The 129,385-nt window shown below is 40.5% G+C and overlaps 2 protein-coding genes and 1 long non-coding RNA gene across 5 annotated transcripts; all 3 read right to left on the bottom strand.

Annotated features, from left to right (window-relative positions):
- EFHC2 (EF-hand domain containing 2) lies at positions 22,526–83,711 on the bottom strand. Of its 3 annotated transcripts, none has more exons than XM_021407291.1 (15): positions 83,576–83,711; positions 75,172–75,360; positions 71,373–71,523; positions 63,225–63,448; positions 61,176–61,427; positions 59,350–59,460; positions 58,893–59,031; positions 47,667–47,832; positions 46,528–46,670; positions 41,836–42,032; positions 37,882–38,015; positions 32,899–33,096; positions 32,214–32,306; positions 25,341–25,446; positions 22,526–23,311 (listed from the first exon to the last, which is right to left on the bottom strand). In XM_021407291.1, exons 1-15 carry the CDS (start codon positions 83,615–83,617, stop codon positions 23,216–23,218), a joined length of 2,241 nt encoding a protein of 746 aa, XP_021262966.1. In that variant the 5' UTR covers positions 83,618–83,711; the 3' UTR covers positions 22,526–23,215. The 3 variants fall into 3 exon arrangements, with proteins under 3 accessions (XP_021262966.1, XP_021262975.1, XP_021262985.1); XM_021407300.1 differs by lacking the exon at positions 83,576–83,711 and adding an exon at positions 83,411–83,554; XM_021407310.1 differs by lacking the exons at positions 46,528–46,670; positions 47,667–47,832.
- Positions 84,237–101,985, bottom strand: LOC110403693. Its single transcript, XR_002441796.1, has 3 exons — positions 100,371–101,985; positions 85,089–85,720; positions 84,237–84,365 (listed from the first exon to the last, which is right to left on the bottom strand). It is a non-coding gene; the product is annotated as an uncharacterized LOC110403693 (long non-coding RNA).
- FUNDC1 (FUN14 domain containing 1) lies at positions 105,467–121,525 on the bottom strand. Its single transcript, XM_021407257.1, has 5 exons — positions 121,373–121,525; positions 119,277–119,433; positions 117,380–117,455; positions 109,532–109,660; positions 105,467–107,932 (listed from the first exon to the last, which is right to left on the bottom strand). Exons 1-5 carry the CDS (start codon positions 121,515–121,517, stop codon positions 107,855–107,857), a joined length of 585 nt encoding a protein of 194 aa, XP_021262932.1. The 5' UTR covers positions 121,518–121,525; the 3' UTR covers positions 105,467–107,854.

Here is a 129,385-nt window from a genome sequence, read left to right as displayed (position 1 = left end):
AGGGAGGGAGGGAGGAAAATTCTGTAGAACACTGAAAGAATGACATTTCACTCAGGAAGAAACCCAGGTAGTTCCATGGGCAGTTTTACCGTGAAGATCTGTTAAGAAGATAGATATATCTCAAGAATATTCTAACCTTAAAAATCTGAGAAAGTAGGTGGACAGTGATATCACATGCTTTGAGTGAGTCTTTTGTCCTGGAGACCATCTTATCACTGAGACACCCAGGAAACCTCTACACAATGGAGTGTTCAAACATTCCCAAAGTTACTGTTGATTTTTACCAGCGACATGTTCCTACAGATACACAAAAAAAGACATCTTGGCTAGTCCAGTCACCATTTTCAGTCACTCTCAAGATTTTCTGTTGTTATTTTAACTGCGTCCTGGAAGTGTAGGACTTTTACAGATCTTCAAATAACTGCCCATTTAATTAACTGCATATTTAATATTAAGGAAACTAGAGGTTCAAAATCATTTATCCCTTTTCTTCATGCTCTTCTGTTTCCTTTGTTGCATTGTAGAATTTCCTGCAGACTGATTTTACAAAGAAGCTGAGTGCATCTCTTGTTGTTTATCAGCTGATAAGCTGATCTGATGTACCTCTGTCTGCAGCTTCGGTATGCTCGGTGGGAAAGTTTCTATTTGCAGGACTTGTTCCTTTAGTTCACATGGCCTTGCAGCCCATCAGTTCGACCACTTCCAAAGTTTTAAATCAAAATTTAAGCAAAATCGTTATGGTTTACTCCCTTTTCCCATTAAAAATGTGTGAAACTACCAATTTTTCCATGGCTCTTGCCAAAAAACACAACTTGCTGCAAATTCATTCAAAAGCAATTACAAACTTAACCTAAATTAATAACATTTCCAATTAATATGGCCAAGTTTTTCAGTTCAACAGATTAAAAATTGTCACATTTCATGTCTCTTTGTGAACATTTTGTTCCACTCAAATCACAATCCCACAACATAGTATCACCGCCAAGTTAAAGTAAAAAAAAAATCTACCTTTGCATTTTGAAAACTACATTTTGTTGGAGTTCAGATATGCAGTTTAATTTTGTCCTGATGTCCAAAGATGGGAGGATCCTGCTTCTAGATCCAGAACAGTTTCCAAGTCATAGCCCTACCCAGATCGGGATAGTTGGACCCGTATGCTTTTGTTTGTATCCACTGCTAATTTTACTTAAAATGGAGGGTGTGCTCAGATCATCTGCAAGTGTTTTAAGCCAGCATGTTTTCAGATGCTACCTCTCTTTAGCTGAAAATCATTGCCTCTTGACTGATGTGTAGTACCTAGCCACAGCAACCCACCAATTCACTGTGAAACAGGTTCACTGGCTCACCTTCAAGAGGAGGAAGGAGATGAGAAGGGTGAACACCTAAGAAGATGCTGACTCAATTGTTTGTAACCACAATAACTACCAGCTATGCATTCCAGAGGTTGGTTTCTTCCCTGGCTTCTGCATTCCTTTCCACAAGTAGGGTATCTGGAGACAGAAACATGGGCTGATGATGACTGAAACCACAAGTCCATGAACAGGATGGCCCCTGTACTTTCTAGACCAAAGCACTCTCTGGGACCATGCTGAAAAAAAAAAGATTTATAGTTTTTAATCTCCCCATGAGGTATGACTGTTAAGTACGCTAATATATAGGACAGGAATTAATACTGAATTTATTTAGTATGTTTTTCTTATTTCGTCTGTCAGAAGATTACCATTTCAATTATTTATTAAGAAAATTTTGTTTTTCAAGGTAAATGCATTACTTTTGTTATCTGCTTTCAATTAGCTGGGAATTCACTATGTTCAGCCAAATGTCCATTCATCAACAAATTCCAGATTCCTGGCAGTCTAAACAAATTCCCAATTTTCTTCTTTTATGGTTAAAATAAGTGAAGATATTCATGCCTCATTCTAAATTATGGCTGGGCTTAGCCTAGCCCGGAGGGAGGAGAAAACAAGTATGGAAGGTCTTGAAATATATTACTAGATGTTTTGATAGGAGTAGAGCTAAAATATTTAATGACCATTTTTTTCTCCAAGTGCTTTGTTATACTATCTAGGTGCCCTCCTTCATGGGCCACTTACTAAACTGAGTGGGGCAATCTCCAAAATGCGCACAACAGGTTGATGGGGGTGTGTCTTATCTGCAGGGCTCTGTCTTCCACACTGAAGTTCAGGAATAAAATGGAAGTGGAATACAATTTGCACTGATGCAACTTTTCCTGCCATGTTCAACTGTTCCACTCAGTGAATTCACTTGTTTAGTGCAGTGCTGTGCAAAGGGGCTTCAGTAGTGTCATATGCCACTTGCTGGGAGGTGAAAGTCCTACGCTCCAGTGGGGGAACTGGGCTTCTTGCAGAGAGGCTTTTATCCCAAAAGGGAGTGTAAGTGCTTATTAAAGTGGATCATGTCCAAAGGCTCTTTTGGTACCTGCTTGCAATTCACATTTCAGTTGGTATTGGACCAAAAATCTTTACAAGAAATCTCTCGGGTGAGGCAGAGAGAAAGGCTCAAACCCTGCCAGCTGTAGGGATGGAAGACAACCAGAAATGCCTCTGCAGCCTCTGTGCATGCTCCTACAGCTCTGAACTCGGTTAATCTATAGATACTGCTTTGAATGCTACTTCTTGCATGTGTTGACTGGCTCCAAGCCCCAGGAAGAGCAGAGGAGTCGGGATGAAGTGATCCCACAGTCCTGGATGGCTTTTTCAGCCTCCTTCATCTCTGTAGGGTGGGCATCCCAGGAAGTGAGATTCACGTCCTAGGCACACCACAGCTCCCTGCTGGCCCGGTGGCTACATTTCCATCCTGCAGGGTAAGGAGCTCCCAGCAGGGAGTTAGGACCTTGGTGGGATACTCTATTGGACCCAGGAGCTCTGGCGTGAGACAGACGCAGGATTAAAACATTAGCAGTATTTAAAGCTCAACTTTTTCCTTCTAAAGTAGTGGAGGTTTTCAGTAATTTTAGTCATCTGTGTTATCTCCTCCCTCTTTTGTTATGAAACTACTGTGTCCCCAGGCTGCCTTAAGAAATATTCTCAAAATTCCTTTGTTCTGATTGTCTCCTCTGGGTTGCACTAAGTCATCATCTCTTAGTGCTGCCCTGCTTTTTCCCAACTTACACATCACTGGCTCTGATTATATTTGCTTGGTCATCTCTTCCTTCCTCCTTGCTTTGCACAGCGGCTAGTCTTTTTATTTTCTCTTTCTCATTATTTTTGGTCAGCAATGCTGACCAAATATGCATTTTTCTGTGGAGAAGGATACTCCATCCTTTCTCATCATAATCAGATGTTTATGGGTCTCTCCCTCTCCATGCATGGTCTGAGATGGAGATCTCTCGTGCACCATATTTTTTATTGTGTGAGTAAAGAAACAGAGTCATGGTTCTGTCTCTCACTCCCAGGCTGTTCAGAAAGCTAATCACCCTTACATGGGCTGACACTTTCTCAACCAGACACAGCAGAGGCAGGAAGATAAGAATTTTTCCTTCTATCATTTGCATACATCTCAGCCATATACCACTCTGGTAAGGTGATCAGGCTGAGATTTTTGGGTAAACCCAATGCAGCCTTCATTTCTTGGTAACACAAAGCTCTGAGAGCCAGCCAGTGGCTTGGTACAGCGGGTGCTCCCAACAGATGAAACAATCGCGATCTCCTCAACATCTGTCTAACATCCTATAGCATAGGCAACTGTGAACTCGTGTTTATTTTAGTAGTAGAATACACCTGCAACTTAAATATTGTATGATAAGCAGATGTTCACTTCTATAAATTGAGTAGTGCATGAGGATTTACGGACCCCAGAGACTGGGATTTAGCGAGTGAGAGCCAAGGTCACAACTGGACCTTCAGATTCAATAAATCCTGACATTACTGGAGCACTGGGGGTGGGGAGGAAGGCGTCATCATAGACGTATAGCAATTTTTAAAGAATGCCAGCAATGATCTGCAAAGCAGATGTAAGTCAGGATGGTTTTGATATGTTAAACTTATCCTGCCAGGCAAGAGATGAAATAACTCAGAATTTTGTTTGGAGTCACAGATGGAATATAGGGGTGGAAATGATGATAATAAGCCCCTGCTCACATGACTTTTTCTAAAATCAGACTGTGACAAGGTGAATTGAAGGAACAGGAAAGTATGCGGAAAGAAATTTGAAGTATAAATCTGCTAATATCAAAGTTTATGTGGTATTGATAACGAATATGATGACACTGAGGAAATTGCTTCTTTGGTGCCGTTAAAAGACACAACTAAATCTCTTGATTTGTATGAAGCAGTAAAAATTACATTAAAGCAATTTTCTTTAACCTTTGTCAACGTGTCTGGTATAGCTACGGATGGTGCCCCAGTGATGTCTGGTAAAAAAAAAAAAAAGGATTTATAAAATTAATAGATGATTCAACTGCAGCCAGCAACTCATATTTGATGAAATATCACTGAATTGTACATGAAGAAAATTTATGCACAAAAGCTTTAAAAATTAATTAAGTCATGTAAAATGTAATCAAAGCTGTGAATTTCATTAAGTCCAAGGGATTGAATCATAACCAGTTCCAGGAGTTCCTTAAAAGTATGGATGCTGATTATGAGGTCATCACTTACTGTTCTCGAGTAAGGTGGCTAAGTCGGGGTAAAATGCTAAAAAGACTGTATGATTTCCAAAATGAAATCAAATCATTTATGGAATCAAAAGGAAAATTTGTGCCAGAACTTGAACACAAAAAATGGCTCACAGATTTAGCATTTTTGGTGGCTTTGATCACTAATTTAAATAAGTATGCATTTTCAAGGTGAAAATCAACTGATCTCTGCTGCGTTTCAAACCATAACAGCTTTCAAAATTAAAGATGAATTATGGCAAGCTCGAGTTATGGCAAATAATTTCATGCATTTTGATACATTGGCTAAACTTGGTCCTGTGAATAGTGAAAAATACACAGCTGTGCTTTCCATTTTGATACAGGAATTTGAGAAGAGGTTTCAAGATTGCAAAAAAAAATCATCTTTTTTTTTTTTTGTATATTTATGACTCAATTTTTGGACATAAATATAAGAGCTGCTCTGAAAGTAATGCCTCCTGTTTTATTATGTTGGTTTGGCAGTAGAGGTTGAACCTTCCCACCAATATCCCATTCCATTTTGTTGCCATGTGACAGATGGCAGCAGAAGGGCACTCTGACACAGTAGTGTCTGACATGGAAGTGCATATGAAACAAAGCTATCATTGAATTCCTCCATGCAGAAAAAGTGGTACCCACTGACATTCATCAACATTTGCTGAATGTTGATGGAGACCAAGGAGTGGATGTGAGCGCAGTGAAGTGATGCATGATGTATTTCAGCAGTGATGACAGCAACAGTGGGTCACCTCTGCTGGTGTAGATGTTTATAAGCAGGGCATGCAGGCTGTTGTTCATCGCTACTGAAAATGCATAGTTAATGGTTGTGACTGTGTTGAAAAATAATGTTATGCAGCTGAGAATTTTTTCTGTCAAATACTGTTATTGTCCTTTTTGTGTCCAGAGTCATTTCCATGGACATAAGTGGAAGGCATTACTTTTGGAGTGACCTACATACATTACCTGAGAATTTTCAAATGAAATGTATCAATTTGCAATCAGACGTTCAACTCAAAGAAACCTTTGATCATGTCTCTTCACCAGACTTTCATAAACCCTCTCTCACCAGAGAGTAATAATCCCTTGCTTCACAGTCACACCTCCCTCATGTCACCGCTTTTGGCAGTGACACACACATTTGTGAACAACTGTTTTCAAGGATGAAGCACAGGAAGAGTAAAATTTCACCAAAAATCTCTGACGAACACCTTGAGAGCTCACTGAGGATTGCAGCCACTGCCATCAAACCAGCACTGGTGCAGGGTAACATAGTTTTATGGTTTTGTCACTCTTTTTTTGTTTGTTTGTTTGTTTGTTTCAATAAAAAATATTTTAAAACTGCTTTTTTACTTAACTACATTATATATTTTATATGTATTCCAAGACAATTCCCCGTCACTCATTGTGGTCCAGGCAAGCCAAAGGTTGGACAATCATGCGTTAGACCTTGGTCTCTTTCCTGCTCCAGAGCAGCAGCAGAACCCGTGCTCTCTCAGCTCCATGCCATGCCCACTGGCTCCTACGTCAGCATGCTGCTGGCAGTAGGCAGGCCTACGTGACTGCCCCATCCCCTTAGGCACTGGGCCCACTCCACACCTGCAATTTTGCAACTGTCTGTGCTGTTTTAAAACAAACAGCTGAAATGGCCCATTGAGCAATTATCAGTTGCAACAAAAACCCACATGAAGGCTGTGAAGGTTTCCAGCAAGCAATTACACGTTACACTGGCGTTTCTGCCTTTCTGTTTAGACTAACTTGTAGCAGTTTATGGGAATCATCTTCCCAGCAATTTGTAGGGACTTCCAAAACATGTAGTTCAGCCAAAAGCAAAACAGAAATAACCACAACCAGTGAGGAATTCCCCCGTTCCTGAATTATAACAAATAAATACAAATACCCGTTACGCGAGAAGATGGAGGCAGATGCAAGCAAGAGAAAACAAATGTGAAAATATCATGCTGATTTTTTTCTCACTGAGGAAAATACCCATATGAACATCTCCCTCAAACTCGTGTCTGAAAGCACAGCTGCCCGAAACAGGAGCAGTTAGGAAGATGCAGCTTTTGATGGCTTCTGCAGCAACTGAAATGAGAATCTGGAGCCAAAGTGACGTTATTGCTCATTGTCAGATAAAATCTATGCAAATGGCTGTGCTCCCAAGTAAGACTGTGGGATAGGCACTGGCTGCCAGCTGTGATACAGACAAATAGTTATATCATTCAAAAAGCACAGTAGGCTGCAGCACTAGTTGAAGATTTTCAAGGCATTTGCACAAGGATGTTCTAGATGTCCATTCGTAGGTATCTGCATTGGCAGCCCAGCCCTCCTCCATGGAAGTCCCACAGGCGTGGAGCAGGCAGGGCCTGAACACTGTCCTCACTTGCTCTCAATTCGGCTCCAAGTTTTCACCTCATTGTAACTCTCCCACTCATGAATGGAGAATGAAGGCATATTTTACTTCAGAGGATGTAGTGAAGTTCACCGTAAGTACAGGCCTGGAAAAGGCTGCTGTAACGATCCAATCTGCAGCAGAAGTTTTCCTGCCAGCTGCTCTTTCATGGCAGACTGCCATGTTCTGCTCCTGGGCTGCTCAGGGAGGCACAGGAGCAGCCCCTGCCACGACTCCACTCACCACATCCCCATGCTTGGAGATTTTTACCCACGGCAACAAACTCTGGGATCACTACAGAAAGGTATTTCTCAGTGGTTTCTCCATGTACAGCAAAAGTCCTACAGAATCAAGGCAACTGAGAAGTGTATACACTATATGGCCTTTATTCCAGTACCCACCCTTAAGCACTGTCTCCAACATATTTCCTATTTCCATACCAGACAAGCACATTGTAGCTTCTTTGCAGGTGAGGCACAGACTGAGAATTTTCCCCGCCTTGGAAATCAGAAAAGACAGTCCTGGTATCAGCGACATCTTTTAAGGGAGCCACTGGTGTCCTTAAAAGAAATATCATTTATGGGAAATCGATTTTCTGCCTTGCTGTCATCCTGTGTTAGACCGGGCTACAGGTGAACGTGAGTTTAGTGGTATTTATTATTTATTGCCAGCTGACCACTAATCCCATTTCCCACTGCTGAAATAAGGCGTTAAGAATCAACACACTTTCCCATTGAAAGGAAGACATTCCAAACAGCTGTATCCTTCAAAGGCTTCGGCCTTTTCTTTCCCCTCACCGTCTCCCTAGGTAGCCCTCCGAGACACGCTGCTATGTGGGATGCCAACTGCTCGCTATTCATCATGGCCCCATTCTCCGGGGGGCCATTGATTTTGAATAATTTATCACCCAATGTTTTGCGTGTTGCTGCAGAAATAAATCAGAACTGGGAGCGCCAGATGCTCCCGCATCCCATCGCAGTGTGTTAATTTATTAAAGAGGGGTTTTCTCGGCACAGCCTCGGGGTGCAGGAATCTCCTCCGCAAGGAGCACTGGGGATGGGGGGTTTGCTCTGAGCCAAGTGTGAAGAGCGTTGAAAGAGAGAAAGAGAGTTGGAGAGCAACTCCAGTGTGGAAGTACACGAGCCTGGAAACCCTCACAGGGTGAGCAGGCGGTCAGCTTTCCAAGCAGAGCTAATGGTCACAGAGCTCCAAGAAAAATATATTTAGTCCTTAAGCGTGTAGCTTTTGTTCTGGGCTCACAGTCTCTTTGTTTCTTGGATTAGGTCTTGCACCCGGATATGGCAAGTAAATATCAAGCCATAAATCACAGATGTGATGCTTGCTTTTCTTTCTTCAAGGCTGCATAATATAATGAAAATGACCAAGCAAATGCAAAGCTATTTTACACTGCACATGCACAGAGTGCAAAAGCCTTGTGTCTCTTACAATGACCCCACAAGAATGATGAGCTTACTGCTAACATGAAGATCTATTTTTTCTGTGGCATCATACAAATCCTCTCATGGATTGAAGAGTTTCTCCTGTTGTTTTCTTTAATGCTCTTGCAATAGAGTTAATAGAACGTATAATGACCCTTCATTCAAACCTTCTGCACATGTATATTATAGCAGTTTCATCAAATGAGCCTCTGGCAGGACAGGAAACTCAAATTTCCTATGTTCCTTCCCAGAGGCCTGAATGTGTGTCAACAGCTTTTTGGTACTTACCACTCTCAGTCATTTCTCACTCCCCTGGGACCTTGTACCACTGCTGCTCAGATGCAATCTTGTCTCTGAGGCTACTGCTGGAGCACCAGACTGACCTGCCTGGAGGACAGGAGGCTTCTGGGATGTCTTGTCCTTGAAGTCCAGATCTGCCAAGGCTATGTCCTCTGTTCCAGTATTTCCTAAGTTGGCAGTGCCAGGAGTCTCGCAGCTGGTGTTATTCTCATAACAGTTCCTCACAGAATACTGGAATGATAGAATCATTAAGGGTAGAAAAGACCAGCAAGATCACTCAGTCCAACTTCCAGCCCATCACACCATGCCCACTGACCGTGTCCCTCAGTGCCACATGCACACGGCTCTTGAACACCTCCAGGGATGGGGACTCCACCACCTCCCTGGGCAGCCTGTGCCACTGCCTCACCACTCTTTCTGAGAAGAAATGGTTCCTAATATCCAATCTAAACCTCCCCTGGCACAACTTGAGGCTATTACCTCTCATCCTACCTGCAAGGGGAAGAAAACCTTAAACTGCGTGATTCCTCTACCCTCCCCAAATCAAAGTAACACCTTGTCTAGGGCTGTACCCCCACTACAGAACAGGAGGATATCCAGTACTGCTGGCACTTTAGCAGCCTCTGCTAATCTCTGAGCATGTAAAAATTACCAGATGTAATGCATTCTTGCAAATTGCTCAGCCGCAGTATCAAGGGCCTTATTTTAGACTTTTTCCTAAAATCTTCAGGAGACATTGGGAAATCCTGATTACTCAGTAAGACTGTTGTTTATTCTCCTGGTGGAACACAGCTTCCACTAAACCAGAACCATTCTCTCCTTAAAGATAAGCAAATGCTAGCAAAATTACTGTAAATCATGAGATTACTGGTTAAGGTTGCAGCAAAACATAATTTGCATCTTAACTCTGCTTTCTCGCATTTACTGCCTTTTTCAAATGTCTTCTTTGGCACTAATAACATTTGCCTCAACCTAAAAGTGAACTCTGAAGCTGGGGGGAGTCTGAGCAAAACCCCTACAGCTGTTTAGGAATTATCCAGGAGGAAAAAAATGCACATTTCCCAATATAAACACTATCTTGGTTTTATTTTATTTTTTTAACTGTTGTTTTCTTTATTTTTCAGTTCAAGGAGAACATTCAGTTTATTTAAAGTTAGATTATTTTATTTTATTTAGATGTCAGCACAGCACATCTGTAGCTCTCAGTGAGACAGAGGAACACAAGAACAGCTCTCCTAGGTCAGCCCAGAGGTCCGTCCAACCCTATATCCTGCCTCTGACAGCGGCCGGTAGCAGATGCTCAGAGGAGGACCAGTGCCAGGAGGCCTCTCCCACTGTGCCAAAAACCCCAGGCTCTGTGGTTCAAGGACTTCCTGAGCTGGAGCTGCAGCTGGACCACAGTGTTTAACAGCCACCAATGGCCCTATTTTCTCTGAATTCATCTAATCTCCTTTTGCACTTCTCTATCCTTTTGGCCTTCACAGATCCCTGTGGCAAGGACCTCCACAAGGCAGCTATGCTGTGTGTGAAATCAATACTTCCTTGCCTTTGGTTTAAAATTGGTAATGTCCCTGGAAGGCTCATAGTTTTGTATTATGAGGAACACTGAACAGGTTTTCCTCAGTCCCAGACCACTGATGGTGCCCATACCTTTTTACTTACTCTATTTCATCACTCCTCTTGCACAAGCTTGGTCATAGCTTTTATCATTCTTTTCTTCTCTCTGTACCTCTGGTTCTCCTGAATCTATTTTAGGAGGGAGGAAGCATGGCGTATCTTGGATTTATGACTACTTCCATTCCCAGTAGTATCTAGTACTTGATCTGCTGAGAGGTGAATGCCCCATCCCTGAAGGGGCTCAAGGTCAGGCTGGACGGGGCTCTGAGCAACGTGACCTAGCTGTAGGTGTCCCTGTTCACTATGGGGGAGTTGGACCAGATGGCCTTGAAGGGTCCCTTCCAACTCAAACCATTCTATGATTCTATGCTCTGCCTTTTTTTCTTTTTTTCTCCATTGCAGAGTACCAGGGGCAATACTTTAAGAGAATTTTCAACCGTTATTCCAAACCTCTTCCTAAAACACAGTAGCTTGCCAAGAGCCAACTGTTGGATAAGCACTGATAGATTTGCTACTTTCTCTTTGTTTCATCACTTTGGTCTTACTGGTGCTGAATTTCTCCTCTCCTGATGTTTTTTTCTCCCAGCCACTCAGTTGCATGAGATGCTCCTGTGAGTGTTTGATATCGGCTCTTCTGAATAATTCTGTATCATCTGCAAATTCAGTTAACACACCCTTTATCCCCTCTTCCAGATCTTCAATGAATGCACTGGATTATACAAATTACATTTATACAGTTCTCTAGACTGGAGGAGCTCCACAAAAGGACTTGGGCCTTTTTCTCTGCACAGCCTGTCTTTCCAGTGAGTGAAGTACAACTTTTGGAAAGCTGGATCCGCTTAATTGGTGATGCCTTGGTTAGTCATGCACTTAATGACTTCTGCAAAGGCTGCCAACAGATTTGCAAAGCAAGACTTCCTCCTACAGAAGCAACATTTCTCCCCTACTATCTCATGCCTATGGGATCTATCCATACTTATCAATTCCAGTTTATGAGATAACATTCAGTACTTTGCCTGGTACGGAAGACTAGCATGCGAGTTTGTAGTTCTCAGGTTCATTCTTGAATTATTTCTACCTATAGTTCATATATCTGGAATAAAAGGTTCACATATGAGGTTTAATTAATAATTAGAGGTACAAAAAATATCCCCTATTGACAAGTTCAGCTATCCATGCTGGTTATCATGTTAAAAGCATTAACTTGTTCAAACTGGTCCAAAGAATGCCCACAATTAAAACATTTTGAATATGATTTTCCAAGTTCCTCTTGTTCCCTTAATAAAGTGTTGATTCAGTTTTTACACTGCAAAATGTACTGGCAGAATCTTCCCCCATAAACTCTTTTTTTGTTTGTTTTCAAAATTTTGTTCCTATAGTCTCCTGTGAGTCAAACAGAACGCAGTGCATCAGCTAAAGATCCAGGAGTTGTCATATAGTTTGTCATGTGAAATTAATGCTGCAAGCTGAGTTCACAATTAATCAAAGCTTTCCTACAATGGGAAACGCATTGGTATTATTTTGCCTCTTTAATTTCAGTTCTAATGCTACAGCTTTATCTCTGCAGACTATTTCTTGGAATTACTGTACTTATTTTAGCTTTTATTCCTTCAGAATGATTGTCTCCAGTTTTGTAAAGTAGAAATGTGCATACCAATCCCTTCTAAAATATCATCAAACATATAGTACAAAGCTATGTCATTTAATATTTGGCTTACCTGTCTTCTACATCTGCGTAGCACTACATGCATATTCATGTTGACATTAGAGAAGGTAAATGCATGAACCAAGGTATGTGTATGGGAACTGTATTTTAGTTCCAATAAATGCTAAGTAAGAACCGATGAGATAGAAGTTACCTATAGCAATGAAGGTAATCCATTATATATTTAATCATGAACATAATTACAAGCATGAATGGACTGTCTGTGAAATCAATGCAACCTATCAATCAGGTGCTTCATAAATAGGCTCGCACTTAAATATTTTGCCCACCCATGGTTTCCCTGGGTATCATCATGGTACCACTTAGGCAAACCAATGCAGATTGATGGAGAGAGGGGGGGTGCTTTCACCTCTCTCCCTCAAAATCAGCAGCACCACTGCCATGTGCATTCCCACATGGCAATACATCAGGGCTGTGCAGCCATGCCTCCACCCTTGAGTCAGATCAGGGCTGCGTTTGCCTCTGGGTAATGTTAAATTTAGGGCTTTCATTTCAGAGCTACTCATCCTCACCTTGCAGACCTCTCAGCTGCAGTATATCATTCGCAGGGCAACACCTTTAGCACACAGGGGGGTATCCCTCGTGGCACACACTACTTTATAAATGAGACCGGTATCTGAATGCGTCACATTTCAGTGAAGGAAAACAAACCTTATGGACTCTTTAAAGGCTCTGATAAATTAGAATGTGCACGGTACAAATATTTATCTTGCACCCTTATTACAAGTATTTCCTTTCCACTAGTTAATTTAATTAAGAGGTGTCCCATTGGAGTAAAACTTTGTAAGATGGATATATTTCTCTCCAAAACATAATTCATTTTGAGTGAAAAGGGGAAAACTCATAGCTCCTGAACTTATTAATAATGATCTGAATTAAAATACATTCCTGGCTTCCTTGAGCACTTACGTATGTTAAGGGATAGCTGGGAGGGGAGACAACAGGGATTATTTTTGTTTTCGTGAGAAGGACCTGATCCCAGAAACACTGTCAAACACATATGATGAGGAGTTAGTCACAGTGATTTCTTTGGCAAGGCAAAAAGAAGCAGGAACAAAAACAACATAACCCAACTTTCTGTCAGGGGTGGGGGGCCATCAAGGGAGCCAGTATGGGATCATTCTTCTCTCTCGAGGCCCAGCATCCCACCTCACTTCAAGAAAAGCCTCCCCACACTTGGCAAGCTCTGCCTCTGAAAGAGATCAAGGACGCAAGCAGGAGAAGTGGTGAAGCATGCCTGGGACATCCTACAGCCCAGAGGTGGTCACTCTCCTGCACAGCCCCAGGCTCTGCAGGGCCTCCCTCACCTCCATATGATCCAAGGCAGGGCACTGGGCAGCACACTGGGCCCCCACAAAGGCAAACCCCTCAGTGGACACCACCCCTGAACAAGCTCACAAGTTCTGGGCAAAGGCAACCCACTCTCCAAAGAAGTTATATGTGCTGCAGACCCAAAAATTAAAATGAAAAAAAGAAAAGATGAAGCCCACTGGAGAAGGTGCTATTTGGAGTTTCAGAAGGGCAGGATTTTGCCTTGACTCTGAAGTACTAGTTTCAGATGTGTCACTTCACTTCACTTCTTGGAACCCCTTCCCAATTTTTATCTGATTTACTTCAAGGGCGGTATCTGTGGGTCATGAACTGTCTCCTGCTGTGTTTCTGCAATAAGACAACAAAGCTTCTCTCAAAACCTTGCTGAAATACAGGCATTACTCAGGGATGATGACAAAATGGCAACTGTCTTTCCAAAATATCTGCTTTGCTTCTGCTCATGGACCAATTCCTTGAATTGTCCATTAGAAAGTCAGTCCTCAGCTCAGTCGCCAAAGAGAGGTGAGTGAATTTGTGCCTGATTACTTCTTCAGGGGAGTATTTAGCCATACAAATACTTGAGAGATGCACCTATTCCAAGATGCCTCTTCTTTCACAGAGGTTAGTATTTACAACATCCCTCCTTGCCTCTTTGGCATGCTAGCAAGGGATGATTTCAATGACTCTCAAGGCTGACGGATACCCCAACACTTGTCATTTCATTTCCTTTTTAGAGGAGATATATATATATATTTATCAGTTTTGAGTATTGTGTCAATACTTCTATCATTTTGTTTGATTACGGAGCCTATCAATGTACTACTAGCAGATACATTAAAAATCAAACAAATAAGGGGTACCGCTGCCAGCAGAAAAGGGCATTGAATCATTGCTGGAAGTTTAAGCAAAGTTGTTTGTCTGAACATTATTCAAATCCATATCGATGCTGTTTCAATTTTGCAGCACCAGCACCTGCAGAAACTTCTCTGCTGACCTTAAAACCATTGGTAAGATTCAAGCCAGAATGTTTGGTCACTGCCAGCTCTTACATCAGTGACTGGCATCCCTTCATGGCTCACACATCCCACTTTTAAGAGAACAATTACAGCCATGCTGTGACTTGAATGGCAAAACTCAATGGAAAATGAACTTCAAGATGTTTCTGTAGCAACTGCAGGCAAGTGTTACCATCAGTCCAACTTACAGTAACAGGCTTTGAATCAAAAAGAAAAAAAACACTGCAGTCTTCACAGCTGAATGGTGAGTGCTGCCTGGCAGAGACACCACCAGTGCCTTGCTAACAACATGAGCATTCACCTTGTGTGGAGGACCACTGCCATCACTCTGGGTAAGGAACAGCAACGGCCAGGAGTAGAGGCTCAGGGACAGTATCAAACTCAAGAGACAGCCCTAAAAATAAAATCTAAATAAGTTTCATTTCAGGATTGTTAAAAGAAAATCAGTGCTGACTGTCCTTTTGTCCCAGCCTTCCTGATCCTTCTCACTACAGCACTGGTACAATTTTAGCATTTGCTGTTCAGTGAGTTGCCTTCAGCCATCTGACACACATTGGCAGTCTTGAAACAAAAGCCATGAGCTCTCAGTAGGCAAACAGGCGTTTACTCGCCTAAGTAAGTGTAACGATCTCAGTGTAGTGAGTCTTTCCTAGTCATTCTTACTCATCCTTCCTAAAACAGCCCCACTCTCAGAAGCACCGTGCCCTGGTGCAGCCCATGTTCCCTCTTGGCAGGACTCCAAGGCCGACTTTGTCTCTTACATACTACCAACACAGTTACAGTGAGTGATGCTAATGGGAAGGAGAAGAGGTGACAGTTCCATTACTAACCTAATAAAAACATTTACATTTGTATTGCCACCATTGTTTTAACTGATGTAGTCCAGTCTACTGCACAAGGCCAACAGTTTTTCCTGAACCCTGCACTGTTATCTGCCAGAAGGGCAGTAACAATTTCCCTCAAGGATGCATCTCACACTGTGATTTACAATTTACCTCCTGCAATACGAGAGGCCTTTGGCACAGTGAAGCAGAGATACCTCAAATGCCAAAAGGGATATTTTTATGAAAAGAATGCGGAGGAGGGAAGCATCCCTCAGCAGTCACACACTGGTAGTGCAGCTCTTGCTCCACTGGCTGAGTGCTAATACTTGTTCCTTCAACAGCTCTCCAGGTGCCATCAGTAAGGAAAGTTCGAGCAGGGCTTCGCAGAGCAGGGCTGAGGGGATGCCCAAAGGCTTCTGCTGCTCAGGCAGAAGGAAGGCTGTGGCTGCCCTGACCAGGAGAAAGGGAGCATTGCTTCTTATGAAGCTGAGCAATCCAGGAAGGAAAACAACCATCAAAAAGCTGAAATCTCTCCTGAGTGAAAAGGCAACCCTGCAGCTGCTGAGCCTGCTTTGGGTAACCACCACCCCACTGATCCCCAGGAATCTCTCAGGAGGCTTTAGGGCATTTTGTTTCTGTTTACAATGGAGGTCAAAGCCTGAGAAGTCCAATTGGCTTCTCTATAATTCATGTAACAGCCCAGCCACATCTTAGTACACCTTAGATTAAGGTGTACTTTGGGATCATGAACAGTCATGGATTCTCTTCTTATGGGAGTCTTCTATTAAGGTTTCTCTGTTCACACTTTCAGTATGGTATAAAAGTAATAGGTCAGGCAGACAACATTACAGACAGTTTTCCTTGATGCAGGATCTCAGACACTGTCCCGCTCATCACTGAACCTACATGGCCATTAGGAACATCATCTCACCCCTAGAAATTATTCCTTTTTCACCTCCCTCTGCAGTCTAGCTACCATTACATGCAAAATCTCCTCTATTCCAGGCTAGAAATGGCACCACAATCAGGATCTGTCCTCCTCATCTGTATGGGGCTTTGCTCCAGCCTCTTCCCTTGCTGGGAGCCAGGGCACGGCTCTTCCTGGCTCTGCACCCACCAAGGACTGAAGCCAGAGCTAACTCTGCAGCCACATATGGGCATACCTGCAATGCTGCATTTTCAACATGGATCTGGCAAGAGCTGATCCAGCTGAAGGGCTTGGCTGCTGCAGCTGAGGCAGATGGAGAGGATTTTGTGTGCAAAGGTAGAAAAGCAGCAAAACCATTTCATAGAATCATAGAATTAGCTAGGTTGGAAAAGACCTACAAGATCATCCAGTCCAACCATCCACCTACCACCAATAACCCCATTAAACCATGTCTCTCAACACAACATCGAAACATTTCTTGAACACCTCCAGGGACGGTGACTCAACCACCTCCTCACACTTCTGCAGAACAACAAAGAAAAAGAGATTTCCTGGGATCCCGAAGGCCAAGCCCTTCATAGGCATGATGGTGATGGAGCCAACCACTGAGAGAGGAAAGGCATGAATCTCAACAGTCACTTGAGCTGTTTCCTCTGGAAACAGGCTCCCATACAAGTGGCAAAACAGAAGAAATAATGCAACAGTGAAACAAATGCAAAAGTGTTTCATCCTCATGATGCGTTACTGAATGCAAGAGTGGTTGATCTAATGCATAATTCCAGCATTTCATGAGCACTGGAACACGCTAGCGAGGGCAAAAGCTTATTTTGGTACATTCAGACAATATGATTTCAACAACACAAGAAGAAACACCCTTCAGTAGGAAAATTAGTGAACAGGTAGAAGTGGTTCATTGTGCAACTGCTTGCCAAGCAGAACGGCACCCTACCACGCTGCCAAATAAAGCTCTTTTAGATAAAGAAAATCTTGATTTTTGTTGCAAATAGCTTGACTAATCATTTCCCTCAGCTCAAGAAGGAAAGAGCTTGGAGCTACAAGAGTTCTGCTTGTACTAACCTTTAGGCATGAAGGCCTCCTCACCCAGAAATCATTTAGCTGTCAAAATGGGGAAAAACAATGCCAGCAGAAGTTCAAAAATGGGGGAGTCCAGGCACTTTGATGGTGCTTTTCTTTTAAAAACAAAATAGTAATGCTAATAGGAAAGTACAGTGAAAGCTAACTCTACAGAAGATTTCTCCAAAAGGGAGAGGCGGGGTGAGGCTACCATCAGCACTCTTATGTGCAATCCTTTCATGTAAATTATTTCCAATGGGAGCTCTTTCTCTTGCCTGCAGACAAAAGCAGAATGCATCGCTCTTGCCAGACCACCTGGGACATGGGGAGGATAGGAAATTTCCAGATGGGTTTTAAGACAATTCAGTTATATTTATACAGCCAGAATAAATGTTTTTTTTCTGAGATAGCATTTCCCTTTGCTCTATCTAGACCACCAAGAGAAGAGGGAGGCACAGAAATTCTATTGCATTAATAGTCTTGGTGTTTACAGGTTTCATTTTTATTAACTTGTGGGAGCTGTTTATTGAGTCATAAACTCTACTAATGGGGATATTATCTCTAAATTATATAAGTACTATAGTATTTAGGTTAGTTAAAAGAAAGGTTTAAAACAGTTACGTGCTTACAGTTTATCTCAATCACCAACATGATCCCGTAATGGGAATTTAATTGCTAATTGCTAGCTTATATTGCAAAAGAACTACAATAACAACAGACAATATATAGCCTGCATAAACATGTCCGGACAATTCTACATTGCCTCCTTTCACTACTACCTTCTCATCTAGTGGGTTTTTTTATTACAGTAATTTAATTCCTAACTGCCTCAAATTAGGAAACTCTCTTTGTCAGGAAGCATTCCCACCAGTGCTTCATTTGACTGATTTTAGAAAGTCTTCTGCACACACTTCAATAGCTTTACACAAAAGGTACAGACTTACACATACACTTAAATGATTTGCTAAAGTAGATTCTCAGAGAGCTCTGACAAGAGAAATCCATGTTCCATTTACATTCGCCCAAATTTTCATGCTTACCTAGCTGGAATTTGACCAAGACCCACTGTCCAGAGCCTGAGCCAAGCTGCAGGCCGCCAGGTCAGCTGGTGAGGCATGGCCATCAGTCTAAAATCCAGAACACTCCAAGGGATGGATCACATGCATAGTAAGCACGTATCATGGGCTCACTGCCTGCCCAGCTCAACCTGGAACATCCTCAGTCCTCCCACGTGTACCACTGTACCATTGTCACTGTAGTGCAGCCATGGTCCACAGCCCAGCAGTCACCACGCCTGGTGGCAGCAGTCCTCTAACAATGCTGATGTACCCAAAGATGGGATTTATCTCACCCAAAAGCAATGCAGACATCTGCACCTAGCAGTCAGTGTTGAAGAAAGGGATTGTTTAGATAAAAGGCTTCTAGTGGACACACCTGTCAGCAAGTCACTTCCAAAACTGCCTCCTGCCCTTCCTTTGACAGGTAAGGAATCAAGACAGCTAGAGGGCACACTGGCACTGAAGACGTTGAAAAAGAAAGAAGGTAAGCTCCACGCTAATTTAGAGGAGGCTGCATCCCACCTGCTGTAGCCACTCTGCAAAAGGTCTTCCTTTTGGCTTCTAGGACAATGACCTTCTGACAGATTCAACTCTGAAAGTGCGACCTCTCTCAAGCACTGTTAAGCTATGCAATTAATTTATGCTTTTACAGATCATCCTCCCATGCTGCTTGACTGGGATCTGCATCAGATAAGTTCATGAATCAGCTCCTTCACTTCTCTTTGATTGTAGGTCTTAATATGAAACTAGTCTGTTGGAGGAAGAGAGCAAAGAGGATAGATGGCCAGGCTGAAGGGCAGACCAGGACAGCTAGCTTATTTATGCACAATACATGCCAGGAAAAACTTCCAGATGATTCAGAAATACCCAAACGTACAGAGAAAGAGTTTATATAACAAATCTATATCCTGAATATACCGTGTCTCTATTAACTTCCTCTTCTTGATTATACTCCCTCACTGGTTTTAAACCTCACACTGGAAACTGGTAGGGACACAGATGTGCCCCCACAGCCCTTTCTGGGTTGTTTGGTCATTGTCTAGAAAAAGAGTGCTGCTTCCAGCTGTGCCTTAGTCACCAACTGAAACAAACAACATCAATAAATTAATTCAGAGAAAATAGTAACTTGGGAAAGTTTTTTGTTTGTTTTTTTTTCCCCAAGATAGTTAGCTCTAAAATGTTATCTGTTCTGACCTCCAAATCCTAAAAATGATTTTTAAAATCAGATTGAGCTGAGACTGTAGTATTTGCTTCCTCTTGATAACTGTAACTTCTTCCTAAACATGTTACTGCTTTGTCTTTCTCATTACACTGGGCTTTCTTGTGGCTGAGCCAGAAGAGAAGAGCTAAGCCACCTCAAGAGGAATAAATGCAATATGCAGTGGATACATTACTGAGGAGGAAACAGGACACTATTGCTTAAAGAACTAATGCGTCTCTCCATGTCACTGAATAACCTATATCTGAGTATAAGATGTTGAAACAAGTCATTTTTTCTAATGATTAATTGCTGGTCTCAAACCATGGGAACATGCAGAAGGGTCCAGCAAGCAAGAGGCAGCAAATTATTACTAGCAGTATAAGGACTGCTGTTCTCTGAATGCTGCCAAGTGACTGAAAACTTTTGTTATGTTTCTTTTGTGTTGTTTTTGTGGAATTAGGATCCCTGCAGTTTGCCCATGGAAAATGAGCAACAGAAGTGTATCGTGTGCTAAGGCACAGAGAGTGGAGTTGAGATTCAAAGCCTAATATTTTTTCTGTGAAGAGCTTTCCTGCTGTGAAGTAGGATTAATTCCCATCAACATGAGGAACAAATGCAGAAGGAAGCTTTCAACATCTTCTCGTTCACGTAAATGAAAAGCAAGGGCAAGGATGCAGAAATACAGTGCCTGGAGGAACTTTATTTTTCTCTGCAGTAAGTTCAATTGTCTGTGACTGCTTGGGCCTACGATGTCAGAGGGAGCCCACCTGCAGGCAAGTAGAGAGGGCGCTTGACACAAGCAGAAATGGACGCAAAGCTGCAAGCTAAGCAGTGCCCCATCTGCACACAAGGACAGGCCCCCTCTGCTGTTTTTTCTTGCTGCAGCAGCTATTGCAGACAACTTTAAGCCTTTTATTCTCAAATGCCAAGTTCAGGAAATGACAATTAACACTGAACACACAGCAAACCCCAGGAGGGAGGATGGGCAGGCAGTACCATAATGTGAATCTCTTCACTCCTGCCATGGAAGGCACCGATACTTGTGGAAAGAAGATACCTCTGGCTCCCCTACAGAGATAGAGAACTGAGATTAATGGCAACTGTGAGGGCTGCCTTCTCTTTATGCAATGCATGCTTTAAAGCTGTGGCCTCCTGCCATCTTGAAACATTATCTTGTGGTATTGCCTTCATTCAGGCCCCTCATCAGCAATGTGAAAAGAAAGAAGAAGCTGGTGGCAGGATTAGAGGAGAGGTTGAAATATCCTGGGCAGCATATGCTGCAAGTCACATTATACAAAGAGTATTCTTGGACTGCTCATTGGCTGGAGCTTTTCCTTCTGGAAGCGCTGCCGCTTGTAAAAAAGAAAACCTGTTGAAATGTGTTTACAACACATCAGACCACAGCATATGATACATTGTGAGCACAGTGACAAGCTCTGAAAATATTTTTCAGGCCCTGTCTGCTCTGCTCCTAGGAGATCTTTCTGCGTTCACTGGGGTTATGAGAGATAAATGGGAGAAGAGGAGAAAGAAGTGGGAAGAAAAACTCAGAATGGTGTGAACAAATTACGCAGAGTATCAATAGGAAATACTGAAAAATCAGAAATCAGATAATTCACTATTATTTGAAAAAGAAGAAAAAAATCCTCATTCAATGGGCTCCGCTTAGGAGGAATCATCATTCAGTACCAGATACAGTCCTCAATATCACAGGCAACACATCCTATAATTACTCTTATCAGATGATATGTTTCAATGTTAAAACTAACTGCATTCTTTGCTCTTGGAAGCCTGTTAGTGACCCTCTTTGTTTTAGAAGGTTAGGAACTTTTTGTTGTCCAGTTTAAATTTTTTCTTGGCTAACCATACCTATTTTTTCTTAGGCTCCTTATGTCCTGAACTGAAAGATTATTTTCCTTGCTTGCAATACATACCCACAACAAATTCACAAACAGCAGCCGTATTCTCTTTGAGCCTTCATTTTGTTTCCCTAAATAAGCCACATTTCTTTAGTCTTCTTTATTTCCGTTCTCTTGGCCACCATTCTAGTTCTTCTCTGCACTGGTTCCAGTGTGCAATCACCATTCTCGACCATGACCAGACCAGACCCTCGATTGATAAGACATGTACCAAGAGGGTTCTACACAAAATGATATGACATTCTATTTCTTATGCTTTGTCCCTTTGTCCTATGCACATAAAGGAAGTTTCCTGTCTCTAAAAGCTACTTGGGAAATTTTGATTCTGAGCATTTAATCTTCAGAAAACCTCTTCCTTCAAAACTGTCAGCTGAACAAGATTTCTACAACTGCAAGATATCCTGCTGAAGTCTGGGCACATTTAAACGAATACAGTTGCCCTAATAACTTTTTAAGTGTCAAATCCAGTTTTGGTGGCATGTTTGAAAGATCTTCAGCTTTCATCACACTGGCTTCAAATGGAAGTTATTCTTTTGGCTCCTGACACTATCTCCACAATCAGGTAATTTTCTTGTCATGTAAGAAACTATTTTCCTCTTTTGGATCAAAAAGCAGTACATAGTCTTGTCTACAATTTGGAGTATTTTAACAAGTTTCAAAAAATAATCTAATTATCCTTTGAACTACTGTCTCTTAGTTTGCGGATTTAAAAATGCTGAATTCTCATCCTCTTACATCAAACTTTCTCATCAAATTGCAATTTTGGATTACAGAAAGCACAGGGTTCTCAGTCTGAGTGTGTGAGCTTCCCAGCAGCAGGCTCACACCACATCCCCTTCACCATGGAGTCACTGTGGATGAACCAGCTCCTCCCTTCACCGCAGCTATTCCATCCTTTAAATAGAAGTAATTACGTCTCTCACAAGCTCATGTGGTAAACTGAGATATAACCAGGGCTCTGAGCTTACACAAGCTTAAAAAAGTATAAAAATGTTAACAGGAGCTCCACTTATTCATCACCATTTTAAGCAAAGAGAAAGGTATCAATTTTCAAAGGGCAATTTCAGTGACACCATAAGAAAGCAGCTCACTAAGATGGCACCAGAATGCCTTTTCTTCGTTCATGTCTCACCTGAGTAAAACTGAGTGGTTACCAATCTGAGTTACATCTAAAACAAAAATCAAGAGCTGATAGCTTTCATACATTGCCTGCAAGACATTTACTTCCACATTAGTAGGTTATAATTATCTCTGATACCAGAGCAACTTTACACTGTTCTAAAATCTTGGAACTACTTTCTCTGTAAGATAACAAACTTAGACACAAACAACACTTAAGTACTACTATATGGGTATAGCAAAAAGACAGATATAAGCCAAAAAGCAAGAGAGGAAGTGCGAAGAGAATTATCCTACTGTGCTAATTCTATCTGACCTAATATTACACAAGGCTATCCAACAATCTCTTTTGTTAGAGAACAAAGTAGTGTCATTCAGATTTTGCTGTATTTAACTCAAGTAGTTCCGGCTGCTTGTACACTCTCCATGTGTCTAGTCACAAGGATCATAGTTTTAATTATGCTAGCATAAGCATGAAAGAGTACTGTTGATTTAGGAGTTAAAAATACACAAAGTATGTATATATATTTAGGTAAGAAACTAAATGTAATAAAACCTGCATCTGTTTTATTTTTGTTTTACATAAAATGTCTTCAATATCTAAGTAAGTGTTGGAGCACAAACACTAATCCAAAAGCAGTGAATTTCACAGTTTGGATCATTCTTCTTTGCCAAACAGGTCATCCAGAAGAGGCAAGTATGTGATTCTTTTCACAGGAAGGAATGGTGGCTGTCCATTCCAGTCATCTTCGTTCTGAAAATAGTAACCCAGAGAGAATCTTAGAATACAACAGGGGAAACAGCAATAACTAAAAGCAGGTCAACTAAGATTGAATATGCTGCTTCACTTCCACATACAAATATTCTGTGAACATGTGGACCTTTACATAGCACATCCTCTTAAAACATTGAACATTTTTAACAATCGTGCAGAATATTTTATTGAACGTATGTTTTCTATCATTAGGCCTTTTGCAGATATTTTCAAATTAAATAATGCTGTATGTTTTGTATGTTCTTCATTAAGACACTTATACTTGAAAACTTTACAAGTCATCTACAATTCAATACTAAAAAACACAGCAAAAAAATGAAATAAAGAAAAAAGTCATCTAAACAACCACAACATTACTGCTGAAATCCAGCTGTGAAATACAGATATCGTAACCTGAAAATATCAACGTTAATCCAAACTAATGAAAAGAGTGACTAATGGATTCTGAAGTTGAAAAATTTAACAAGACTTAAATCCTTTCTTTCACTGAGCTTTTCCTGATCTGTTTTATTACCTCTTCATTAGAATATTCATAGTACCACCACTGCTTGCGCACCACCTTCACCCCATAGGAGCTATCCCTTTCCCTCACCTGCCAGAAAGCAAGTCTTGCTCAATGGCTAGAGAAGCCATGCAGCTGTGAGGAAAAAACAGTCAAACACATTAAACAAAGTGTATCTGTGTGTCTGCTTCTTTCAGGCTTGGTTTTTTTGGGGGGGTTTTTTTTTTTTTTGAAGCTTAGCACCACCTTGAAGGCAAAATCCTCCTGGCACAGGCTCTGACCTTCTTTCATGAGCACAGTACCAAGGCCCATGAGTCCCCTTATCCTGGCAGACTCTCCTGAAAGTGAGCACTGTTTAAATACCGAATTATAGCCCCAAAACAGAATTATTCTGTAAAAACAAAATAGACCCACTGAACACAACCGACTCCATAGGAGGCACAGGACTGCTGTATAAAACATGTGGAAGGACTTTGATTTTATCTCAACAAGAAAAATACTTCCCAATTACCAAGTGAAAAAGAAACCACCACAGAAAGCAGAGTAAAGCAGCATCACAGAGCCCAGGTTAGACAACACAGAGTTTGAGATGTTACAGAAGAAAAAGCTTGTAAGTCAAGGAAGAGAGAGAAGCCAGGTTATTAGCAAAGTACTTGAGGAATACTGAGTTAAAAATATGTCACTGTTGAACTTAAATTTAAGGGAATGCTGTGTTACTAAGTGATCTGAATAAAATCAAACACATTCTGTACAAGTCTAGCAACACATGGGCTAGGCCAGAATAGCAAAACTATGATTTGGCAGAAGGGCTTCATGTTTATCTGTTACATGATTTAAAAAAAAAATCAGTATAATTGCCTTATGTACCATCTATTTTAAAATGTTCCATTCAGCACAAGATGGCAAGATCAGATTAATTTCTGCAGTTTGTTGATGCCACATTTTTATTTACCCTAAGTAGCAGGCTGGTGGAGATATGCAAAGTTGGTCCTTCAATACTGATTCTGCTACATGCCTACCAGTGATGTGCTGTATTATACACAAGTTCCCATGGAGTTATAAAAAAAATATATAGCTATTTTCTGTGGTGACAGTGGAGTTTAAAGAATTTCCTGGCTATCCCAGCAGCCAAACAGATCATTTGACATGCAGCAACAATATTTGTGAGTGGAGTGCTATTCACACCCATTGTTCAAGGACAAATACGCTTGTTTCCCCCTCTTTTCTTTTTCTTCCAGAAAAGCATCACTGAGATGTGACACCCCCTAGGCATGAGTGTGTTACAGGCCTTCTCTTCCCTGTCTTACTTCTTTGGTTAATCCTAATCCTCCTAGAAAAAAATTAATTACATGAAGGCACAAAAATGAAAACAGGCACAAATATGAAAAGATGAAAACTGTTATAGCCTTTGTTGGATGAGGTACTCATGTTACACTTGCCCAAATTACACAAGTGTCTCACGTGCTGACTTTTAACTTTTCCTTTGCTCAAATACAGTGGTCTTACCTTAGGAGGAAGCTTTATTGTCTGGAAAGCAGGGATTTGTTTCTCTCTCCAGTTCACTGCATCCACAAACTTTTTATATTCCACTTTCTTATGGCCATCTTCAAACCTAAGCAGGATATCCATAAGATGCTTCATTATTAAATGAAAATTTTAACAGGTATATAATGTTATCCACATCATACTAATGCCCTATTTTCTGGATAATTGCTTTTCAGTCCTTTAGAGCCAAACACTGGTAAGAATACAGAAAAATGCTGCGTTAATTTCTATATCACACCTTACATTCCATATACTTCATGCACATTAATGTCCCTCATACAATTTCTTTAAGGTTCATTACATTCCAAGTAATTTCATTTTACTTTTTAACCATTGCCCAACTTTTTCCAACACTGGGATCTCACAATTGGTGATAAATAGAGTTGGGGATGGTCAGTGTGTAATTTCTTTGTAAAGAAAAGAAACAGGTAGAAAGATGCACTGGAAAATATGTCCAGTAGGAGTGGATACTGGAAAATACAGGCTGGGTGGAGAATGTTTTGAAAGCAGCCCTGAGGAGAAGGATTTGGGTGTGCTTTGCTAGTGTCCGTGGAGAGATACATGTGACTAGCCAGACTCAATAAGCAATTTCTGGTGAGAAACCCCAGGTTAAGCAACTCTACCATGTAACATGGTGAGAAAAATAATATTGCACATGTAGGAACAAGATGACACACTGATCTCCAGGAAACAATTTCTTTAGACAGTCATTTTATTTTGTTCTTAAAGAAATAGCACTGCACAAAACACGGGCCTCAAAACCCTTCAGTTCTCCAAATCACTGGAGAGGGCCCTGGTAAAAATTAAGTACAAAGGTACTTGAAGGATGACTTTACAACATAAGATGGGAAAACAATACTGGAGGAGAAATAAATCTAGTGACAAAAATAAACTGCAATAAACAGCAGTTCTTCCTCTCCTCCTCCCATGCCTTTCATTTAACAGTCAGCACATGAGACAATATAAAATATACTGAAAGCCACAAACAGAGATGCTAGTGATAAACTGAAATGTTAAGTACAGTGAGTTACACTGAAGATGAAAGTAAAGTCAGAGAAGAATGCTACTGCTGCTAGCATTAAAGAGGAGCCTGAAACACTGCCAGGAGAAACCCTCCTATTTGGTTTGGTCTGGGTTTTTTGCAGGTGGCAATTGTGGAAACAAAAGAGTTTTGCATTGGGAGTAAGAAGACAAAAAAAAAAAAAAGCTCTTGGAAATAAAACTGGCAGATTTTGAATCTCAGAACAATCATGACTTTTTTTTTTAAACTATCATATGTACTAGCATACATGTATTAAGCTTTTCCTATTTCTGAAAATTCGAAATATAAGGTTACTATCAAGATGCAGAGCTGCATAAGTAGGAATTTTCAATGAAGATTAAGAGAGGATGTGTAATCTCTTTAACATCAATTTTATGTTGAGGCAATGAAGTCAAGGAAAAACATTGCTTCTGCTTTCGAAGAGCATTAAAAAGGAGAAAATCCTTTAAACTGACAGCTCGAGCAAGCTGAGGCAAAACACACGCATGAAGTTAACTATAGTTTTAAGGTGGGCATGGGAAATGGGACTACTAAATCTCATATTTAAAAAGCTGCAGAAAGCGGCTTAAAATATCACTCTAGAGTAGTCCAGAGGAAATAATCTACTTTTAGGTCTTTTTACTACTGTGACTTATTGCACCAATCTACTAAATGCACATACTTGTAATTCAGTACAGAGCATCCAGATGGAATGAAGAGATGTTATCAAGTTCTGCATTATTAGGACAGAGATGTTATACATTTCAGAGCCTGGAATTAATATGACTGAAACTGACAGTGCTCTTCAGTAAGGAAATTAGATTTGTCTTATCAAGAAGATGCAACAAAGATCTCTTGAATCTGTTTCTCTCTAGTTTTGCCCTATGACTTCAACAATACATGTGATTTTTGATTATGTAAGTCACTTCCCCATCCCCAACATTGTCAGGGACGTTTTTTCCCTAGAACAGAATCATAGAATCATTAAGGTTGGAAAAGACCTCTAAGATCATCTAGTCCAACCACCCACCTACAACCAATATTGCCTACTAAACTATGTCTGTCAGTGCTACATCAGCATGGTACTTGAACACCTTCTCCACCTCCCTGGGCAGCCTGTTCCAATGCCTCACCACTCCTTTGGAGCTGTTTTTCCAAATATCCAACCTGAACCTCCCTGAGTACAACTTGAGGCCATCCCCTCTTGTCCTATTGCTAGCTACTCTCACATCAGAAATAATGACGTTTCTGCTTATAAAGGTATATTTATTATGAAAAACTCCAGCTATGTCAAAAATCTAGTTAAATTACTTGATGGTTATTTCTGAGGGTGCTTTGGTGACTCTAAAGGCTACTAATTAACAGTTTTTCCTTCCCACCAACAACTCTGCAACCCAAAATCTGCAAATTCATAACAAATGTTAATGTACACGTAGAGATTTTGTATTCTCTAGTTTTTAATAGCATGTATTAAGTAGTTAATCTGATATTAGAAGAGGAGGGGCATTATGCTGCTTTAACCTTTAAAAAAAAGTTGGGATTCTTCAGCTGTTTCTTGATCCCTCTGTAATAAAATGTATACCTGAATTTTCAAAAATTGCTATTATGAAAAGATTTAAGGTAGTAAGCACAGATGCAACAGATCAGTATCAGCTAAGTAATGGCTACTATCCTCGGTATACATTTATTCTCGTTTTGAACTACTTACTATAAATTGAACCATCAGTTCCTCATGATAATAAATAACAGAAATAATTTCTCTTAAGAGATTCAAATATTCATGCTGGAGTCTTTTCATAATAAATAGCCAAGTGAGTCTTAGGCAGTAAAGCACAATATAGAGGGCAGGAGAATGATCTCATGACCATTTCCAATCATGGTGCTGCCACCAGGACACTTCTCACAGCAAGAAAAGAGAGTTGGTTAGCTTCCTGAGAGAAACAGGTCAACTGTAAACAAACCATTAGAGGTAGGTAATTATGTTTTTTAAAAAAGATATTATACAGCCACAAGCCAGGGAAAAGCTGCGCAGACAGAAGGGGCGTGGCCTGGCCTATTAGTGACATGAGAACTGGGATGATCATGTAGGAGGCCCATTGTAAGTAGCATCAAGTAGCACTGCTACCTGAGGAACTAGAGATTAATTAATTTACCTCTTTTTTAAAAAAAGTTCTTTCCCACTTCTTGTGCTTCCACAGCTTAAGATCCACAAATACTCCTCCAGAGTCCAATAGACTCATTCTAGTACTGTGAAGAGGAGAACTATGGAGCCCGTTATAAGCAGAATTAAAAGATATTTTAAAAATAGGGATATATGCTTAGCTAAACTAATACAAGATCATTGACAAGTGTCATCCATTTCTTTTACCCACCATTTTTTTCTGTCATTATTTGACAGCTGCTTGTATACCCTCTGGGGAGGGACTGCATCGTTCTAAGTCCTTGTTAGCTTACATTTAACATTGCAGCAAATTAAAATGTTACGGAAAAAAATCTGAATTCATTTCTTCAGCACTATAGCAACATTTATTCATTAAATCAACTATAATTGTTCATTATGCTTGCATAAATTTATAGAAATGCTTATAATAAACGACCACATTTTACTGGCAGAAACAAGAGTATAGCATCTGCGTTGCTTAATGAATTGTGATTAAAAAGAGTCTATGTTGTCCTGTAATTAAACACCTAAGTGAAACAAGTCTGACAGAGAAAGGAAGTATCTTTTAATAAGCCATCTGTAACAGGTTGCCCAGCGAGCTTATGGAGTCTCCTTCTATGGAGATATTCAAGACTCATATGGATGCCTGCCTGTGTGACCTATTGCAGGATACCTGCTTTAGCAGGGGGTTGGACTTAATGATCTCGAGGTCCCTTCCAACCCCTGCAATTCTGTGGATTAGAGAAATGAATAGCGGGGTACCCAAATCCTACTATTTCACCATCCCCCAACAACTGAAAATATAAATTTACTTCAGACAGACAATTTAAAAGGATCTTTTGAAACCTCACAGTCTTTGTGCTAATTCTCCCTGCACTTTGTGGAAATTGAATGTTCTTTGTGCACAGTAAACAAAGTCTTGGGTCATCTGGAGGTGATCATAAAATCAGACAGTAATTTCTGGTTCCAATCCTTGATTTTAATAAGTGATAGATCATTGAGATGTAATTTACAAATGTAAATATTAAATATTTTAAGGATACTACCTTTTAAAATGGAAAAATAAAACCATAAAGTCCTACAGAAATTCTTTGCCACCTAATCTCAGAGAGAAAAGCTGAATAAACATACAGCTTCAGTCTTTAACTATTATCTGATCACATTGTCTAGGATCATTTTATAGCTGAATAGGGTCCAGCTAGTGCATTAGTTAAATATACTGATTTTGTGGGAAACAGTCCAACAAGTTTTATTGTACCATTTTCCTCTTTCATAAATTTGGATACACACATTAGGAACACTACCGCTACTTGCTTCAGAAACATCAATGAAAAAATTGCATGCCTCCTCCTCAAAAATGAACATCAACAAAAACAGCCCCAAAACAACAAACAGAAAGAATGTTGATGACAAACTTTGCCCCCATTGAATTGCATACTTCCCAGGAGCCAGACTATTCTGCATTAACAATAAACCTGTCTGTTTCATGATTCTTCAGTCTCAAAGAGAACTAGAAAAAGCAAGACAAAAAGTAAATTCTAAATCTTATTCATCTGACTCTACTTTTCAGTTTTCAGATTACTGGAAATTAAGTTTTATAAAATACAGTTCACAAAATCTTTCCCCAACTCTGCACCCTCATGAAACAATACACTTATCAGGCAGTGCCAACTGCACACAACATTAAGAATGGAACATTCTTCCTTTTCGGCAGTGCAGTGACTCACCACAAAAATTGACATCTTTCAGAACTGCTACTATTGTAACTTAGAATCAGCATTATGCATCACACTGTCATATGGAATACTTCTTCTACAGTTTCCTAAGGCCCAGCTTCACACCATGTAACTTTCTCATACAGAAATCTGGCATATTAACTGGCCATGGCCCCTTTCACAGGAAAATGGATGGTAGTTTAGAAATCCAGCTGTAACACAGGCTGAAATGACTCCCTCTCCTATATCCCCTACAGAAAGAACCTACAGTGGCTGAGTCCCAGTTCAGCTGTTACAGATACCTGCCTAGAGTTGGGTGAAATCCAGGCTTCCTCCTTGTCTTCTAAGCTTATCTCTTATTTTTATTGTAGTGTACTGGGCTTTTTCTTTTTATCTGCCTACACTAAGACTGTTTAAGAGAAGAGATTCATCTCGCAAAAGCTTTTCCTAGTATAAATTCACAAACAATAAACATGCCTCTGGAGCCTATGACGTAGGGGGCCTGTCTGTTTTTCATCAGCACTGAATTAGTACATGAAGAATCTTCAGTCCCATGTCTGTGCATCTATTCATTTGCAGCCTTTATGAAGTGAAACTATGAGAACTCCTTGTTTAGCAGAGGATGCCAACTGTCCTCTGACACTTTTTGTGTTGGGCAGCTTAGTGAGAATTCTAAAATTGAGTTTTAGATTAGTGCTAAAACTTAGGCATGCGTCTGATGTCTAAGGCTTGTAACTCAATTGTCAGAAGTGATGAATGGCCAACCAGTTGCCAAAGGTGTTTATCTGGCTATTGAAGGGAACTATTCTGAAAGTTTTTGGTCTAGAGGGAAAAGGGCTTTGTAGAAAATAGCCCCTTAGGCTTCTTAAAGCAATCTTGCTGATGCTGATTGAAGTGGGAAGCCTTGGTTGCACAGTAAGTAAATATTTTAATAAAGTGGATTCCAGCTTTCTGCTTGACAAGAGTATATTCGTAATTTGATAAACCTAGATGTTAAGTTTGAAATTAGTCTTGAAATCAAGAAGCATGTATACCTGAAAACATCTAAATGTGACAAGACCTGCCTCTGCATTTTACACAGTGTGAAGGCACAGACAAAATATTTAGTGATTTCCCATGAGGGAAAGAAAAGACCAATGAGCATGTATTTTACCTGTTTCCAGTAAAGCTGCAAAAATCAATGAAAACCAAATTCACCATGACATAAGTATTCACAATACCATGGGTTACTCTGAACTCTAGCCTTTAAACAATTGCACTGAATATTAGCTCTTTTCATTTCTATTCCCATGAATACAGCTAGTCAAGCAACTTGTCTCAAAATAGTTAGATGTGCTATGGAAAAACACCAGAATCCAGCAATACTCCTTTTTCTTTTTAAAAATTACAATAAAATAAATGTTTCAGATAAGATTAATAAGAGAAACAAAGCACTTTTATTTACTACTGATGAAGTCTACACAATTCATTGACATAGCATCAATGAAAATCAATGTCGTTGATTCAGTGTCCTTGATTCAAGGACATTGTATTCATCTTGGTATGTTTCTTAAATCTCACATAATGTGCTTCCATGAAATTGTTTTTACCTTACATATATGAAGGAAACACTAATGCAAAATAAATAAATAAAATCTTATTGATAATGCTAAGTACCAGTAGTTGACTACCATAATACTATTTTCACAGAATTCTGGCAAAATCCAGGTGATCTGCCATGCCAGATAAAAACAAAGAGATGTTGTTAAGCTGGTTACATTGCAGTTGATTATAAATATTCTGTAATTACAAAAGTCTACATGCATATAGGGAAAAAAATTAGCACAATGTAATGATTAAAACTGCCTAAATGACAATCTCATAAGAAAGGTGTCTGCAGTAGATATTTGAGATTGATTTGTACTCAGTGGAGACTGCACTGCCTGCCTTTAACTTACATGGTCAGTATAGTTTGTAGAAGATCATCAGACAATGGCAACTTGAAGGACTTGCAAATAGTCCGGCAGGTCTCATAGGGCAGCAGTTCACATCTACACAAAGACAAACAGAAGGGGAGACTTGTGCATTAGGTATTTGCTAGGTTTATTTCAAGTTAATGTCAACATGGACAGGGAATTGTGTAGGAATACTGGGGAAGAGGTGACGAAAATGTGTTTTATGAAGTTTCACTATTATACAGCTGATAAACTTGAAGTGCACATGGTAGCCTGTCTCCTCCCCTTGAGGTTCTCAGTGATTCTCTGTTATTCTTCATCTGTGACATCACAGAACAAAAAGGGCAAATGATTCACATAAGGGATTGACTACAAATTTTTGTTACTGTTGTTGTTAAATCCCTATTTTCCTCTTTGATTAAGTATACCGTTTTGCCTGTGAACAGGCATCTGATTAGCTCACCTAATACTTAGTGTAGCAACTATAACAAAAAGTCCCTGAACAAAATGAAAAGCAAACATAAAGGCTACCCTTTCCTTGTCCACTGTCAAGCGTTGAGAGAGGCTTAACATTAGAAAAAGTATTCTCTGACTGCAATCCATTATTTGCTTAGCAACAAACAGAAAGTAGGTAGGTTTCCAGTAAGAGTTTTCAAAATAGCAGCTGAGGATAATAGAAGAAACTTACTTTTCACGGTCATTGTATACAAGTACTGCAGACAGTTGTTCAAAATTTTCAAAGCTATTTTTCTTCAGTTGTTCTTGAGCCTTTGCAAGGAGGAAGTGGTGGTCCATTTCATATTCTTCTTTCTCTCTGTAATGGCGCCCAAGAGTCATAATTTCATGTTCGGAAAACGCTCCATCCGTGATACTGATTATTAAATTTCTGTTTACAAAAACAACAGCCTACATTAGTTTAAGCACAGTTGTTAAAGAGCTAATAATCACTAAAATCCTGTGAAAGCAACTATTAAAGGGCACTCATAAAATGCTGTATTTATTTAAAATCTTTACATTTGAAATTCAGGTCTGTTCAAAAACGTTTAATGGGAAGTACTTGAAACTTTTAACTTTTGGAAGATGTCTATGTTTCCTCTGTTGTTGGCCACACATACAAAAACACATAATAAGCTCGACTGAAGCTTTTTGCCTAAAAATGCTGTACTAGCACAGAACATTAGCAGAGAATAACTTTGTCACTGCATTTCTTCAAAAATGTAGTAAATTATACAGGGTACTATATTGATTCTAATTGTATTCTGCATATTGCAGTATATGATTAATTATCTGTAAACATAAACTATGTAAAAGAAGAGTTGCGTAAAACAGAAAGAATTAATAACAGCAGAAGAGAAGTGAGGAAGACACCAACAAAGAACAGAACATTCATAAAGTGTTAAGCCGCTTTCCATAAAGCACTATGAAAGCTGGTCCCGTTGGGGTAGTGTTCATGGGAAAGCCAGGGGAACGGGAACAGAAACTGGCCACAGAGAAAGAGCAGGAAATTACATCCAACTTGTAATCACAAGCTCTCCTGGTAAGAAAGAAATAAAGGAGGTAGTAGCAAGACCAGCTGATGCTTGGACACTGCCAGAGCCCACAGGGACAGCCCAAAATGCCTTTTCACAAGGTTGCTTGTGCTGCTCAGAAAAATCAGCCCAACCCAAGGAAGAAGAAATGTTCCTGAGATCCATGAGATAGGTCAGTGCTGGTACTGAATGACTAGTCATTCCTGTTAATATCAAGGATTTGTTGCTGCTAATAGCACTGGAGTGATAAGCTCCTGAAGGCACTTCACAGCAAACGGACACAAACTTCAGGACTAATTTAGTTTTGTTATACGTAAAAGTTCTATATACATTTGGTATGCACTTTTATACATATAAATTTATCTGTAAAACCTTCTGGTTTATATTGTTGGAAGAGGGGCGGAGGACTGCTTTTGGAGATGTTGAAAGCTTTGCAGCTGGGACTGCATTGCCTTCAGTGATTACGGAGTTCTTCATATGTCCTGGGTGAATACACAATGTGAAGGAGGAAAAACACATAGCAAGGAAATCTAGGGGACTTCTAATTTTCCTGAGAAAACTGGACTGTACTTTACCTCTGTAGTTACAAGGCTCCTTGTCTGACAAACCTGGATTAGCGTACCTATGTGTTGGCATTACGATTCCAAATGCCTGTCTCTAATGAACTCACATTCAGTAGGATTTTCTTAACAGCAAGCACCAACATAGACTTATGTATTCCAGACAAAATTAGATTATCTATTTATGGTGTTACTGCAAAAACTGCACTGGGACTAAACTCTACCATAATGGCTGATGCAATTAAAACTGTTTCTTGTGGCACTCTTGTGGGTATTGAATCACTGCAATTATATACCAATCCTTGAAAATAAATGGAAGAAATTACTAGTGATGGACAAAGATATGACACAAGATTCAAACTGCTGGTTGAGGAACAATTAAATTCCTTGGTGATTCTGGTAATGAATCTCTTAACATCCACATCTGAACTGAAAGCACAGAAATTTAGCACCCATCAAAACTACAAAATTTTGTTAACAAATGTAATTTTTCAGTCACTTCCTCTCAGGCTTTTGCAGTTCTGTTCAAGTGATGATACCTCTTCATAGAATATGCACAGTTATTCAAAAAAAGGATGCTAAACACCATATAGAGTCTACGTCAACTGCTGTTTTTTCATATTGTAATCAGTAACTTCTTTTATTTGCGGGGGGGGGAGATAAATATAAGGAAAAGACAAGACAAGACAAACCTTATTTTGAGTTTATGCAAACCTCAGTGACCAAAACTTGTTCCATCTACCTATATTATCTTTTCACTATTATTATTACTACACGCACTAAATATAATTATCTACATTGTAACAAGATCCAGGCAAAACTGGAGCCTCTGTCTTCACTAATATTCTAGAAAAAGTAGAGGACAAAACTGCCTAGTAAGACTGGCATTCTAAATGTCTGGGCTATCAAAGCTGAATGCAGCTTTACCCATGTGAATATGAATCCACAGACTGGATTTCCGCATATGACCCAGATTTTTCCAGTGTTGTGCTTTTAGAAGCCTTATATTTTCTCAAGCCAGTCAGTGACAATCAAGTCATCAGAACCTCAGGTTCAGTTATTGTTTCATGTGGGAATTAAGGAGTTTTCTTGTGATTGGTAACGTGTGAGACCTAAGACTGACATACAGAATTACATCTAAACTCTTCCTGACAAAAAGAAAGAAGCTGCAACAATAGTTCCCACAGCTTCATTATGTTTTGTTTCACTTTTTGCTCTAGAAGAATAGGACAGATTGCAATCTGAATTTGGTAGAGAAAGAAGAAATAATAATTAACTGCTTAAGAGAGCTGTTTCTCAAGCTGAATTAAAGATAGGCATCTTTGCTAAACCCACGTGGTTCTTCGTTGCTAACAGTGAACTCCCTTGCCAATAGTTTCTGAGATAAAACAGTCTGTTTAGGACAGTGCGGTACACAGCCTTCTAAGTTTTAATTATTTTCTTTTCCTCTCTCTTTAACAAAGTTGTGATATTTCAAACATCAGTTTAGGCAATAGCCTCAGTATGTGATGTGTATTTATTTCCTGGATGATGTGCCATAAGTTTGGATACTGAGAATAAAGTAAATTGTATAATTACAATTCTGCTTCACTGCATCATAGTTACAGGTGTAGTTTTAAATGCAGCTTGTATAAACTTGTACAGGTAGAAGTCTGAACAACAAAATTCCATGCACAGTAATGCTTTAGCTGTATTTAAGATAAGAGGATTATTATGCTGGTTGAAGCTGTCATCCAAATAATTGCTAGTATTAAAAATGATCATTTGTAGTTAGTATGAGTCATGGAACGCCATGACAGACTTAAAATAAGCAGTGAGGCAAACAAGAAAACAGAAAACTGAAAGAGTATTTTCATAGAAAAATATCTATCACTTCTCATAGATGCAAAAAAGCTCTCTCTTGCCTTTGTCATTAAAAATGTTCCTTTCCTAAAATAAGATGCACAGATTTAAAATAAAAACTACTATATAGTAGTATATGTATCTATGTATATACACACACTATACATTACTATAAAGCACAAAAGTCAAATGCTCTTTAAAGGCAAACCCTTTCTCTGGCAGCGTGAATGCTGTCTGTCTGGGACCCTTAGGACCTTAGCAGAAGGGATGCAGACCATTAGCAGGTGCTCAGATTGGCCTGTGTGAGCAGTGAGGCTAAAGGAACATTATGTGGATTTCCCTATTTTTTCTCTTGCTCATGGGCATTTCAGCACTTATACTGCTGAAACCAAGTGCCTCAGTAAAACGTAATTTGACTTGCTCCATGGCACAGAACAGCACCAACCTAAATCAAACAGCTGGGCTGTAATTAAATTTACTTATCTGCTTGATAAAATAAAAACAATTCCCTGCTGTTTAAAAGCAAAATCACCCTTCTAAAAGTGTGCTCCACCAATCTTGTCATGCAAATGTTCTGAAAGATTGACTTGCTCATAGTACATGTAAGAAGACAGTTTTTCAAATCATTATTTCATAACTTGAACTATAATCTTTCTTAATTTAAAAGTTATTGAATATATAATTAAAACCCTTTTCCAAGTGCCATAAAGTTTATCCAGATGCACATTAACTTTCAATTTTTTGACAAAAACTGCCAATAGCTCTGGATTCCCTTAGTTTGAATCCTACTTTTAATCACTCATTTTTGATTTCTGAATACCAGCTTGTTATCATTTGTCACTACTTTCACTTTGAATTATTGGAAGAAACTTCTTCATTTCTAAATATCTTCTGACTCATTTCACAAGAAATTTTCAGCCTCTGTTACCATTTCTATAGCGATGACGTTCCATGCAATATACATCTACTCATATGCTGTAATTATTATGATCATTCCTAAATATGTATTGCCATGGTGAAAACCAAAAAGCTTCTAGGTAAAATCTCCTTGTCAGTTCCACATCACTAACTTTACCAGTATGCAACACAGTTCAGGAGCTCAAGTGTTATGTGGGATAAAATGAAATCAGCTTGCATTTGAACATTATTTTCTCTTCAAAGTAACTATATATGCTTGCCCATTGTTACATCCTGATCATTACCAGAGTCCAAATTTCCACTCACTCTGACACTGCTGAAATTACTATGCAAGTGCTAAGCATTGCTCTCACTGCTGCTTTACAGTGTTTCAAAGATGCTTATCACTGATCCACTCATTTTAGTACACTCTGGTTCTGTGTAGACTTATTTATCAATAATTCAAAACCCTAATAACACCATTTTCAGGACGCATAAATTATTGAATTCATGAACTAGTAATTAATTTGACTATCTCAGGCTGGGTTTGTCTTTCAGTAAATATATTACTGCTTTCTCACTCTTCTTCACAATAGCCAGCTCCATAAAAAGCAGACATATTTTAGTAGTGCTTTTCAGCTTACTCAAAGCTATCTCATTTCTCTTTTTCCAAGGCATGGATTCACTGTCTTTTTCCCTCAAACACTCCAAGTAAATGCAAAGAAACATACGCCATTTGTCAGCAAATGTGCAGAAAGTGTCAAGAAATAGTAATGCCCTATATGTTTGGGGGGGGGAAATGTGCCTTCATTAAATATTAAAAATCAAAATCTATCATCGTACCTGAAAGGGTCATACTCTATCACCTTGGTATGCTCAGGGTCAGCGGCTGCAAACACCTGTCTGATTTCTCGAGAACGAGGTTCAGCTATGTCTTTCAGTTTCTTGAAGATGAAACCAGTATCAGCCACAGCAAACTTAAAGGAAAACAAGACAAAATTAGATTAGATTAGAGAGAAAGGCACTATGCAACTCATGTACCAGCAAGAGTTGTGAAGATGCAGAACAATTCTGAACTGCTAGTTTCTTCATTGTTTCATTTCAAATGTATAAGTCTGCAAGGTTTGGAAAATATAAAACAAAAACACTTAAAATCATCTGCTCATGAACTGTCAGAAAGCTTATTGCAGATACATGAAAGGACATCCAACTTTTGCTTCGAGCAATGGGTTGTTAAAACAGAAGCAGAAACATTTGAAGTACAGCTCTAATATCTTTGTCCTCATTTTCTGCTGGTACATTTCACTTAACTTTCAATTAACAAACTTCAATTGAGAGCTATGCTCTTCACCATCGGCTCTGATGTGCTGTTCCAACAGATGTGCCCAGTCATATTAGACTGACTATGTTTTACATACTCAGAATTACCCAGACCGGAAATTGGTTAGGAAACAATTTTTCCTATCAAGTAACAAGAACGCATATTTCTTTTTAAATAAGTGATTAAAATAAAATTGAATTCAGATAAGCAGCACTGGAGAACTTAGGCTTCTACCCTATATTCAGACTTTTGTGTTAGAGCTCTACCAAAGATTTATTTGCTATGCTCATCTTTACCATTGATGTCTATGTATTTAGTCATTAATCTGAGGCTGAGTCGATTGAATCGATCAGTAGAGTATTTAAAGATGGGTAAAGTTTCCTGTCTGCTGAAAAAGCGCCATCTCCACACAGACAAAGCAGTTGTTTTTACACCTTCTTTCTAAACTATATATTGCAAACACCTATGTAAACATCAAGTATGTGAGCAGACTGGCACTAACTCTTTACCCATTTTCTCAACTTCTCGTGCAATTGCTGACATTTTAGCAGTCACATCATCATTTTGTTTCATTGTCTTGCTTATGCCCAAGTCAGAGTTTGTTACGTTGAATTCAATGGAAGCAAAATCAACCTTCATGACTGTACTGCAGAAGACTACGAAGTTGAAACAATTGAGATTGTTCAGAGTTGATGAATCAATTTCTAAGAAGAAACAGCAATGCCTTGATTGAAAGAATTCTCTTCAGATCTGGATAATACTAGTCAATGATTAAGCATGACACAAATGTTTCATTTGGAGGTAAATTTACAATTTCTAAATACATCTTTTTTTTCCTCAAATTGGAAAAGAAACTAAACATATTAAAATGTTTTGAAGATTAGATCCTTCAAGTTACTTTCATTACTGGCTATGATCACAATGAAAAGATTCATTGATTTTTTTTCACCTCTCCCTTTAAATACAACACAATAAATACAATTTTGAAACAGAAAATCAATGGCATTTTCCAAAAGAAAAACATTCCATCCAGATTTCTTTCACTAAGTTTTCAGAAAAGGTACCAAAGTGTTGCACTGAAAAGAAACCTCTCCATAAAGAAGGAAAAAGATTTTTAATTTTAGAAACAACTGACAAATATTAATCTGAAAAATGTTTCCCCTACTTCTAATCATCTTCTCTCTTTTCTCTAATGACTGCTGAAAGTCTTGTGGTTTGAATATACAGTCCTTTCATGAACTGAGGTAAATAAAGTGTATCCTTACTTCTGGATCTCTCGCAAAAGGATCTGAATAAAGCATCTATCCTTGGAGAATAAACCTTTCTTTTTTTCCTACCAGCTCTTTTGAAATCTTCACTGCACAAAGAACATTTTAAAATTCACTTCAAAGGAGTACTTTTAGTGCTTTTCTTCCCATTTAGTAGATTTTATTTTGATAACGTAAAATCATTCAGTCTGGAAAACTAAGATTGCATTTATTTGTTTCAAGATAATCAATGCAAACAGCAGTTCCAAAGAACATTTACAACCTAATGATGCATGCTGCATTTTGGAGAATAGCTTTGATTTTTATTCTACTAAGAGAACAAACAGTCCAGCAGTAAGAAAACACAATGTATATAGCTTTGTATTTTATTGCTTAAAGCATTTAGCAGTCATAACATTTTACATTAACAAGCACTTTCAGACATTCCTCATTTCTCTAGGGAAGACAGGTGGTGCTAATTCCACACTGCAAAGAAACCACACTGTTCTGCTATTTTCACCTGAGTAAGAACAGCACACGTGGCCCAAATGCAGCACAGGGTCAGACTGCATCTATCTCTACCTCAACAACACAATGACATCAAGATTGAAACTCTCAGTCCCCAAGACTATGCTAGGCCTATTGGCATCTTGATAGCCCTGCAGGTTCACTCAACTGTGGTGAGCCTGCAGACAGGGAACAACTGAACTTTGCACTAAGAACCCTGTCCCATCTCCACTCAGAAAAGGTCTGGACCAAAAGGCAGAGAACAGTGTCTCATAGCTTGATGAGCCTTCCTGGATATTCTCCCCAGGCATGCTCTCAACAAGATTAAGCAAAAGGCAGTTCCAGAAGTTTGCTGAAGGCACTGTTCATGCTGTGACCCCACCATCAGCTATGAAGCATAGACACAACCCCAAGACCTCACAGCACTGTCTCGTCCAAAGGGCAATGCTCAAAATTACATAGTGATGAAACAACAATCCTGAAAAGGGGTTGGGATACAGAAATGCTCCGCCTCCTGAGCTCATGCATTGTTAAGACTGACTGGTTTAGAACTGCACACAAGAGAAATTCCCAAGTAAACCACAGATGTGTTTTCTTCCCTTCCCCCCAAGTATTTTAGCACAAAGTCTATCTTTTTTTGTTTTCCAACCAGATGAAAATAAAACTCCACAAAACTCACGGTGACTCTTTTTTTGTGGTTCTCCATCCCTGTATCTTTTTTTTTTTTTTTTTTTTACCTTGGTGATAATTGCTAGAGAAAAGATCCATTTTTTTTTTCCTATTGGGTATGTTTTTGGCTTTGCTGAATGAGGGCTTCTTTACCAATCATTTACGTAAAATGACTGGTAGCATAAAGTATAACTAAACAGAAGCACCCCAGTTCTCTACCTATTACTGCTCTCCCCTCTGAAGGCAACATCAAAAGGTAGTGACACTCAGCATAAACTGTAAGCCCCAGTTCCTTACTGTGATATGAATTTATAATACGAGAAGGGACTTATTTAGTCAAATAAATATGTATGAACACAAATAAGTCCAATCAGGCAATAACATAGTCTCACCAGTCAGATTCTAAATTGGACATGGCCACATCTTGAGAGCTGTGTACAGTTCCAGTCTCTACATGCCACAGTTGCCCAGCAAGGGCACACTAAAAGCAATGAGACCCTTATTTGGATAGGATTACATTTAGTAGGAGGAGTCTTAAATTTACATCATGAAGGTAGTGCATAAGAGGAAGGGAATCTTCACCAAACTCCAAAACACTAGGACTTGCATTCAGTGTAGTAGCAGGTTGGTTTATAACAAGTAAAAGATGCTTACTTCTTTCAATAGGTATTTATTTACATACAAGGCAATGAATCTTTTAAATTTACTGCCAGAAAAAAGCTGTGGGAGCAAATAGTACCTGCAGGTTCAAAAGGAGTTAGACCAACTCAAGGATAAGTGGTCCATAAACAGTATCTGGAAGAAATACACAGGGATACACTTCAAAACCACCCTTAATACAGTTAAGTGCGGTTGGTGAAAATGTAGAAGGAGAATGGACAGTAAATAGTATCCAGGCTTGCATGCTGTCCCTAGCTAGCATCTCCTAAATTCAATGCTAGAAACAGATCACCGAGCTCTGAACTTTGGTTGAAGAAATTAGGTATAACTTGTTCTGAAAAATATAATACAGATAAGATACAGCCAACAGAAAATAACAAGAGCCTGCTTCACCTCATTTGCATGCTTCTCCATATAGTTGACAGTGTACTCATCAGCATCCACCAAAAGAAAGTTGTGGCCATGGAAACAAACTCTGGCTCCAATAAACAGATCCTGAGCCTTGAAGTATTCAGATGGTTCACTCTTGAAGAGCTCCTGCCCAGGCTTCTTAATGCGACTTCTTTCCAAGAACTTCCCACCAAGTATCCCTGTGAGAATAAAATTGTAAGTAATTATGACTTTGCTTTGGAGGAAAAAAAATAAACATAAAAAACAAAAAGGAACGAAAAAACCTTTCCAGAACAAACAGTTTTTATTTAAATATTAGTTTTCATCCCTGAGTTTCTTAAGTTATACTCTTCCCCCTCCCTGTCATTTCTAAAGGAAAGATCTCTGCTAGTGTCCACAGCAACAGTTACATTGTGCATATTCTGTGACATGTCCCATCTGAATGCCTGCCAAACACCTTCGCTTTTTCCTTTTTTCTAAAATGTAAGAGAAGTTTGCCTCTTCAAATGGTTCCCATAACCCTGTTGCCAGCCTTGGGACTGACCGTGAGAAACATAAGATGCGAAATACAAGATGCAGGCAATTATCCTTGAACAGTTAAAGCGAAAAAGAAAAAAGAAAAGAAAGGAAAATCCACAACTTGGGATAACACAGTCCTACTGAGATCCCAAATTCTGTTGTACTGCAATTCTAACTTGTTTTTAAGAGCTTTTGAATATTAAAAGAACCAGGAGTGAAGTGACACTATCTTCCACATACTGTTCTGCCAACACAACTTAACTGTTATCTGCTCTCTCTTTTCTGAGCTGGGTATGTCACATTATATATAATGATTTTACTCATGCCACTGGGCACTGCCTATGTTGCTCAAGGATGTGTGAGATACTAAAAGGAACATTTTTCTGTTAATATCTTCTGGTGCACCACAAGATCACATCACATTTACCAGTCTTTCTAGAAAACTGTCTGTGACATGTTTAGTTTCATCAGGGTTTGTGCCCTACAACAATCCTGGAGTGGCTCAGGTTTGTTTCCTGTTTATATCTCAGCTTCTAAGCCAAAAGCCACAAAGCATACTTCAGTAACATTTAATGATGCTTTATATATTAGGTAGTGATGCAAGTTCAATAAAAGGCTGATGAACAGTGTAATAAAATGCCATTTATAGTCAAAATTATAAATGAATGTGAAATCCAAACTACTTATTAAACCAGAGTTCGTATCAGATATCTTACTTAATTGCTTTACTCATACCACTAAAGCAAAAGACAAAAAAAGCACTAAAGTAATGGTCAAGTCTAGCTTAAATTAAAAAAATGATTCAAATTACTAACGTAACTCTAATCTTAACACATTCCTTTTCATCTAGCTATTAAAACAAATATGAAATGTTGTGTTATATAATCCTGGTAACCACGGGTAATATTAAAACAAAACTGATCACTGTAAGACTGAAATTTTACTCTTGCCCTTTTATTTCCATGCAATTGTGCATTTAGATTGGACACCTACCTTGATACCTCTGTTTGATAACAGTTTTTTAAGTGTTATGGGTTAGTACATTTCAAATGGTGTAAAGAAAAACAACTGAAAATACCTCATTAGGCTAGAGATTTTATACTGAAACTTGATGAGAAACGTTGATGGAAATCTACAAGAGTCAGGCTCGGAGCACAAAATAAACACCACAACCAAAGATCCTCTTCCATTAAGATCAGATCAGGCTTTGTAGGTGTTTGTACAGCTGCTAGCTTGGTCTAGAGTAAAAAAAGGGGTTGTGATCTCCTGCATGGGAAGCCAAAGTTTTCATGTTTTGACCCCCATCTCAAAAAGAGCTTCAAGATGTCCAACCCTGTGTATTTCAAGTATAGTTTCACAGCGTTACTAAATAGTATAAAATACTTCTCTGCAACCTTCAGATCGCTGAACTTAGAAAAGTAACTTTAATACTTCGGTCTTAGGACTGAGGTTTGAAACATTTTTGTTTGTCAATTTATACTAATTCATGCAAATAAAACAGGAAAATATGCCCTTTGAACCTATGCACAAGGGACATGGTCAAGTTGTTATTCTGGGAGTCATTTACTGTTTTAACTGCTCCTCTCTCTAAGATGTGCTCAGCCTTACTCTTCTCACACCCCATTCACTTCAACAACACACTTCCTCCTCACATAAGAATGTTCATCTCGCTCCCATTTTGCATGCCTTACCCTTTTTTCCTTGCATCTCATAACTGACCTCTGCAAAGCCTTCTCATTCTTAACCTCAAGGAAACCTGGTCTCTTTTCCTTCAGACATGACTAAAATGAGGGAGGGACAGAGGAAGAGAACAGAAAGGTAGAAAGAATAAAGGAAGGAAGTGGGAACAAAGAAACTTCTGTAGTTCCAGCCTTCTATCCAACTTCTGCCCTGCCCCCTTAGTCTCTACTTCTTATCCTGCTCTCACCAAACTCTCCAATGGTCAGATCTTGGCCACATCCTCCCACTTCATCATTCTACCATCTTTTTAAAAAGCTATTTGCTTTTATAAGTGCCTTAAAGCATTTGTTATTGTTGTTACACAAAATTCTTCATTTGTTGTTTCACATTCTGTTTTATTAGCAATATTTAATGTCTGCAAACCTACTCTATCTGAAGGAATCTAGGGGCTGTGTTGCAGTCCCAACAAAACAGTGTCTTACAACATAAAATCAAGTGTGGGGCAGAAAGCCTGGGAAGGCTTTTGGAGTCTGCAAAACCTTCTGGGAAAGCGTTAGATGACTGATGAGGAAAGATAAATCCATACCTGATGCAGCCTTGTTCTTAATGCCTTCAAGGAGGATTTTCAGGAGTTAAGCATCCTCCAGCAGGGGCCCTCAGCTCTCTGAGGCCACGTCTAGTTGGAATAGTGCAAAGGAGAACCAGGCAATACAGATGATAGGGATCAAAGATTCAATCCTTCCCTGCATTTCTTCAGTTTAACAATGCAGCTATATACTTATCATCCTTTGTGCCTCCAGACATAAGCAAGTCAATCGAACATGTCATTCTCTAGTGCAGAAACAAGCTGCTCTTGAACCTCACAGCAGCATTACATAACAAATGCATGTGTGTGTACACCCATAGCTGTATAACAGAAGCTGCATATATTACAAGTCACTGGATGGCAGAAAGCTAGTAAAACAATAATGACAGGACACTGATGCCGTAAAGATCTTCATGCAGGGCTACCTGAGAAGGATTACTGAAGCATAGGCAGGTGTTATCCATATTTTCAAAATATTCCTCATAAAAATGCTTGCATTCAAGTGGAGGGTGAGGTCTCTATTTATGCTTTGATCATATAGTTTGATACAGGCACAGATGCCGTTACAAGTTCTTTGCACTGAAAAGGCTCGTGTCTTCCCTAAGTCATCTGGCATGCCCTGCTCAGATGAAAGACACTCTAAATGACTCAGTAGCACCACTGAAAGAGCTCTTTAGGACTCTATTTAGATATTCATATCATCATTTTTCATGGATGTGATGTTCATCACAGTTCTGATATAGATTAATATAAAAAATAATTTTCACTGAAGGCTTACAAGTAAGGTGACAAGAATGAACAGTCCTCCCTGGAACAGCCTTTGCTCTAGACAGGTTGCTTTACCACTCAGGGTACCAACTAGGTCAGTATTGATTGAGACGGTCATCACTGCAGAGTGTACCTGAGATACGGTATTAAAGGCTCACCATGTCAAGAAGCTGGTATAGGACAATTCAAACAGTATCAAAAGAGCTAGTCATGAAGTTCCACAGGAGCCTTACAAGGTAACTAAGAAAAACCATCTGTAACTATTTTTGTCTCTTCTTTGAGACAATGTGATCTTCTGACATTTTTTCTCCCACGGGCTTTTATCAGAGGCTGACAGCAGTTTTTTTTAAAATAAGTTCTTCAACTGCACATCTTGAGAGGTGCCAGAGCACTTCAGGATGTTAACGGACATGAAACCACTGCTACAGATGTTCTGTGGTCTTCCCAAAAAATCACTAATTTCTCCCAACAGGAATCCACTTAGCCAAGGCTACTCTACCCTCTGAGTTACAGAATGACTTCCTGCAATCCTTCCCAGTACTGTGCCACATACATCCATGCATACACACGCACACACATACTAGTAGCACAGGGAAACCTTCACTCTTTAGATGTTCAACATGACATGATTAATAACGTACATTAGAAGTTGTCACAAATTGTTTTGCCTTCATTAGCTGTTTTGATACAAAGGATGTTATGTATGTATAATAATACCATAACTCCTTGCAAAATGAAGGATTTACTTTCATTCTCAGTGTCTTAAATTTCCTGCCCCCTTTTGCCAGCAATTACAGTTCAATTCCTGTATGCTATCTACAACAAAAGCATATGCTTAAGGCCAAATTTGCAAATTAAAATGTAATAAAAGTTCAAATGCATTAAACTTCCAGTTCCCTAAGGATATGGTGAAGTGCTGCCATACAATGAACAGCGTTATTCTGAATGATGAAAATTAGAAATTACTATGACACACAGCTATATCACATAATGCAGTAGATCTGCTGATGTAATTCCCATTGCATTTAAAAAGCCCCATCCCTGCTTCTGCTGGTGCTGAGTCTGGCCACACTGTTTACTGTAAATTGTAATCAAATGAGTAGAGTGACTGGGACTGATTGCAAAACAGTACTACATCTCACCTGTGTTCCGCTGCGTATGTTCAAAAACAGCAATGGTATCATCACTCAGGAAGTAACAAATAATGAATCTCCGATCCCTGTCAATAGGACTATCAGTAACAAGTTTTGCAAGAAAACGCAGCGTGTTACTTTCAAGGCCACATCTAAAAAAGTAAAATATGTAAAAAATTAAAAATAGAGTGTGAGAAAAGTCTTAATCACTTAGAAATGCATTCTCCTACATTTTGTAAAATACATTAATTGTGTTATTCCTGGATCAAGAAGGGAAAGGGCATAAGGTTCCCTACTTCTCTAAAAAAAATCATTTTCAGCTTAAATTAACTCAACCAAACAGACCCAGTCAGATAGAAAGGAATTATTTTCAGGGAAAAATTACTTCTCTGCCAAAGCTCTGAAATGAATTTGTATTCAAATTTAGTTGCAAATGAAGCTCCAAGTTTCTTTCCAGAGCATTTATAGGCAGAAAATGTATTTAATGTGTATATTTTCAGATCAAATTCTGAACAGTAATACACACTAACATCATCTGCGTGAAATCAGGCCTACCAAATGATCTTACTAGTTAGATATTTGTTAAGTCATTAGGTTTTTACATGATTTACAGTACCATTACATGCACTACCAAGTATTTTCTAATAGTTTTCTTTTTTTATGGAGGTTTTACAGGTGTTTACTGTTTCTCTAGCATGTCACCTTGCTTTTCACTAAGGTCTCAACAACCACCATCTGACAAGGTATTTCATAATGGAAAGTAAAGGATTAATGCTTTAATATTGCAGTAGTAAGCTGCATGAAAATTAGCAGGCAAAAAAAGAAAATGTCAGAAAGTCAAACAGAAAAATAAATCATTGTTGGACTGCTGAAGCATTCACAATTCCTGACTAGTTCCTGGTCTACGACTTCCATCAAACTGACACTGAACACAGCAGAAGGGTGTGAGGGAGAAGGATGGGAAGGACAGAAATTTTGCTGAGATGAGAGAAAATTGGAGTTCCATGTCAGCAAACCATTCCCCTAAAAGTTAGATGAACTGTGTATTTTGCCAAAAAAAATTACATTCCCATTTAGCGTCCACTGCCTTCACAGAAGAAATAACAACAACAAAAAAAAAAGTTGTAATTATTTTTCACCAAAAATACCTGTCTTTTTCCATGAATTTCTTGAAATCTTTTTGGGGAGGCTTGGGCAGCAAACTCATACAGGAGCTTAGAGAATCCTCTTCAGAACCAAATCCAGTATATGGTGGAATTGTTTTTTCTGCTTTTGGAGGTGGCGGAGCTTTATATGGAACTGGGGTGAAATCCTCTATAATAAAGACATGAAGATTTATTTGTTCTTGTTCTGATGAAGCCACTCTACTAAGGATTTAAAGTTTCAGTATGAATACTAATTAGCCTATTTCTGTAACAGAGCAGTAATCAAAGTGAAATAGGATCCCTCCTACAGTTAAAGAGTAGAAAAAGACACTATTGAAGCCAACAGTGAAAATATTGCTTCATCAAGGACTGCAGAATTTTGTCTGTGATCCTGAAATATTTTATGAAAACCATTAAGATACACAGGCAAAAGAAATGACAAATGTAGTTTTGAACTGGAATAGAACAATAAATCTAAAGTTCTAAATTAAAATTTCATTTTTATCCCATGAGAACACATCAGTAATAAACACTTGCCCACCCGCTATTAATTTCAAGGGGAAAATAAGTAAATAATGAATAAACTGTTATGCACTTATATATGTCATACATGAGAAGAATTTTAAAAGTTTACGCGCATCTTAGTACATTGAAACCAATAACTTCAGTCCATATCTCAACTTCATCCAGAGTTCTGGAAGATTTTTCTCCTTTTCCCCACTCCTGAATTTTTCTTCACAATGGAGGATTGTCCTGATCTATCTCAGATACACAGAGACGTGACTAGTCGGGGATCTGCATCACATCCCGTACGTGTTACTCCCAAAAGCCCTGCTACACTAAGGTCCCTCCTAAGTCCTGTATTTCTGAAAATCTCACTGTTCCATTTGGCCCTTTATTCCTTCTCTGAGCTGCAGCTTTGCTGCAACATAACTTCCATCTGCCAGTGGGTTCCGCGTAAAAATTCAACAACAATACAATCCAATGGTTAAATACGATTCATGGAAAACAGAAAAAGTGAGGGGAGAAAAGTAATTTACATACAGGAGAAAATGAATGCAAATTGAAGCAAATTAAGCAATAAATTATCAGACCTCAGCACACTTCAGGCTGGATGGGATCTCAGGAGGGTTCCAGCACAGTCTCCTGCTTAGGACAGGGTCAGCAACAGGCTGCTTAGGGCTGTGTCCAGCTGGGGCATGAAATGTCTCAGGATGGAGCCTGTGCAGCCTACCCTGGGCCCCACTGGCCTCAGGAGGGAAAGTTTTTCCCAGCATTCACTCTGACCACTCTGGTTTCCATTTATGCCCCTTGTCTTATGCCCTCCTGCCACATACCTGCAGGAAGTACCAAGCAGCCTGGTCTCAGCAGTGGGTAGGTGCAAGTGTCTGTCTGTACCCAGCAGCCACCTGTTCCCCAGGCTGAGCAATCCTGATCCCCCAGCTGCTTCTCCATGCTGACACCCTTGCCTTGGCTGGTCTGTGTCTTTCCTGTACTGGTCAGCCCAAAGGAGGACACAGCACCTCAATGTGGCCCAACGTGTGCTGAGCAGAGGGGACAGTCATTCCCCTTGATGTTCAGATAGCTGCTGTTCAGGCCGCAGCTGTGGCCTCATGCCCAGCTTGCTGCCAACCACAACTCACCCTTCCTCCCTCAGCATAAGCAAAATGAGGAAGTTAAAGAGCTTGTTGCAGCCCAGCCAGCTCAACATAGCACAGGAGTTGTGTCACCTCCACACCTGAGCTGGCCAGAGACATGCCCCAGGGAACCCAGAGCTGGCCAGACTACCAAGTGGAGGACAAACATATGAGGCAGACTGGACAAGAAGATGGATCACAATCCACAGGCAATCTACAGGAAGTAAAGAGTTATGTAAGTGACCAGTGTATAAAACTTTACCAAACAAAATAAAGTTTGTCTCTCCAAAACTTAACTTTTCTACCCAGAACTGAAGAGAGATTAATCACCTACACTTGTAGCTTGGTTTTCAGCACAAATAGAGGGCAACGATAAAACTGGTGTCACCTGGAACATTTTCTGAAGTGGTTTGTTATTAAAATGTTTTAAACAGCAATATATCAGAAGATCAAAGCAACTTACCCTCTTAAAGTCTGACTTGCCTAACAACAGTATAGAGCTGAAAAATACAGAAAGAATTCAGATGCCAGAGTTTTTCTTTATCTTGAAAATATAACACCATTTCCTCTGGTTTTTACCTCTTACAAGAGTATGGCCTAACTGAAAGCACCAGTACCTTTCCCTGAACCACTCAAGGAGAAGAGAGCTGCAAAACCATGCCAACTTTTTTTTTTTTTCCCATAAATGCTATGTGTGCCCTGAACTACAGAAGTTCAGAAACACAAAGGCCAAGACTTCAAGCAAAAGAAAGTCCACTCAGAAGTTTTCAAAGCTACCTTCACAGGCAAAGAAAAAGAGTATGTGTAAACATGCCTCCAAAACATTATTTTCTAAATATTATATGTGACAGAATTGCTTCTCAAGACATTTTCAGTGTGCCATGTTATATTATATAATAAATGCAGCTGCTGTTACAATAAACACTACGTAGGTAAAACAACATATATTGACACAAAAAGAAAACCCCCATTCCCAGAGGTACTACTGATTCTGTACTCTGAGCTGGTGTATGTTGAGTTACTACATGACTATCCCTTTAGTTGCCACCAGAGAAAGAACTGTTGTTTTCCTAATTCGGGTTTCAGATCTGCTTTGCGGAGGGGGTACAAAAACCCGAATCCTCAATTAAGATCTTTCCCGCACTCCAACAGTGCCACCTAGTGCGTGTGCGGCAGATGGGACAGAGAGAGCCACGCAACGTCACTCCCTTCTCTGATCGTGTGGCATTAAGGCAGCAGTAGCTGCTGTAATCCACAGGCACTACGGCAATTTTAATAAGTTACGATGCAAACAAAATGCAATGGCTTTCAGCCGTGTCGGAGTGGAGCTGGTCCTTTATTACATCCTATGTCTCATCGCACAGTTGCTGCAGGTTGTACAGCTGGCTCCCCTGCACAGCTAGGTTCTTCCACCCAGGGTCTTAATATTATTTAGGAATCTTAACAATTTTTTGTTATGTACTTTGTTCAGCTTCGATACTATTTTCCTCCTCAAAGGGCAGATGTTTTTAACAATGTATTTTAGCAGGAAAAAAAAACAACCTTTCTCACTGCACAGTTTTATATAACGTGCTTCCTGCCAAAACAGTTTGGAAAGCCAGGACATTCAGTTTAAACTGTAAGCTCAAAATACAAACTAATGCATTTACATGCAGGTCACAGTATATGCACATTAACACTCATACATAAGGTGTTCATCAAGAAATGCTAACACATTTCCACTTACAAGTATTTTAGCATATATTGGTGAAAATTAGATTTATAAACTGAAAGGAAAATACACTCAAGAGGAATTAGAGTTAGTCCCAGGGAGTATATTAAATATCTAGCAACTCAAGCGTGGAGTTAACTAAGTCCAAAGAGAAATTCCGTGCTTTGTTTCTCATCCTTTCCCCAATGCAAAATGACTTTCCTTCATTCAGATTCACTAAAGAGAACGCAAACAACTAATCTTGTGCCACCTACAGTCTGCACGATTTTAAAGGATTATGTATTCAGATTCTTGCCTGTGAATGAGGAAATTCAGAAAGAATTTTACATAGAGAAACGCCACTTTGCAAACTAGTTAAAAACTTGTTTCTTCAACTTTTGAGCAGCCAGGTAAGTGCACTGAACTAACAGCTGTGCCTGAGTTCCAAATTGTTTTCATCTTTGCTCTGCCATGCACCATTAGGGTAGCAACAGACAGACAATTTGCACTTACACATAAAACGCACTCCTCACAAAAAGAAGTAATTTTCTTAAGAAAATTACTTATGTCCATTCCAGAAAGGGAATAAATGTTTTTATCTTATACTCTAACATTATCAGTGTGAATTTACAGTAGGTAGTGAGTAAGCTGAAAGCCCTGGGTTACAAATTTCTAGTTCCAGAAGGAATAGTAGAAATATTTTCCTCGTGGACAGTTTCACCCCTTATTAGTACATCAGTTGATACGCAGCAGGAGATGGGCTGCCACTGTGGTGCTTATTTCACCTAGCATATCAAACATTTGTCATGTACTGGGAAAGTTCTCTCATTACCTCAAAACTGGAGTGAGATTGGAACAAGCACCAGGAACAGCAAGAAACAAATCCAGCCACTTCTTTAGTATACAAACAATTTGAAGATGACATAGCCTTCTGAGTCAGAGAAAATAAATTCTTCAAAAATGATGTGTTGCCAGAGGCAGCATTAAGCTTGCTTGAATGAGTATTTGCCCTCTTTCAGTTTCAAAAGACACCGTGAGATCATAATATATATTATAAGACTACCTTCTGCCCACAGCTGATGAACTGTAGGAAAACCCTCACACATTACATATTTCAAGGAAAAGTCAAGTGATATACACTCTGGATTTGAGTGATAAGCATATTGAATAACAGTATATAGCAGGCAGGCAAGAAATTCTACCTTCAGAGGAACAGGACATACTCCTCTGAGCATTACAGCAAAGAACAAGAGAGAGAAATCTCACTAGCCTTGGGCAATAGAGGATTTAGAGTTAACCTGAAGGGATAACATTGCTAACATAACATTCCTCATATATATATGAGTTACATATGAGTTCTGCCTTACATATAGCTGAGACTTGGCTCCTGCGAGTGTTTACAATGTAAGAGGTACAATAGGAAAGCAATACCACCATCTTCCTAACTTTTATATGCAGCAATTATATCAAATCCAGTCTTCCCAAAATCAGCTGTGCAGCTAAAACTCAACAGTGATTGTTTTGATTCAAATAAAATCTCCTTTTAGAGAGTCCTCCTTCATGATTATTCCAGCTACCTGAGGAAAAAAGGTATCTGCAAATGCATGTAGTCCTCTCTGTGCATATTTAGATCCCGCTGCTCAGCTTCAACTACATTTAATGGGGAGGTTAGACGCCAGAGAGATTTTGATCTCCAATGAATTCAGTGAAAATTGGCAGCAGGCTTTAATGCCCCCACTGAGGGAAAAGCAAGAAGTCAGCTGTTATCCAACAGCAGCTGCCTGGCCAAAAGCACACATGTACTGGCCAGCCAACCACGCTGCACACTGCTCTGCCCAGGCAGCAGGTCAGAGAGGGAGCCTGAGAAATGAGGGGGTGGGAGGGCGAGGAGAGCCGGGACGTGAGAGGGATCACGAGGTGCTGCAAAAGGCGTAACAGACAGGCTTGGGAGGTGCTGGGACATTGAATAAAAATCAGGAGGAAACCAGATTTTACTGGTTTTGTTCCTTCAGGGACAATCTGTTATTTAAGAAAGGACAATTTATACTGAAATCCACGCTTTGTACTCAACTCTGTGCTGAGATACTGTATTTAATTAGAAGAACAAGTATCATCTTCCCACCATTGCATATCAGCATCTTACACATTTCAGCCACCTAAATGTTGCTGTAACACATGGCTATAGAATGTTTTTCTCCTTCTCCACAGCTTCACTCGCAAACAGAGACAGATAATATCACACGTTAAGTCTTTTTTCTTGAATACACAGCACAGTTACATGACAATGATGTCATTAGCTATTGTTTGCCCATGGAAAAGCTCTCCTTCACTTTTCACAAACAGCATAAAGAGCAAAACAGACAGAAGCAACGTTGGAAATACATCAGATATCATAATCGTGCACTACCAAGGAAATCTAAACTACCCTTAATTCTCCTAGAGGACAAATTCCATTGGAAAACAACTGATCTTGAAACTGCAGATTCAAAAATAAATGTCGGCCTCTTTCATGGCTTTGGCAGAAGAGTATAAATACAAGGGGAGTAATGTAAAAACACTGTAACAAACAGCTGGATTGATGCCGCAAGGTGCTGAGAACCGTGCCTCGATCTAAGAACTCATTTTTCCACTCGTTAACTCTTATTCAAGTAAATGGTCTCCCTGGATTCAAACTATAATTAAACACATTTCAGTGTTTAAATGGATTGGGGCAGAATGGTGGACACTTTGTGAGACAAAGCCCATTGAGATTACCTTGTATGTTCACAAAAACAATATTGGTAATACACAAAGAATAAAAGGTGAGACCTTTCTCCCTCAAAACATAACTGTTTCTAAGCAAAAAAAAAAAAAACTACCCTGAGTCTAATCTTAGCCCCCTCTAGCTAAAAAAAACAAAACAACAACAAAACAAAACAAAACAAAAAACCCATACAAACACTTTTTCTAACCTTAGGATCATAGAATCAGCAAGGTTGGAAAAGACCTCTAAGATCACCCAGTCCAACCATCCACCTATCACTAATATTTCCCCACTAAACCGTGTCCCTCAGTAAAACATCTAAACATTTCTTGAAAATCTTCAGGGTTGGCAACTCCACCACCTCCCCAGGCAGCCCATTCCAGTGCCTGACCACTCTCTCAGAGAAGTATTTCCTAACATCCAACCTGAATCTCCCCTGGCACAACTTGTGGCCATTCCCTCTCATCCTATCTCTAGTTACATGGGAGAAGAGGTCAACTTCTACCTCACCACAGCCACCTTTCATGTAGTTGTAGAGAGCAACAGGGTCATTTCTGACCAGGACAGGTCCCAGTACCAATCCCTGGGGAACACCACTTGTATACAGTTGCCAGCTGGGTTTAACTCCATTCACCACCACTCTCTGGGCCCAGCCATCCAGCCAGTTCTTTACCCAGCAAAGAGTGTACCTGTCCAAGCCATGGGCTGCCAGCTTCTCCATGAGAATACTGTGGGAGACAGTGTCGATGGCTTTGCTGAAGTCTAGGTAGACCACATCAGCAGCCTTTCCCTCATCCATGAGGCAGGTCACTCAATCATAGAAGGAGATCAGGTTGTTTAAGCAGGACCTGCCTTTCATGAACACTTGCTAGCTAGACCTGATCCCCTGGTTGTTCCACACATGCCATATGATCTCCCTCAAGTTGATCTGCTCTGTAACCTTCCCTGGCACTGAGGTCAGGCTGACAGGCCTGTAGTTCCCCAGATACTCCTTACAATCTTTCTTGTAGATGGGAGTCACACTGGCAAGCCTCCAATCCTCTGGACTTCTCTGGTTGACCAGGAATGCTGATAGATAATGGTAAGCAGCTTGGCTACCACCTCTGCCAGTTCCCTCAGTACCCTCAGGTGGATCTCATTCTGCCTCATGGATTTGTGGCAATCCAGGCAAAGTAGTAGGTCTCTAACTGTTTCCAACTGAATAGTGGGGGGTTTATTCTGCTCCCCATCCAAGACTTCCAGGTCAGGGGGTAGAGTACCTCGAGGATAACTGGTCTGACTTCTGAAGACAGACATAAAGAAGGCACTGGAAACCTCAGCCTTTTTCTTTTCCTCAATGGTCACATTCCCAGCTGCATCCAGTAAAGGACAGAGATTCTGCTTAGCCCTCCTGTTACTGTTAATATATTTGTAAAAAAATTTTTTGTTCTCTTTTACCCCAGTGGTCAAGTTGAGTTCAAACTGGGCTTTTACCTTTTCATTTTCTCCCTACGCATCCTAACAACTTCTTTGTACTCTCCCTGAGTTGCCTGTCACTTCTTCCACAGGAGGAAGATCTTCTTGATCTCCTGGAGCCTCAGGAAAAGCTCCATGTTCATCCGCATTGGTCTTCTTCCCCACTGGCTTACCTTGAGGCACAGGGGATAGCCTGTTCCTGCACCTTTAAGATTTTGTTCTTGAGAAACATCCAGCCTTTCTGGACCCCTTTACCCTTCAGGACTGAATCCCAAAGGACCCTCCCTACCAGCATCCTGAACAGTTCAAAGTCCACCCTCCAGAAGTCCAAGGTAGCAGTTTTGCTAGCCCCCCCTCCTGACTTCACCAAGGATCAAGAACTCTTACCATTTCACGGTCACTCTGTCCAAGACTGCTCCCAACCTCCACATCTCCCACCAGTCCTTCTCTGTTTGTGAACAGTAGGTCTAGCAGGGCTCCTCCCCTGGTAGGCTCTCTTACCAGCTGTGTCAGGAAGTTATCTTCCATACACTCTAGAAACCTAGACTGCATCTTCTGTACTGTATTGTATTTCCAACATGTACCAGGGAAATTGAAAACCCCCATGAGAACAAGGGCTGGTGATTGCACAACTTCTGCCAGCTGTTCGTAGAATGCCTCATCTGTCTCTTCATCCTGGTTAGGCAGTCTGTAACAGACCCCCACCAGTACATCTGCCTTGTTAGCCCTCCCCCAAACCTTACCCATAGATGTTCAACCTTATCATCCCCACCTCCAAGCTCAGCAACATAAAAGCACTCTCTAACATAGAGAAGCATGCCACTGCCCCTCCTACCTTGCCTATCCCTTCTGAAGAGCTTACAGCCATCCACTGCAGCACTCCAGTCATGGGAGAGATCCTGCCATGTTTTTGTAATGGCAACTGAGTCATAGTTTGTCTGCCACATGATGGCTTCCAGCTCCTCCTGTTTGTTGCCCATGCTGCGTGCATTGGTATAGATACACTTCAGCCGAGCCCCCTGCGTTACCCCCACACCCTGTCATCATTCTCCTAGGCTCATCTCTAGCAGGCCTGGTTTTATCCCCCTCCCCCTTCATATCTAGTTTAAAGCCCTCTCGGCAAATCCTGTCAGCTCCTGGGCTAGGATCCATTTCTCACTTTGAGACAGGTGAGATCCATCAGCAGACATCAAGTCAGGTGCTGAGTAAACCACCCCATGGTTCACACCAGCCTCTCAGCCACATATTTATGAGATGGGTTTTCCTGCTCCTTTCAGTATCCTTTCCTGCCACAGAAGGGATAGAGGAAAATATGACCCAAATGCCCGCTCCATCCACTAACTGCCCCATTCCCCTGAAGTACTTTTTGATAAGACTCTCTAAGCAACTTCATTGCTGCCAGCCTGAACTATCAATAAAGGATAATATTCAGAGGGGAGAATCAGTCTAGGAAGTTTCCTAGAAATATCCCTCACCCAGGCCTGTTTCCACTGCTCCTCTTCCCTGGAGAAGGGAAGAGGCAGGGGAGGGCATCCACCACCATTTGGGGGAGGGGGTATCTCCCCAGTGTCTTTCTCACATGTTCAGCAGAGAGTTATTCCACCAATCTCCTGTTCACTGATACTCCTTAATCTCTGCACCTCCTCCTTGATCTTCATGGGGCAAACAAGAAATAATTCCGCACCAAATCACGAGAATCTCTTAGCTCTAAGAAAGTATGCAGTTTCTGTGAACAAGACAAGCTTCATCAAGGTGGATGTTCGGGGTTTTATTTTTTGTGCAAGCCAGACTCTATGCCACCAGATATCTGTAAAGATATGTGCTAAACACTACCCAGTTTTGTGAAAGTCTCAGATAGAGAATGTCTTTGTATGTCAGTGAGGAGGAAAACTGCACAGATCACTGAGAAAAAAAAAACAACCAAAAAAAAAACAGAAAAGCGATCACAGATATAAAAGAATGGACTATGGAGAAAGACAGAATCAGGTTTCCCCAAGCAGCATATGACCCAGGATGGAAGACTGCAATAGATCAAATATGTGCAAGGTTTTTATAGGAAGAGGATATTGACTAGTTGTTCTCCATGTTCAACAAAGGTAAGGCAAAAGACTTACTCTCAGTTTACACAAACCAGCTTCAGAGCTGGTTAATTAAACAACATTTCTAACTACGCATTTAAGACAAGATACCTTAAGAGACAGATAAATTTCTACTGGAGGATGTTGGTGAAAGGCTATACAAGCATCAGGCAGTGACATTGTATGTATATATGCTCAGAACAAAGGGAACGGACTAGATCACCTACAGTCTTAATCTTCTGCAACTCTTCACCTCATCAACTTCTGACTTCTTCTAACTTCTAGTGTAAACAACATCCAGAAACATAACCACTAACTACTGAGCCAGCATTATAGGAGAAGAAGAGTCTTTGCCCTTACATAACACTTGGTAGCACTGCTTGGTTGCATCAGAATGGACAGCTGCATTTCATTTCTCTCTCAGCTGTGAATAAGAAATCCCCATTCACTGTTCCAGGATATCTTGCTCAGACAGAGAGAGGATACTGCTGCCAAACAGAGGCAGCAGTCTTGGCTGAAAAAAAATGAGCGAAATACCCCCTGTTTTGCATCTCTGGAGCTAGACTCACTGTTATTATAAATAATAGTATGGTTATTGAATATGGCTTTCTTACACACTGGCCAGTATAAGAAAAGATTTATTTTGGCACAGGTATTCCAAGCTATTATTAAAAAAGTTCTAATGAGGCATGCTTTGCCAACTAAGAAATTTAGCACTGTAATGGCAGCACAACATGATTTAATTCCCTCAATGCAGCAAAACAGGTTTTGATCTAAACACTGCATTCTGATTACAAATCAAGGTTAAAAAAAAAGAAAAAAATAGTCTGCCCAGCTGTTTTGTTTCTCCATGTCAGAGAAAGGCCATAGTAGGATTCTTTCAATCATATCTGAATTGTCAAGACACTCAGCTGTATTTCTTGAATGAATAAACTGCCAGAAATCAACTTGTTTTTGCAGGGCGATGGCTATAATAGAACCACTAGCAAGTCAGTCTGAGGGAATTCAGACAGATAAATGATAGCCCTATTGTTATACATGTCCAAAATGCTTTTCCATTATGAGCATTGTTGCTAAATGTTTCCAGAATTCAGCAATGAAATCTCACAGGATAAATGCTCTCATGGTTCAGAAGACACAAAACTACACTGTAAAAAACAGTAATGTGATAGACTACTGTTGTGTCAGAAAATCTTATTATGCGAGGATTCTGACATCCACACAAAGTGAAGCATAGTATAATGAGGAATAATTGAGCCTACTCTACATACTGCATGCTCTTTATTATCTTCTGACTGCAAACATGGCTATTGGAACGGGAGGGAAAAGTAGAGAAGAAGAAATAGCAGTCTATCCATATGACTATTTTGTCATTCTAGTTTAAAAATAGAGGCAGTTCGGAACTGATCGTGGACACTATGTGCTGTTTTTCAGTGGAGTAACATACACGAAAGCCCTTCTGGATCACTTGCAAAATTACCGCTTTGCTGTTAACAGCCTACAATAGATTGTTATTGCAAAAGGCTTTAATGAACAAGTTTTGTCAGTAATAAAATTCGAAGTCAGCTCTGTCAAACTCAGAGGTATAAAAACGCTCATAAGGAAATGATAATTGTCACTACTTACCAATTCCGTACTTTGTCCTGTAATAATCTTTAGTGAATTCATCACAATCACAGAGCATTATCTTCCTTCCCCAAACATTAATTACTGCCCCTATTTTCAGGTCACTGTCTCTGTAAAATTCCTGATGTACTGCTCCTGTCTAATGAAATAGGGAACATTTATACAGTAGCTCTATAAATCTCAGAGTCATACAACCTTTCTTACAATGTAGGTCATTTAGTATGCATGATTTAAAATATAATCTTCATATTCCATTTGCAAGTAGTTTTCAGTCCATACTATGCTACCTCACTTTCACAAACATGGCACAATAAATTTCAGTACTTTTGATATGGGCTATTCTCCAGCTGCAACACAATTTTACAAATTACTTCCCTCGTTGTAGAAGATAACCACAGAAATCACAAAAACTACTATAAGGACATTCAACAGCTGGAGGCATTCAATAGTATCTGACCTTACGATTGTCCACAATGTAACGGCTTTTATTTCCTACCAAATTTCCAAATACATTGAGAACAGTGCGACTGGTGATTGTGCCTGGCTGATACAGACCAGTCGGAGCATACTGCAAGAAAAGAGACAGGCTGTTAAGAAATACAGTTAACAATGAAGAAAGACAACTCTGTTACCTTAGAAGTAACAGATTTTTTTTTTTTTTAAACAGACTGACAGTTTTAACAGTGTTTTCCCAGGAGAATTTTTAGTAAATTCTAAGGTAATTTTTTGATTTTATGTCACTGAACTTAAAACCCAACATCTGTATCAAAAGAAGCATTCAGAATCTTATTGTGCATCCGAGAGTGAAGTCTCTTTTTTCTTAGAAACAAAGAGAAAGCAAAGATTAGCAAAGATTGTCAACATCTGCTCTAAAGGCTATTATCTTGAGCAGTAATAATAAAAAAAAGCATGCAAAAGAACCACTCAGGGTTGGTCCCAAGAAGCTGAGCACTGCACAAAAGCAGGGGATTCAAGTCAGTATGATTATACTGGGAGAAACATTATTTTTGTTTATACCATAGAATCATTTGAGTTGGAAGGGACCTTTAAAGGTAATCTTGTCCAACTCCTCTGCAATGAACAGAGGAGTATTATTGTTAGTTTCAAAGTCATAATAGTAATTAATCCACTTAATAACCCAATAATATTAAACTTAATATGCAAATAAGCAAAATGCTGATGCAGGGTATCTAAAGTGCATTATTTTGTCATAGCACCTTCCCTGATATCACAACTTTTGGCTGCTGTTCTTCTCCAAATTGTCACTTAGATTAAAGGAAGAAGCCAGCCTTTAATATTGACATGCACTTCACTAGGAGAAGGGGTCTGTCAGCATAGAGCCATTGCTAAATCAGCAGCTTAGAATGCAGGATGCACCAGGTGAGAGCAGCAAGTATTCTGCTGTTAGGATTTTACTGTAAAATCTCTTGTAAATCTATGGTGCAACAGATAAATTACAAGTATTAGTACAGGAGGGAAGAGATTCCCCAGTGTCTTACTTCATCTGTAGGTTGACTTTATTCTGACATCTGGATCTGTCTGGAGTGACACAGAGGTGCACCCAGATTGTTAATTTTATCATCATAATAGACTACACAGGACTCAAACCCGTTAAGATTTATCTGAGATGAATTTTCTCTAATAAACACCTGATTAATGCCTGACAAAGCTTCCTCATGGATTCTGATTGATTTTAACTAGCTTTGCATAAGGCCCTAAATCTACAAATTCAAACCTAAGAAATCACTCTAGACATGCTACAGAGATGTAATAGTCTCGAGTACCAGAACTAGACTTTTTCAAAGGTTCCAAATATAATCCATATGGAGCAATTCTGAATTCGCCTCAGTATTATTTTAGTTTACCTACCAATAACAATCAATTTTCTGAATTTCCTTTACTGCAAGGATTTATTTATGAATTTAAGTTAATACAATAATTTGAGAGAAAGCAAACTGTGGAATATCTTTCTACCTAAATTCTCTCTCCTTTTAACTTCAGCATGACAAGCTGAAACTTAATTTTCTTAAAGTTGAATGGATCAGTATTCAAAAAACTAAATTATGCAACTCTGATTTAGGCACTGGTAATATCTTCTAAATTTCATTACAATACAAGATTTTCACAGCATCATAGAGTTGTAGTGGTTAGAATGGACCCCTGAGATTATCCAGCCCACACCCCTCCTAAAGCAGACTCCTTAGAGTAGGTTGCAAAACAATACACATAATATTTCTTTATTAACAAAAGAAATTTAAATAGGATGAATTTTCCATTTCTCACCTTTGGAAGCTTATCTCTTCTGAGAAAAAGAGGAACTACATCCCGGCCTGAGTTTACTGGTACTATTTCTTTTATATCAATAGTATCATCAGACAAATAATAGTGCAGAACGAGCTCCCGTGGGTCATGAAACATGGATTCTGGATCATCCCACACACAGAAAAAGCGTAAAACATGCCCATCGTGCTCTAGAAACTGTTTCAAAGTGTCAATGCGCTCATAAGGGCGCAATGGATTCATGCTATCGAGGATCTGCAAATGAAGGAAAAATTAAGAAAAACACCTTTTTAGTGACTTGCTCTTAAAACAGAATACCAAACTTCATGGTACTATCTAATGTTAGAACATGCCTCCCATATTTTCAAATAACACTATGCAATTACAATAAATGAAACACTATTTACACCGTTACCAAAAAAGTATTAAGAGAGTTGTGCCTTCAGAAAATAAACAAGAGCAATTTCAGATTGCTTTTGACCTTTGTTTTTCTTTCAGTAAGGTCCTTCAGATGAAGAAAGTGATAAATTATTTATAGTACAGAGTATTTGTTGCTTTCAGAGCACTAGGGTGGATTTACCACAGCATGCTACCTATCACGGCCAACAGTTCTAACAAGTCAAGAGAAAAAACATAGTGCCATCTGAGAAAGGCACTGTCATTATCTCCTAATGGAAACAACACTCCCACTACTGTGCCTGGAAAAAAGACCCCAAGCCCCAGAAAGAGGAATCCATATAGCATTTAGGAGCTGAAAAACTGAGGTTTTCAGAGGGTGCTACATACACTCAGAAAAAGAAAAAAAAAACAGCATTCAAATAGAAGTTCACAGGTGGTAAAGCTACAGAGTGCTGGGTTCTACGTGGCAGAAGAATTTGCTTTACACATTCAAAAAAAGATGACATGAGGAGACCAATGAAGTGAGTCTGCAGGAAGCCAAGATGTGCTTGAAGCGCAATTCCAACTACACCTTCCTTTAAACACTTCTAAAGTGCTGTTATTCAGTCAACTCAAGCAAAATTTAAGCAGAACATGTAATAGCTTGATTTTTTTTTTCCTTCTGAGTTTAATACTGCTTATACATCCAGCAGCTGGCACAAACAAATGCAGTCAAAAAGGAGCAAAGAAATGCTCATTTAAGTTAGCGTAGCATCCTAACCAAACTTTATTTCAGGAATAATTGTGCTAATACCTCCCTGTTTTCAAGTGGCTAGAGAGCACCATTCCCACCCTAATTCTTTTAGTTGTGTAATGAGCACTCCTGAGGAGTTGGTCCAAAAGAGATCACAGAGTCTGATGTGCTTACAGAAATGAAATATTACATGCACAGAAAGTGTACTACTGCAATTTTTATTTTCAACAGACATTCTGTGAGAATGAATATTGTCACTCCAGCTCAAAGAACAATTTTGTGATGCTTTTTCTTTAATATGTAGCATTTATTTTCAGCTATCCACCAACAAATGTTTACAGAGAAAAGTCATTTATCTACAGCAGACATCAAGTACAACATGAAAACCCATGACAGTGCTATTCCTAATCAATACCACTGGTTAAAGTTTGAGGCCATATGAAAAACCAGACAGCAACATTGACTGTAATAAACCTGAGTCATATATGTAAGGCTGAAAATGTTACGTAGAGGGTAAATTTAACATTGTTTAGCTACTCGCACAAAACTTGAAGAGAATTTTAGTTCTACATATTTGGGTTTTTTTCCCCCCATGAAAGAGAAGAAACACTACAACAGTTTTACCAAAATAACATGCACACAGAAGGCAAAGATTATTTTTATCACATTTCTTTTGTTTCAAAAGGTATGTGAACACATGAGGAGAAAAATCAGTTAAATATGGGCCTTTTCTATGTTAGTACAATGAGCCATATAGTAGAATTCTAAAAAGCAAGTTTTCTCTTACGATTCATTATGTCAAAATAACTACCTCTACATTTTTGTTTTTCTCTCTCAGAGAAATATTCTATAGTATACATATTACTAACAGAAACTGCACTTTTATTAAAACCACATTCACTTTTACCGTCCCATCTGACCTTTTGCCTCTCTTTCATATATGGGTCATCTGGACAATTTCCTGGAGGATTTAATTTAAATCCCATCTTCCTCAGGAAGTTTTTTGTGAACTCGTCACAGTCTATAATCTTGTACCTTCGAGAGTAAAAGATTACTTCTGTGTTGATATTGAAGTGATCTATAGTATAGAACTGATCTTCATTAGGAGATGGAAGTGGAATCCGATGACGTCGAACAATAGTTCCTGTAAAAGAATTAGAATAAATTCAAAGAGTGAACAGCCTTTGCTCTGAGGATCATTACACAGACATGCTAATTTCCTACGCTGATACAACCAAAGCAGATGAAACTATATGGGACAAAAAAAGGTTATCCTCCACTAAGCAAAGGAACTACGAGGTAAGAGGATCCCATTTTAATAACACTGCTTCACACTGATCACCTTCTAGCACTTGAAGTTCTAGCACACAACTTAGGTTAGTACACAAAGTTACTACCTTCAGAAATAGAAAGGAATTCCCGTTTGCTGGCACAAAGGTAATGGGGTCAGTACTTTTTCCAGTAAGAACAGCACAACCATTGCTTTCATTAAAAGAAGAGATGTCTTTCATTTTTAGTGAAAAGTAGTCTTCTATACTCAATATAGTTTTTTTAAAAAACAGAACTTTGTTTAAAAAACCACAGGGTAGGAATGTATGGGAGGGATAAGATTTTTTTCTGTGCACCTCAGAGAGTGATAAGAATTATATATTATTAAGGTTATAGAAGAAATGCCCTACTACAGGAAAATGTCTGACCTATCACATTTGGAAGCAAAGGCATTCAACTGAGCTTCCTTAAAAAGCAAAGAATTGAAAAATAAAAAAAAAGGGGGGAAAAAAGGAAAAAGATTTGAGCTTTACTAAAGCTAGTAGACAAATTTTCTTCTTTAGAATATGTACATGAAAGTAGGCACTGTTATTTTGGGAGCATTGCATTTGTTTATATTCACTACATTAAAGGAGAAGAAATCTGCTACATGTTTATCAGCTGAAAACTCATACTGATGATTTGGGTAATGATTCAAAGGTACTCACTGATGACAATGAAGAGGCTTTTCATACGAGGAAAGCCTGAGAGAGCTGAGACTCTTTATCCTGGAGCAGTAAAGGCTTAAGGGGGATCTCTGCAATGCCTATAAATACATGACGGGAAGGAGTAAAGAAGACAAAGCCAGGTGGGGCCCAGTGACAAGAGAAGAGACAATGGGTATAAACCGGGAAAGAAAAATTCCATCCAAACACAAGGAAATACTTCTTTACGGTGATGGTAGACAAATACTGCATGAGGCTTTGCAGAGAGGTTGTAGAATCTCCATCCTTAGAGATACTGAAAACCCAGCTGGACGCGGCCCTGGACAACCCTCTCTAGGTGACCTTGCTTTGGGCAGAGGAGTTGGACCAGATTATCTTAAGAGGTCCCTTCTAACCTCACCCGTTCTGGGATTCTGAGATACCACAGGTATTTCAGAAATACCCTATGAGCAACAGCCTCAGCAGGTTAAACAAATAAGTAGGATGTACATTAAAGGAAAGCATGCAGCTGCACATATGACAAGCTATGATTTATCCTGAGTGAAGTTAGAGTTCACAAAGAACTTCAGACTAGCAAAGCTGGGACTAAACGTTTGTTTGCAGCATTACAAGGGAACAGAAAGAATAGCAGTGAAAGTTTTGCCACATCAGTACAAAGATATCATTGTGTGAAAATAATCTGCAGAGAATACAAAGATAATCCAGTCTTCAATCTCAGCATCTTTGTTGTGCTTACCAACTCAGATGTCCCTGTAACAACAGCTTTATAATGCAGATACCCGCTGCCTAACACCACATAGAAACCACCAGCCCATACGATTACAACAATTCCTTGCCACCATAGCTTCCTAACAACTTCATAACTACAATAATTAAAAAGGCACAGCTTGAAAACAACTACAGTAAACACACAAAAATTCTGAAGCTAAAAATAGTTCAAGTACTAACCTACTACTACAGCAATAGTTTATTAGACACAGTAATCTAAGAAGTCTATCTCATTATCTCTCATTACAGAGCTGGATCTCTTTCCAGTGCCCTTCAGCTGTGCATCTGGTAGTGCTTCCCACTGAATTCCTTTTGATGGTTTTCCACCATTGTTTTTTTTTGGTTTGGAGGTATGAGGGAGTGGAGGGAGGATGAAGACAGGCAAAGGAGACGGGAGAAATATATTGGTGTGTATTTATGTTTAGTGTTTGACTGGCCTCATTTATGAATTACTCCATGGAAATTCTTCACCGTTCAGTTTATTTCACTAGGGACTAATCTGTATGAAATACCTTCCACTACTACATTATCAGAGTTGTTTGTTAAATTCTGACTCCTATAATGAGTAGACTTACAATATAACTCTTTAATTAGTTTAACTCTCATAAATTTTCAGGGGAATAAAGCAACAAAGCAATTCTACTGTATTTTCCCATTAAATAAATTATTTTAGAGCTGTTCAGCATCCTAATGTTTCATGTGTACCAAATCTGACACTTTGTTATTGACCTTTGACTATAAAATAGATCTGAACTTCTATCTGCTTAAACATACACATATTTAAGATGTATCTTCACAGAAATTAGTTAGAAAACATCATAATTAACACATTTTAACATGATGCAAGATTCCATAGCACTACCATTAACAAAAACACATACTTAAAGATGTTACCTAATTTCACTTAATCCTTGGGTTGCTCCAACAAAAATAAGAGAAAATATGCTAACCAGAATAGACCGCACATTAACTAAAATTATAATCATTTTTGTTAAAATATAATTGTTTACAATTTTCTGAAGTGCTTTCTGAAGTTATACTCACCTCAGAACCAGTAAACAGACCTGCAGCTATTTTTTCTTATCATTTTTCAAAGTACAATACATATGGCCATTTTGTTCTGAGGGGATAAGAACTTCTTTCCTAATGGAAAATGTCTTGTACAGATGATATCAAGTCTAGCACACGCCTTTATTTTTATTAGATATCACTATGCCTGATCTACACACATGGAGAAAATTTTATATTGTTGAACTTGAAATTTAATAAAGTGTGATGAGCTCAGGTTAGGTCCCAGTATTTTTTAATTTGTCCTTTCATCTGAAAAAGAATTCCACTGTTACTTCTAGAAATGTGCTACAAATCTTCATAGGAGGATCTGTGCACATGCAACAATCTCATTGCCAAGGATGAACGTCTTCTGTCAGTTTATTGAGCAGGCTCAATTCTAAATTGAGTCAGGCTAAAGCTCTTCCATACTGTGTTCTTGTAAAGGAAGTTGGTGCGCTGCTTCTCAATGACAATAGTAGTGGCATCAAGTTTCCACGTCACAAGTTATAGCATATTTTCTCTTCTTGCGGGGTTTCTGATTATTTGGCAGCTAGAGCAGCAGCTTAAGGAGCTTAAAAGCAGTGAAGAATTTCTGACTATGGGGCAATACATGCAGTTGAGCAGCACATTTGTTCTCTTCTGCTACTCTGCTCCGTTGAAGATATGAAATGGTATCAAGAATTTCCTCAGCACAGCTTACTTACTTCTTCTGCACTACTCAGGAGTGAATTAGAGAGAGGAGAGGAATGGGTAACACTTGGATTTTGCACACTGACTGCTTACGCAGAAAGAAGTAAATACCACTATACCTGCAATACAAAGAGTTCATTCTAAGAAACAAGGGAGCTTCTCACACTCACTTACCTGTCTCAGAAGATAGCCAGGTCATGCTTCAGCTACCATTAAATATGGCAAGATCACAATTATTTCAAGGACTCCAAGGAGGTCTTAAACTTTTAGATAATCAGTTATACTGGAGGAGCTGCCTGCAACTTCACTTTCCTAACTGCACTTTCCTCTTCAGCCAGACGGCCTTGGGAATCCCGCCAGCAGGCAGCTCCTCTCTTCCTCAGCTGGCTGACCTTGGGGAAAACCAGCCAGCTGCTCCACTGTGCTCTGGCTCTCAAGGCCTGGATTGCCCTGGAAGCTACACTTAACCCCATGGGACATAAATGACCTTTTGATAAGACAGTATCAGCCAGCCACAGCCTTTTAAACTGGAAATTAGAACTACAAAATGCTTGTATCACCCCATATAGCCTGGCTCTCTAAGGGAAGAACTTCTTACACAGGGAGAATAATTAGCATCCTGGCTCTGGGGGAACACTGTGGAGTTTGTTATGTGGTAAAATTTACTGTTCTTCCCTTCATTCCTTATCTTTAATTAGTTCTTGAGCATTGTGATTGCCCTGGTATTTTTTACTTTGATTCTGGTTTCCAAGTTCAGATTGGCCTCTGCATTCTTTTGTGTTTTGCACTTCTGTAGATTGTTTCTATAGATTTCCTCTAGTGTTTCCAAGAGTTTCCAAAATATTTTTCAATCTACAGCAAGGCAGTTTCCAAAATTAAATGTACTTTAAATTTCAATCATTTAATAGTAACCTTAACTGTCCAAATTCATGTCCAAGTGTAGCAGCCAATTCCACAAAGCACTTTTCTTTTTGAAGTCACTAGAATAGGTTTCCCAAAGATCATTTACTTTGTCACTCTGGAGATTTTGATCACTGGTAAAAGCACATTTTCTAGCTTTTTTAAAGCCAATTTGTTTTAGTTTCATTAAAAAAAATCACAAATTTAGAAATTCTAACTTATTTGCCAGGTGTTCCTTCACAAGATCTTCCTGCAGTCTATAGGCCTCTCCAAGTTTTTTTCTGCAAAGCAACAAGTACTAACCACAAGTAGGGGAGCACAGAGGGAAACTACTACATTTCTTTAATCCCCCCCATGCCCAGGGAGACCCATTCAGACCATCAAGCTCTTATTTGTGGGATACGGCACAACCACTGGTAATCCAGTGGCCTCAAGGCACTAACCAGCCAAGCAAAGATCTACCTTTGATCTATCCAACCATCAGCCTTTGATCTATACCACCACTGCAATACCTATTCTTCAAGAGGACTCCTAAGAACAGCTGTCTGTTACATCTCTTCCACCTGGGTATGCATGCAAATCGGGGTCTCCGCTACCTTCTGCGTTTTAAGGATTAATTCAAGAATTCAGCTATTCAGCACCTTCTCCACCACCGCTTATTTCTTTTCCACCTTTACACACCCCCTTCCCTGCTATTGCAGCTCTACAACTGTCCACACAGACTAAGCCTATGCTGTTCTTTAAATTCCCACATGTTTTTCCATCATCCACATCCCCACATCTGTGCTCTTTTGTTCAGTACAACTTGCCCTTATTTCAACAAGCCAAACTCTCCTACACTTGAACTCTCCCCTACAGAATCCAGGTGTTTTAATTAACTGAACTACTCAATTTTAGCAGAGGTACAGAGAACAGCATTACAGTTAAGACACTGAACTTCAGCTCAGTTTCTCTTCCTGTTGCAACTTCTCTTATATGATCACGGGCAAGAATTTCATTTCTTTGTGCTTCCATCTAACAGCTTCACAACACAGACAGTTATGCTTCTGTTCCTTTCAGTCTTACAATATTTTCAGTCAGAACAGGCAACATGAACAATGTAAGAGATAAAAGAGGCAATGGATTGATTTTTAATTGAAAATTGAGCTAAAGTAATGGCTTAATCAGATTATATATATACACACGTATAAAGCACTTTATGGTTTATGCATTTTATGTACATATTCTTATATAAATAAGCAGTTTAAGACTGCTTTTAGATGTATTCAAGAACAAATTTGTCTTCAAGACAACAGTTTTGTAGCTTTTATTCATTTATAGAGCATGAAGTCATTGCCCAAGAGCATAGGAGTAAGAATTCTCTGACAAGCAATCTTTTTTTTCCTCCTCTACGTAAGAGGAATCTTTAGCTTAAAGAAGAATCTTTATGTAAATGCTTATGATAAAGTATAGGCTCAAGAACATCTCATTAGCTGTAAAGCCTAAACACACACCAAATGGTTTGGGGATCTTTCAATCTACAGTATCTCTTCCTTTCTCAACACAATCAATAAACTGAGATACCATACCAACCTAGGCACCATCAGCAAATAAATGAAGTGCTCTTTTAAGATCCTGGAACACTTCTTTTTAATCCACCTAATTTAGTGTTTTCTACATACTCATTTATCTCCTATTGAGAAGTACTCTTACAAAGTTGTAGAGGCCCTCAAAACATCCTGAGACTGAGAAAATCCTTGTTCCTCACTAATACCACACAGTTAATTTTAGATCTTGTACCAAAGTTAACTTCAACAACCATTAACACAAGATCCAACCAAGGAAATAGAAGGAAACCATAGACTTCCTGTCACCTCAGGAATATCACTTGACTGCCAGGAACATCAGGCATAAAGAGGCAGTCAGCATATCTCACACTGCAATAACAATGACTCATTCTTAAAGCTAGATACAAAGCAGTCAGCTTTGAATTTGCTTTCTGTAATGCTGTAGTGCTATAATATGATGGAAAGTACAGCAATAATAGCAGGGTGGCAAAATCCTAGGCTACAGCAAACGAGAACAAGCCCCAGGGCAGCAGCCATAGACACAGAAACAAAAGAAGGAAATCTACCTACCTTTAGAAGGCCCCAGCTAGGCAGGGGATTTCCAACAAGATACCCTCACCTCCACTGCCAACCCTTAACTGAGATCTGGGAAGGGGTGGATCCTGGCTCCATCCCTTCCAGTCACTCAGGTGCATTGCATGCACCTGAGCTCCCCTGGGTTGGCCCTGCCTTCCCACCAGCTGCTCATCACTGGTTCAGGCCATGAATTAGTATTTCCACTGCACTTTCCTGCTTTAACAAACCTAGCTTCTACCTTCCCTCTCAAAGACATCACCTCTGCTTCTTAGTTTAACTGTACTTCCTTTGTTGATAGTCATTTGTTCCAAGCCACATAATCTAGACACATCTGCTCCCACTCCTGTGACACACAAGTCAAGGAATACCTTCACCTGAGAATGTTTCCAGCCTCACACAGATAGCTGCGGGAGGGAGAGTGTCTTGTAAATTCCCAGCTGAAAAGATCCTATATGCTTTTCTTCAGGTCACAGAAAAGCAATTGCTCTGGTAGGAGTAGAACAAGGTTCCTCTGAATTCAAAATCAGTTCCTGCTGAGCAGCCAGCAAAATTTCTGGCAAGAACTACTCAACACAGGGAAAGCAGGGTTTGAAGTACTATTCTAAGATAAGATTCCCAGGCAATTTTATCCCAGGTGTAACAGAGATGAAGTGCTTAACACTTTAAATACTATCCTATGCTGTAGACAAATAAATTGATAGCATCTCATCATCTTGGAAAAGAATATCACAGTTAGTTAATTAAAAAAAAAAAATTGCTGTGCAAAGATCCACCAGAATGTACAAAATATCTTTTGGGACTGGGAGGTGCAGTCATCCCAAGAGACTCATCCCAAGACATCCTGCTTATCTGGACTACATCTCTTGCAAATTTATTTTTTAATTTTGGCAGTGACCTATAAACATCAAGAAGCAGCTGCTGCATTCCCCTCCTGCAATAGGATGTTGACTGCCAGATCACATTTTCTTAATGTAAACCAAGTTCATTAATACTCCAGTAAATCAGCTTACTAAACCTCCCTCCACAAGTCCTCAGGCTGGCCCAAGTGTAGTGATATGGCACTGAGGAAAGGCAGCTTAGAAGTGTCAAAAAAAACTACTCAGCCAAGGGCATTTTAATCATAACCAACAGCCACAGGCACGAAAGATGCTCTCCTTCAGTAAACATAAAGATATCTGCAGCTTCTAATAAACAATAAGAGAGCTCCAGCTAGAGAATTCATTATCATAGGAAGGAACCAGGACCAGGAATGGAAATCTAGAACACAAATTGCTTTTCCAGAAGTGACACAAAACCAAAAAAAGACCATCACATTAAAAAAAAAAGTATGCGTGTATATATGAATGGATTCTGCCTTACTAAACATACACCTTCAAAATCTAAGGCAATAAAAAGTCCACATTGTGATCCATAATAAGAAATTACAGCTATTCACTCACTGCCCATTTTAAGTATTAAGAATTCATGTCATGTATCCCTTAAAAGGGACCAAGACTTTGCTGAAAGTATTCACTCTGTCAGCAAAAAAAAAAAAAAAAAAAGAGCACTATTAAAAAATACATACCTTGATTTATGCCACTATTTTTCACTCGGGGTTCAAGCACTTGAATTGTATCATCTTCAAGGTAGAAGTATATTTTACAACGTCTTATTCTATATAGCTCTTGATTTTTATCAGGCACTTCTTCCTCAAAATAGGCATCAAAAGACAATACCTATTAAAAACAATAAATACATATAAAGCAGCAAAGTCTTCAATGCTTTTGCAAAATGCATCAATAAAATAAACTTGTGCACGTTATAAGCTAATTAAATGTATGGATTTCAGGAGGTAGATTTATTTCTCAAAAATGTAAGAATGGAAATCCACATTAAATCACACAAATTTAATATTCTTTGGTTGGCATTTTTATTATCACAACATCCAAGCAGAAATGGAACTCTACAGTAAAGAAGTAAATCAAATATAAAACTATCAGCAGGCTGCTTGAAAATTCTTCCAAACAAAGCATTTTTGACGGCACAATGAGCTACCTAAGCCGTGAAGAAACTTTTAGACTTCTATTCAATGAATTCCTGGAAAATAATGACAGTAATGGCTTTACCATTGAGGTAAGTGGAAAGGGGAGTCCTTTTTAAGCAGGTCTTGCAAGCTCTCTAATGAGTGGTATGGAAGACTATGAGATTATATTTTTTCAGGATCACTTAGAGCTGTGCAGTACTATCATTTCAAAACTTACCTGGTTCTGCAATTCAGCAAGAAGGAAGATCTCAGAGAGCTTATCTACTGGCCTTTGTGGTCTCTTGTGAGAGCAATAATGCAAGAAAAAACCTTCACAGGTGAAGTATTCAGTGGTTTAGTACAGTGGTCTTAGTGTCAGGAGATCCCAGATCAAACTTTGCAAACCAGTTTTGTACTTCTTGGTATCATACAGGTTCTTTAATCACCAAGACCACGTTAAAGGGAATGTGCAAGAAACTTACATTTTGTAGTGTATTATCTACCAGGATACTTGCTGTGGTAAGAATCTGCAAGATTGCTTCACTGAAGCAATCTTGATCTAGTGCAATCTAGATTTCCACCAGCACCTCCAACCAAACATTTGGATCAGATTAGTGCTAATTCATACTTCGTTTTTGTAATGGTAATAAACTTTATTCTTGATTCATTAGATAAAATGACACAGCGGAAAAACAAGAACTTCGTTGTTCCCTGTCTCAATGAGCATCTGGCAGACCTGGGCTTAAAAATGTTTGAAATCTATAGAGCTATCCAAGATCACTATATGTTAGAGAAAAGATTGGTCCGTATTTCTTGAGTATGTGTTTTTGAGAATCTCAAAGAACTTCCCGGAATACCGATGGCAGAGATTTTGAAATACTCTAACAGAAAAGTACAATCTTATTCTACACAGGGAGACGGAGCTAGTGACTTGCTCAAGCACATACAAGCATAGCCACTCTGTGTCCCTGTCAGATCTCTCAGTAGGCCACTCTCTCTTCTCTCAGATAGGGCACCTGCAAACCTCCCACCAAATTTCAATATGCATCAAACAATAGGATATACCTGTGTTTGGCATCAGCTCCTGTGCAGTGTGCACAATGTACAATATTGTTCAACTGTACTATCTGATTATTAACTGTTTTTAATTCTGTCAGTGGTCACTTCTGAGAACAGCTTTCTCATGAGACACCAGCCAGGTGAAAGAGTCTATTTGTATAGATTTTCAAACAGAGTGGAGTCCCAAATAGTCTGTAATTATTCCTTTCACTAAGCATACACTTAATGTCCTGGTTAAGTTCATCAGATGACTTTGTGGAAACTCTTCTGCAACTTTATTCTCTTTACACCTTTCTTTATGAGCATGCTAGTGTACAACTGAAACATATTTAGCAGCCAACTGCAGTTGTGCAGATTGAAACAGATAATTCAGGAAGGGTGAAAAGGGAGTAACATAAACAATGATGACTTATTTTACCTTTTCAAGCAAACTTACTTTTAGAAATAGTCAAAATTCAACATCTCCTAACTTGTGTGTCATCTGTAGTACATTGCTGTGTAGAGTAGCCACTTTTTTAAAAATTAGAATTTGGGTGTGAAAATTGAAAGTAACAAATATTGAATGAACTCTGTGGCATACTGTAAAGTTGGCACAAAGTTTCCCTAGCACCTGTGGTAGTCAAATTATAAATATCTTTTCAAGCCCAGGAAGCCTTGTGTGTGTATTTAATCACAGAAGAAATTAAATTTACAGCTGCTTCCTACTAGGAATATGAAGTTGCAGAAACTATTTCTTAACCTACTTAATATGAAGTATTATGCCTCTCCTTCCTCCAACAAACTGGTACTACTGAAAGCTAGAAAGAAAAATGGTAAGAAAGCAGAGTACATTTAAAAACATAAACACCTGTTGATTTTTCATGGAGCTGCATCACGAACTGCAGCACTGGCAGGCAAAGTGGCATTTCAGGCTCTTACCTGAGGAGGTTAAATTAGTTGGGTAGTACTCTTTAACTGCCTGTAATTAACAAAAAGACATGAGCCCTCCAGAGGCTGGTTCCAAACCCATGAACTCCTGTCCCGCATTGATTGCCCTCTGCAGGAATACACTGATGAGACAAGGAGAGTAGCCAGCTAACTCACTTCACCAGCCAAGTTTGGATTGTCAGTAGCAGGTCCCCTTGCCTTCCACCTAACTCATTTATTTCATAAACTTGGGTCCAAATCCTGCAAACAAGTATGTCCCAAGAAGCCGATGCACACTTTCATATTGAAAAAGGGGTGCAGACAGAGCATGTGCAGGACGGGCCAAGGCCTTAACACTTAGGCACATTATACCAATTCAATTTGAGCACATTGGTGAAAAGCAGGTGAGCAGTACTAGGCACTTTGGAGACAATGTGTATCTATTCAAGCTTTACGTTTTCTTGCAGTATTTCTGGTCTGCCAAGGAGACAAATAGACAATTATACTGAAATTATCTGCATGACTTCTACTTTAAAACAAAAATTATGATTAGCCATTCTTCTCAGTATTTAAATATCCTAATAATTTTGTCATGCAACATTTCTGCAATTTGCTGAATGATTTCTTTTTCTGGATCATTTTCATTCTCTGATTATAGGCTTACTGCTTTAGAAATAAACCATCACCAAGTAGCATTTAATGCAAATTTTGAAAAGGAAAGTAATGGCAGCATGCTACAAAATACGTATCATCCTAGATAACAGCTATTTGATAACTCTCTAGCTTTAAAGATGTTGCTACACTCCTACTATATATATATATATATATATAAATTTTAAATTCCAGCATCTGTAAGAGACGCTATCTATTTCCCCACATGTGAACAAAGTCAACAGGACTTTGAGCAAGCAAATAAGACTAGATAAGGGAATTCTATCCCTGCAGCACTGCACTGTGGTTAGTGGTCATGCAGATTTTCTCCTGGACTGAGGCCTCCCTTACATTCCTTTAACTACACATTTCCTTGTTTGGCCATTTGAAAAACAAAGAAAATAGCAAAGAAGTACATTCATTCTGAATATATTGCCAATCAATTACTTGCTGCCACTATTTAAAATAGACATAAGCTAACTACTCCCTTATTTTTCTTACGTCCTGTAGGAGATGTATCTGAATTCAGAAATATTTGTGTATGTTGCTGTACAACATATGTTTACCTTAATTATACAATATACCAGTATTATGGAAAAATAGAAGTTACCACCCTTTTTGTTTATCCAGGAACATTTTTTCCATGCAAAAACTAATCTTCTCAAGTATTTGAATAACTGAATTTCACCTCTGTCACATTGTATCTATTCATAAAAAAAACATGCAGATACCATTTTCTACATACCTGTTTGTCAAATGCTATCCAGCCAGGAGCACCGCAATCCACCTCTGCGGGAAACACACTGAATTTAGGTTTCAGCTTCTGTCCAGGTAATGGTTCACCTCCAATTCCAGGTTTATCTTCTGCAAGCAGCATAGCAACATTATTGCAGAAACCCCAGTGCTGTGATTTGTGGAACTTTTCTTTCCCTAACTGTCAAAGGTTTGGAAGAAAAGAGAGAAAATGATATTTTACCGTATGGTTTTAAATTCATAAGAGTCATCTAGCTAGGCAAGGGGGATAAATCACATAGAAGTTTTTCTATAAGTACTTTTAATACTGTCTGAAAACCTGTAACAACTTGAGTGCTGCACGTGAAGTGACGTTATTTCAGTAGTCAATTTTCTGTCTTATGGATCAAAATGGAAAGGCATTCCAGTAACATACCCAGCCTGAGAAATAGGATGATACCAGCTGTTGTGCCCCCTTTTCTTCCCTGCAATAAGGACTATGGAAGAAGGAAGCAAGTCAGCCATGAGAACACTGCAAAAGATAAAGGGGGAGAAGCTTCTTCTATAGATCTCCAGAGGTCAAATGGAAACAGTTCAGGAGTACCCAGTAAACAGCCTGCTGTCATAACCTATGTCAAAGACCTTATTTACATTTGCATTGCAGAGTGTAAAACAACTAATCCCGAATACACTTCAATTTTGGGAATCTGGAGCTGAATCAAAAGACGGAAAATTCATTCCACCTGGGCTTATTTCAAAAGACAGCCTTTGTAGCAATTTTTTTTTACATTATTACTGTTTTTCAGGCAGCTACAGATGGAGTGCTTAAAAACAACCAACTGCAAAGAAAGCCATCCTGCCTGCTCACATTTCATGACTAGTACCAGAGCCAGTCTTGAATTGACGCAGAAAAGACTCCAGAGAGCCTGTCCATGGGAACACCCCTTCCACTGGGCGACCTGCTCTACCGGCCTGCTCCCTCACACAGAGGCAGCTACCCCACAAAGATCAGACAAACAGGAAGAGCCAACACTGGAGACAGCACCATGAACCCTTCCTCCCTTGAGCAGCAATACTGACCCATTAGCACCTCTTGCTCTGCTCCCTTGCTCACTCCCTCAAATCCTTGAAACACTTTGGAACGGTTGAGAAGTTGTGCCCCCAACCCTCAGCCTGGGGCTGGGGGACCATGAGGAAAGCTGAGGCAGAAGGTGGAAGAACTGATGCTAGGGAAGAGCACAGAAGTACCTGGGTAATGGAAAGGCTGGACGGCATAATTCTCTGAGCAGCACTGGAGCAGATATGTCAGTAATGTAGCAGAGGGAAGGAACTGCCTCTCCTACTGCATTTGGAAGGTTCGGGTTGGATGTTAGCAACAATTTATTCTCCAAAAAGAGCGGTGAGGCAGTGGCACAGGCTGCCCAGGGAGGTGGGGGGAGTCACCGTCCCTGGAGGTGTTCAAGAGCCGTGTGGATGTGGCACTGAGGGACATGGGCAGTGGGCACGGTGGGGATGGGCTGATGGTTGGACTAGGTGACATTAGTGGTCTTTTCCAACCTAAATGATTCTTTGAAGACTGAACAACGTTAATTAGAGCACACACATTTAAACCAATATTCCCAAAAAAGGTATAGACAACACTGCATTGCCATCATGAATAAAAATTGGCCAAGAGAAATGTTGTTGTTCATCATAGCAACATTCGAGTCCTCCAGAATAATATAATACACATTCAATATTCTGGGAAGAGTGAAAGCAGTGGAGCAGCAAAATCTGAAAAGGGCTGACTAGTTATTTTATTCTGCCAATATGAAATTGAGTGAGGAATCTGAAAGGCAGCTAACCTTTGGCTCATAACTTTCACCGCTCATATATACAAACTACTGCACACCGAAGGTGAAAATCTCGACGGCGCTCTAAGCCCAATGACACAGGAAGGAGAGCTGCCCCTGAACAAACAGCTCAATCCCTACCTTAGTTTAGATTTTGCTTATAATGCAAGGGCAGTGGTATGCAAAAGAATACATTACTTATTATTTTTACAACTGATTGTTTTTAATGCCATAAAAATCAATGGCCGTGCCCTGCTTAGGTGGACAAAGGCTGGGCTAAGCAGCACCCTTCAAAACAGACACTGCAAGGTGAGACGGGGCTCCCATACTGAGGGCAGGAATGAACGTGAGGATGGATATGTTTCCCCGAAGGAAGTATCTAAAGGGCAAGAAATATTTTGAATAAAGGTGAGTAGAAAGGGCACGTGGCATGTAGCATAGGATAAAGAATATACAAAGAGGACAAAAATATCTCCTGGACCATGCAATCATTATAATTCAAGAACAAGGGCTAAGGACTAAAAGATAAAATCGATACAAGGAAATATTTGTTGCGTAACGAAGTTAGCTCATGGGCCTCCCCACCATGCAGCATTGCTCAAGCCAAGAATTTAACAAGATTAAAAGAAGGGCTGCAGGAAAGATGCCCAAAATAAAATATTTAATATCAGCACCTTTTTTTTTTTTTTTTTTTTTTGAGCCGTGATATTAAATTTCACGCTTCTGTGCACAGTGCAAGCACTGACACATAGGCAATAAGAGGAGACCTTCCCATGGTCATCCCACCCTTCCCTGAAGCCCCCAGCACAGTCTCTGCAGGTGAGGACGATGGCCAAGGGGAACTGGCTGGGTCTGGCACTTGCTCCCCAACAGATTTCCAGTTGGGCTGGTTTTCTCCCTCTTCTTTGGACACTAGCAAGCTGCCCTTTCTTGTACTGTTCCCTTTTATATTGTTACTTTTGTTCCCTGGTAAGCTGATAAAGAGCCGGGAAGAAGACAGAATGGGAGGGAGATTTCTGCATTTATTAGGTCTAATGTGGGATAGCTAGAGTCAAGCTGAGTTTTAAAAAGGAAATTTGTGGGCAAAAACATCTGATTTACACCATAGGCTCCCTACACCAGCAGACCCATTTTGGCACAGCAAGTACTTATTCTCTGCCTATTACCAAAGCATGAGTTAGGGAGAAAAGTGCTGTTATTAAAGCACAGTAAGGGTGGCGGCTATCCTGAGCAAAGGAAAGTCACAGAATCATAGAATGGCCTGGGTTGAAAAGGACCTCAATGATCATCGAGTCTCAACCCCCCTGCTGAGTGCAGGGTCGCCAACCACTAGACCAGGCTGCCCAGAGCCACATCCAGCCTGGCCTTGAATGCCTCCAGGGACGGGGCATTCACAACCTCCCTGGGCAACCTGTTCCAGTGCGTCACCACCCTCTCAGCAGAAAACTTCCTCCTAAAGTCCTTCATGTCCTCAGAGCTTCTTCGAGAAGCATTTTCTGTCCCTCCATTACTGGGCTTTGGTGAGTTACAGCATGAGAAATTGTTTGTTAAAGAAATCCACGTTTGCTCCTGCTGGAAATTTTCTTAGGGCTGAAATCACACCAGAGTTCAAAATTTGATTTGAAAAAATAGGTGGTCCAACAGCTGTAATTCTATTAAGAATCTTTTGTGGAATTCCTGTAACTTTTTAGGGCTTGACAGAAAGATCATTTTAGATCAATACTCACAGAACTACTTCTAAGCTCCTTCTCTGTGAAGATCACCTAAGCTTCCTCTAAAAACCTGAACAGGTTATTTCTTTTTAAGCAAAAGAGTAATTATAATGGAAGATTGCAAAAGAGAAAAATGACATTTGAGAAACTTCAGCTAATGAACCCAGACAGCATCCAGCCAAAAACAGTGACAGAACATCACATTACATCCACAGCAGTATTAAGTGACTTCTGGAAGAAATCTGTGACAGTGCATGGAAAGAGCTTTACTGTGTCAGCTGTGCTAATGCTGGCTGTAGATCTGCTGAACAAAGCTGCCCATTTTCTGTGCGGTGAGCCTGAAATAAATATTGGGGATACATTCAGTCACGATGAATGTGAAGGTCAGGATTCTCTGCAGCTTTTGGCTTTGTGAACTCACCCACTGCAGTCCTTGGGGAGCACTGCCTTGTGCTCTCAGCATCGTGCTCTTAAATGCTCTGGTACAGTGTCACATCAGGAAGCTGCATGTTTCAGCTGAACCAAACATAAGTGGAAATTTGTCACCACAGCCACTGTCCCAGGGGCCATGTCGTGTTAACCAAGTGCCACGGGGAGTTAGGGCAAAAGCCACTGGAAGCACTGCACTACTCTTCCCCGTGCTCATTCTTAATTGCAGCTGTACTGTGTAGTCCTGGCTCAAAACCTGTACCAGGACAAATGGGGACATTCCTGAACAACTCTGGACTGCTGGTACGGTGTCCTAGTTGTTTCAGCAAAAGAACGGAAACAGATGTAAATGCTGCATGCTATGACAGCAAAATCCATGCAGCCTCCTGCCCTCTTGAAAGCACAGGTCACCAGCAGACAGAAATGAGACAAATAGCACAAGTTCTCACAACATTTACAAGTAGCATCTCTCACAAAGCGAGCACTCATTTCCTAGTGAAAAACCACATTTCAGCCACATGTATTATCCCCATCCGGCTGCAGAGGTTTCAGTATGTCTAGTGATGAGTGGTGTTGCATAATGAGGATTACCCTAAGACATTGTTCCCAGCAGCAGTGGTGCCCCTCTAACATGTCCCAGAAGGAGATGCACCATCAGCAACCTGGAGCAGAATGACAAGCTTGCTCTTACTGCCAAAGCTGGGACAACCTAACAGGAGACAACAAACCAATATAAAGGAAGGAATCGAAAATGCAGCCCTGATGGAAGCTACAGAAATATTTGGGCTGTGGGCTGTGAGCAGACAGATCTGGGGAGTGAGGCTGAGGGGGAGGAAACAGTGGAAGGGGCTCAGGAAAGAAGGACGGAGCCTGGAGCAGGGGAAGGCACAGCAGGCAGGATTACTTTATAAAGAGGTTGGAAAGCACTCTGTCAAGGAAAACAAATGTCCTGTTTCAGCACCAATGATTACAGAGCAGCAGAAAATAGTTAAACCAGGAAAAACCCAGAGATGGCAATGGCAGCACAGCTGAGGGTAATTCCAAGCTACTCCAATAAACAAGGAATGGGGAATTTGCTCCATGCCAGTAGAGTTTGCAGCAGAAATGGATACTCTCAAGCACGTACTTTTATCCCCTGAGATCTATAAAGTCATTGTCTGAGTCTCTGAGAAATTGGAATTGGAAAGAATTCTCTCTCTGAGGGGGATTCCAAACCTCAGGCACACAAATGCACTGGTCAGAGAGAACACACTTAATCCAACCCATAGCAATATACAGTCCTCTCCATCAGCTGCTGATATAAGGCAAGAACAGCAGCCTGCAACCAGAAGGTGCCTTTCACAGCAGGAGGTGGATCAGTAACACTAGTAGAGAAAGTCACAGTACTACTGCACTGCCACCAGTGCCATTCCTGCCACAGCCCAGACTCCAAGCACACTCGCACTTCCTCCTGCAGTAACAGTGCAAAGCTATTACACACAATGTTTCCACCACATGTAGCATTAAACGTGGTTAATGAGGCACGTGATTTTTTTGTCTTGGTGCACATATAACTTGCATTGGCAAAGCTGAAGACCACTTTATTGCACAATTTCAGTAACAGTTGGGCTCTGCAGGTAGAAGACACAGCACTGTTTGGTCTCCCTTTGGCTCTTATATGTTGGCTTTGGTGACAGGAACAAAGCTCCTACATATTTACAAAAATAAATGACCACATTCCTTAATTCAACAGGGTGATGCACCGCAGGCAATCCCTTCGCCCTGCCAGGCAGGGTAGGGCCTTTCCCCAGTGCTGTCAGGGCAGAGGGATCCAGCCCTGATATGCGTGGTACCTTCAGCCCCCTTCTTCATTTAGAGCTGAGGAAATGCTGCGTTATGTTACCATAGGAACCACTCCAGCTATTTTGAAAGTGTCTATCACCTCGGTGTATTACCCTCGACTCTAATTAGCTGCAATGCCCGAGCAGTTAGGTTTTGTCTCAGTTAAACAGAACCACAGTGGCAGCATTGCTCTGGGGCATGAATTGGAAAGAGGCACCAGTCGGTTACAGTTAAGGGGAAAAACAAAAAATAGACATCACACAAGGGCTGCTGCCTTTTTGCAGCACCAGGCCTTGCAGTTTGTGGTCTTCAGCAGCAAAGGGAAGATGCGCACAGCTTGAGATGAAGCTTTTCTGCTCGCAGGCTGGAGAGGAAGCAAACATTCTTGGTAGAGCTGTCAGAGAGTAATAATCATAGCAGAGCTGTACTGCAAGAGCCAGTGACCCTTAGACACAAAGATGCAAGCACCGTGAAAGGGTTTCTTAATTCCCGTTTGCCAGCGGCAATCCCTGCTGCCCTGGAGTTATCAGTGTTCCTAACCACCTTAAAGCCCTGGTTTTCTGCAGGAGCTCAGCCTCCTCATTAAATACATCCAAATGGATATGTGTACCTTTTCCACCTTTTGTGGGCCTCTACATGCAGCAGGTAGCATTAAGGATGGAGAACAGAGGATTGCAGCAGTAGCTTGAACAGTGATAAGAACAAGAGCGGAATTAATACCCATACTTATAAATGAAGGACTGACAGGAACAGCAGTTCCCTATCCCCTGCTCATCTCTCTTCAAGAAATGCTTTGCTGCTACTGTTTCTGCGTGATAAGAAACAGTGATGGCAGTGGTCACAGTACTGGCATGAAAATATTTGTTTCCTTATCGAGGTATCTATAGCAGTCATTTTTTTCTTTTCCCTTTAAATGTGTTCTTCTTGGCCTCTCATTTGTGGAAGTGTATGAAAAAAAAATTAAATTGAATAGCCAACAGCTATGAAGAGATCAAATGCTTTTCAAGTAGCCAGTTATCATTATTAATCCCACTAAGGGCTGTACAAAAGGTGCAATTAGGAGTTCTCACAACAGTGTAACTATGGCATCCCAACACTGTCTTGGGGTGATTTTAACTTGGTTTTCTCATCTTTTGTTCTCATTACACATATACGTACTGTAGGTGCTCAGCATGAAGTGTTCAATGTTTTCTGTATGTTAACTCTTCTCAATCATGTGTAGCCAAATACTGGGCCTTATCTCCAAAACAAAGCTTCTCCAGAGCCAGCTGCTGAAGGGCTCTAGAGACAGCTCCACCACACCCCAAAAAACAATAATCTCAATCAACAGAGTTAAAATGAAAACTACAGAACAATAAATTCCAGTATAACACTCAGTTATTCTATCTCCATCTAGCAGATAGGAATGGTACACATCTATTTCACTGTTTCTGATGTGCTCACTCAGCAGCTATCTGAAGTGGTACATAAACAACCGGCTCTTCACAATACAAACTTGAATTCGGCAAGACAGAGTGTTCACCACCAACCCTTTTCTCCTTTCCCTTCTAAAACAATGGTACCAGCCTGCTGATCATGGGGAATAAGTCACACAAAATATTCTCGCTGCTTGTAAGAGGTCCTGCAAGAGGTGATGTGTGTGCAGGCACCCACACAATGCTCACACACCAACAAGGCTGGGGAGCCCACATATTTCTACATAGTTTTATGCTCCTTATATGACTACCTAGGTAGCTACAATTGCTTCTACCTGTCCTTGCTCTTTACAGAGAAGTGGGCTCCCAGATATGCTAACAGCATGGAGCAATCTCATCTTGAAGAGGTGCTGAGGCTCATGGTATGGTTGGCATTAGTGCCTACATCTCAACAAACGATTCGGAAACTCTCATTTCCTACAGTTTCTGTGCTACCCCTCACAGGGGTGACTAGGCTTGGGAGCCAGCCAAGTGCCCAGCAGCTGGGCTGCAGAAACCAGGGCTTTGCTGGTCAATTCATAGAATCCTTAGAGTTGGAACAGACTTCTGAAGGCCATCTAGTCCAACTCCCCTGCAAGGAACAGGGACACCACAGCCAGATCAGGCTGCTCAGGGCCTGATCCAGCCTCACCTTGAAAGTCTCCAGGGATGGGGCATCAACCACATCTCTGGGCAACCTGTTCCAGTGCCTCATCACCTTCACTGTAAAAGACTTTTTCCTTATATCCAACCTAAATCTACCCTCTTTGAGCTTGCAGCCATTTCCCCTCGTTCTGTCACCACAGACCCTGCTAAAGAGTCTGTCCCCTTCTCTCCTGTAGCTCCCCTTTAGATTTGTTCACGGTGTGAATACCAGATTCCCCTCCAGATATTTTACACTTATTAAGAAAGCCCATACTGTTCTGTCTGCCTCTTGCAGGCGACATGACCAGCGTCACTCCCAAACCCTTCCTTCCTTCCCACACCACTTCACCATACTGAACTCAGCACATTATCCCGGGAAGCAGTAACGTGCACAGCTCCGCAGCGCCCTCTCCTCACCCCCGGCTGCCGGCCTTGCCGACAGCCTAAGCGCATCTTTTCCTCGCTCTGGCCCACAGGCAACGGGGTTAGAGGGAAAGGAAGGGACGTCAGTCTGTGCCACTCACGTTCCGGCCGAGGGAGAAGCCGGGCAGCAGCGGCAGGGCCATGACCGGCCACCAACCCCAGCCTAGCCCGCTGCGCTGCGGGGCCGTTGCCTGGAGACCGGCGGGTGACGTCACAGGGGGCGGAGCGAAGAACAGAGGGACGGAGTGGCGCCGAGTAGGACCGAGTGGAGCCGAGCGCAGCCGAGCGGAGCCGAGCGCAGCCGAGTGCGGCGCCCCCTAGCGGGGCTAGGGAACCCGGAGGAGTTAGCTATTAACATTTTTCATTTTGCCACGTCTTTATACAGCGCGTTTTACTTTGGGGCCCTGGATGGCATGGGACGGGAGGGGGGAGAAGGAGGGCGAGAGGAGAAGCTTTTACATCTTTTTGTTGGTTTTTGCATTGCAATCCACCGGGAGGGTGGAACTGGGTCAGTGGGTTTGGGCGTTCTAGTTTCCCAGCGCACATTATGCGCCTGCATTTGCATGTGGTGTGGAAGGGTAACCCTTTACATGTGTTTTAATTGAAAATGAAAGGAACCGTCGTTTTAATCACATTCGTTTCATATGGTGGGCGGTATTACGCTTGGATTTAAATTTCAAACAGAAGATAGAGTGAGTTTCTCACGGATGGCTCTGGGAGGAGGGGTTGCGCCTTTCAGTGATGGAACCCACATTTTCCTTGTTCATAAGGGAAGATGCACTCCAGGTCACTTCCATGGCCCATTCCAGAGAGCAGTGGCCATGCTGCGTTGTGTTCCTCCATTTCACATAGAGCTCCTCATGAATGTGTTTCTTTAATTAGGACTTTTTTCTACAGTGCAAAAAAAAAAGCTTATGGGTAAAAATAGCTGGAACCCAAATATTTAAAGTCTGTTATGCTGTTCTGCTGTCTCAAAGAAGCTGTACTTGAGGTGCCTCATGTCCTTATTCTCATAGATGGAGTGGATCTCCCCTGCTATACTTCATACTCTGCGATGCCTCAGACCACGAAATTCCCATCACACATCATCTCTCCCTTCCCTAAAACAGAGATCTTGTGGAACGGCAACGGATCAAGTCTACATGAGACAAGGAGGCACTCCCTGTACAGCTCCCATAGAACACTTCTGTGGCATTCACTGTCGGAACTGTTATTATCATAGAATTATAGAACCATAGAATCATTAAGGTTGGAAAAGACCACTAAGATCATCTAGTCCAACTGCCAACCCATCACCACCATGCCAACTAAACCATGTTCCTCAACATTATTTCATCAGAAAGTTCTCATTTCAAAAACTCACAATAGCATGGAAAATGCTCCATTTTTAATTGCTTCCAGAAGTTTGAAACAGGAAAGAAGGAGGAATGAATGGAAGCTCGGCAAATCTGAAAGGGTTATTGCCAGGCATGCAAAACTTTGCTGAACGTCAGCTCTTCAGCACTGCCTGTTGTTCTTTGTGTGTGCATGTGATCCCCTGCTATCCCTGTAATAAGCCCTTATGTATCTGACAAACACTGCTCAGGAGACAGCTGGTGTACTCATAAAACGTACCTTTCAGTTTTCACAGCTTTCATTAGAGAGGATCTTCAGAAAGGGCATCCAAGGCATTTTAGAACACTGATGTGCCAATATGTCCTTCTGAAATGATTGAACCAGCATAGCTGCTGCTGCTTTATACCAAATTCCCATAAGTCCGGCACAACTAGTGGCACAATTTCTCTTCTGGAATGGTAACCAGCAAAAGAATTAGTGTCTCTTTTCATTTCCTTTTTTCTCTGGAAAATTTCATTTTCCTCTTCAGTTCTTGTGGCCCATTATGAAATGGGGCAGTTGATATGTAACAGTACAGTACTTTTAGTACTCATAATGTGTCACTTCAAGTCTTCAGGTGGTTCAGACAGAGGCTCTATGTGAAAAATGTGCAAGGGAAACAGCAGCACATGGGGGGGTTAGTGAAATGTGTGGCATCAGCAAAGAGTACAATCCATTTCCAACAGAAAATCCGGTGAAGCCTTCCTGACCTTTGGGTCAAATCTGTCTGCATAGGATTACCTTCAGCCTCATCCCACAAAGAAGCTGCAGGGAGCGGTGGGGAAAGGAAGCAAGCATCTTCCTAGTACGCTGAAAGCCCAGTTGCAGTGTGAGGTTTTCTGCCAGTCTTCAGTCGCTTTTTGCTTTCAAATCTGGGGAAAAAAAAAAAAAAAAGGAGTGTATTCTACCTAGAACTGAGTTGTTTCTTCCTGCATTGCCTTCTCTTTGGGGTTTTGCTCAGATGTTTATCTTTTTTCCCTCCTTGCTGTATTCACTCAAGAGTACAGACTGAGTGAAAACAAATTAATTTTAATGCCTTTTCTGGGAAAAAATAAAAGTACTACAAGAAAACCGCTTTTGAAAAATGCTTTTTATTAGATGAAGATTGTTAATGACAACAAAGGCAAGCAGCAGGCAGTAGTAAATTAACAATGTTCTGACAGTACTCTAAGGTTAATACTGTTGTATGCACACAAGACAGCATTAGTTGTATAGTTCAAGGGATAAAGAAAGCAGGAGGGAAGCAAAAGCTAGGGAAAACATGGAAAGTATTTTGGTGATAAAAAGACAGAGATTCTGATCTGTTTTTATTGGGATTGAGTTTTACTGGTAAACCTGAAATCAGTAAACATGTTCAAATTGTAATCTGAGCAAACTAAAACTTTCCAGAAAAGGTCTCATTTTTTTATATTGCTAAGAATCTGACCAAGTAGCATTGACTCCAGGGTCCATTTGAGTGGAAGACTACATCCAGCCCATGCATTTCATCCCTCTCTCGGTCTCTTTTGCAAAGCTGTCAGAGAACTTGAACCTCTGTTCCAGTCATGTTTTGAGTGGAGCTGTGTTCAGCACTTTGTTTTCCAGCCGAGGATCATATAATATTTCAGAAGCTGACTCCTGGTTTGTTCTGTCTTCTGTCTGTGCTCAGAAACGTGGTGTGAGAGGGAAGCCTTGCTTTCACTGAACTTGTGTCAGTTCAGAATTCACCAGGAATGTATGACTTAAATTGGCATAACTTGATGTCACTTCACTGTAAAGATATGTCTGTGTTTCAGTCATACGCACTACTTCATCTTGTTTCTGGGAGTGGTTTCACAGGCCGTGTTAAGGTTGGGATGTCCAAAATTAGATTGCTCTCGGACTGCCTGGTTTGAAGTGAATTATGGCTCTATGTGGATCATCGTGCAAGCACATAAAGACCTATTGCATACACTTAATTAGTTAACAAAAACTAAAAAAGAATTATTATTTCTTATTAGTACCTACTTCCTTAGATCTGTCTTAGGATAGTATCAAATACTGTTACTGTCACCACAGAAATCATGTAGAGGAACAGAATTTTTAAGCACACATACACAGAGAACTACAGCCTTCCCTGCAGGTAGATAACTGAGGGGAAAAAAGGGCAATTCTGAAGTGGCTGTGCACTGTAGTGCAGCATGGGCCAACTGGTACCATCCTGATACACAACTGAAACACAGCACCATCACAGTCAATGGTGGATCCTTATAAATGTTGATTCCTCATGTTTCCTCACGCCTTTCATGACCTCATTCATTTTGCTTTCCCCAGTCAGTGAACTTGTAGCACTTGAAAATACCTCCGCATTTGTCAGGAAACAATGCTCTGACTGTAATTTTTGGCTGCAGCTGTGGAGTGCTCCAGACAACCCACACAGGAAAAATCTGTCATTTCTATGGCCACAGGTCTGTGCTGGCCATGTACCACAGGGTCACTTGGTGCATTACTGCTACAGCCGCCCGCGGCCCAACAAAGGTGAGGTATTAAGCATGAATTTCCACAGCTCATCGCCCGTAACCTCTTTCTCCTGGCCATGATGCAGGGAATAGAAGAGTAGAAAAGAGTTAATCCAGTGGTCTCACTGGAAGCTCTTGTTAGCTGGAATGGCCTATCCATGGCTAATTGCTCCAGCTGTGCATTTTGTAGTAAGGCACATTTACACGGGTCACTTTGTTCAGATGTGTGAGGGGAAGTAAAGTATAGGGCAGAAAAAGGTGGGAACTGTAGTACCCTTGGTATACCTGTCCACTGTAGCCTCCCTGTTAAGGGCAGTTTTTCCTCCCTTTCTGTCTCCATCCCATCACATCATCTCGCAATAGTTTCTCCTCTGAAAATTTGATGGAAATAGTTTGCTGTCTCAGAGAATAATAATAATAATAATAATGGTTGGAGTGTTTCTCTTGGCCATGCCCATTGAAAGTCATTTGTTCCATCTAGTCAGCTGATATCTAGCTCTTTTATCTAAGGTACGAGCTTCCCTGGGTTATCTGTTGTCAGCCTGATTTCCTTGTTGTTAGAGTCTGGGAGACTTTCTTAAGTCCCCCACACTTCTGAAGCCAGCAGCGGAAGAGAGAGCCTCAGAAGTAACACTGAGCCTTGGAGTTACACGTTGGAGCTACCCCTGCTGCATACATTCAGTGAGATTTGCCATAGATTTTGGCTCCTCCATTTCTCTACACCCTCATTGTGTGGGGTGATTTGAGATGCAGCCATGCTAGTAAAATGAACCTGGCAGAAAAGCCTCTAATTACATTCAGCAGTGCAATGCAGATTTTTGCAATTATACTGCAGACACACGTTTAGTGCAGCACGCAGCCGCTGCTGGGACGGGTAAGAAAGCCTAGCGCTGTGTGAGAGGCCTGCCAGACTGGCAGGGGGGTGGAAGTAGGATTGTGGCACTTGGCAGCAACATGGCCCTTCGTCACATTGTCACCTGCACAAAAACCAAGCACGCTTCCTTCTGTCTAGATAACAGCTATCTCTGGGAGGACAAATCACCTGGAAATGCAAAATGCCAGAGGGGACCTGTGGCCCTAACGAGAGCAGCCTGAAGAGGCATCCACCCCCAGACAGCTCTGCAAGAGGCTGGGAAATGCAGGACCCAGAAACCTGATGACAGGATCAGGCATTGCAGAACTGAGGGCCACACTCAAGGCCACAATAAAAAAGAAATGCAGCTGTTTCTTTCCTGATGTTCTTTGGTTTTCTTTCCTTTAATTTCTGACCAGTTTGTGATGTGAATGAGACTGGAGATATTCAAATTACGACCACTTCCTGGCTTTTTTCTTTTTGCTGACAAAAATGAGGGGTTTGTCTCAGTAGAAGTTCCAATGCACATCTCTCATAGAATCATAGAATCATTAAGATTGGAAAAGACCACTTAAGCCATCTGTTCCAAACACCAGCCCACCCCCACCATGCCCACTGCCCATGTCCCTCAGTGCCACATCCACACGGCTCTTGAACACCTCCAGGGACAGTGACTCCCCCCACCTCCCTGGGCAGCCTGTGCCACTGCCTCACCACTTTTCCTGAGAATAAGTTTTTCCTAATACCCAGTCTCTCATCCTTGTACCTGTGGTATCACTATCTTGCATATCACTGTCTATTGCAAAAGGTCTCACACTGAGCCAGGGAGGCACTGCAAGACACTCACAAGCTGCAGCACTGGCTCTGTTCAACAAGATCTGCCAGTCTGCTTCCTTCTGCCTAGGAAAATCATGTCGGCATGTCTCCAAGTCTTGCAGGTTGCCTTGAGGATATGCCATCAGCTGAGGCTGCATGACTGATCAATTCCTCCATCTCCTCCCATTCTCCATTTTCCAGCTTAATCTTTTCAGCTGACGGATAAAACCAAACAACAAAAAAATCCCATCGTTTTTAAAATTTCCATGGCAATAAATAGATAGATTACAGTCAACTACAAAAAACTGCTATTGATCTGAGTTGTTTCAGAAGCATACTTGCTTTCTGCAGTCAAGCTTACAATACAATTTGCCCTACATTCAGCATCCATTCCAATTAAAGAGAGGGGAAGAAATGCATGTTATTTTAAATAAAAGGCTTTCAAGTTATTCTTGCAGGCTGCTTTGAGGATCTAGTACAGATCAAAGCTGCTTTGAGAACTCATCCATTCTGCTTCAAATATGATAGCACATTGTCCATAGAAAAATGAAGGCCCCGTAAGATATCAAAGCCAGAAGTACATTTTGAGTTTCCAAGCAGCACACTCAAAACTAGTGAAGTCTGTCAGAATAGCAACAGACCAGGGGCGACAGTGATTCCCACAGTCACAGAGCCCAGGGCATTTGGCAGCTGCAGGAACCACATCAGAAATTGCTGCTTAAACTTATCAAGCTCTGTCTTAATGATAGTGAGGTCATCTGTATGGATCAAAAGTCTTGGTCAATACCAGCTTCTCAAAACTGACTGAAATTTGTCAATTAGGAGTAAGTTAGGAATTGAGCTTTACTCCAACCTTAATTCCTTTGCTGATTAAGACTTAAGAAGTTAGAACGCTTCCATGAACACTGTCCTTTAAATACAGTCTCTTTTTTCCATTCAATGCCTGCTCCTTATGTAATTATAGACAGCAATCACATTTCCTTTCAGCTTTTTGCTAAGTTTAGCAAACCAGACTTTTTGGCACTCCATTCGCATGATAGTTCATCTTTTTCCTGCACAACCTGGTATGCTTTTCTCTCTTCCTGTTCCTGTCTGAGTACGTCTGTCTTGCATAAAGTTGACTATTCATAGTAATCCAAAAGAAGTCTCACCAAGGTGACGTACAGCTCTATTCGCTCATATCTCTGATCTATCTCTGTTGTATCTTCTCTATATGTCTTTCTCCCATCTCTCTGTTTTCTTAGTTTTTGCACATCCTCCTACCACTTCTCATTTCCACTTGGACTGCTTTTGGTTCTGCTTCTTTTCTTCACTGCTGCTTTTCTCATTGAAGGCCAAAATAAGTGAGAAATGTGTCAGGCTCCCCTTTCCAAACTTGTTGATTGAACGTGCTGAAGAATAAGTGGTCTGCAGGGAGCAGGATTTATTGGGCTGTTAGCTTGAATGGAGCCGTCTTCTTCAGTCTTTTGAGCCCCTGAGTGCAATTTCTGCACAGTTCCGTTGCTGCAGTCCCTTACTCTGGATGTGTGCTGAAGGACTTTTTTATTATTGCACCTTGAGTATGGGAAAGACCTGATTTAGGGGATGGGAAAAGAAAACTTCACTATCTGTCAGAAGTGGTTTTGTGCCCTTAACAAGTTTTTTGGTTGTTTTTTTTTTCCAAGGCAACTGATCCTGATGCCACGTGGCTAATTTCTCTTCCATGTCTTGAAATTAAAGGTGCTGTCCCAGAGAAACATCTGTACTGGGGCTTCGACTGTTTCTTTCTTTGTTTGGAGGTAACCTATGTTAGCAGAAAAAGAAACATCCTTCCTTAATTTGAAGTTCTGTACAACTTCTGACTCAGTTCTTTCCATGAAGAAGGAACATAGTATATTTTCTCTGGTTCCACCATGAAGAGATCTTGTCAATGGAAAGAATAAAGAATGTTCAAATGAAAGATGAAAGCCTTCGGTCATCTTCTGACATGAAGTCATCTGGTTGCTAGCTAGTGTGTTCCACACCACAGGCAGACCATAGTTATTTTTGTGAGCTAAGTATTGTAACAAGGATAGTTTCTAGAAAATAAATGGGTTGAGGTTGGATCCTAAAGGGAATTGCATGTGGAACAAAGACTAATGTAGAAGTTAAGACTTTAACAGCCCTGACAGTGTCCCTTTAAATTACAGTTATTCAATACTATGGAGCTGAAGTGTTCTGTGGTTATGCATATATTTGTAACAAATCGCTGCACAAATATTTGGCTTGTAACGATGAACTAAATGGTATGACATTTGCCTGGGAAAATTAATTACTTTAACATGTGTTGTATAAAATATGAGATAATCATGTAATATATGTGTATACTGTAGTGTTGCCGAGTGACTAAGTTATTACCAAAGGAAATTTATGAGAAATAAACAAGAAATACTCATAGATGCTGTAAATGTCATGTTATGCTCAAGGGCCCTTTGCAGCTGAACAGTTTTTATGTTGGCGAGGAGGGCAGGATCATGCAGCAAAAAGTCAAGTTAGAATGAGTTAATCTTTGTATTTGCATGCCTTTTTAGTGATATATAATGTAGCTGTGTAGTTTCTGTTTCAGATTCTTGAGCTAATTCATCATGAAGATGACAAGATCAAATCATCAGACTAAACTTAGTGATCCAGCATGGTCTTGGTACCACATTTTAAGCTGTCTGGACGAAGAAGAAGAGCTGCCTATTAAAGACAAGAGGAATAAAGCAGTCTTGGTAGTCAAATTATGGCTGCTTGGTTGGGCAAAATCTTACTGCCTGATTTATGTAGTTTGACTTTTTTGGAAGGGTGAAGGAAACTCCCTTCAAGGCCATACCCGTGAAGAGGTGCTTCTCCTGGGGATCCTCACAGTAATGAAGGTGGAATGCCTCCCAAGCACTACCCTCCCTCCCATTAGGATGCTCTGCACAGGAAAAAGAAACGGGAAGCAATGAACTGATGAGGGAAAAACAGATACACGCATTCTTACAGAATGTAGGGCAAGAAAGACCCAATCTCTAAACAGCAGCAGGACATAATACAGTAAAAAATTACATCCATTACACTCATCTCCTCTCCTCTAAGAAAGAAACACAGACAGATGATGCTCTTTTGTGAGCAGCTAGCAGAATCATTTTAAAAAATGTGGCTCACTGGTTTTGGGGGTCTTTAACTACTCCAGCAGTTTTGAAGAAAATGATAAACCAGGGCACAGCCTGCTCAGTGTACGTGACACTGGCAGCATTTCCAGAGTTGGCTCCAAACAAGAGAGGGGAACCTCTGCTGAGTGTGGAGGGGAGGACAGGGTCCATGAGAGACTGAAGGATTCCTGTGCCTCAGTGAGTGAAGGAAGGAAAACACACAGCTGGAGGCAGAAGACATGAAGACAGCAGGCTTTAATGAACACAGGATATTAGCAGGTAAATTCACTGGGAATCAAATCTGTGGGGGAAAAGAGCTCCAGAAAGAGTTGACAATTCCTTTAGAAATGAAAAAAAAAAAGTCACTAAGAGCAGAATTACAAAATATCTCAGTGTATAGAAAGGGTAGAAAATGCAGTAAGAAAATTCAGTGAAATCACGAGCTCTTCAATGAGCTCAAATTGAAGGAGGGAGTGCACAGAACACAGAAAATAGGTCAAATATCTAAAAATGAATGTTAAAAAAACCTCAGCCTGAGCATACAGGGACTAAATCAGAAAGTCTGAGGCACAAAATAAAATACTTTGCCTATTCTTTGCTTATACTAATAAGTCATTTTAAAGGCATTTGTGATAATAACAATAAGGGAAACTGAGGGGAGAATTTCTGCTTAGGTAGGAAAATTGGCATATGTGAAGAAGACTGGAAGAACACAAACACGGTGCTTATGTTAAAAGTAGGGGCAGGGAACTGTGGAGACAGGGAATTAGACTTGGGGGTGGGAAGACCCACCCTAAATGCACCTGGAGGCAAAATGTGAGATCCCTTCTGGCTCCTGCTACCATGCAGCTGCCTAGCCACAAGATTGTGTGTTCTGTAAGAGCTGTAACAAGCTGGGAGCATCAGAACTGAAGGGAGCCAGGAGAAAGAGAAGTGAATGGAGAGCAGCTGTGGCACATTTTAAAAAAACAGGTGCACAGCAAGGAGGGGAGGATGCAGGGAGCACTTACTGGCTGCTGGGGTCATTTGCTATGTAGCTTTGAGCATCCTCACCTTCAGGGCTGAATGGCAGGAAAAGATCCAAAAGCCTTACAGATAAAAGGAAGTCAAACCTTCCCGGGGCTGACAGCATCTCTCTGTGTTTGTGCACCCTGGGTGCTTGTGGCACTGCCTGAAGGAGAGCACCAAATGGGGGAAAAAGTACTGTGTGTAAGAAATCCCAAGGTTCCCTCGCTGGAGCTGTGATTCCTTATGTTCTATGGCCATGGTGGATGAGACAATACAAGAGGTAATCCAGTTACCTTAGAAAAATGCTCTAGTGATGAGGACAGTGAAGAAGCGTGGCACACACCTCTCATATTCCAGAGCTTGTAACAACAGGTTAGACAGATTTATGCTAGGTATGTCTTAGGTATACCCGATCCGCTCCCAGGTTGGAGCGATGTTGTGAATGCATTTGAATAGTCTCTTTCAGCACTGCTTTTCACCCAGGGTGCTATGATGCTTATCTGCAAGGCTCCTGAGGCAATGAAGCTTCACCCCCACACTGGGTGGAGCAGCATTCCTCTTTCAACCTCTGGCTTTCAGTGCCACAGATGGGCTTTGCCATCATACTAAGAAAATGCCAGAAGTGCTAGGCCTATCTGCTCTTGACTCCCTTAACGTGTATATTTTTGATTGTTCCCTATGTAAATCAAACAGCTTCCTCAAACTTAATTTGTTTTTTTTTTTTCTTTTTTTTCCCCAGCTTCCCTAACAATTTTAATTAACTGTGCTTTACATTTCTGCATGTCTTTGTAGAGATAGGGCTAATATTGGCCTCTGGTTTATGGAGAAAAACATTGTTTGACAGATGGTAGAGACGCGTAGCTGTCCATTAGATGCCTGAAATGCCTTCTGAAGAGCCCCAAGCTTGCTTTTTTCTGTGGAGGTATTCTAGAGAGGGTAAGATCCTTGAATGAAATTAGCTCTTCTGAATACATCTCTACAGTATTACACTGACCAGAAACAAATCCAGTATTACCAGTGAATCACTACATTGTAGTAGCACTGTAATATCATAATTTTGGGTATATATCTTATGTACCTCAACATCTTGGTTGTGGTGGGACTGTTGCTGTACACTGAGCTTCCAGGTGAGTGTCCCATTCTTACCATAGAATCATTTGAGTTAGAAGGGACCCTTACAGGCCATCTAGTCCAACCTTCCTGCCATGAACAGGGACACCTGCAGCTTGATCAGGTTGCTCAGAGGCCTGTCCAGGCTGCCCTTGAATGTCTCCAGGGACGGAGTATCCACGACCTCTCTGGGCGACCTGTGCCAGTGCTTCACCACCCTTATTATAAAAACCTTTTCCTTATATCCAGTCTAAATCCTCTCTTTTAGTTTGATACTGTTGGGAAAATTTCCGCTCCAATAGGCTTGCTCAATTATCTTTATTCTAAAAAGAGACAAAAGCTTTCTTTATTCAAATAAAGGGAGAGTCTACTAGGGGCATACCCCTGTAGGGTCTCTCAAAGGATCGGGGGACAGAGCTTCTCTTTTATCCCTGTACCCCAATGTTGGTAAGCTCCTTCCCCTTTCTCCATTGTCTAAAGTACTCAGGGTTCACATACTTCTTGGTTTGCTGCCCTCATCCCCAGTAGGTACACACCTTCATTTCCTTTGTATACATACTTTGTAATCTGGATTCAGAGTTTGCTGTTTTGCCCAACAAGAACTGTCTTTGTACCCTGTAAAGTCTATCACTCTTTGTTCTGTCCACAAACAAGATTTACACGCAGGTGCTAAGCTAGCATCTTCTGCCATATACCTGCAAGATAAGTTTAACTAGTTCTTCTCTGATCTTATTTTTCAAGGATATCTTATCCTTTTTTTCTTTCATCTCAAAACCATTTCTCCTTGTCCTATCACAAAAGACCCTACTGAAAAGTCTGTCCCCTTCTTTCTTATAGCCCCCCTTTAGATACTGACAGACCGCTCTCAGGTCTCCCTGGAGCATTCTCTTCTCCAGGCTGAACAGCCCCAGCCCTCTCAGGCTGACCTCCTAGGGGAGCTGTTCCATCCCTTGGATGAACTTGTCCTGACTTGACTTCTTGTTTTGACTTTGTTGGTGGCTGCTCAGGACCAAGCACTGTGCAGAGAACTTCGGTCTGTTCAATCCACTGGATGTGATTTTGCATTTGTGAGCACAAGCGTTAGCTTTAAAATCTCACTGTCCATTCACATGGGCTGGAGAGAATGCTTGGGAATTCTTAACTCTTTGTTGGTTCTGCTTAACCTAAATAACTTTGTGTAACCTTCAAATTTCACTTCTCCATCTCTTTTGTGTGGTTTCTTATTAAATAATTATTTTTCAATCATCTTCTGTTCAAGGAAAATGAGGTACGAAAACAGTTTGAGGTGAATGTTATGTAATCCTAAATGGCATAAAGACTTCCATTGTTACCCTGAAGTAAATTAATAATACCCCTAATTAAAAGCATTTTTCTTTGCTAAATGGCTCTGCTGTTTTTGCAAAAGTGATTGCAGTATATACTGGACAGTGCAACTTCAGTGACACGGGAGAATTACCTCCTACGAAATGGGCACCGTAATGTGGTGCATAAGACACAAGAAGATCCAGATTTGTGTGCTTCTCCAAAAAGCAGAACTGCAGTGTTGAACTGGTAAGGCTCAGATTTAGCCTGTTTTGTAGGTTTTACCCCTTTCATACCTTGTGGGAGATCCATTGCCAACAGCAAGTGTTGAAGTAAAAGGATAGCTCAGGTTGGAAAAGGCCTTGGAAGGCCTGTAGAAATCAAGTAACAGCCAGTTGGGTATATTAATGGATAGGACCTCATGTTTGCTAGCAAGGGTCTTATTTGTGCAAAGTCCTGGGTATTTTAGGTGCTGACATGTCCACTGCTGTCAATTGGTCTTTCAGCCGTGGTGGGCAGAAGACGGGGCGGTGGAGATAGCAGGATACTTCCCCACTCATCCACAGACCTCCAGAGCTGAACACCTCAACAGAGATCCCTTCTCTGTATACTTATCCTTCTTTCTTAAGTTCCCTTCTTACCAGGCTTCTAATAAAGTTCTGTTTTCAGGGTACTGCCACCTAATGCCTTTCCCCTGTGCTGGGAAGTCTCCTCTTAAGAAGCAAGTAAGCAGCTGAGGAAGAAGCGGCATCCAGGTTGGGTGATGGGTTGACATCTATACATAAGTGATCCTAACCACAGTCCCCTTTTACCTCCACTCTGCCCCCATCAGGGTTCCTTCACTCTAGCACAAGCTCAAAACTAGCAAAAAGAGAGGAGGATTTCTCTGTAACCTTTACAGTCAGGAAAGTAAGCACTCCCACTTTCTTTTTCCCTAGTTAACGTCCTAAATTCTCTTCTGCATGTGTAAACAACCAGGAAAGACTGAACTTTAAACTGTGTCCCTCCTGCCTTTTTCTGAATCCAGCAGTTTGGCAGATTTCATGGATTTTGGACTTGATGATCTTTGTAGGCCCCTTCCAATGGAAACTATTCAATTCTATTCTTATTTTGCTTTTAGGACAAAATTAGATTCACTGAAATGATTAGGAGTTTTACTAAGTGTTAAATATGCAGCTGCACTAAATAAGTTAATTTAACTGTAAATAAGAGCCAAAATTCAGTATAATCAAATTAGTACAATGAACTGTAATAACAGCTATTGAAACAAAATGATGCAATGTCAACTGCATTTACAATTTATGCTGATCTGGGAAAAAACAAAAAAACAAAAACGTACCTGGGAAGATTGTCATCAGAGTATTACTGGGAGTTTTTTCTGTTGCGTAATTTTTTAAGAACCAGACCCATTTACTTTTCAATCGAAAATTAAACCAGTGAGACTCAATTAATGCATGACACTATTCCCTTTGAGGATAAACATGACTCACAAGCAGTTCGTAAAGAAGACGAGCTCTCACTTAGTTTAGCTACATGACCTGCTTAGTTCTCAGAGGGGCCCGTCAAACAGACATTAAGCAGTTAAAACAATCATTCTAAATAAATTCAGTAACTAGCAGATCGTGGCATCCCTCTGCTTAACTGATATAGCTGTACAATCACATTTTCTAATTTTTGTCATGTTTCTCTCCTAAGTAAGAACATGAAGGTGAGGGGAGGTGGTTTTTATATAACTTTAATAACAACTTTTCAGCTTGTGTATCAAGTGATAGACCATGTAAAGCATGATGTCTGCCCATTACCAAAAGCATGTTGCATTCTGTCCTATGCTATTGCTGAGCGTTTTTCTATGTTTTGTACATTGGCATGGTGAGGAGTGCTATGATGGCACAGGTAATTTAAAGCAAGAAGATTTCTGTAGAGCTAAGCTGCCCACATGAGCTGGGCACAGAAAACCCTGCCCTTCAGATCAGATCAGACAACTCAAGGTCCTGGGAAGGGGAAGTAGCATCGTTTCATTTGGAGCGCGGTGGTTCTGGCCATGATTTCTCTCCCAGCTGAGGGACTCCTTGGGGTGCAATGTTTGTGCTATTTTGCTGCAGATTGAGTAACTATGATGATTTTTGGAAAAAACAACCCCACCCACTTTTGAAAAATCGTATCCAGCTCAGCAGTTTTGCATCTGGGGAAGAAGACAGTTTGGGCGTTTGTAGCATGCTTTTAAAAGGAGCTGTGCAGAGGTGAGAGTGAGACTCCTGGATGCAGAGTCCAGCTGAATCTCCCGGGGCTGTGATTCAGTTGTACAAAGAGAGGTGCCTAAGCCCATGTGAAAAACTCTACAGTATCTGAGTCGCCCATATAGAAGGCTGGTAGAGATGACACAAAACATTATACTGATAGCTTAGATATCCTGGGACATCCCAAGGGCAGTGGGCTCCCTGTTCAGGTGCCTGAGTCCACTTCTTCTGCTGCCCCACCAGAGATTACATGATACCCAGATCTACAGTATCCTGGTCAAATAATTGCGTACATACAAGGAAGGCACTTTTTACAGAAGAGGTCTAAAAGGTGTAAACTTAGGAGGCTTAATAGGGCAAAATCCTTGAAGGACTTTGTTACTCTTCCATGAATCCTTCAGCAACAGTAGGCTACCTACAAAACCTGTATTAGATTAGCACATCTCAGATTTACGGTATGCCCTCCCAGCCTCTACTTCCTCATGCATTGAGACAGGGCTGAGCATTTCAAAACCGTCATTGCTAGATGTTTGCCTAATCTTCTTGAAAGGTAAGAAACAACTTCCTTATGTTATGCCTCCCAGTACTATATGGCTCCTATCATTAATTAGGATGTTTTCTCTACTGCCTAGCCTAAATCTTCTTTACTGCAGTTTAAGCTGATTTCTTCTTGTCCTTCCTTTGGTGAACAAGATGAGCAGTTGATCATAATCCTCTTTATAACAACCTCATACGTACTGGAAGTCTAGGAGACAGCTTTTCTGTGAACTTGTTTTTGAACTCAAAAATAACTCTTCCAAATAATTTTGCTTTTGTTCCACTTGGCCACAAAACAAGTGGTTTTCATAAAAGAGAGCGACAGGCAAGATCATTTGATAACCATCACTATCTCTCTGCAAACGCAGGTTCTAGTCCTCTGGGAGGTGACCTGTCAGACATTAAACTGATACTCCATTTATTGGTGCCACATGTAATCTGTAAATCCTTCTAGCGAGATAAACATTTACAATTTTGTTCCAAAAAAAATGTTTGGAGAATTTAACTGACTGGTGCCTCTGATCCCTCACTGAACTTGCGGTGGCCTACGTGACTGATTGCTGAGCCAAGGAAAGCTATATTAGGTAATCTGGATATTAACACAACAGACTTCCCACTTCTTACAAAGCTGGAGATTAGGAAAGACAGTGTAGATGATCAACACAATCCAACTATGTCAATTTGAGACGTCACTCAGGAGTGTCTTCTCACCAATACTGCCACTTCAGCTCTGCCTGTTCAGCCAGTTTTAACCCCCAGATCTATAGGACCTGAGGGTAATGTCCATCAGTTCTGCGACCTGTGGAGGTCGCATTAAAAAGAGCATGGCCAGCAGGCCAAGGGAGGTGAGGCCCGGTGAGGCCACATCTGGAGTATGCTGTCTAGTTCTGGGCTCCTCAGTTCAAGAAAGAAGGAAATTTTAGAGAAAGTCCAGTGGAGGCTGACAGAACTTCGGAACAGGCTGCCCAGAGAGGTGGTGCAGTCTTTTCAGGAAACATTCAAGACCTGTCTGGACACTTTCCGGTGCAACCCTTAGTCCCAGGGACTAAATGCAGTGCAGGATTTGGGTCTACTCAAGTCCCAAAGCAGGAACCCCTCATGGCAGATGCTGTGTAAGTGTGCTGGGCATGGTGGCTGCTGTAGATGGGGAGGACATGAAGGATGCCATTGTGTCCCTTAACTCTTCCCTTGTTTTCCCAGTGGTGGGGGTTACACTAACATCATGCCTTACTCCTACAGCTCTTGCCTCACTGGTTTTGCTCAGCCAGCCCAGTTAGAGCTGGCGCTGAGCACTGTGGAAACCCTCACCACATGCAGCTTTGGAAAAATGCAGCTGCTCTATAGGTAGTTCTTAAATTCCCTGATGCCATAATGGTTTGAATTACATCTGTCTTCATAACAAATGGTGCGGACTTGACTGTTCAGGGAACACTACGCCAGCATATCCTAGAGTAGTATTTTTTCTGTGTGAGAAGAGAAATAGCACATGCTGCCATAGTATTTCTTCGTGTTAATGTCAACTGTAACCACATGGGGATTGGTATCAGTCAAACTATTTCATTAAGAAATCACATTCCTGCCTAAAATAAATCAAATAATACAAAGGCGTGGAGATCAGACCAGGAAGTTGTGTGGAGATATAACATCCCAAGAATTTGTCTTCTTGTCTGTTCTTATTAAACCTGCAGATGATGAACTGTGCATAGTTCACATATTTACAGAGTTCTGTGAAAGATTAACAGTTACCTCTGTATAATATATATTAATGTAGGGAAAAAAAAACATTTGAAACTGTAGAGACATCTGAAACTCTTTGGAAAGGTAAACCATAAGTGTAACATCGCCACAATCTCTTCTCATGTGGACAAGAAAGGATTCACACTGATAAATCCTATTAATGGAGATTATTTACATAAATCTTTTGTACAACATATTCCAAACCATTTATGTTAGCTAGACTTCTCCTGTGGCATGTGTGTTGGAACAGGATATTTTTAATAATACGTTTATGTTGCCACTTACAGATGCGCACAGTCAGGACTCACCAGTGTTTGGTTTCTCCTGTGGAAGAGAAGCTGAGCTCACAAACCTATAGATGCTGTAGTCCAGTGCTCCTCCTCGGTTTTTAGTGCAAACTTCACATCCACCCTCAGTAATCCCACCCTTGGTAAGTGACCACAACCGCTCCACAAAAGCTTTCCGACAGTCTCCCACTCCCGCTGCTATCCCAGGATGTGATTTATCTTTGCAGTCTGGGTGCTCTGACGACTTTTAAGAGTACTAATTGCCTTATTATCCACTGCAGTGCAAGAGTAAAACCTTTTGACATTTTACTTCCTTCCCTGAGGAAAACAAATCCCAGTTCCTGGGACATTACCTTCTGCTGCCTCTGTGATTACTGGGGCGAAGAATTCCTTTAGGCTGTCTGCCTTATCAGCCTCATCTGTCACCAGTTTCCCACTCCTGGCTCTCAGCGCTCCCTCTTTGCTTCGCACCATTCGTTATTTCCCTTCTTTTTTATTTTCCGTTTTTATTTGTTAGGTCAATGTTCATCCCATATTCCATTCTTTATTTTCTATCAGTATGCTTTATCACATCAGTCTCTGTGATACCTCGCTTCAGTTAACTATTTTTATATTACTGCAGGAGTGCCTGTTAACAGAAGGAAAAAAGTAATATGATGCATTTTTCTGGTTGTTCCACATTTGAACCCTGAGCCAAGTCCCATTGATGGGACTACCGGAGCCTTCTGCTTGCAGCAAGATGGTCACCACCACTAGGTCAGGTCACCTGTGGCTTTCCTCACCCATCTCCTGCAAATCCCTGAGGACAGAGAGCCCACACTCTCCCTGGGTGACCTCTCCAGGGATGCACCTATCTTCTCATGAAAGCATTTTTCCTAATATCCAGTGTGAACCTCCCAAGCCACAATTTGTGGCTTCTTCTCTGGGAGGATTTGGCTCCATGACTCCATCACCTTTGTTACTCCCCTTCAAGTGGTTGTAGGCAGCTTTGGAGTGCCCCTTGGCCTCCCCTTCTCCAGGCTAAATAACCTGGATTGTCATTGTGGGTCCTTTCCTTTAGGCCCCTGGCCAGCTTAGGTGTTTTTCTCTGGGCCACCTATTTCTTCATATCCCTCTTGAACCGCAGGGTCCAAAAATAGACACTATTTCCAGGTGTGGTCTCACCAATGCTGAGTACAGACAAGATAGTTCATAACTATCCGTAATTGCTTCTCCTTGAACTCTGTGAGATTTCTCTTGGTGCTACATTCAGCTTTGAATTTATGCTCTACAGCTCTACATTTGGCACTCTAAGTGCCAAATATCCTTCCTAATTCAGTGTCGTCCACAGATCTGTTGAGTGGTACACTGAAGACATGGAATAGCATTTGTGCAGCAGCAGGGCCTGAGGCCCTGCCTGTTACCACTGCCAGCTGTATTTTGGCATGGTATTATCACTCCCAATGTTTGTTCTACCTTTGTTTTCATTCATATACAACGTAGCTAGGCAGTCAAACAAATGCATAGCTTTACTTGCACAAGTAGTCTCAAAACAAAGCTCCCATAGAAGCCAGTTTGCAATTTATCTATCTGGCACAAGAAGCTTTTAAGTTTGGAAAACAAGTATCATAGAATCATAAAATAAGAATCATGGAGTCACAGAGTGGTGTGGGTTGGAAGGGACCTCAAATCCCACCCAGCCCCAACCCCTGCCATGGGCAGGGCTGCCCCCCACCAGCTCAGGCTGCTCAGGGCCCCATCCAACCTGGCCTTGAGCGCCTCCAGGGATGTGGCACCACAGCTTCTCTGGGCAGCTGTGCCAGCGCCTCACTGCCCTCTGGGGAATGAATTTCTGCCTAATACTGCATCTCAATGAATTTCTAACCTAAACTGCATCTTTTAGTTTAAAGCCATTCCCACTTGTCCTATCACTATCTACCCATGTAAAAACTCATTCCCCCTCCTGTTAAAAAGTTCACCTTGAGTACTGGAAGGCTGCAATGAGGTCTCCCTGCAGACTTCTCCCAGCTGAAAAAGCCCAGCTCCGTTGGCCTTTCTTCATAGGAGAGGTGCTTGAGCCCTCTGAGCATCTTTGTGCCCTCCTCTGGTCCTACTCCAACAGTTTAAAGTCTTTCCTGTGTTGAGGGCCCCAGTACTCCAGATGGGGCCTCACAAGGGCAGAGCAGAGATGGACAATCCCCTCTTTCTCCCTGTGCCTTTTTTAATGCAGCCCAGGATACAGTTGGCCTTCGGGCCTGCAAGTGCACACTGCTGGCTCATGTTGAGCTTTTCATCCACCAGGACCCTCATGTCCTTCTCGGCAGGGCAACTCTCAGTGAGTTCTTCTGTCAGTCTGTACACATACCTGCAATTGCACTGACCCAAGTACAACGCCTTGCACTTGGCCTTCTTGAATCTCACTAGGATCCATGTCTCAAGCATATATGGTGCTATAAAGAGAAAAAAAATATTAGTAATGATTTAGAAATAAATTTTCTCAGTATTTTTCAACCTTAACAATCATAAACCATTAAGGAACATATGGACTCTCTTTCTGCTGCTATGATTCAGTCCTCTTTCTTTTTTCCCAAGTGGTTTCTGAAACAATCCTGACACTTGGTTCTCAAACATTCCTTTCATGCCTCTGTGGGTCTTTCTTACATTAACAGTTTTGTTCAGATGGATTCTGGCTGTCTGAGCAGCATCTAGCTATCACGGCATTTTGATTGGTTCACTGGAGAGGATTTGAAGTCTGAAAATAAAAATGTGTATGGGGCTGCAGTGTGAGTTTGTTGACCGTCAAATACATAAGAAAACAGCCTAAACTTTACTTCAAGGAAGCAAGTCATTTCATTAAAAATCGTACTAAATATGTTGGTTCTTAATTCTCTGTGTCCCATGAATGTACACGAGCAAGTGTATGTAGATAACCTCTTGTGGCGATGAAAGTCCAAAGCGTTTGTGTAAAATGGGAATTTTATGGCTCAATTCTCATTAATTTCCTTTGTGGATGCTGAATGTGGATGAAGAATTTTTAAAATATACAGTGCATACGTGCAGAAAGGTTTTCCTTTATTTACAGCTTAAGGCTGAGTGAGCCTTCCTTTTCCTTCCTTCCTTTTTTCCTATTCCTTCCTTCCTTCCTTCCAGCTGGAGCATCTCCCCTACAAGTAGCATATTTAACTACTTAGCAATGGTTTAAGGCAAACTTTGAGATGAGAACCTGGTGTCTGCCCACTCTCTTACAAAAGCTGAGGAACATCCACAGGACAGAATCATAGAATCATTAAGGTTGGAAAAGACCACTAAGATCACCTAGTCCAGCCACCAGCCCACCCCCACCATGCCCCCTGCCCATGTCCCTCAGTGCCACATCCACACGGTTCTTGAACACCTCCAGGAACGGTGACACCCTCACCTCCCTGGGCAGCCTGTGCCACTGCCTCACCGCTCTTTCTGAGAAGAAATGGTTCCTAATATCCAACCCAAACCTACCCTGAATGCACCAGCAGGGGCAACCAGGACCTTGTGCCAGAACACCTGGCTTGGTGGGCCAGGCACTGCTCAAGGGAGCAGGAGAAGTTTCTCAGGAAGGGGGAACTTTCCTTGAACTCTAACCCAGAGCTGTCAGCTGGCAATCCAGCAGCTGTGTTGGTTGTGGGGTTTATTCCCCATTTGGTGCTTCTTCACAGACTGCATGCTATGTATGTTACGAAACACGCACAGGCACCAACTTTGAATTACAGGATTGACTTCTGCAGAGCTTATTCTGTATACATCCCACTTTTTAAGACTTCATGACAAATGAACCTAGAACGCAGCGATTTCAGTTTGGCTGATAAAACAAAAACGGCCTTCAAAGATTTAGCCACATTCTGTCCACTTAAAGTTCAGTAATAAAATCACAATGATTTGACCAAGCAGTCATCTTTAAATTAAAACCTGATGCTGCTTTAACTAAAATAATTTTTTAAATTAGATTATGTCATTAAGATAATGCAAAATGAATACATGATTTATTATCGAGCTCTTCCAAAACTCATTATTCAGTAAACTTTCAACAGATGTTCACTGCATCGCAGAGGGATATGTGGCATGCCTTGGTGAATCATTTAGCTCCGTGTTCAATTCTGAAGTGACTGATAACAACTGCTTGAGGCAAAAGGATATACAAACTGCAAAAGCAAAGGTAGAAAAACCACTAGAATGATTTTATCTTGAACTTCACCAAGCAGTATTAGCTAGGGCCAGAGAAACAAGATTTTGCTTTTCCTGCATCTTTAAACATAGCTGAGCATTCCTGTGATGTGCATGAATGTTGCTCCATCTTTCTTTGAATGGAGACTGCTTCTTGGTTTCAGCAGCACACAGTTCCATTCCCTTGTGAACACCTCTCTCTCTGCTGGGTTCACGTTTACCACCTCTCCGTTTTCCTGTAGTTCTCCAATTACACAACCAGAAGCACAGAAATGCTGGTCCACCCTCTCGTTAATCTGCATTTTTCCTAAAACAATCCTTCCTGATTGTCTGCTTCCTAAACTGAATGTTCTCTTTTTCCCTGAAATTGGTCTTAAAATTTTTGTTTCTTCAGTCTTTATTTCACTCTCTTCTGAATCTTCTTCGCCTCCGTTAGGTTTTGTCAGAGAGGATAATAGCAACTCTGAAATCATTCCAGGGAGGACCATACCACCAGAACATCATACAGCTGTTATGCTCCACTCCATTTTTGACGGTGCCGTCACCTTTTTTGGCTTTAACATTACAGAGCATTCAGTTGGGTATAGGGATACACAAGTCCCTAGTATGAGCTGACACACAAGAAACACTTCTTTTTTGTCTTATTCCTTCACGCTTATTGCCATTCCATCACCCACTGTATTGGCAGTTGTGGTACCCCCCACAGCCAACCCAAGGAACAGCACAGAACTTGGCAAATACCGCAGTGCCAGCAGCCATTATTTTCCTCAAGCCGTTAATGCATTACGTAAGGCCAATTCTCGTACAAACCACCAGGGTTCACATTTGCAGTTACACCATTTCTCCTTATTTTGTCTCTCAGCCAATTTTACATCTAACACAGTATTATGCTTCTTATTCCAAAGGCTTTGAAAAAATAAAATAATAAAAATGTATATAAATGTAGTTCAATCATGTAGTTCTTTATTCACTGTCTGAGAATCTCAGGTAACAGCAATAGGATAGCAAAACATTCCTCTGCAGAAATTGGGCTTTACAGACTGCTATGACAGTTATTTTAAAATTCTACTTTTAACTATGAAGCACATTCCTCGGTCACAGCAGCCTTTTCAGAAAGGACTCTATTACAATACGCTCCCCTGAAATCCTTCTGTGGAATAGAATGTTTTTTGAATGCTAGTCTATGGGTATACGTTATTGGGGTGGTCACTTCATTCTCAGATCCCTCCAGAACACCCAAGCTCCTCCCAGCCAGCCAGTCTCTGTGATGCACACCAGTTGGCTTCACGTAACTCTCGACATGCCAAAATCCATTAACTTCATCAGCAGAAAACGATACGGTGGTCAACTTCCCAGTGTTCCCTGGATTGAATACTAAGGAAAAGAAACTTTCACATTGTACTGTGTTCATCTTTCTTTAATCCCAGATGAGCTGGCCTTCCCTGGGCTTCTCCCTTCCAATAAACTGCAACAATTTTTACATAGCTGTAGAAATTCACCTTCTAAAAACTAAATCAGATGTTAACATTATTTGTGGTCATTTGTGTTTGTTGTTTCTTTTTTTGTTGTGGGGTTTGTTTGTTTTCTTTGTGTTTTAATATCCAAAGTCTTCAAGAGGTTTTAGCTTAACTAAACCCTCAAGCACGGCAGGCATGCATGACGTGCTTCAAAGCTTACCCTGGCCAGATGCATGCATATGAAGTTAACCTACAGTACAGGCCTCTGAAGTCCACAGCTGCCATAATCTAAATGTATGTTAGCTGACAATGTCAAAGGCCTTTCATGTACAGTCCACGTGATGGACGTTCATGACACATCCTACATGTCAGAAGTTCACATTCAGCCATCAGATGCTAATAGTTCAGACGTGTAAATGAGAACCCAGCACAACCTGCACAAGGCAGGCTCAGTTTCACATTAACTTGTTGGTACAATATTTAAGCAGAAAAAAACAGGGCCTTGGTAAAAGGTTCACAAGCTTGAAATGCAGAAACATGTACAAAGCACGTGTTTGGATTCCTAACTTCTTGCAAGGAAGATAATCTTGCAACAAATTACCTAAACCACTTTAAAACCCTGCTTCAGAATTAATTTTCCAGCCTTTCTACAGCTATGCTTCCAATCTCCTTTAGAGTCTGCCTCCCGCTTTGATCTGTCAAAGATGGAGAACAACCACATCCAGCAGTTCCATTTGCTTTGCCAGATTTCAGAAGAAATAGGCACTCTTCCAATAAGCTGACTGAGCCCAATCTGTACCCTAGCTTTTCCATAGCTGACACCCTAGGCACTGGAAATCAAATTTTAAAAAAGTCTAAGCTGGGCAGAACATAGTGGCAATAGAGGTGAATATGAAAGTGAGCACTGTTTCTCATTTCATTTCCAGCTAAAACGGACTGCAAGAGAAGCCTTGGGTTCATTCAAGGTACATCATGATGATGTGTTACCAAGCCCTGCAAAGTACTAACTCTTTCAAAGTGCTCATACAGAAGCTTCAGCACTTCATTTCACCATCTACTCGAGTCAAATGGCCTCCACAGTTTACTGCGTGTGAAACAATTAAGCATCAGATCACTGTGGAGTCCGCATTTGCAACAATTGTCTGTGTGCTACAATTTTATCAGTGAGCTTATCCATGTCTACACGTCTGGGAAAAATAACATACACATGCACTTAGAACACAGGAATAACAGGTAAGTTGCAAATATTTGTACCAGATGCCCACAGGCTATGAAATGAGACGTTCTCTATGTACACAATGGCCAGAGTCAAAGTTAATTTTCACCTTTAATGAGCTCATGATTCTTTGTTATTTAATACTCTGTAAAAAGAGTATTACAGATTTAAAGATTATTGCAGTGACTTTTAAAGAACACAGCCAGCCATGAGGCTGGAACTACAGTATCATATACATTATGCAGTCACTGATACTATCTACTACAGCATGAAGAAAAATACTTTGAAAATAAACAGTATTTACTTGCAAACATAGAAATGGAGCCTTCTTTCTTACAATATGGTTACATATCTATATTCCAAGAACAACATTTTAAAAATGCTAGATCTTGAAAGGTCATAGATAAAAAGAGTCATGATGATGATGAACCAGTTTTGCCCAGAAATGCTTTAATGAGCACGCTGCAGTACTTCAGCAAATCCTAGTTTTGCCAAGCTTCAAGAGGCAAAAGCCTAAAATGTAAAAGCTTCCAAGTTGTCTATTTAGTCCGCTCATCCTGCTCTGGAAGGCCCGGTGATCCACACTGCTTTCTGACAGTGTGTCACCACAACTGTTCTTCGACGCGAATGCCATCACGAAGAGATGATTCAGATCCTTATGACGCAAGGCCCAACAAAAAGCCTCCAACAAATCCACTGGAGACCACGATGTTCTGTTTGATAAATTCTGTTGACTGAGAAGAAAAACAGTGTGCATAAAGAACGGAGTCCATTGTGTCTGACTGTAGCATTTAATACTTTCATCACAACTGCCTGGAACAAGCATACTGAAACTGAGAGGGCGGTTAGTAACAGGTTTGAAAACATGTACAGTTAGGTGGTAACTGCTGGCAATAATGGAGTGAAAATTGACTCTAGAGTGACTTTAACAATACGTTTACAATACAGGTAGCATTTGGGGAGTTAAAATTCTAAGCAATTCTCACAGTAGTTCCATGCCAATGCCACTCTTTTTTTATTGAAACCAGAGAGTTGTTTTACAAACAACAAAAATAAATCTATGAGTACTACCATCATTTCAGTTTAAATCACACACACACAAACAAAAAAGTTAGTAAAAAAATACTGCTCTTTTGGAAGACGGAGGCATTGGAAAACAATATACTTTGCTGCTTGTGAGCTAATTTCCTAGTAAATTAATCCTACAAAACTCACATATGACAACTTTTGTATACAAGATTTCATGAAGAAATAGTACTGAATATAGCATATATCGAACAGATGCTATTCCATAAACCCTTTTCTTTGAACACTTCTAATTAGCAGCTAGTACACAATTAGAAAAAAAAAAAAAAGTAACGTGATTTGAAAAAGGAAAACAAAACCAACCACATCCCACCCATTTCTGTAGTGAAATGGAGAACAAGCCAAGCTATCCAGGGTACAGAAGAAGCCAGAAAATCATCTCTCTTGAATTTCCATTTCAAACCCACATTAAAATGTACGATAATTTTTAGCAAGCTAACTGTAATGCCATCAGATTAAGTATGAGACATAAAAACTCCTTAATTACAAAGCTCAGTGTGGCTGCTGTTTCATGGTTGTCTGTGGCACATTCCAGGTCAGGAATCACAGTTGCAGAGAAAAAAACTTGCAGTACCTATATGGCATTTGAAAAAGTGCTCGAACAGGCCAAACATGCTCTATTTTTTTTTTTTTGAAAGAACAATAAAAAGCCTCTTCAAATGACTAAAGAAAATGGCCTCAGTGACACTGATCAGTAAGAATTTACCTCTTTTCAACACAGCATGTAACAGACTCAGAAGATAGATATTCTCCATGTATAAAAATGAGACTAAGAAAAAAAATTTGACTAGTTACAAAACACTTACTGCTTGTCTCCAGGATGAGAGGTCAGTCTTTTCTAAACAAATAATTTGTGATCAGTAGACTAAGCCAATGTTTTTTAATTATTATTTTTTGGTATTTGAAGCTACTGTGTTTTAACCTTACACCCTCAGCTTTCCACTGTATCTTGAGCCCAGAATGTGCACAGACTAACTGGCAAAGCCAACAGCATTCCCTACGCCACACCAAAGTCAATGCATTTCTTATATACATCATTGTGTGTGATCCTATAGAAGTGAACAAAATACCAAATCACATAAAAAAGCACACACCAAAAACTTTTAATAAAGTACACACCCCGGTATCTTCCCATGATAATCAGAACTGTGTGGTGCAAAACCGAAGAACTATTTTCAACTAAGCACCACATGCAGTGGAAAGTAAGAAAAACTGGCTGGCAGGAAAGTGCATCACCTTAGACTTACCTCTTCAATTAGAGTATTGATTTCAGGCGCTGCCTTATTTGCGCGCTTTTTTAACTGTTTTTTTGCCTTGTTTACATCTTTCTCAACTCTCTTCCAGTCAACTTGTACATATCCACTATGACTAGCGATCTAGGAAAATAAAGTGTAGTTAGTACTGTTCTAGTTAACATTTTCCAAATCAAAATACAGTATCTTAGTGCCTACAAAGATTGCTTGCATTGTTTAAATATTGTTTGTCTTTTGTATTACAGATAAAGGAAAAGACATTCCTCAAATTATAACAGGCACTCCAAACACTAGTATCTTCTTGCAGTAAGATCAACTGAAATTGAACAAGCAATTGCAAAGTTCAATAGACTGTTAATTTTTCCACTGTTTCTTATAAAAGCTTTAATTTTTTTCCTTCAGCACTCAGTGAAACTTTAATTGCAAGAAAGGAAAGGAAAGTAAATTTATAGGACAAAAATAATTTAAAAAGAAAGTTCCATTTTAGTTTCTTTCAAAATTGTGGAATTCTAACTTGTGACAGCATATTTGTGCCCAATAAGAATCATCCTTAGAAATACTGAGAACTATTATCTTAGATCACATAAACTCTCCAACAAACACGTACTTAAAAACAGAGTTCTACAAAACAAAGACAGAAAGCAGAAAAAACGAAACACAAACACTGTCTATGTACAGTACAAGTACTGTAACATCAGCTATATGTGAGATTTTATAGTACATTCAATCATCATCCCAAACTTCGCCTTCTTTCTCTTATTCAGATTTAATCCTGAAAAAAGGAAGGCGTTCTGCTACTCAGCCATCACTGGCAGTCCTCACAAATTTTCTCAAAACAATTCACAAAATAAACACATATTTAAATGGTTTTAACAACATAGCCTAAAAAGCAGGCAATTACTGCATATTCTAGGTACAGTTAAAATAAAAAACTCATCAGTTAGAAAAAGGAAAATCAAAACTAAGGATTACTGCCAGAGTATTCTCCTGGAGAAGGTGGCAGCCTGTGGCTTGGACAGGTGCATGCTTTGCCGGGTAAAGAACTGGCTGGAGGGCCCAGCCCAGAGAGTGGTGGTGAATGCAGTTAAATCCTGATGGCGACCGGCCACGAGTGGTGTTCACCAGGGGTTGGTACGGGGCCTCTCCTGTTCAATATCTTTATTGATGACTTGGACAAGGAGATTGAGTGCACCCTCAGCAAGTTTGCAGATGACACCAAGTTGGGAGGAAGTGCTGATCTGCCTGGGGGTAGGAAGGCCCTACAGAGAGATCTGGATCTCTGGGCTGAGGCCAATGGGATGAAGTTCAACAAGACCCAGTGCCGTGTCCTGCACTTTGGCCACAACAACCTCAGGCAATGCTACAGGCTTGGCTAGAGGGGCTGTAAAACTGCATGGAAGAAAGGGACCTGGGGCTGTTGGTTGATGCTTGGCTAAACATGAGCCAGCAGTGTGCCCAGGTGGCCAGAAAGGCCAACAGCATCCTGGCTTGTACCAGAAACAGTGCTACCAGCAGAAGCAGGGCAGCGATCATCCCTCTGTATTCAGCTCTGGTGAGGCCACACCTCGAATACTGTGTTCAGTTTTGGGCCCCTCACTAAAAGGAAGACACTGAGGCCCTGGAACGTGTCCAGAGAAGGGCAACAAAGCTGTGAGAGGTTTGGAGCACAAGTCTGATGGGGAGTGTCTAAAGGAACCAGAATTGTTCAGTTTGGAGAAGAGGAGGCTCAGGGGAGACCTTATCACTCTCTACAACCACGTGAAAGGAGGTTGTGGCGAGGTGGGGGTTGGCCTCTTCTCCCAGGTAACAGTGATAGGACAAGAAGTAATGGCCTCAAGTTGTGTCAGGGGACGTTCTGGTTGGGTATTAGGCAAAAATTCTTCTCAGAAAGAGCAGTGAGGCACTGGAAGAGGCTGCTCAGGGAGGTGGTAGAATCACCGTCCCTGGAGGTGTTCAAGAAATGCTTAGATGTTGTGCTGAGGCACATGGTTTAGTGGCGAAATATTGGTGGGAGGTGGACAGGTGGACTGGATGATCTTGGAGGAGTGTCCAACCATGGTGATTCTATGATTCTACGATTTTAACTGCTAAGACAAATAAACATAGACCACTAACTTCAAAAGGTAAATGACTTATATAAAAACTAGTTTACAAAGAGAGAGATTTCTCAGATGCTTCCTAAGGCCATGTTTGTCAAATTCATGTAATTTATGTAAAAGGATTCTATCCAAATGGTACGATTTGTAAATAAAATTCACATGTAATGAAATTATGTAGGACAGGTATTTAAATATACAATATATTAAGCTTGCGATATCTTAGAATATAAAAAATCCATTAGCCTTGCCTGTCTAATGGAAAACCATTTATGCACACAGGTGCTGGTGTTACATAGCTAATTAAGTACTACCTATTTAGCATGAATACATGAAAGAGGTTTTAAACCATGCTGTGTTGCACATCCAGTCACTGGAAGACAAACCAGAGAAAAAAAAAAAACGAAAAAAAAATGCTGAGGTGGGGGCTAGTTTTTTTTAAAATGAATTTAAAATTACCATAAGAATTTGAAGGAGGCCTGATTTTTGAAATGGAGTCTTCTAACTCATACATTTGAAAATTAAATATGGACTTTATATAAGGTCCAACACAACGCAAGAAATGCAAGCAAATATATTAGTAGCAAAATATAAACAAAAGGGCTTTAAAGGAAACAGCATACCATTAGGTCTGTTCTAATTAGCTCAGCTATCCAAAGAGTATAGGCAGGAGGCAGAAGTTTTTAATTAAGCTCAGTTTAGCTCTCTAATAATTACAGCTAACATTTTTGTCAGAACTCCAGTTTACATAACAACAGTTATATTACATTTCTCCCTGAACTCAGGAGCAGAGATGTGAAGTTCTGCTTATGAATCTTTGTTATGTATCTATGTGGTCAATGGCTCTATATCCAGGTGGAGGCTGGTAATGAGTGGTGCCTCCCAGGGGCCTATCTTGGGATTGGTACTCTTTAACATCTTTATCAATTACATAGATGATGGGACTGAGTGCACCCTTGGCAAGTTTGCTGATGACACCAAGCTGAGTGGTGCGGTTGACAGAGCAGAAGGAAGAGATCCCACTCAGAGGGACCTTAATAAACTCAAAAGGTGGGCCCACATGAACCTAAGGAGGTTCAACAAAGCAAAGTGCAAGGTTTTGCACTTGGGTTGGGGTAATCCCAGATACGTATACAGACCAGGAGAAGAACACCTTGAGAGTAGCCCTGCTGAGAAGAACATAGTGGTCCTGGTCGATGAAAAAGACCATGATGAAAAAGTTTAAATGAGCAAGTGTACACTTACTTTTTACATGGGTAGACAGTAATAGGACAAGGGAAAATGGTTTTAAACTAAAGGAAGGGAGATTTAGATTAGATGTCAGGGGAAAGTTTTTTACTGAGGGAGTGGTGAGGTGCTGGCACAGGCTGCCCTGAGAGGCTGTGGATGCCCTACCCCTGGAGGTGTTTAAGGCCATGCTGGATGGGGCCCTGGGTAATCTGCTCTAGTGCTTGATCTTGCAGCTGGCAACCCTGCCCATGGCAGGGAGGTTGGAACCTGATGATCCTTGAGGTCCCTTCTAACCCAAGCTCTTCTATGATTCTATGAAATAAGTCATAGAAGAGAATGTTTTAAATATAAGATGTATAAATGTGTGTTTTGAATATAAAATGTGTAACTGTGAGGAAAAAGCTCTGTACTTCATTACAGTGATAGTCAGAGCCTGTGTCACATCTACTTTGGCTGCAGTCCCACTAAATCCCTAAATTTGTGTATAACCACAGGAACAACCTCAATAAAGCCAAATGCTGGTGAAACTGACTTTATTTTTTAAATCCTAATTCACCATAGAAGAAAATACTAGCTTACAGGCGAGGTTCCTACAATACTTATATATAAATACAAATTCTTAAAGTTCACTACTATTTTCAAAGCCAGTCCCTATGATAACGCAGATAAACTAAAATATTAGTATTCTATTATCATCTCCACACTTACATACCTGTAGGACTAAGAGTATGTATGTGCATACGTAACTCATATTAATAAACTATTTTTGTTAAAGATCTTCCAGAACTATTGAAAAAAATGAGTATTTTCTAAAAAAACGATTAAAAATATATCAGTGCAAGATTATTAAAAAATACCTGTATCTCTAAACTATCAAAGTGAACAGAGAATCTAAAGGGAAGATCTCATTTTGGAGGTGATACTGGATAGGCAAGCAAGTAATTTGTTATTATGAACCATCATTAAGTGTAATGAGAAAATAATGTGCAAGAGCAAAAAATGTGTATAGTAAGATGGGACAGCAGAATGAGAAGTTTTAATTTCCTCACAAGCACAATTTCCCTCATATTAAAAAAGCCTAAGCCCAGACGCTACCCGCAAGCTCCATGTTCTCAGCTTCTTGCTGTGTTTATATAGGTAAGCAACCCTCTCTGCCCTTGACAAGTTTCCAGAATAGATCTGATGAACCTCTTATCTTTGATATACAAAGATAAGGAGGGACTGAGAAATGATACTCCACATACTGCATTTTCAGCCACCGTCCAACTGGCACAGCAAATGCAAAACTGAAGGCAGCTCTGTTATCAAGTCTCCAACCCAAAAGCACACTGCCCTCTCCTCACTTCACTGCAGTCCCACGGCATCATCACAGCATGGCATCAACATCTCTCTGCACAACTTATAGCCAAGGGTAGCTTAGGGTTTGTTTTGCTTTTTGGGTTATTATTTTGCTTCTTACTTTTCCTAAGTTAGAAAATAATTTAACAAAGGTTTGAAGTCCATTTATCATATTAATGGAATGAAGCAAAATATATTACTGAAAACAGACACAAATACGCAATTTTATGATTAAGTAAGTCAACACAAATGGAAAAGGTGGCAATTAGTATGTTGAGTGCAGAGCGAAAAGCATTATTAAGGATATAGGAATTTAGAAACATGGAACAGGGACTTAGCAGAATGACATGGAGCTCATACTTCTCTGCTCTATAGGATCTCACTGAATTGTGTACTATATAACCAAAAGTTAGAGAAGGCAAATCCCTTAGGTTAGTCTCAGGTTAGTATCTGAGATGAGAAATTATGTTTTCCTTAGTATAGTGCATGGACATTGATTTATGAGCAGCATATACGTAGAGTCACAAAAAAGATAGTTAACTGATAAAATTAAGCTGTTAAAAGAATCAGCAAAAAGACGCAATAACAGATCTTAATTAGAAAACAAGGCAAATTCCTTAAGCTTATTTTTATTCTCCATAAATTACTTTTTAATCTTTATTAAGACTGAAAAACTGTACTGATCGTTTACAAAAATCTGAAAAACCTTTCTGCTTCTTGTACAAGCTGACACTCCAAAGTGTATCACTTTCAGTTTCATACTAGATTTTTTCAGATAACGTCATCACACGCTGGAGAAAAAAATGCACTTTTTAATGGGCTTTACACAAGAACCTTGCCTTCTGTAGTTCTCATCTGAGCAGGTAATTGCAATGTCAATATTGCAATCAGGAGCTTAAATGAAATCCGCAGCTTCAGAAAAGTGTAGAGATAAAAAGGAAGTTTCTAGTCACGTGCTGAAATGTTCCTCTGCCCATTTAGAGGAAGCGCTGAACATATATTCAAAAGGAAATTAACATCACAATGTGTGATCTTTAAATGAAAAAATTAAAGACTACAGAAATGTAATTACACTATAGAATTTATGACTCAGCTTTTAACATGCAAAATGTTTTGAATTGAAATGAAAGAGCGAGGCATTTACTTCGTTTCCTTCCAAGAAAATCTGATCTTCCTTAATTAAAGATATAGGCAACTTGATTCAAAATATGCAACTTATTTTTTCCTCTTGGATAATATTCCTTTTCAGATACACTGTAAATGAGATCAACTATGAAATCAGACACTCAAACAAATGGCAAACCAATTTAGGGTATAGACAGCTCCCTAAGCTTCACAGCTCAACAAGCAAAACACTGCATAAGTAATAAGTTTCAAGCAATTTCTATTCTTCTCTATCTACAGGTTTTAACTTTTCAGCTTCCTGTAGTGAGAAGCACTAATGCAGGGACTTGCGGGCAATGTTCTGCCTACTGCTCGTGGATTCCAGGCCTCTCTGTTCAGCAGACTCTATGGTCGTATTTAGATAAAAACTGACATTTAATGAGTTAAGACCAACAGCATGCTCTATGGGAAGAGAGATTCTGATATTTAACTAGATGGAAAAGAACGATGAGTACTTTCAAGATCCACTGATTATATACAAATTAGAAAAAATTTAAATATTCTCTCATGATGCAGAAATACACATTGTGGGCTAAAGAACTGAGGGGTTTTCAGATTGGTTCATTCGCTGGCATTGCATGTTTTGCCAAAAATTTACATCTGTACGCTTCTAAACCCTCTCTGATTCAATACACTTGTAAAACTCCTCCCCTGTGTTTAGGTACCAGACCAATAACCAATGCTTTCCAGAATATGTAAAAAGGTCATCCATGCACCATGGTGTAAGAGAACAAATAATACCATGAAGCTTCATATCAGAAGTGTTTCTCTTGGACTCCTTACGTTGTTGTTGAATTACTCAAAGGCAAGCATCAAAGTCAAGTAAATTGAAGACAACTGAAAATAACTGAGTAACTGAAAACCACGTATGCTCTATATTTATTGAAAACAAGCTAAACCAAATAGTTTGAAAAGCATACATTCTCATATGGAATGGGATTGCAGTGTTTATGTTTAACAAGGGAAAAAAATGGATGGTCATGAAGGAAGGAAGAATACTTAATGCAACTGCAACATCTTGCTGCATTACACAGCAGGAATGACAGGTCCTACACAAACTGTCCTGATCAACAGCTGGATCTAATAGCCATTGCCACCAAGGGAGCAAATAAAAGTGGGGTGGGTTTTTCAGAAACCCTCCAGGCCTGTGTTGGCAAGAATAAAAAGAAACTATTTGTAATGCCCTGTCTCAAAAAAAATGGTGTATTATTTGAATGAACCCAAGTATGCACCAGTCTATTTCCTCATTTAAAGAGAAAAGACAAACTCACAGACACAAAGATGTGAAAAATGCTAGTAAAGAAATTACAAGTTACTTGGCATCTCACAGAAGGATATGTGAAATTCTCCTTCACTTAAAGCCTTTTCATCTATTTGAAGGTTTTGGGACACTATGTCCTCCTGTAATACAATATCTGAGGAAAAATGTAAATGATCATACTAGATGACATCACCAGATTTTTTAGACTTGAAATCCAGATGAATAGAGGAATGCAATGAAGCTATCAGACCTTCAGAGGCTCAGTGGATAAAGCTAGCAAAGACATCTTGGGGAGAAAAAGGAAAAGCATGGCTTCATAATTGGACCAGAGCATATCTTCCAAGTGACTGCCAAAGCAGCCCACTTTTCTCAAAGCACTGATAGAATTTAAAAATCTACTTAAAATAAATACAGCTTAAATACCCTGACCTCTCTAAGCATAAGTTTAAAGGCAGTTCCTCTAATCTGAAAATGTTGAATCACATACAGCATCTGTTTCTGTACAAAGGCTTCTTTTGGCTTATCACAAACTATGGAACAGGATGGAGCAGATTCTGATTTAGCGCTTAAATTTTTTTTTTTGTTTCTTTCGCACACAATTTTCCATCTGAAATTAAGTTTTGGATTGGTAACATTAAAAAGATCAAGTAGATAAGAAGCCTTCCTAATTAAATTTTACCCAGCAGCTGAGTTTTTTCCTATTGTTTAAGTAAATAACATTTGCCAACTTATAAAGCATGAAATTCTACATACTTGAAGCAGAAGAAAGCCACCACCTACTGCAGTTGCTGCAAGCTTTCCGACTTTCTGGAACAAAAATCCCGCACACCTTAGGAGAACAAAACAAAAACCCAGTCCAATGAAGTTGTCTGCTGAACAATGCTACAGTCCAAAATTCCTGACTACGACAATTACTATTAAGTTTTTCACTTAACAAAGCAAATGTATCGTTTCACATTTTTAAAACTTCGTAATATTTAATACAAACGATGCTTAATGAATAATGTCTAACGCAAAACAACATGAGCAATGGTTGCTAGTTTATGGCTGCTCAATGGTCCCTTTAAGGTAAGCTTGAGATCTCCAGGCTTTGTTTATACATAAAAGCTACAGGCTGCTATTGAATACAGCACTTTAATAAAGCACAATACAGAAATATAAAAGTGCCTTTATAACTATTCCCAAGTGGAAGGTTAGCATATTATACTATCGTTTATTCAGCTACACAGCCTATAACTTAATTCCCAGCTAAAAAGAAGTTACATCCCTACAACAAGAGCTAAAAGCTAGGGGAAAAATAGGAGCATGGGGCAGCAAGGCTTTCCTGAGACATGGCCTTGGTCTATTTTTCATGGATCGAGGCAACTAGCAATTTAGAAATTTATTCTAAACATGCCTCCGTCAAACTGGGACCAGCAGAGATACTGTTAGAAGAGAACAGTTTTGGCAGTGAGGTGCCCCGGGAGGTTACCCTCTCCAGTTCCCAAACTGGGCCAACTGCAAAGCCAAACCCGAGCTCCAAGCAGAATGAGGTTGCTTGAGGTCCCGCTCCAGCAGGGGTAGGATATTTCTCACCATGCACACATCCTCTGGGGTCTGTTCTGCCCCTCCTAACCTCACACACTGGGTGATTATTTTTTCCCCTGCATATGAACAGTGAATTCATATTTACATATATGAATACACATACACACACGTATATACACATACAAAGATACTGAAATACGGTTTCCACATCTTTCAGTAAGCCATTTATTTGATGGATGCCAGATCCCATTAACTGTTCCCTAGAAGTTTCAGAGTTTGTGTATCTACATCTGTAGAAGTTATTTTAAAGGCAACTCAAACACTGGATTTAAAGCTCAGCCTACATTCCTTAAGCAGTACTAAACTTATATGTAATCATTTCGTTTTTATCCTATTTCACCTTCCAAAGTTTGCTTAACTCCATTTTAAATGTTCCTGCGCAACCATAATGTTGTTTTCCACTGAACTAAACACTTTCGGAATACTGCAGTAAACAAATACTAGTCAAGTACCTCCCACAAATAACAAATACCTTGACGTCAAGACTGTGGCCCCATTTTCCAATTTCTGTTCTCATATAAACTGTCCACCTGCCACCATAAACTACTTTAGCATAGCTATGTTGTAGTAGCTGCTCTCATGTTAAGAGAAGGGACACTGTTAAGCTGTTCAAAATGGCTCCAGTTTAATTTAGGGCAACAAAGACCTCTCTCTTTAATATAAGGCTCTTAAAGATATATACTGCCACACATTCCTTTCTTTATTTCTGTCACCAATAAAATACATCTCAATCACAGTATCATAACTAGGCTTCTAAATCTACACTAGTAAGTAAACTTGCTTTTCCACAGAAGTAAAAATTACATGCAGTAAATTTCTGTTTACTCCTTCAACTTTCAGAGTTTTCCCATTTCTTCAAATCCTTTTCACAATAGTTGGTATGAGTTCCCTTAAGTAACAGGAGTGTTTTACTACTACTAAAAAAAGACCTTAGAATGAGGAGTCAGTGATAAAGGAAAGTCTGTTAAAGAAGATACATGCATATGCTTCAAACAGCCTTGGAAAGAACTCTTCAAAATACAGTAAGAGGCCTAGTGCAGTTATGAAAGCAATGTTCCCTCACCAGCCAGTCACTCCGCCCATCACGATCTGCGTAGCTACAGAATACTTTTCTACAATGGGTCCTGAATTCCGGCCAAACAAACGATTCCACCAATGGTGACGCCTTGCATATTCCGTTAGATCCAACACTTCATAGGAATCGTCATCACTTTCGTGATCTAAAAAAGAATAAACAAGAAAAGAAAGAAGTTATTTTCTTAGTTACACAGTGTATTAACATCCTATTGAAAAAAAAAACCACCAACAAAGAAGCAAACATTAACAGAACCGTATCTGGTATTAGTTGGCTAATACAATAGCTTAAAATGCCATATAAGGGCTGCCTATGAGCCAGTGGTTTACAGAGCTTTGATATTTTATGTCATAAGCTTCAATACACAATGACAGCAAAGGTATAACCCATAAAACCCATGCCTGGCACAGTAGAACAGCAATCCCTCGCTCTTCAAGTAGAGGATCTGAGAGGGAACAGATGAAGCTAGCAGGCAGCTGGTTGAACACAAAAAAGAGAGTCCTCCATGCCCCTCCTCGAGAAGGTCTAGCTGACCTGCAGAACACCTTGCTGCAGAACACCTTGCTTCAGGATGCTGCAGGTAGCAAAAGCTGACTGTGGACTCCAAGTAACAACAGAATAAATCAAAGGTTAGAAAGAAAAAAGGCCGTCAAGGACTATCAGACAAAGGCAACAACCAAGGCTGATGAGGTCCTGAGTAGAAAATCAGTAGAAACACTTTGAGAAACTATTGCTACAAGCTTACCATGTTATTCTTTCTTTCTTCATTTTGGAGTTAATGGCTTTCAGATGCCAGGCTTTCATCTGACACAGTACAGTTGCTTTCATGATCTTAAGACATATGCAACACATCTAACTTAAGAGAAAGCACACGCTCCTCTTTTGGATGGTCCTAAGTTTTGAAAGATGGAGAATTTCCAGCCTTGTGTTCTCCACAGAGGGCTACACACCAGCTTGACTAATTAGCCCGGAACAGGCACTTGAGTTCCTGTTCCGCAACAGATGAAATAGATGAAGCTGAGAATTCAATTAAGTTCTGTAATTTCTGTATAATTCTGTCAACATTTCCAAAATAGGCCTCCTACAACTTCAAATTAAACACCCTAAATACCACTTACATTCAAACATCAAAGGGAAGAGATGGTCTACTTTCAGAAAGGAATGTTTTAAAAGCATATCATAGCTCGACACGGATACATGCAGGAATCAAAGTCTGTTTCTGTTATGAATACTTAAGGTGAAACTAAGCTCAGCAACAATGCTGAGACATCAGTAACAGAAGCCACAATACCACCTGGAATCTTAACAACTGGGGATGTAAACATTCTGTCAGGAACGCCAGCCATTTTTTTTTTTTTTTTAAACTCTACTACTTGTGTCTGAAGTGCTAAAGAATGCAAGCAATACACATGCAGCTATGAATTCTTTCCCTACATGCTCCCAATTGCTGAAACATAAATAGCTAGACCCATAATGTTAAAAGTTGCTACATAAGGTTCTTTTCAGCTTTGAAGCACTGATGGTTCATGAGAAGATAACATGAGTCACAGGCTGTTAGATAATAGTAATCTAGGGGCAGAATTAAGCCACAGTTCGCATCAGTAATGCGTTCTATGGCCAACACGACTCCTGGATGATCTCCCACTGATACACGACCTTCTCAGTACATGACATTAAGCTCACCCCTCGCAGCCGTACAACCGTACCTATTCAAACCTACGCACTTCAACATCACTCCGTGAACACGGCAGGTGATGGGGACGCTGAGGACGCCGCTCCCGTTCCCTCAGCGCAGCGGGACACCCCGTGCGGACCCCAAGTCCCGCGCACCGATGAGCACCCCCCCAACATCCCGCTTTGGGGCCGCACCCCCCCAACATCCCGCTTTGAGGCCGCCCCCCGCCCCGCCCACAGGGCCGGCGGTAACCGCGGGACGGAGGGAAGGCGATGGGCCGGGGCACCACCGATTCCCACCGGCTCCCGGCACCGAGGAGTGAAGGCCGCCCTCAACCCCCAGAGCAAGGCCGGCTGCCGCGCCTCCGCCCCTTCCCCGCGAGGAGCCGGGTCCCCGGGAGTGGACTGACCTGGGCCGGTGCGGGGCCTCCGCGCCGCCATGTTGGCTGCTGCTGACAGCGAAGCCGGGCCCGGGGCCGCGCTGCTCCGCCCCCCGCGGCCGCTCTGCGCTGCTGGCGGCCGCCCCCTCTGCGGCCGCGCCGTGGTAGCGCGCATGCGCCCGCCGTCCATGCCACCCGAGCGGGCAGCGGGGCGTCGGATGACGCCACAAGCAGCGAGGGTCCCCGCGGCGCGGGGGATTGTGGGGGATGTAGTTCTGCCAGGAGGGCGGCCATTTGGGCCTAGGGAGCCCTCAGCGTGGGGTTCTCAGCTGCCAGTACCCTTCCTCTTCTCTCCAGTCAGGAGTAAAAGTCATTGTATAAGCTCAGCGTCACGGGAGTGGGTCTGGTAGTCCCCTAGCACAGGAGCCATCCGATGGCAGGTTGCAGGTGGAGGCCTGGGTCCCTTACCAGGTCAGTGTGTGGCCAAAGTGGTGCCACCCTCCATGGCAGTCCCTCTTCCTCACTGTTTTGTACCAGGTCTGCTTCTTGGGCAAGGTCTCCGTGGTATTGAAACCATTGGGAGCTGTAGTCCCAGGACCAATGTGATCCAGAAGACTTAAGTTATCTCCAGTTAAATCTCTTTGATGCTGGCCCACTTAGTGGGTTGGGTTTTTGGTTTGGGGAGTTTTTCCTTTTCCTTTTCCTTTTCCTTTTCCTTTTCCTTTTCCTTTTCCTTTTCCTTTTCCTTTTCCTTTTCCTTTTCCTTTTCCTTTTCCTTTTCCTTATACAATGGAAATATACGACACTTATTTGCCCCAGTGATATATTTCAGGTCATCAGATAACATGGGTTCATGGGCATGGTGGTCTTTTCCATCCTTAATGATTTTATGATTCTATGATAAGTAGTCATGAAAAAGAAGAGTTCTCATTGTGAAGTAGTGGCAATAGTCATTACAGCTGGCAACAAGAAGTAGCTCTGGCTTTCTGTACACAACACAGACTTTCCAAAATACACATTGTATTGTCATAGGTATTAGGCATCCCATAAAAATTAACAACTGGAAAAGAACATAAAATACCATCTCCTTAAATAACAAAGATGGAAGTAAACATGGGCAGAGAAACATTTTAAAAAAGTGAAACTGAGAATCATTTGACCTCAGTTTATTCCTTCCTTCAGTGCAAAGTTGGGTGCTGTTGATGTTTGCTGAGTGAGAAGCCACACAATGTTATTCTACTGCTTTTTATTAGTTTTTTATTGTGTGCAGTTCTGTATAATCTTTATACTAATAACAGAGGTAGATGGCCTGATAAGTATGGCTTCAGGATCTTTGTGGCAATATGAACATCAAGAAAGCAGTGAGTTCAAATATTATAAATAATAAAATTGGAAACTTCGTATTTAAAAATGTTCATAGGCTCTCATTTGGGCTCACGTGCTACCAATACACATTTTCTTCAAAATGGGTAATTACAATAACAAAGAAAAACCTACATTTTCCCTTGTGGTAAAGTTTTGTTTTTTTTATATAGAGACAAATCTCTCGACACGTGAACTAAGCATTTAAGATTCTAATTAACCTCTTGATTATACCAGCCTTAACAGACACAAAAAGAATAGAAAAATATATGTTCTACATGAAGATACTTCTTAAATCAGCTCTGGGACTGAAGTTAGCATATAAAATAGTGGCTTGCATAGTAACTGATATTTATTACAAATGTTTGCCATCATGATGATCAGGTGATGGCATGCCAGAGAGAGTTAGGGATTATACAGTTTTCCTGGAATTCAGTAAACAGAAGTCAAAAAAGAACTGTCACTTTTCCCTGAATTAAAAAGTTTCTCATGCACCTACTCAGTACTCAGAACAAAACCCCACAGAACATTATTTGGTAGATGGTGGAAACAAACATTCCACTTAAGATTTTCAGTAAATCTATTTCTGTGTAGAACACAAATATCTCTGACAATTTGTTTTGACAGACAACTAACATCTCTGGACTTTTCAGGTTTAAACATACACTTTTTTTGTTGTTGATGATGTAATTTGATTGAATTTCTGATCAATAATGTAAAGCTTTTTGGCTTTTATTCCTAAAGGAATTAAAATCTTTTTTTTCTAACATTAACATGTTGTTGAAAGAAGAGTTTGGAGTATGTTGTGCAGTCTTTATAGTTAGCAGTGAAAAGCTGCATGTTAACAAAAGTAAAAAAAAACTGCCTTCCAGTCTTCTTTCATGAAGCCAAGACTGGACACAGCAGAAATGTTTCTTTTTACCTAGATATTTCAGGTCTTCCTCACTCTTGTTGGTCTGAGTTTATCCCTGAGAGTATGCATGCATGATACTGGTTCCCATTGCAGATGGTCTGAATGAGAACAGAGAAGGTGCTTGGACTAACAGACCTGTTGGTTGTTTCCACTTTCACAAATGTCGATGCAGTTGCAAACCCTACAGCAGTTTGTATGTCTGGTTTTCAGTGGCTCCATTTTTCTCTCTCAGGGAGATCCCATAAGATTTTTATGAGTATTTACTCTTCTACCTCAGTGCACTCTGTGTAGCTCCTGCAACCTTCTGTTTCCCTTGTTTGTTGTGCAGACAAAGCTGTAGAAGAGACAATAGCAAGAAAGGATTTTCAGTATGGTCATCATAGCCAGCTTTAAACCTTCTTTTGTGTCTCATCCCATGCTTTGACATTTCTTACCCAGTGCCTGACAGACAATCTTAAGCCTGTGCATCTGACTCTAACGAGTCAGATGCCTTTCTGGTAAGGGAGGAAATCAGAAGGTTGTGCTGGGATTGCATGAGCCTGCTGGCTGAAATATTTTCTAATTTCTGTTGTTCAAATTCTTAATATTTGTTTTTACTCTTTTTAAATAAACATGCAGGAGCAGTTCTCAAATGAGTTTCCTCATATTTGTAGAAATAATTTTGTTAATTTCCCTTCAGAGTTAAGAGGTTTATACAATCAATACTTTTTTAAAGATTAGTATTAGCAACTGCATTGTATTCCACATGCAACTTTTGTTTGCATGAGCTTGGAATCTGAAACTAGCCTAGAAGCACTGGTTTGCTTGTTGAGTGGAGTTTGTTTTAGTAAACGTGTCAGTATACCTTGACAAACTGCTGCATGCTGACTTTGGTGTGAAGCTTAGGTGTTATCTTGTTATCTATCTATTATCTGTGTCTTCATCTCATGCTGCCTTGGGAGGTGATGGAGTCACTGTACCCAGAGCTGTTCAGGAAACGAGGAGATGTGGCACTGAGGGACAGGGTTAGTGGGCACGGTGCTGGTGGGTTGACTGTTGGACTAGATGATCTTACAGGTCTTTTCCAACACGAATGTTTCTATGATTCTATGCAGTTAGCTGCCCAACTACAAAACATCAAACCTAATGCCACTGTCACGAGGTCCCTCTGACTTTGGAGCTCACCCTGCTCATTGGTAACAATGGCCACATCTGCATACTTCTCTTGGCCATACCCCTTACTGCTGTACTCTTAGGATACCCACACATCATATCAGGTGCATTCGTCTTGCAGGTTTCACAAGCCTTTGCAGCATTTTGGTAAGACCTTCCTTGTATTTGTTTTGGATCCCACTTGCATGTACCACACAAGCACGCCAGGCAGCCTTGCTTCCTTTTGCCTGCTCTTGCTGCATCATGGCTGGGTAACAAGCTGAAAGGAAGGATTTGGGAAAGCAGCCAGAATAAGACTTTTCAGCAGGTTGGGTATTCTGGTACCTCTCTTCTGGGGCAGGATGCACCCATTGTCCAACACAGGACACTGACAACTGTGGTGGGAAGGTGTCAGCTGTGGAGGGTTCAAGAGGTCTCCTGCAGCCATGAGAAGGGTGCTTGGTTCTGCTGGGTCCTCAGCTGCTGTAGCGTGGCTGCTGAGCCTGCTGTATGGCTGCACAGGGTTTGCTGGCATTGCCTGTGGGATCAGCTTGATGCCAGTACAGACAATGCCATCACGACTACTCTTACCTCCTGCAAACCTCACAATCTGTGCAAAGACAGGCAAACCTCATGGCTCCAGCAATTCAGTGTGCTTTGGAGGGTTTTTGGCCAGCACCAATGTGATGTTTGCGTAATCATGTTAGACCTTCCTGAGGAGATCACATATTATTCAAGCTCAGAAGCTTTATAATCCCCCTACCCCCTAAAATCCAGTCAAATTAAATGCTCATAGGTGCTTTCTTCAAGCTATCTGCAGGGAACAATTTTTCAAAGAAAGTTAAGCAGTTTAAACTCTGGCCACATTTTGAGTTCACCTTTAAAGGTTCTTTAGAAGCAAAGAGTTTCCTTGGAGTGTAAGGAGGATCAAAAGAAAAAAAATCTTTCTTTGCTCTACAGTTCCTGGCTGCAAGTTCAGCCTGTGTATCCATCATTTGACCGAGCACCTGTGACAGGTAACTTCACTGTCACAGCTTGCAAGAGAACATATGTGGGATACTGAGCTTGCAAACAATACAAAAAACCCACAACGGAACAACCAACTCAAGGAGCAAAAGGAGAGAGCCCCCAGCCTTCAGACACTGGAGGTTCAGACACTGGCTCCAGGCACTGGAGGAGGGCATGATGACTCTTCTGCAACCAGGTGGTTTTTGGAGCAGAAGTAAATGCTTCCATCAGGAGTTATCCCAGCTCTTGATGACTTGGCAGAGCACTGCTGTAATCCAATCTGTGATGCACAAGGAAGATGTTAAAATGGCAATCCTCTGTAGGTATTACACTAAGAAATGCATATCCTTTTGCCTAGTGCCATCTCCATATGATACTTTTGATGTGTTTTGGTTTTTTTTGTGTCGGATATCTTCAACCTTCCTTTGTCACTTTTCTTAACTTTGAAAAATGTTATTTACTTATGTTTTTTTTTTCTGTATTACGATCATCATATAAATTCTGCATTTCCATTTTGTATCCTCTAATTCTGTAACAGTCTCTTTCATTTTAATTTGTTATCCTAATGAAATTAGAGTTCCCACCACAAACCATGTTGGAGGAGAGGAGGAAAGGGTGGAGAGGGGATGGCAGTTGTAAAGATTAAACAGTAGTAGTTTAAACTGTCCCTTGCCGAAGGATCAAACAGAAATATATGAAAAGATAAACCTCATGAAGAATGTGCAGTGAGAAGTTTTTAAACAGATGAGAACCAAAGGCATCTCCAAAGCAACATGCACTGGCTCCACAGTGCCTGCAATTTAATTATTAAACAAAGCCAATGCTAAGTGGCAGGTAGGACTGCAGCAGGATACATTCCCATGACCCTAACCTAAGGAAGTAAAAATAGAAAGTTAAGGGAGAAGATTGATCTTTCCACTTTTGTTTTACTTACAACATTGCTAACAAGGCAAGCTGATTATCCATTAAGCTTTAGATCTCATCTCTGCTATCAGACTTGTACTCTTAACACAGAGCTTTGACAAGGACTTCATTGCTACTGTGTAAATCCCATCCAAGTATTTGGACTATTTATCTGATATGCATGTGGCTAGAGGGGAGCTAGCTTTTGCGCTGGAGCATGCATCTGGTGAAACTGAACTCATTAGTGCCTTAGGGTATCTCTGGGAGGTAGCTAATACTGAAGTGGTGGGAGCAAGCTGCAGAAGTAGATGTCTGCTGTGACTCATGAGGGGTTAATCTTGCACAGTCAAAACACTTCATAAAGTCTGGAGTCCTGAGCTAAATTTGAGGCTTCCTGTGATCACGTAAGCAGATAAAGGGAAGGAAGGGGAATAGAGCCATCTCCAGTAAGTCTTAAAAGACACTAGAATGTTGTCTGTCATGTGACAAAGGTCTCAGTGAGATGTAAGTGTTGTCACATTCCTGATAAAAATTTTGTTGTTTGTAAAAAAACTTCTCATGTAAGGTTTTTGGTTTTTTTAAGGGTTATGCAAAATTTGTGTTCTTGATTGGTAGTTTTCTTATAAGTAAAAAATAAAAGGCTTTTAACTTTCTGGAGGTAACCTTTGGTTGGCTGCATTCTATATTATAAAACTGAAGAAAAGGGTGCTGACTGTAGCACTGTATTATTTTAGAGAAATTATTTAAACAGCTTTCAGCCCTGACCATGAATGCAGTGATACATTTTATTTTTAAGTTTTCCCTCAGAGACAAATATCTGACCCTCCTGCCGTATCTGGTAGGTATTGAGGGGTTGGCTACCACCATCACTCAAGTAACTCTGACCAGTGAATGAGGAGAGCAAGAACATGGGCTGACTGAGGACCTTCCTGGCCATCTGTCTCACAAAGAAAATGTAAAGAGTTACTTCGTTAGAGAGCTATAATGATGAATCAATCACACATACCACTTACACCATTAACAGATGTTCCCATTAAGTTTCTGTAGCTTAAGTGCATATAAACAGTTCAGAAAAAAATAAAACTCTTTTGAATAGCTTTTTACACAGCTAACAGTAATAGGATAATAAGTGGGCAGGGCAGATGTAGAAACAATACACAATGAAAAAGTTGAGGACCCTCCAGAAATGCCATTTGAGTGGCAAAGAGCCCAAACGATGTCAGGCTCTTCTGGTAATAAAACCCTATACCAAGAAAAGGTTAAAAATCCTAAACGGAAGGGAAATGTGGTAACGATGTTTTTCATTTTCTTGCAAGAAATGAAAAACAATACAGAACTGTAACAAGTAAACACTAGACAATATATAGAGAAAAGATAATTCATGTGAGTCATTTCTGCAGGCAAGGAAAAGTCTCTGATCAGATGATGCTCTGCTAGACCTAGGTGATACTGAAACACCCGGCTGCCCTCCGCTCCCCTCAAGCTTCTGAAGAGTCCTCCTAAAGCTTCTTCTGGGGCTCCTCTTTTAGGCTGAAGTAACTCCAAGTAGATTTCCTCCCGATAACTGAACTGTGTGTGGTCAGCACAGTCAAATGTGGGACTCCAGGAGCACAAGACCACTGCCAGCTGCCTCACTCAGGGTGGCTGTGCCTCTTTCCTATACAGTGATCTCAAAATAACATTTCTCTGGCCAAAGGAATAACTTGCTTTAGCAGCTCTGCAATCAGAGATTTGATTTTCAACGGTAATTTTCTTGCAAAAATTTAGGCCCCTGGCAAGTGGGGAGAGAGACTGACAAATGAGAGATGCATTCCTTGTGGCACTCATGAAGAGCTATGGCACTTTTATGACCAAGACTTTTCTTAACTTCACAATGGCAACATCAAGTAAAACTTAACTAATTTCTTTGTTATTACAAAGATTAATTCATGAGAAATGCCCCACTGGATCAGACTGCCATTTAGTTACCTTTCAAAGCTCAACAATAATGAAGTAGACTATATCACAGCATTGTTTCCAGGAGCACTGTTAATTTTTCTCATTTTTCAATACTCAGATGTTGACATGTGATAAAATGGTAACACAGATGGACAAAAATTGAAAGCAGCTATTGCCTCTGATAAAACTGTTCAAAGGCAGATAATGTTCATCTTTTCCCTCTGATTTTCATTAATATTTTTTTTTGGTGGAACCATTCCCTCCACTATGACTCATCAGCACTGATCAACTTCAGCACTTACGGTGCTTTCAAGGACTCGACAGTAGTTTTTGCAGAACACAAAGGTGAGAGCTATGGGACCAAGCACTGCTGTGAAGAGCCTTCAGCAAATGGCAAGACAGTGGCAGTGCCGCCTGCTGAAGCAAACTGGGATGTAATTCTGAATTAAATATTGGTAGCAGCAGCAATGCTGATCTTGATTAAATCTGAAAACGGCTTGGCTCACGATTGGAGGAGGAAACCTAGTTCCTCTTCCTGTCATTAACTCAAAACACTCTGGCTCCATCTTCACACGTTTTATTACCACATATTTCCCAGTGTTGCTATCATCTGCCCAGTCCTACAGACTACTGCAACGGTCAGGATTTGGTAGCAGGAGTCTGGTTCAGCCCTCATTCTTTAGAGCTGTTCCTTCATCTTGACTGCCAAAAGGGCCAACCATACCCTGGGGTGCACCAGGATCAGCACTGCCACTGGGCAAAGGGAGTGGTTGTCCCCTCTGCTCTGT

This window comes from Numida meleagris, chromosome 1, assembly GCF_002078875.1.
Source record: "Numida meleagris isolate 19003 breed g44 Domestic line chromosome 1, NumMel1.0, whole genome shotgun sequence".
Lineage (NCBI taxonomy): Eukaryota > Metazoa > Chordata > Aves > Galliformes > Numididae > Numida > Numida meleagris.
Note: the sequence above shows the minus strand (reverse complement) of the source record. Positions and strands in the feature narration are given on the sequence as shown.

Bases quoted from the DNA above. Each gene is read 5' to 3' on its own strand.
- EFHC2 (XM_021407291.1), bottom strand. From the start codon at position 83,617: ATGGCCCTGCCGCTGCTGCCCGGCTTCTCCCTCGGCCGGAAC. The intron at 47,833-58,892 runs GTAAGTAGTGAC...TCTTTATTATAG, and splicing joins CAGGACAAAGTACGGAATTG to AGGATTTCACCCCAGTTCCA. The intron at 42,033-46,527 runs GTGAGATGTAGT...TTATTCTCACAG, and splicing joins ACATACGCAGCGGAACACAG to GGATACTTGGTGGGAAGTTC.
- FUNDC1 (XM_021407257.1), bottom strand. From the start codon at position 121,517: ATGCGCGCTACCACGGCGCGGCCGCAGAGGGGGCGGCCGCCAGCAGCG. The intron at 119,434-121,372 runs GTCAGTCCACTC...ATTCTTTTTTAG, and splicing joins GAGGCCCCGCACCGGCCCAG to ATCACGAAAGTGATGACGAT. The intron at 107,933-109,531 runs GTAAGTCTAAGG...TTTTCTTCTCAG, and splicing joins TCAATACTCTAATTGAAGAG to TCAACAGAATTTATCAAACA.